Here is a 144,179-nt window from a genome sequence, read left to right as displayed (position 1 = left end):
CATCCTACTCTTTGGATATCATCAATAGTAGCCTAACTTCTAGTTTTCTATATCTCTAAGGCCTGCCATTTGATCAAAAGATATAAACATGAAGATCTCATGTATCTCCACATCTTTCGTCCCCCTTGACTCATCCTACTCTTTCGATATCATCAATAGTAGCCTATATAGTCAGAAAAAGTGATGTTACTGTAATCAATATATGAGTTTAGGTAAAGCATGATAATATAATTTGCAAAACAGGAAGCTAGCTAAAAAGAATATATGCAAGTACTAGTAAAAGAAAAATATCGACAAATTTTACAAGTGGATGTACATATGACTGATCCTATAGCTTCATGCAAAACTTTTGGCATAGATTGAGGTACATTGAAAGTCTATGAATAGGTCTCCATAGAAAGAGAAGTTCACTTCATTCTCAAAAAATTCTTATACTTGTGCCTCTTTATCTACATTACTCGTGCTTGTCTTCTCACATGCTCCATGGCCTCTTCATCCTCCATCCCCCGTGATATCAACTCCTCTACCTATATACTCTCCTTGTCCACACTGGGAATATTGCTTTCATCATACACTTGAGCACTCTAAGGAGTTGTTGATGGCACAACATACCACTAACAAGTTTGTTAAGAGTTTGGATAGAAGAATACCTATTCATCATCATATACAAGTTTTGCACAAAGAATGAAACAGTATTTATGACCATTTTTTGTGCTATGAAAAGATTAACAAAAAAGATCATGCAACTATTTACAATGACTCGAGAAGACAAACGTATTGCATAGATCATTCCATCTTTTCTCATAATCTATGTCCAAGAATCCAGACACACCTCACAAAACGGTTACCCTTGCTCCTTCCAATCCCACTTTTAGCCATTATACATTGAATATGATCATGCAGAAGCTAGGATAATCTACTAAAATAACACTTCCCAAGTTTCCAAAATACTCTATCTCATCTACTATAGTATTCCACTGTCGACTCTCTTGCTTAAACTTCACCATGCCACCATAGTTTGTGAACAAGTATATTTTGTCGATGCACTCAACTCAAAAATGATGTGACCAAAAAATGTTGTAGATTTTATGTTGTACATAGAAATAGCTAGGTTAGTTGTCTTGTATAAAATTTGGATACAATAATAAAGAAATCATATGCTTATCTTTGGACTATATCCCTTGATAATTCCCACTCCTCCCTAGAGACTTCTACCCCTCACCTACTCTATTCCAAACTCAGCTCTCAGATGGGTCCCCATAGATTTCTTAGACAGTTTACATGATGGATCAAGCCATGCAAAGGTAATAAATTGAGCCCTCGTGCATGTGGGGTAGCATCTCCACGCCAAAGAATTCTCATCCCAAGACCACGCCACAATGGATCTCATCGAGCGCAATATAGCATTTACCATATATGTTTTGTGCACTGAGGTGCAAGAGGACACTGAGGAAGACATTGACACGCCCTCTCGACCACAACTATAGTATTTCAAGAGGGAGCCTGAGGAGATTACACTCTATCTGAGAGTAGAGACAACACAAAGCTTAGCCATTATGTACCCACCTCCTTGCCCTGTTCAAACATCGATAAGCGATGAGTCACCCCTCACTTCTCTCCAATATTTACTTATGCAAGATGTACTAGAAATTTTGGATCTAAGAGAAGAAGAACTATATTGTATCATGGTGTGTGATGCATCTAATGATCTTATAGATTTTGATGTACAAGATGCGCCAGCACATGTTGATGAGGTGACTCGATATGATGGCACAAGTGTTGATGACATCTTTGCCATTATGAGCATCCAAGAGCATATTAAGAATGTGGTGCTACAGTATAAGATCTGAGATGAGGAGTTTGAGCGGTTGCAAGAAAGCACTTTTGGACCTTGACCAACTACGCAATACCTTCCCAAGAGAGGCACAAGGGTGACCCAGTTGTAGAAGCAGAGTTGGATGCTCCATTAGAGTAGTAGATAGATAATACAGAGAAGGTAATGTTGTCAGATTCACACAAAAATTGACCAGTAGGGCCTCTAGGGCATCGGGAGTATGCATAAAATTTTTTGTCAGGATCAGGCTCCTAGAGCAGCCCTGGCCAGAGGGTCCTTGCAAATTCAAGCCCCCAAACACAAGCCTCTAACTAGGGCTGCTCTGAGAGCTCGATCTCGACAAAATATTTTGCGCATACTTCCGATACCCTAGAGGCCCTATTGGTAAATTTTTGCATGAATCTGATATATATATCTTTAGCACACTCTATGTATAGTGAGTTTGATACATTGAGTCTGACATTGAACTTGTGTTATGCATGACATTGTCTATATAGATGAATTTTCATCTAGATAAGGTGGCCGATCTAGTAGCCAAGGAAGGATACAGGACTTGGCATTGAAGATGTATATCAGCCAGCTTGTGAATGACATTATTGTATTTCATAAGGCATGATGTCGGGCTTTTGTTGAGAACAAAGGGTGGGCCCTTCAAGACTATCCCAACAAACTCTAGCTTGGAGAAAGTAGTGTGGCTTTGACGTTCGAAGCTCCTCTACTTATTCTCTAGTACTAGGTCTAGGCCACATTTTTCTATGGTGGCCCATGGCATGGTTGTTGGTGTTGAAAACCCCAATGTCATTAGGCAGGAACTACTAAGAAAAATATGTTGCTTCTTATGATCGAGAATAGCTCTAACTATGGGGACTGTAGCTCAAAGAAGCCTAGGAGAGAGTAGATGTACACACTGCCAAATGATATCTCATCACCAATGTAATGTAATTTATAATTTTCTCTTGAAGTAATGAAAATTGATATTTGTTGAATTTGCATGCAATGTAGTTTGTCATATGTATTGTTTATTATTATTATTTACTTGAATGTGATGTTTATTTATCGGATCTATAGGAAACACGATATTCGTACTCTGAATTTAATACATAGTGCCTTATCGAGTTTGTATATGTAGCATGTGTTTGTTCGAACACATGTAACAATAACTCAAAGACATAAGTAAAATAAATAAAATAAATAACAAGTGAATAAAAAAAAATAAGACACGTCAAAAAACTAGTATTCATATTCATAATATTTTACATGGGATCCATTACAACTAGGGTTTTACAAAATCTCTTTGGGAGCTACATTCCATATATGTTTTGGTAGTACCACCCTATCATTGTTGATCTCCGCAATGACTATCCTTCCATCATCGAAAGAACCTCACTATCTGCCGCAAATCCCTATCGATGACGGTGATTCACCTTGTTTGTATTGTTGCATAGACCGAGTCTCTGAAAAGTCGATGAGCTAATCTTTGGCAGCTTCCTATAGTGCAAAGAGGGCTTGGGCAATCTAGTGATTGGGTTGTTGCAAGCGTGATCCATCTGGGAACTGCCTCCTACTTTTTTTAATGAGTATGCCGTCCATAATCTCACACACTAGCTTTTGGAATGGAGCCTTTGGTATCAGGAGCTACATAGTCTTATGGTAATGGTAGATCTCACGAAGAGCCACTTTGCCTGGCTTCCACCGACGCTTGCGATACTGGCATAGTGGTGGTGGTGGTGGGAATGGAGCTGGGGGAGGTGGCCTATGTATGAATTTCTAAGGGGTGTCTCCAGGTCTCTTGCTTGGTGTATGCCATGTCTTCTAGGAGAGAAAACTCAAAACTCAAAAGTGAAATGTGTAAAATGAGGTGAAACTTTGAACTTATAACAAAACTTTCAAAAAGTTCTTAAACCTGAATTAATGTATCCAGGCTTTGAAAAAATACGACTAGTGATCCGATTGACATGAAATTTTACATGTGGACTCCTCCACAAGGAACTTTTAATCATTCCCTACATAAGAAAAAAAAGAGAATTATCTAGTTAAAAATATACATAAGTAGGGAAAGTAAATGATAAATGGAACATTTCCGAGTTAGAGAAAATTCCTACATAGAGAAAATTCCCTAGGAATCACATAATAAATTTCCTACATAGGAAAAAATCCCTATAGGGAAATTCCCTACATAGGAAAAGTTTCTACATAGGGAAATTTCCTACATAGGAAAATTTCCCACATAGGGAAATTTTCGTATGTAGGAATTTTCCTACAAAGGGAATTTTCTCTATGTAGGAATTTTCTCTAACTAGGAAATGTTCCATTTATCTATCATTTAGGTTCCCTACTTATATATATTCTTAACTAGGAAATTAATAGGGAATTTCATTTTTTTCCTATGTAGGAAATGATTGAAAGTTCCTTGTGAATTATGAGGGCCAGCATTGGCAATAGAAGCTAGAGCAATCTATCTATAGCTATTATAGGAAATGCCATAGATCAAGAGAGCAATCTATCTATAGATGTTATAACAAACATACTATAATACTCTAAACACCTCTAAAACTACATTTTTAAACTAATAAGACAAATTTGAAGCTTCATTCACTAAAAGAAACAATAATTTGTCACCACTCAAAGCATGAGAAGCACAACTAGACAACTAGATATGCCTTTTTATTGTAGTCCCAGCCTCCTCCAAATAGGATGCACAACTAGACAACTAGATATATTTCTAAAATAGAATGCTATCTTTCTTTGGTGATGAAGGAGACTCACCATCTACCCCCCTATAAGGTTTCTCCATAGTTGTGTTGCAACATACATATTGTCTCTTACTCGTTTCACCTCAACAAGGAAATAATCTAAAATTATATATTCATAGATAAAACATGTCTTTCAAGAATATGACAAAAAGCATCAAAAGAAAATCATAGAATGGTAAAGCACAAACCTTTCCAAACCAACAAGATTCGAGGACACTTAAGGTGGTTGACTTGAAAGACACTAATGTAGAACCAAGATTGAAACCAATGCAAGTATTTCAGTTGCTACCTTCCTTGTTGCCCAATCGTTGTTGTCCAAAGCTTCATGTATGCAACATGGTATCAACATAGCCAAATGTTGTTGAGTGAGGCCTCCAACTTGTTACATAGGATATGCATGTTGAGATGAACTAACTTCTCAATGCACAAATACTAAAAGAGGGGCCCTCTTCTTGATAGCAACTAAGGATTCTGCATTGATGGAGCCAAATCTTGGCCATTTGGGACAACATTGATGATGAGTGATTAGTCAAATTCAAACAAGCTACTATTAAAAAAACCCTCTCGCTTACAGTTGCACAACCCATCTACCATAGAAGTTGTCAGTAAAAAAAAGCATACAAATGAAACCACCCTTATCACAATATATGTTCTACAGGTTTTGTTATTTATAATGCTCACTTAATATGATATGCATACAATTATAGTCATGAATCCGACAATAATTATAAAGTGTACCTAGGCGTTAATAATTTCCAGTTCAGCACTATCAGAATGGCTAGAACTTGATACCAATATTGAGGGTGCCAATGCCCTACGAACCTCCATATAACTAAAATATTCCTTTAGATTCTTTCCTATGATTCGCACCTGCATTACGTCCCTTTGCCTTCCATTATATGCTTGAAGTGCAATTGCCTAAATCCTACCTACCTATAAGCTAGAACAAATAACCATAGGATAGTTTTCATCTTTTATTTTACTTCCATTATAGGGGAATAGACAAGTATAAACAAAATTTCCAAAATGGCCAACATTTGTAACTAGCAAGGAACTATGCTGAGGACTTGTCAACATATCAATTACCAACATAAAGTTAGCATGGCAAGAAGTTTGTATTGTAGTCAATAAGAAAATGTGCCAAGGACTTGTCAGCATTCCACAATCAAGTCACAAGCCAAAAATGGTTAAAAAGTTATACAAATGTGTGCCTCACAAGAAAAGTTATTCTCGTACTGATGGCAAGTATTGACACCCCCATATCCACTTAAAGCTTCTCTAGAACCTACATCAAAACTTTAATCTAATCTTAGGACCAACTAATGAATAATATAAAGAAGTGAATCCAACCTTATCAGCATCTTCACTAAAATAAGAGAAGATGAGGCCTACAAAGCCTAGTTCCATTAATTGATACATTTCTTGAGTCCCCACATCTGCAAAGTTAAGCATCATCCCAATGTATTCAAAGCTTTACATAAGTTAACCTCCCTTAAGTGCAACAAACAAAGAGCATGCCCCCATGTTCATAAGTTCAGCAATCACAAGTAGCTCAAATAAAAGAAAGCACAAGGATAAGTTCACTTACAGGTGCTATCATGCTAAAAGGATGGTTGGAAAAGAGAAACCCCAAATTTCTCTTTGTGTCAGTGACAAATTTCTCTGCATTCAACGCTGCAAATTTTGTAGGACCTGTAGCCCCAATTGCTCTTGATAAACAAGGGTTTGGCATCCTGTACCTAAGACTGTCCAGTTTTGATAGCTCATATGTAGAGTTGTGCATGCCCAGAACCTGTTATTTACACCAACAAGTCCTATCCATGATGATCCCAACTTGTGTATTAGTCCTGTCACGTCAGGGTCGACACAGTCACCCTATCTCATGTACACGTCGTTTACATAGATGATTGCGACAGCTTGGATGTTGAGGCAGAAACACAACAGAATCTCTGTCTTTTTTTCTCCTAATAGATAATTGTATTAATTACGAAAAAAAGTACAAGATTACATGATTATAAGATGTAGGATGGCTTTAGGCCATCATCCATAATCGAAGGGGTCATACAAACATGAGTCAACTCTTTTTATTTATGTTGTCCCTTGAGTTGGGGATCTAAGATATCCTCCACTTTCTCCCTATCTGAAAAGCATGGTGCTCCCTATCATAAAGACATGAAAATCAAGACCATGGCAAATAGATAACCAAACAATAGCCAACCAAAAAGAGCATAAGTAAAGAAAAGCACATTTTCTACCCAAATTTTACCAAAGAAAGGTTAAGCAATCATGAGTTTGATAATGCAACATGCTTTCAAGCAAGAGAAAAACATAGCAGAATCAACACACATACCCTCTAACAGCATTTGTCAAAATGTAGTCTCTGCTTCTTTTCCAAGCTCATGCTCAGCATAAGTTGCAAATAGTGCATTCCATGAAACCACTTCCTAAACCACCAACCTCTTAAATATACTAGGTAGTCTTCTACAATCCAGCAACATGCCATCTAGATGTGAACAACACCACCCATTTCTAAATCTTTCATGTTGGCACAAGCTTTTAAGGTGCAAATGAATGTGACACAAGCAAAACTTATGGTCTCTAACTGTATATTTCAAAAATAGTTGGTAACTTTTGCACTAAGTCCATGTGCTACATATCTTATAATCAAAGGATTCCACAACACAATAACAATGAGCCTTAGCTTGAGCTAAAATAAACCTTAAGTCACCATATTCAGCGTGCTTATCAAATGATGATGTGACAAATGGTTATCAATGTATGACATGACAAATGGTTTCAAATAAAGCCAGAGGGGCATGCATAACACCAAATCTCCTTCCCATGAGACTTGATATAACAAGAGAAATATTATGTCTTTATTCTACATGCTATTAAGGAAAATATCCAAATATATGCACCTAACAGCCACCACTTTTTTTTGTGATGCGCAAGGTTGTAGTTGTCCATGAACTATGCTCCTCTTCTGAGAAATCATGGCTTTCATTACAGTTCTTTGGAGGTCTCCAAGCAGATCCTTCATAAAAATATAAAGTTATATACATGTCAATTAATAGTTCCTCTTACATCAAATAACATGTTTATATACCACTAAACCTTGGATGAAAGAAATAAACTACAACGATCAATGACATCAATCTAGGCATAAGCCAATAGGCATCATACCTCTTTTATCTAGAATACTCTAGTCCATTTGGATCTAAACCATGATCAGCACTAGCTTTTCTCAATGGAGCTCTCAATAGAGCATGATTCTGATACCTTGCATATACTACTCAAGAATATTCAATATTATGCAAAATGCATGTATAATTATCTCTTCTACGTATGCTTGACTTCTGATACTATTATGTGTTGCTAATAGTGGAGCAATAAAGGACTCTCTTTTCCACACTACTTGTTACCACAAATTGTGTGAAAGAAATTAACCTTTTGTCTTATCGCTACATACCAACAATGCTTTACAACTAGTGAATTTTATTGAAGCAACTAGAAAAACCACTAATACCAAACATATATGATTTCCTCTTCCATTTAGTAGCTCCATTGTCATGATCACCATGGATTTTCCTTGACATAGTCTTAGTTGCATGCAACACAATTGTACCAAGCTCATATATTACACTGTCATTTATTGCCATGCCAGAGATAATTCAAAAGTAGCCAGTTTCTATATTTCTAGTTTCAAATCCCTTTTGATGATTAACCCATTGAAGTTAAACATAAAATAAACCAGAGAATACTGTTGTTAATAAGAAACCTCAAGTAGGATGAGTTGTTATGCATACCAATATGTCCACATTGTTGAGAGAGAGAGAGAGTACGAGAGATACACAAGACATGCTCCCAAAGAATGATTCATATTGAAGTAGAGTTAGTATATATAGGTGAGTTAGTATATATTGATGTAGAGTTAGTATATATAGGTGAGGCCCAAGTCAAGTGAGAGATGATATATATAGTTCCAACCATTTGATCACTGGGACAATGCTCCACCATAATGGAACCTTTCTTGACTTCATATCAAACATAATGATAATGAATAGCAATATGCTTTGATTTACTATGTTGTATATAGTCTTTGGTAAGACTAATAGCACTTTGGTTATCGCATCAAAGAGGTGTACTAGATTATGAAGGATGTCCCAAATCTGTAAGTAGTTGTCGAAGCCAAACTAGCTCGCGAGCTGCTAATGATGCAGCAACATATTCGGCCTCAGTTGTAGAAACCGCAACACATCGTTGTTTCTTGCTGGACCAAGAAACCAAACATCCATTTACAAAGAAACAATTCCCACTTGTAGATCGCATGGATAAGTGTGAACTTGCCCAATCAGCATCTATATATCCAATAAGGTCAAGAGAAGTTGAAGAAGATAAAGAAGAATCCTCTTGATGACGATAAATAAGACCAAATTCCTTAGTACCCTTGAGATACTTAAGAATACGTTTTGCAGCACTCCAATGAATAGTGGAAGGGGAAGAAAGATATTGTCCCAAAAAGTTAGCTGCAAATAAAATATCTGGTCTTGTGTTTAACCAATAAATTGAAGACAACCAACAAGATTAGCAAAAGGTTGATGAATGGCTAATTCTTCATTGTGTGTTGTAGATGTACCCTTGGTAGAGCTTGAAAGAATGGGAGTGTTGGCAGAGTGTGCATTTGTCAACCCAAACTTCTTAACAGTATCATTAATAAACTTTGTCTGGCAAAGAAAAAGAATGCCTTGTTGTCGGTGTCGTTGAACTTGAATACCCAAACAAGAATGTATCTCACCAAGATCCACCATTTCAAATGCAGTCGATAAAAGCTTCTTCATAGCATCCAAGAAAGCAATATTATTTGACACAAGAATAATATCATCAACATATAGAGCAAGAATAATAAAATATTTGTCCTCTCTTTTGATGTAAAGATTTGGGTCAGCAAAACATGCAACAAAACCTTTAGATGTGAGGAACTGATCAATCTTAATATACCAAGTACGAGAGGCTTGCTTCAATCCATATAATGCATGATGAAGCTAGCATACAAGATGCTCCTTTCCTGCAATCATAAAACCTTAAGGTTGCTCCTTGCTTCAATCCATATAATGCACGCATACAAGATGCTCCTTTCCTGCAATCATAAAACCTTTAGTTGCTCCATGTAGATTTCTTCTTCAAGATCTCCATTGAGAAAAGCCGTTTTAACATCCATTTGGTGAATTTCTAGATCAAATAGTGTTGCAAAAGCCAAAATCATACGAACAGTTGTGGAGCGCACAACGGGAGAAAATATTTCTTGATAATCTACTCCTGTAATGTGTGAGTAACCTTTTGCAACAAGTCGTGCTTTGAACTTATCAAACGAGCCATCAGCTTTGGTCTTGGTTTTATAAACCCATTTACATTTGATAGGAACACGATTTGGAGGGAGTTCAGTAAGAATCCATGTACCTTTGGAGATTAAAGAATTGTACTTAGCTTGCATAGCTTCTTGCCATTGATCCCTTTGAGAGGAATTGATAGCTTCCATATACGATATTGGATCCTCTTGGACAGACATAGCATCATTAAAGACATCATATTCAATAGAATAGAATCCATGCTCTATCTCAATAGGAAGATCGACATAGATCTCCAAATTTTCATCAATCTTCTTTGGAGGTGAAGGAGGTTTATGATCATTAGAATTAGTAGAATCAGAAAGCAAGTAAGGAAATACACTAAGCAAAAACTGTGTATCATCTGAAACATCTAACGACCATGTGCCACCCATAGTCTTCTCATCAAATATAGCATCAGGACGAATGATAACCTTTTGAGTAGAAGGATCATAAAATTTGTAACCTTTGGAATGATCTGAATAACCAAGAAAAATAACCTTCAAACCTGGAGGATCCAACTTATGTCGAGCGTCCTTGGGCACATGAATATAAGCAATGCAACCAAATATGCGAATGTGAGAGACTAAAGGTGTCTTCCCTATCCAAATTGTTATAGGAATTTTACCAGCAAGTGGAGTAGTTGGAAGATGATTTTGAATAAAAACAGTTGTTAGAAGTGCTTCAGTCCAAAACTTTCGAGACAAACCAGAGTGTATAAGCATGCAACATATAGCATTAAGAATAGTGTGATTTTTGCGCTTAGTAACACCATTTTGCTTAGGAGAATAAGGAACTGTAAACTCATGATGAATACCTGGATCCTTACAGAAGTCATCAAATAGATTGGATACATATTCACCGTCATTGTCTGCGAAGCGTCTTTATAGAGAATCCAGTTTGAAGCTCCATACTTATCTTGTATTGTTTAAATATAGATAAAGCCTCTGACTTATGTCGAAGAAGATAGACACGTGTATACCGTGAGAAATCATCAATGAAAGTTATAAAATATTGATATTGAGACTTTGAGGCAGGAAAAGGACCGCAAATATCAGTATGAACCAAATCCAAGAGAGCACAGGAATTTGATGAAGTAGAAGTGTGAAAAGGTGAACGATGGTGTTTTCCAAGTGCACAGTACTCACATGTTCCCATACGTGGATGAGATTTAAGATCCATACCTTGCACAAGACCATGACGATGAAGATCATAAATTTTGGCAAAATCGGAGTGTGCAAATTGTTGATGCCATAATTTACAATCTGTATCTCCAGGGGCAGTAACAACATTTGCAACTGTATCGTTCAATGATAGCTCAAATAGATTACCATGTCGAGGAGCCACTACTATAGTATGCCCATCTTTCTCTATACGACATTGATTATGATCAAAGCCAACAAACAAACCAAGATCAACTAGACGAGCAACAGAAAGAAGATTTCTTTGCAAATCTAGAACATGAAGAACTCCTCTTAATATTCTAGTGGATGAAATAGTCCCCAGATATAAATCACCCACTCCTTTGACTTGACAAGTCGTATCATTCGCAAGGTAAACAAACTTCTTGACAGGAAGAGAATGATAATTGTGAAGCCACTGTGATTGGTATATCATGTTTCCAGTGGCACGTGAATCAACGATGAATAGAGAACCATCATGAACATGAAGTACCTTTTCTAGAGAGATATCATGATGGACGAAATTGAGCTCCTAATGAGTATGATCATCATCAGTTGTAGTTTGTTGAACAATATAAGCTCGAGAACGTTCTTCATCATATCTACGTTTATAACAACGACGAGATGGATAATCTGTATGTGCACAATAATCACAAGGAGGAAAACTTTTGGACGAGCGAGGTTGCTTTGTAGTAACTCCATGCTCCTCATCATATTGACGTGCCCAACAATCATAAGCCACATGGCCTTTCTTATCACAATAAGAACAATGTTTGTTAGGATAAGCAAGACGAGAAGATTTACTACCTTGATTAGGGCGTCCACCCTGCTGAAAACGTGACGTGGGACGCTTGTGAGCAACAAAAGCAGCATCAAAATCCCTTTGTTCGCGAGTGACCAAAACAGCATCAGATTTTGTTAAATGATGATCATGACGTTGAGAATATTCAATAAGAGATATACATGCTTTGTCAAAATGGATATCATCCTTGTTAGACAAAATAGTGATGATATTGTCATATAAAGGATCTTTGATGGTATGAAGAAGTTGAGTAACAATCTGATTTTTAGCAACAGGAGCGCCGGCAGCACCAAGCTGATTGATAATGTCCTTAAAAGTCTCGATATGAGAGTGCATAGAAATACCAACCTTATATTGAAGATTCTTTAAACAGGAGAATCACAGAATTGTTATTCATCACATCAATAGGTTGAATTGGGCAAGACAGGTCGCCCAAAATAATATCAAATAATTCGTCACCTTCAAGAATTAGCATCATCTTTGCTTTCCACCCAGGAAAGCCTTGTCCTTGGAAGAAGGGAACCGAACGTTGGCCAGATGGATATCCATTAACAATTACGCAATTGGCCATGCCTGTATGTCGAAAGAAAACAAATAAGATGAGATCGCAGAATCTGCAAACCATGATCAAGACGAGCATAATTGAAACACATGACAATCAAAATAGGGATATGCACGTAAGAACGACAAAAAATATTGAGTGACAAAAAAGAAAGCCCGAAATAGAGAGGCGTAACGTGCAAGACGAGATGACGCATATAAGAAAAGTACTATTTCAGTCAAGCAAAGAACGTGAATGATAATAAAACATCGCTAAAAATACCAAGATGTTTGCTTGTCGTAATCAACATCATTAAGGAAGACGAGCGATTAATAAACTGTAATTGGGGATTAACAAACTGTAATTAGAAATACAGTTTTAAATAAAGAATCGCAGATTCGAGCAGAATTGCTGTCTTGAATCCTGAACTATCATAACTTTTGATCCAGAACTCCGATTGACAAGCGGTTTTGACAAGATTCGAGAGTACGACAAGAGCTACGCATCTAGACCTGGTTTTGTTTTTAAAGACAAAATTAACTAATACTTCTAATTTGAATAAGTTCATGTATCAAATCATCACTTGTGCAAAGAATTCAATCAAGTATAAACAATGAAACAACTTATCTTTCTTGTTGTTGCTACGCATCCATAGCTCTGATACCATGTTGAGAGGGAGAGAGAGTACGAGAGAGATACACAAGACATGCTCCCAAAGAATGATTCATATTGATGTAGAGTTAGTATATATAGGTGAGACCCAAGTCAAGTGAGAGATGATATATATAGTTGTAACACACATCATCATGAAATCTTTTTCTACCTAACCAAGCCACTCATTACTTTTAGGAAAGTACCCATTTCCACACACAAATTGTTAAATCCCAACTAGTAATAGATGTGTCTCAATGTCAAACTGAGTGCCATGCTAGCCTGCTAATTGTAGGGATATAACATGGGAGATGTGGAGTTGTTCATCATTGTCATCAGTTGTTGTAGACCGCGTAGCATCTGGCTTTGTCAAAAGCATTGCAGAGTTTTCTCTAGTTGTGGACCCACCAACAACAACACAATAAAGGGCAGTGCTTCCATCACTTCCACACTTTTGACAGATGTTACCTCCCATAGAAGCATACAAATGGAGGACATACTTCATAGACCATTTGCGGGGCATCTTCCAAACATATCGAGAATATTTAAGTCAACTCCAAATTTGAGTAACAGTTTGACACTCTTTGTTGCATTCAATTATCCACCAACAAAGGGCTTTTCAATAGACACTCACTCTCATGGGAGCAACCTGAGGGAGTATTGAAGTGCGTCCTTCTCCAAAATGGACCCAAACTCTATACTTTATGCTAATTATGAAGTTGAGGTAGAAAAAATGGCTAAAGTAGATGCCAAACATAGCAATTCCTAGGCAGCAAACAATGCAAAGGATAGAGTAGTCTAGAGATAATTAGATTATAAAGGACTAGATGAGGAAACAATGCCAAACATAACAAGAGGGGGCTCAAAACTGAAATGCAATATTATAAAGGACTACATGAGCAAACATAGAACTACCACACTCTTGGCAATAGTGTCCAAAGGCTATAAAGCAAGTGTAGCATATGCTACTGATGAAAACAATTTTCCATTGACCCCTTCCACAAATTTCACATGTACCTCTTCACCTCTATCAAGTACTCCTATGTTGCCATAAGGCATCAAAATGCAAATAAAGTTGCTTGTATCGAGGGAAAGACCCTCTTCTCGCATGTATTAAAACTGCATCACCTTGGTTCATCATAAATAAAGAAATCATAAGCATTTTATTTCAGTACTGTTCTTAGACATCAATTACCAGGTACAACTACTCAATTGTTTTCATATATGGCAATTTCTTCAACAATGTGATGGCAGCAATGATAGTAGGAGAAGCAATACCTATTCAAAGAGTGTCCACCAGTACACGGAGAAGGCATGCATGATCCAAGGGGGCATGAGTAGCTACATCCACACATATGCTCGCAAATCTACACTTCCCTGACCTGTTCTCCATTAACTAAACCTGCTCCATAATAAATATCATCTATTTTTGTCAGGATTTGATTGACGGTGAGCCCTGTTCTCTAATGGTTCCCTTCAAGGAAGGCCTGCTAGGCTTCTTCAGCACCATCATCAAAACTCGCCACAACTATCCCCATGTATAGCAAAGAGCGTCCATGCCTTGATATACATTAGCTCTTGTAGCCGCTTCAAGGAACCTATGCACCCTAATCCACAGAATATCGTTATATTCTCCTATCATTCGTCTTCTTGTTTCTTTTTTGTCTTCTTTGTCATTTTCGACCGGATGATCCAGATGCGAGGCGGCACATTCCAACAGAAAACCAGTAAAGATGCAAGTCTCCACAATGTCGAGGCCCTCTTCGAGAGCCACCCCATGGGTCATCAACATCCGTGAGGTCAAGGCCAACACACGCATAGAGATCGAGGAGAAGAAAGAAGAGCTCCGACAGCTTGTCGGGGTGAGCTACCGTCATCTCATCAATTTGTTGACTCCATTGTCAGCATGAAGCTACTATGCGCGAAAAGGTCACACAGAACATCAACAACATGGGAGCAGGCTTTTAAACCGACATGTTCCATTAATCTCCATTTTTTGTATCAATGCATTTCATACTGCCAATGTGGCGATGATTATAATTTACCCACAAGCCTTACATATAGAGATGGTATATAAAGGAACTTTAGACACCTATCCATATAGAAAAAAAAGAGAAAATTTCTAGATACTTATCAAAGTATCTAGAAAAAGTCTCAACTAGTAAAATTGGAACACTTTACAAGTTAGTGATATAGTAAAACTATTTCTGAATAGGAATTTCAAAATTCTCTAATTATCCATGTAGTGAAATTTTACTATAGAAACAGACTAGTTAAAACTAATCATATAGTAGTTTTATATATATAAGAAAACTAGTTGCAATCATGTAGATAGTTTTAAGAATTACTATTATGGTAAAAAATATAAATTAAAATAATAGAAAGAATTAAAAGATGTTATCTTCATTAATAAAGAGGTCAATTCAAGATGCATATATCATCAATACTCAAAGGTTTATTGTGATTTTTTGTGACATGAATTTTTTCTCTATAGAGTAACCAATCCACGAGAGCTTTTCTCATGGCTGGCAATGTTTGCTCATTGCGTCCTCCTAAAAAAGTAGGATCTCTCTTAGTAACACCATATGTAGATTTTAACGATGCATATAGCTCATCAATGGATTGGATATCTAAATATTTGAGGAGAATGGTTTCTTGGTCTTCCTCTTCAAATGCACTAACAACCTACATTTTAGAAATACAACATAGATTAGTGTGCTACTACATCTACGCTATTGTCTTAATATTTAATAACATTGAGTTACCGATGAAGTCCTTGATGGTAATTCTATATTAGAAGGATCCACACTTTTTGATGACTCAACATGGTCGAGAGTCTATAGTATAGACAAGAAAATAAAGTTAACAAAATTAAATTATGCCACATTTAGTTTTAAAAAATGCAAAGAAGTACCTTAGATAATTTCTTATTTTTTCCCTTACTCTCCTTTTGTTGTTGCTTGCTTTGCTGCATTTTCTCGCTCATCTTATCACAATAAGTTTGTAATTAGATATAATTTATTAAATGCATACATTAAAATAAAATATCAAGAGATGGCTAAGCATACCTTTCGTACATGAAGACTTTTCCGTGCTACTTCAACCTCCTCAGGATCTTGGATCATATCTTGTGAAAGAGAGTGTTCACTACTACATGAACCCTATAATACAAGAAAAGTAAATCTTAAAATGGAATATCTTTTAATTTAAAAGTATACTAAAATTAAGAATATATGTATATATTCCTCATAGAGATGGAATTCCTTGTAGTAGCTCCATAAAACTATAATCTGAGTTTAAATAGTCATGAAACATAGGTTAAGTGTTAAATACAATCAAATGGAAAAAGACTACAAACCAAGGTATACTTACCATTTCATTATTTTTTTGACATTTTTCGAAAGTAGAAATTGAAACAAGAGGCATACCATCATTGTGAGATTCCAACTAGTACAAGAAAGACAATTGAAGTCAATATCAAAAACTAAAAACTCCAAATATTAAAATATTTAAATGAGTGAACAATGTACATACATGTGTTGTACTATTCTCAAAAAAGATACATTGTTCTTCCACCATAAGTTGTGGATAATACACAATATCACTTGTATCCTAAAATTTTAGAGAAAATATAATGAAAGGTAAATATATCTAAGAAACTTAACGTGAAATGATTATAATAAATATAAATATTATAAAAATTATACAATTTTAAAAAAAAACTTGAGATGAAAATTGCAAATCTTACCGGTTTCTGTTGCATATCTACTTGCTCGAAGCTATGATTCTTCTATTAAAAAAACATAGTTGTGCCAATCAGTACCAATTTCTTATGTATATAATCTATGGTGAGAAAAAATTGATAAATAAGTATGCTTACCAAAGATATATCCACCAAAGATGATCTTTTCCTCTTGAGTTTCTTTTTGAGATTTTGAGCAACAAAAAGACAGTACAGATATACATCCTCCTTTTTCTAAAGATAAGTAGCACTAGGAAACTCAAGGGGTAAAATTTGATCATAGTTTTGATCTATGATCTCTAAAATTCTATGTTTGTCATCTTTATTATTATGAAACCGCAAATCATTGCCAATCTCATGGCTCTTGACCCAATTATACACTTTTTTGTGATTAGCACAATACCTACATTTTGCGTATCTTGATAGTATTTTAGTAAAAAAAGGTTTTCCAAACTCATCTTGGTTTTCTTGACTAATCCTTTTAGGTGGTTTGAAAATCTACTTATATGTAAGAGTCTTCATCAGAGATACATCCCCTATTTGTATACTCTTGATTTGCTTTTGAGGTGGCAACTGGACTCTTTTACTTTGTATTGAAACTGGTTTGCTCATACTCACTGTTTGTTCGGAACTATTATTCTTTGATTTTAGTTCCTCAATTGTTTTTTGCAGTGATGATAGTTTGCATCATTGAATCTAGAGTTTGTTGACTTGGGGAGGCCATGAGACAAGCTAAAATTAAATCAAGAAACTATGTTAATATTCAACTAATAAAGAATCAATCAATCATATAAAAAGATACAACAATGATCGCACTCTCTTTTTCTCTCTCTCTCAACAATTTTAATGGGCTTATAATTTTTAAAGAAAAACACCATACAACAATATAATATACAACTATACAAACCATGAGACAAGCTAAAATCAAACAAGATACAAGCTAAAATCAAAATTACAACTTTCTATGCTAGTATTCCTCAAACAAGAGATTATATCCATACATTAATCTTCTTCAAGTAAGAAATTTTCTCATTCTTTAATAATCACACATGCACACATACACACAAAGGTCCAACTACCTATATAGACACAACATGAGCTATATCCACGAGATATTGTCCTAATATACAAACACCCATAGATAAAGCATTATGATATACACAATGGAATGGCAATCAGATAATGATGTCCATTATGATCAATGCTACTAGCACCCATTTGGATCTCCAAGAATGCAACACACACACACACACACTCTAAAGTAGTCAAGTTACATCACATGATCTCCACACTATTGGAACATCTATAGACTCTCCAACCAATTGATAATGTTACTCTCCTTCTCTTTGTAACTTCAAAGTTTGACATTACCATGCTACACAAGTTTCAATCTCTCCGAATATCTTCATCAATATCAATTCTCCATGTACTTCTATTATAATCACACTTCAACCATGACAATTTGCACCTTTTTTCTTCATAATTTACCTCTCTTATCATTACATGAATGTACTCCCCATCCATATCATCATGTTTTCTTGCCAACACAATATTATATTTTTCCAACGAAGGAGGTATACAACCAACTTCCCCTATTTATAATAATCTTGTTCTTTGAATTAGATCTTTTACCTCATATGCAACAAGTCTATTATGTAAAGTAAAGGAACAAAATTATGCAATAAAGAACTCAATGGTCTTATGCAATCCCATGTAAATGGAAGTCGTTGAGTTTGTAGTACACTCATTCCCATGATTGGATCTATAAGTAAGCATTCTTCATTTTCTTTTACAGTTATGCATTGCTTGTAATATTCTCCACTAAAAAAGGTGTAATAATATCCATCCCATTGAATGGGAAGAAAATTAATGAGTCTTGCTTTCCAATGACTTATACTTTCTAAAGTACTACAAAAAGTGTCAGTTTTTAGCATGACATCATCTATGATCTTGTATATTTCTCCATTATAAAGAATTATTCTATATGTGGTAACTAGATGTCCTACTAGTGCATTCTCTTGAAGACCAAGAAATTGCGCAATATATTTTTGTTCTTCTAATGAAAGGGGCCTACGTTCTCTTCTCTTTTTTGTGATTAAAATGTCTTTTTCACGCATCATGATGTTATAAGGATATTGTGAATCATCTCTTTCAAAAAGTTTCCACATCTCCTTTGCCTTCTCAATTGAAGAAACCTCCACAATGCCATTCTCATGAAATGAATAACAACACAATGTCTGGTAATCAGTGAAAGCATAAGCATCAGGTAAAACAAGACAGGCATGTACTTGGATAAGCATTCTTTCATGTGGCAAAAGCCCATCTACTTCCATTTCTAATAACTTAAATATTGAAGTGAAGAATGTCCTCTTATAATAATTTACATAGATATTTCGTTAAAGCGATTATTAGTCTTTACCGCTATATATAATGCTACCATTCGCTCAAAGTCACAACACCAATACACATCATGCGATCCATGTCTCAATATGTCATCTAGTAGTTCTCCATTTCCAGCAACATGTTCTAAGGGAGAAGAAGTAGCACCAAAGGCTTCTTCGTTTTGAACTCTCCAAGCAAAAACAAAGTACGTACAACGCCTAAACATTCTTTTGACCAACCAACACATCGACTATAACTATAGAAGGCATGTGCAATATCTATGAGCAACAAACGTAGGTCAAAAAATGACTTTGATATCTCATCAAGTATACCTAAAATATATGGCAAGCATCATTGGATGAACTTTTGGTTATCTTTGGCCTTAAAGCTTTCATAGTACTTACTTGGATTAAGAGGCCACCATCCATGACGAATAGAGGGTGGAGTGAGCTTATAAGCATTTTCACAAAAAAAATCTATCATCTTTTTCTTTTCATTGGACATGGCTCTCATGAGTACTTATATGTATTTTTGAAATATATTTAGCGACAACACATGCATCGCATCATATACCAAGTCGATTGACAAGTTAAAACCATACAAATCATACAGTTTCCATAGAATAGACTCTCTAGCTAATCCTGCAAGCTTTAGTTTTCCATCCTTTTTAGCTTGCGTGGATGCCCTCTTTGAACTTGATAAGGCATCAATCATTTCACCTATGGACCGTTGGGTTGGAGGATATATTGCTTGATATCGACTACCATTGTAAAGGTAATGTTCTTGAAATGAGGTAATACTAGTTTCAAGAGTAGCTTGGGCTTTGTCTCTACAACAAAAGAATTGTACACCATCTTTGAAGGATCCTATTTTGCATTGTGCAGGATGATCCCCTGTAACCATCATTAGCATTAATCTAACAACACAAAATTTTGATTATCCAATTGGATTTTCAAAAATCTTTTCTACAAGGTAGTTGTATGACACTTGCATACCATTTATGTAAAGGTCTTGTAGCTCACTAATAAGTGGTCTTAAAAAAGTTTGAAATACATTAGGAGTATTATGAATAAATTTAGAGCAACTAAAAGGTATGAATAAAACAAGAATAATGCCTAATATGGAACCCTTCCCACCATTAAGGACCTTAATTTTAACTACACCACAGTCCTTTTGAGTGGTACAAGAGGCTTGGAAGCCATCCCAATGTAAAAGAAGTGCCAAGTTCCGAGGATCACCTCTACACATTTTCTTTTTACATTTGTTGAGATGTCAACATTTTTTAGAAACAAAATTATACTCTTGCATCTCTTGGTCAAAACCTTGTTCTAGAACTATTGAAAAACGAGACCTTAGAAAAGTTGTATATACTTTCCCACATGTAGGGTTGTTGCACACAACAACCATCTCATACTTAGCATCATGATTCCAAAAATCTTGATACTCACGACACTTTGTTCCATCCCAAAACTCGTTTATGAATTCTAGTTGCATATGGATATCTTTTCCTAACCATCTTGTTTTATGAAACCACATGCTTAGGAAATCATGACAAAGTGTCCTAGATCGCACTAGAACCTCTAATTGTTTCTTTAGAGGTAAATAATCAATAGCTAACATTTCTGTCCTTGGTTTATTGCATTTTTTACACTTTTCACAACATTCAATACAATAATGCTTTAGTATTCTTTTTTGTATATTTTGTTTGCAAGAACACAAGATTACATCTTTGGCATAAGAATCTTCTTTACTACGTGTAAGAATTTCAATTTCATGATCATTGTTTTTACTTCCCATGCAAAACCTATAGCGCTCAGGTTGGACCATGCCAAGACCATGATACATAGAGTCAAGTTGCTCCCAAGATGTCGAGACTCTCACTCCATCAAGGTTTCCATCCCATGTATTAGGTAGTTGTACTAATAGCTTACTCAAACTTGGCTTGCACTCTTCAACTCTTTGAGCCCTAGCCCTTGGATTGCCCGCGTCTCCAAATAATAATTGGAGCATCTTCTCTTGTGCACTAATTGATATTTGGTTCTCATCCCAAAGAGCTTGAAGCTCAATTATTTATTGTATAGTTTGTTGATATAATGATGGCCTAGTAATAAATATGTGATTGTCTATAGAAGGATCTATTTGAGGAGACTCAACATGGTTAATTGAGTTGTTGTCATGACTAAAGGGGGGACTTATAGAAGTATTGATAGTTTGATCATTGCCTTGTTCATGTTGCCTTTCATGAGAAGCAGTAAGACTAATTTACATACTTAGTGCATCATATTTGGCCTTCAACTCCTGGTGCCTAATAAAAGTTTATGGACCAACACTCCTCCCACCATTACAATATGCAAGGCAATCACACCACCTACATTGTCTATTTAAATCATCTATGTTAGTTTCACCATGCATTAGAGATGATTCTTCGTGCCTTCAGTTCTCAAGATGATCTCCTTTCACATTTGAGTCCCTTGGTTCACTAGGATGTGATCTTTTTAGAGAAGAATGTGTAATCCCAAGCATGTCATTTTTAGCGTGTCTAAAATAAGTACTACGATTCACTAATTGCTAACCTTTAGTACTATGTGCACACTTATAGTTACATGTGCATTTTCTTAATGTGCTTGTAGAATAAGACATCCCTTACTTGAGTATCTTCAATCTTCAATCCAAGGTTGACGAAATTATGAGCTCCACAATTAAAACTCCAAGACTGCAAAAAAACCGGCCCATAACATAGTTTACGTTAATAACATATTTAAGTTGCGTAGTTAATATCATAGTTTATACTAGTTTAACAATAGAGCTACATTTAAAACCATACTTTGTAGTTGATATCATAGTCTATACTAGTTTGTTGTTCTCAAAAACTTCCTTAAAAACAACTAAAAACAATTAAAAAGAAGCAATCTTTCCCAAACACTTCCCAAACACTTCCTTAAAAACAATTAAAAAGAAGAAATCTTTCCTAAACACTTCCTTAAAGTGATGGGGTCAAATTTTGTAAACATTGGCATTAGTTGATGAGCACATAAGTGGGTATGAGGCCAAGATAAGGGATTGGAAAGTTGAGGAAAAATGAGGGAAAAAAAAAGGATAGGAAGAGAGAGGAAGACTAATGGCTTGGAGCTAGGTGTAAGCTTGCTTTTTCTTGTGATGAAGAGTCCAAGTGGGGCTTTAGAGCAACATACTTGTCAAAAGTAATGGTGGTTATCATAGAGGAAGGTTTATGGGGGAGGGGTGTGAGTGTAAAGGAGGTGGTTGAGAGGTTCCCTGATTAGTGGAGTATATAGGAGGTATATTGTGACTTATGAGGAGAGTGTAGTGAGTTGTATATAGAAGTTGATGGGAAGATCAAGATAGGCAAGGGGAGTTCAAGGTGCTATTGTTATTGATATTTATCTAGCACCAAAGTTCCTATTATGATTAGAGGAATCACTAGAGCTACTTGAGGGAAATAAAGGAGGAGAGGTATGTCCTAAACATTTTTGGAGACCTTGAGACAGTTGCAATAAAGGAAAAGAGGTATGTCCTAAGCATGAATCATGGTGTAGTGGACGCCTGACTAGCTCTCATGCATGATGTCTTCACATGCACACTGTAGTTAGTGTAGTATTGCTACCAGAAGACTGGGACCGACTAGGCATTATAATTAAGGAACAATGCGCATCAGGAATTACAACGGGTAGCTGCACAGTAGAGCAACCACCGCACAAAGCATCCATGGCTTCAAAGAATGGCAAGCCGGGCATGTTTAGCTCCTGCAATTGACACACCACGGGACTTGTGCTGACATCAATCATCTATGAGCTCGAATTCCAATCACTTAGGTTAAAGCTTGATAACTGATCTTTAGGCTAGAATCTAATACTGATCAAGTCTCATCGATGAACTCAAATTCCAGGATAGTATAGATCAAGGGCTTATACCTTATAGTAATTCAAGATCTTCTGCAGCGTAGATGGAGGTACACAGCCATGTGGCAGTAGAAGCCCAGAGGACGCCCGACCTGATGTTGCCCAGAGAGACCACTGGGACATATAAAAGCTAAGTGTTCTATTCCTCTGTAATCGAATTCATCCATTGTGATTCTTCTCTGCAGCATAACGATTGAATATCAAAGTTCCATCAACTGTGGTTGATCTCAAAAAAAGGAGATTAATGATATTTCTTAATCATTCGAATCCATTAAATCCATCATCAATTCTTTACCTTTCTTTTGATCATCTTGCAGCGAAAGCTTTATAATCTTCATCATGAGTACTATGTGCACTATGTTTTGATTATATTGAATGTTGAAAGGTGAGTCCTTGTAAGTGAAAGCTCTATATTAATGTGATGTTTCAGGCTTTTACTGCAGACTCAACTTACATTCCTTTTCATGGATATAATTATCAGATATACTACCAGCCTGAAGAGTTGCAGACTTATGCCTCATGGATAAAAGAGAAAATGAAAGTTGGATTGGATGTTTACGCATATTTCAACAATGACTATCATAGTTATGCACCATTCAATGCCCTGGATCTCAGAGAAATGGTGTTGCATGCAACGTAATGTTTGACATATTAGTGTGGTCACCTACAGTCACCATAATCAAACAAAGAGCTGGCATAACGGTGGTTAAGGTGGTTGAGATTTAGCTAGGACATGTAATCTCACCCCTGTAAAGGGTCTCCTATCAAGGCTCTCTGGGTTATGGCTGGATCACTAGCGGACAGCAACCAAAATTTGAAAAAGAAGAAATCTACAAGGTGATACGCTTCCTTTTTGCTGTTCTTTTATAGGTTTTTTTGGGGGAAAAAACAAAGATTCATAGTTTTTAGAAGGTATGTAATTGCATAAGTTTTCTGACTTCTACGTTGTAAAGTAGTTAAACAATTGCAGCGAAGAGTCATGGTGGTCCTTGGCACCTACATCCTAGACAAGATAAATAGAGGATGGATTGATTTGTAGCAGTAATAGAGGCTTGCCACCTATTCTTGTCTCCTGTCTTGTCTTCTATTCACATTCATTGTCTTGCCAAGAGACAAAGGTTTTGACAAAACTGACATTCAAATTGACAAGCATGGCTAAGTACCAAGATAGTCTTACTCTAGCCACCTACAACATCGAAGCAATTAGCAAGGACATTAAGCAAGGGTTGTTTTGGAAGTGGGCTCTTGAGAAGAACTTTTTTGCATTTCTTGTGTACAAGAGCACAAACTGCATTCCTTTAGTGGCAACTGTTTCTTACATGGGGGATGCTTGTGCTTCTCTAGAGTGCACTTGACTTTGAAGTCACTTAGCTACCCATGCTATTAGGATAGGCTTAATAGGTGGTATGCAGCTCATTGGGGGAATCATGGCTGCCCATTGTGGTTACTCTATTTACTGATTTTGGTCAAATATTCGTCTGGTCATTGGTATTGCAATAAGCTATTGCAACCAAAGGAAGAGAAAGTTAGTGATGTCTCTATAGGAAAACAACAACCCAAAATGGACATTTCTGCTCTGATACAGTTGATCTGATGCTCTGATGCATGGTTTGGTGCCATGGTCAACAAGTTAGAGACCTATAGCAATAGTTTATAAAATAGTTTGCAATTGTTCAAGCTAGCCCTATATGTACATCTTGGTAAACATGTTGTATTCAGGTTCTAGCTGTTACATTATGACAAGTAAGCATCTCCCTCTTAAGTGTTTTATGACATGCAGGTCCCAAGAACCCCCCAAGATGCAACACATGGTAGGAGGACCATCGCACTCCCCCAATTTGCCATGTCATAGGTCAATTTCAGTTATTCCAGAGATATATCTAAACATCAATTATCACACTTTATACATGTAAACCAGAATTTCACCTTTGCATTAGAATCACACACTTTTGTATTAGGTAAATTTTCCTCTCTTGACATGCTTGCAAGTGATGCAATTGCAGCCAAGAGTCATGGTGGTCCTTGGCACCTACATCCTGGACAAGACAAACATAGGATGGATTGATTTGCAGCAGTAATAGAGGCTTGCCACCTATGCTTGTTTCCTGTCTTGTCTTCTATTCACATTCATTGTCTTGCCAAGAGACAAAGGTTTTGACAAAACTGACATCCAAATTGGCAAGAATGGCTAGGTACCAAGATAGTCTTACTCTAGCCACCTACAACATCGAAGCAATTAGCAAGGACATTAAGCAAGGGCTGTTTTGGAAGTGGGCTCTTGAGAAGAACTTTTTTGCAATTCTTGTGTGCAAGAGCACAAACCGCATTCCTTTAGTGGCAACTGTTTCTTACATGGGGGATGCTTGTGCTTCTCTAGAGAAAGCGAAGGAGAATCAGGTTGTGTCAACTTGGTCAAGGCATACAGGATTTTCAATACTATGTGCACTTGACTTCAGTATTATGTGCACTTGACTTTCAAGTCACTTAGCTACCCATGCTATTAGGCTAGGCTTAATAGGTGGTATGCAACTCATTGGGGGAATCATGGCTACCCATTGTGGTTACTCTATTTACTGATTTTGCATTTGGTCATTGGTATTGTAATAAGCTATTGCAACAAGAGGAAGAGAAAGTTAGTGCTGTCTCTGTACGAGAACAACAACCCAAAATGGACATTTCTGCTCTCATACAATTGATTTGATGCTCTGATGCATGGTTTGGTGCCAAGGTCAACAAGTTAGAGACCTATAGCAATAACTTATTCTAGACATTGCCAATTAGCAAGGGTGTGGTTCATTTCACAATATACACCCAGTTATAAGCCAGCTGACGACCATAGCCATAATATATTAAAAAAATGTGTTACATGAAAGTATCTTATAAGAAATTGCAAAATTGTACTTGGACTAGAGCTTAGTGATGGTGACCGATACTACAATCTATGATGTCTTTTCTTTCTCTATCATGAAATCTTTGCACCTCCACTTAGTTCACAGAGTATGGCCTGCTATGTTGCAGAATGGAAAAAGGGGAAAAGAAGAGAAGGTGGGAGTTCCAAAACATTATAGAGGGAAAATATATTAAGGGTGGTGTTTCAACGATAGGATGAAATTTTTTTTTTTAAATTTTATCAATATTTATTTCTCTATTTCGTTTTTGAAGAATTCTAGAAAAAGATAAGTCACATGATCATATTGATAGCATCACCAATTTGTTATAAAATCTTACCCCCCTCGGCCTTCGATGACTCAACTCTTGGTGATTTTTGGTGTGTGCACCACATCAACTATCTTTGTGAGTACAATGAGTAGACTTTGTCGATCATCATCATTCCAAATGCAAGTCTTGTAGGGATCTTCGATGTCTCATCAAAATTGGAAGACTTAAAGGGATCTTGGTAACACTCAAGCTTCTTTAAATTAAAAATGTTTTGTCTCATCAGTGATAATAGTAGCTACCAAGACTCGTGGGTTTATTTACATATCTAATAGAGTCTACATCTCTAATAGACCTATTTCCAACATCTAGTGTTCAATTGGATCTTATATATCCTTTAATATTCCTATCTACCTAATGCTTCAAATCAATTTGCATATGTTGCTGACATTGGCACATCTCAACAAATACCCCAATGACTCGTTGTTGGTATATTATTATAGAAAAGGGCTTTAAAAATAATCCTAATTGTTATCCCAAAAATATATTTGTAATATAGACTATATCTCTATAATAGTCTACATCTTTGGCTCAACAAACAAAATTTGGTTGTTGTTGATTATTCAGCCTTTAATAGAGAATTAGATTTGTCTCTACTAGTCATGGGACGGTTTCATGGTTTTTCTTTGGAGATATTTTAAAAAAATAAAACACAAATTGGATAAGAATATGAAATGCCATTAGATGATGTGAAAGTAGAGTCAACCTTATATTTTGATATGTGAATTCACTTACTTTTTGTTTTTAAGTTTTGAATTTCGTTAGAGAATATAGTTTCGTGTGCATATTGTGGGAGCTATACATGTGTATATGTGGAATTAAAGTCATATGCTCTTACTTAGCAATATGCACCAGAGAGGGAGAGAAAGAGAGAGTGAGTGAGAGAGAGGCATGATTGCCTCTAAGGCATGATTGCCTTAGAGGCAATCATGTCTCTCTCTACACAAATATTCTTTTTAAATTTTGTAGGTAGACTCCTCCGTAGACACAAATTGTGTTTGGGGTTCGACTCCCCTTAAGTTTATCTTTATTTGTTTCATTTACTCTCACATTGATGTTGATTATCACTTGTCTACATGACAGGTGAACAATGTCCAAACAGAATTTGAAAAACAATACTTTGATGAAGGTTATGATTGAAATCAACTATGAAGGTATAATCCTAATTTGTTTCAAGTATAATCATGATTTCTTTTAGGCCCCTCTCACTAGTGTGTAATAGTACCTGATTTTGATTACGAGTGATGGCATAAGCATGGCTTAGATATCTCTAAAAATAATAGTAACCATTATGTTTGTTTTCATTCAGTCTCACATTCATGATGCTTATCACTTGTCTACATAATGCGTTCACTATAGGACAATAACCATTATTTTTAGTTTTAGCCTCATGTTGATTATTACTTCTGAACTATAGGACAATAACCATAGTTTGTTATAGTTTTAGTTTCAATTTCAACCTCATGTTGAACTATAGGACAATAACCATTATTACTTCTAAACTATAGGACAATAACCTCATGTTGAACTTAGAGCACTCGAACAAGGTCATCTCCCTCATAGAGATGTTGTGCTACCCCAATGATGACACACCAATCTTTTTGAACTGCCACGCTAGGAAGGCTATCTTGATATGCACTATCATGAAGAATCTTAGGATATTGATGATGTGTGGAGTCGGGGTTGCCTTTCTAAATTCATTGCCCTACATAAGCCTTGCATGTGAATATCAAAGAGAAGGTGTAGTCGAAGCATGCAACCAATCCCAACTAGTGTATTGGGAGTACATTGACAATCAGATGTAGCAGTGCCACATCTCCATGTATACCAGTCAAAAGCCTAATAAGTTGGATTAGAAATAATAAAGGATATTAGTTCGTAAGGTTCTAAGCTCTTCAAAAGTTTTAAGGTTGTAAAGTCTTCAAAATTTTACTGGTAGTGTAGAAGCAGAACCCATATGCAAGTTGGGAGATGGAAGTTTTGTATCGTCTTGTGATTTTTTTAAAATTTAAGATCAAAAGAATGTCATGGTGTTTGGATTTGCAATACCATCTTCTCTTGCTTGTGATACTGGACAACTAGTAGGGCCTATGATAGATATGAATAATCGTAAAGGAGTGTTATAAACTTATTAGCATATATAGCCCCCAAACCAAACACATGCATGCTCTCTTGATAAAGGGCATGCCTAAGCACAAGTTGTTGACATTGGCACCTTTAAATCTCAACAAGTAACCTAATGATCCATTGTTGGTATGTTCTTATAAAAGTGTAGTTAACTCATCAATATTCAAGGACTCAAATAATATTCCTAATTATTATCCCGAACATATCTCTTTTAATTTTTTGCATAACATTGATGGCACTCCATCTTTTAATCTTTCCCTATTATTCATTTCAAGATTTAAGTTTTTCCAACCTCACTTATGATTTGAAAAGTTGTGTGAAAGTAATTCACTCAATTCTTATGCAAGAGTTAGAGGCTATGGGGGAACCAATACAAGTCACGAAATTGGGCCCCCTTACTCAAATGGAGAGGACTAAAAGGGCACTTAGGTAACTCCCAAGTTAGCCCATAAAAATAACTTTACAAAGCAGATGGAAAAACATCCAACTTAATGAGTATCACTAAAAGAGTATTAAGCTAACTTCCAAGTTATGGAGTTTTTTATTTGTCAAGTGCTTTGCAATTTACCATGTTTTTTTACTGTGTAGATAAGAACTTAAGAACTTATCATATTATTCCAATCATCCTTCAATTATGGGTTGAATCCTTCTCTTTCTAGAGAGGAGGCGCTGAACCTAAATAGAGACTGGCTTCCATTTCTTTCTCCAACTAAACCGATCCTTCTTAGATGGACTTCCTAGGAACCTCACATCTCGAGAGATCATAGAGAGCCAACTAATTAGCATTGTATCTTTGTTTGAGCCTCCATAATCTTGAATAGAAAAATAGTATTGTCAATGAAACATTTGCAAGCAAGCTTTTAAAGGGAAAGATTTTCTTTCTCACCTCCATTAGATGCCGAAGACTTTGGTGGTTGAATTTCTTTGTTTCCATCTCGCTTTAACTTTGACATCTCTAGGATTTGGGTTCCTCCTTTTGAGGGTTGTTTGTTTTCTTGGATTTACCCTTCTCAATCTATGAGATTTTTTCTTTTTACTTCTTTTGTGACTATGTTGCATGAAGTTCTTCCTTATCTTCACTCTTTTCTCCTTGGGTGCTTCTTAGCTCCATTCCTTTGCAAAGCACCCACGTTCTTTGCATATAAAATCGGGGGGGGGGGGGGGGGGGGGGTTGTCACTCATGAACATATGTATATAAAACGTGAGTTCAAAATAAGGGGTTTTTAAAATACTATTTTTATATATTTTTTACATACAGAAGGGTGTCATATAAAGGGGTTACTTACAGATTGAATAGAAAAGGGTTGTGTTTTATTCAAGAAACAATTACAGATTAGGATATTTATAAATAGGCCATGAACGCACGTTATATTGAGGATATATATTTAGTGAACCCCCCTAGCATATAAATCACGTAACCAACAAGAAGAGAGAGAAATCTGCATTGACCAGCAACTCAATCCCATTAGGATCATTGATGCGAGGAGGCATATTCCACGATGAAACAAGAGTCCTACTTCACTTCTAGTGTCTTATATGATAATCTAGGCTATGGATTTTCAACCTTCATTAATCTCATTGGATTCATGATGCCAAAATTAGACCTTTCCTATGCATGTATTTTTGGTCACTGTTGCAAGTTACTTGACTCACAACATACATAATGTACAAGATAATCAAATAAATTCCTCCATCATATGCTCAGTAATTAAGTTCTGATGCTAAAAATCTTGAAAACACCCAAATTATTTAGAATCAAGCAACTACAACTCCAACTTTGCTACTTGGAAACCTAGATCCCTTAGCAACTTTGCTAACTCATTCAATCTTAGGTAAATAAGCTTGCTTTTGCTCACATTAGTCACAACCCCAGATAGCTCTAGAAAACTTTCATACACTTTCATAAAATACATCTACTAGTTGCCTCTCTACTTGCACAATATTGGTAAGTTATTGTTGGCAAAGAATTGAGATACCAAGTGTCTTCTTAATGGTATAGGAAGCCCCTGCTTACTCCATGTTGCACCTTCAAATCCAAATTCATATTGTCACTATTGTGTGTGTGTGTGTAGATTGTTTTAGGTGTACATGTATCTAGGTGTGAAATTATATTTGGTATAAAGATACATACATGTGTGTATTTATGTCCATAATATTTGCTACATACATATGTGTATATATGTGGATTATGTGTATAGCAATGTATAAGTGGCGGTGTATGGATGTGTAGACATGTACCTATAAACATGCACATGCATGAATATGTAGTGAAGAACACAAGTAAGGGTATGTTGGCAGAATAACCCATTGCCTACTTGAAGGTGCACCCATATTCAATGTAGCAATTTTATCATCTATAGATTTTGCATTTACCAAGTATTATTTGTAACGAAATTTCTAGTCAAAGGTGAGATAAGTTTCTAGTCAAAGGACCTTGATTTACTAGTTATAGCTAGGACAATCCTATGTTCTTAATTGACTAGAAAGAATGTATGTAATTTGCTAGTTAGAAGACAATAATTTACTAGTTATAAATGGTGAGTCTCAAACTTTCCTAGTTATCTCATTATTGTTACTAGTTTTACAAGAACTTACCATATAATGTTACTAGATAGGGCTCTGATTTTGTAGTTCTAACTAGAAAAAGGGATAAATTACTAGTTAGAACCTCGTGAAGCTAAAATTCTCTAGTCATAACTAGGAAATGTTGCATCCTTACTAGTTTGATTGATCTTGTTACTAGTTATAATATGAATTTGCTATATAGGAAGTACTTTAGAGTTCCTTGTGCACCACTCAAAGCATCAGAAGCATAACAAGACTCAAAAAATATAAACTTAGTGAACACAAAAATGGCCTACAATTTTGAAAGTTTGCAATCACACTAAAGCTTCAAACATTGGCATACATAATAAGGTTCACTATTAGCAACGTGAGACACTTGCTTGTAACAAATAACTTTTAAAATTGTAGACTTGCAAGTAGGTTTTAAATGATGTATTGATTTGAGTGAGCTAAGAGAAAGAGCATAAGAATTTGATTGTTAGTACTAAAAAAGAAGATCAATATCACTATCTAAAGCATGATATAGCATGCATAAGAGGATTCATCACTAGCAACATGAGATACCTACTTGTAGCCCAACTTTTAATATTGTAGACATCAAGCAAGTACTAAACTATGTATTTCTTCTAGTGAGATCATAGAAAGAACATAACAATTTGATTATTAGTATTGAATCAGAGGATCAATATCAGCATCTAAAGCATGATATACATAGCTATGATGGATAGAATGTGAGATAGACCTATTAGAAAAACTACCAACAACTTTACTTATCCTCACAACTATAGATTGAGATGCTCATGCCTTGAGATGAATGTGGATCTTCCCAACCATGATAAACATGCAACCTTCAACTCTAATTTGTATTTATTGAAAGTTAGGATGAATTTAGAATTTTAGTCACACTGATATGCATTGTACATGTTCTCCATGACATCATCAAATATTTAATTGTAATCTTCAACTCTTAAGTAACATAGGCTCCACAAGTCTATATACACTTTGACTTGTATTTAATGTTATCTACTCATGTAGGAATCTACTTTTCGAGACTTCTAAACTACTTCTATGTGCTACAACTAGTTTTAAATTCAACATTAATATCCCTCCTCTTCCAAACTGCTTTGGCAATAGTCTAGACCTTCAATCATTAGCATGAAGTAATAGACACTACTACAACCTCTCCTTCTTGCAACAATAACCTTCTCCTTACTCAAGGCTGTAATTTATCATCAAAAAATCATAGATGCATCCAAAAATAGCAAAAGGAGAGTACATATATGAAGTATGATGTGGTATATGCCTCTACTCAATGCTAACTATCACAATAGATCTACATCAATTCCTCAAATTTTGAGTTGCATGCTTATGTCAACACTAATGCTTTTATTCTAGTCCAATATAGTGAGTATCAAGGTTCAATATAGCGAGTAGTAACCCTTGTTAAAAGCTCGTGGATAATTCAATTTATTGATAACGTACAACTAATTCTTATTGAAAGTACATGGGTAATTCAATGTCATCCATATCAAAGACAACAAATTGTTCCCTCTTGCTACTCAAACTATCATATCTACTAGTGTTTATATGTATTGAGCTACTCAAATGTTGGCTAGCAATTAGTTTTTGGTTAGTGATATCTTATCTTCACATGGCTTACTAGACTATTGAAATAAACTTTTGAAGAAGTAACGAGGGAAAATTCTCAAATTATCAAAGCAAAGGCAATAAGCATTAATGTTGCACTACATGGGCATGTTTGGCATAGTATTGAGAAACTAACATGGTTTAGGCTATCCATTTGTACAAAATTGGCCATTTCTAGCTAGTTTTTAAGATTTAATCCAAGGAAAAGAAAATCCATAACTACATCTACATATTACTATTTAACTAGGAGTGGAGAGGGCATGAGTAATAGTGCATGGATCTACAAATGTGTATATGCATGTACTTGGGATAGATGGCTCTTAGAAAATCTAAGGTTCATCTCCCTAAATTCAATTCTAAATTTAACAAAATTATACTTTTTAAAAACTACCAGATCCTAAATACCTAGACTAATGCATATATAGGAAATATCATGCAATTTCCTACATTTCATAAAATTTCCTATATAGGGAACGATTAAAAGTTCCTTGTGAGCTCTAGGTACACCAACTACCCAAAAAAAAAAAGAAGTCTCTGGGACATTTTGAAGGCTTGCGTCTAGGGCCCTGGATCTGGGGCATTTGTCCGGAGGCTAGCGTCTAGGGCCCTAAATTCCCAGATGTAGGGCCCCAATGCAAGCCTCCAGACAGATGTCTCGAAGACTTTTAATGGGACTAACATTTTAATATCCATAAGTTTTTATGATTCTCATCATGTGGGTGAAGTTTCACAAGATTTCGATTTACAAAATTGATGGTTCAATCATTTCTTGAAAATGCATTAATTGGATTATACTTCATTCATAACAGAAAAACTCATGACCTGTAACGTGTCCCCTAGTATCATCCAGGACACGTCTTAGCAGTCCATCGGAAAGGATGTCTAGGAAGCTACACTCGACACTCCCATGGAATGTTACGGGTCTTGCGATCTAGTTCTTCCCACGTCTGCCACGAAGCGGAAGTATCCTGGCCGTTTCCACTTAGGATCGACCGGAATTTGGGTTTTCCTAATGGTTCACTAGTTAACAGCAACTAGCGTCAGACCCGAGCGAACTACTTTACGTAGAAACGCCAGGTCCGAAGCGGATTCACGCTGCACTTGGTTCAAGGAGAATGGGAAACGAGAGGGATGCAAGGCTCAACCTCTCTGCCATAAGGCATAGTCCCATTCCGTTCCCCTAAAACAACGTCAATCGGGTAAGACGTAACTCTAGGTCATCGTTCTTATTATTCTTTTTGATGATGATGATCACTCCGCTGTCTTTCGAGATTTATGAGAAAAGTTCCCGGCTAACCAGGACCACCCAACTGTAGGACGGACCCATGGTCCATCCTCCACACTTTCCTCAGTTTGTTTTAGTTATGTAATTATCTAACACATTAGTTTGACATATAACAATCAGCTTTTTTAATTAATAATGTTTAAGCACTGGTTCCTTCACGTAATTTTATCACTTGACATATAAAAACAATATCAAGCAAGTACTTTCAACATCTCATCATTTTATCTTTGAATTACAATAAGTTCCGCCCGTAGGCTTATCCATAATCTGCCCGGAGGCTAACAAGTAATCTCCAGGGATCACTATTCCAAGCTTCCACCCGTCAACTAGTATACGGGCTCCGCGATCCAATCCCGAGTCGCGTTAGCCCCTTGTGCAGGGCCCGGAAGGCGAGGGATTTACGGCCAGAGCCCCCCTTCGCACCCAAGCGTCCTCCAGCTCCAAGTAGAACTCAACGGAGAGACCTCTCGCGGCGGGTTCGGTCCACGTTCCCAGCACAGTCAACAACCCCCTTGGTTAGGGTCAGGCAGGCAGTCGGGGGTAACTGAAGCTGCCTCTCCCTTCAGGTTTTTAACCTGAAGTGTAGATACTTATTTAATTTGTAATTCATAAATCAAACATAGCTCTAAAATCTCTAGCAAGCACAAACATTTCCATTAACCAACCCATTTGTATGGCAAACTGCTAAAGAAGTGTTCTTTCCTTTTTGAGTGTATCGGCAGTCGTTCTTAAGATGTCTTGTAACTTTGGCAAGGATCCTTACACTCGGATGTAGGGTATACCTAGTTTGGCTTACCCTAAAGTACCTTAGATATGCTAGTTTCTATTTTACAACTTTTCTTATTTTGAAGGATATCCAAAAACGACGTCTTTTTGCAAGATAACTTGTGTAAGGATCTGCCGTCATCGAAAAGGATGATTTCATATATGTTGCGCAAGTCAGATGATGGAATAGTCTGTTTAGACTCCATAATCTGACGTATATCAGGCCTAGGGTTTCTTTATTTGAGAGCCTTAGGGACGACCCTAATTTCTTATTTTTATGAGTTTATTGTCCTTGCGGTAAGATAAGTAGTCCAGTGTTTTAGGGTATGAATGTTTCTATGTTTAGATTGGTCCGGTTATCTTTTGAAAAGATTGGTTTTGTCAACTTTAGGAGGGTAATCTTATTCATCTTGTCACGGTTTTTACTATCTTTGATTACCTTCTCAATCAATACAGTCTGATTTGGCATATAGCATAAAAAAAAGGTGACGATACTCCTAAATATCTAGCTAAGGAATTGGTGAATACACACTTTATTTGTTCCAAGTCCTCTATTTGGAGGGGAAAAAGTGTTAATAAAGTCTCATCCAGCAATTTCCCATTACATTTTCTTTCCAAATGATTTCGTATGTCTAATTTTTATACTTGTTAATTTCTAACTTTTGACTTCCGTTTTCTTTAAGATAAACTCATGCCAATTAACAATAGTTGCCTTGCAACTAGCAAAGATAACTCTCTAATAGTTTGAGCATTTGAAGGAAACTTTTCATGAATTTAGCCGTTTTGCCATGATCCGTTGAGAAAAGAATAAGACTAATGGAACAGGATATAATTTCTTCATTTTTGGACTATAATACTATAGTAACGGATAGTATTGCCTATTATTTTACAATGCTTGATGCAATTTGATGGAAGCTAATTTGAATATATTGTCATTCATAAGCTCACTCCTTCGTTAGAATTGATTCGAACATATATATATTTCCTTAATAATTTTTCTTTGCATGATTGACTAAAACCCAAATTAATATCAAGAAGAGAACCTGGCTTTGAGGTGAGATATCCACATGGATACCGGGAGATGACCCTCCCGCGGTTACGCCTTGGACTTTCTTAGGAGGCATCGCAAGTGTGGTCCGTTGAACGTGGAAGCAGCTTTATAACTTCTCCTTAGAATTCCACCGTCGCTACTTGCACCGTTCGTCAAAAGTAGTTTTGGAAGGTTCCCTCCTTGAATTCGGGAATGGAAAAGGGTGTTTTAGAAACTTTTACCACTAAGACGCATTAAAGACATGGGACAAGCTTAATGGCCTTAGTAAGCTTGCACGAACGGGAATATCAAGGTGTGGAAAAAGACGCAAGGTATAGGAGAGCTTTAAGGGAAATTAATAGCCGTAAAGATTATAAGTAAAGGTCTAAGGACTTTTAGGCAATTAGGCTCATGCGGGTTTTCACACGAAAAGGGGGGAATGATTCCGAACCCAAGGGGGAAGAGTATATAATGCTTTAAATCACTAGGGAAAGGGGTCTTAATGGGGAAAGGCCTTAAATTGTGACCGAAAAAGGGTGTAGGACAAGTTTAGGAAAGGCCTAAACTCCGGGGAAGGGGAATTTAAAACCATAGAAAGAGCTAAGAGGGTTTTTTTTTAAAACGGGGGTTAAGAATCCCTTTGTTAAGATCGCAAGGGGGAAAAGGCTTTATACAGTCCTAAGGGAAAAACCCTAGGGGGAAAAAAAAAAAGACCCTAAGGGGAGGCCTTAGGGAGGAGTTTAAAAGGAAAAATAAGGTAGCCTTAAAGGCTATTAGTAAGAGGCCCAAGGGCCTTTAGGGTAAAAAAATTTGGGAAGGATAGGGTAGTTTCAAAGACCACACGAAGGGGGGTTAGGAAACCCCCCCCCCCTTGGAAGTTTCCCAAGGCTTCCAAGAAGCCACGTGGGAGAAAAGAAAGACCAAGGAGTACGTGGCAGTCAGGCGTCCGATGGCGGCTGAATGGCGAGGATGGCGGCTGATCGTCGACTGCTGGCTGGCGGCGTTTGCTCCATGGCAGCCCCCTCGCCTCTCTCCTCGCTGCTGAGTCCTTCAGCTATAATGGCTTCCTCCCTTTACGACTACCACACGGCCTCCGTCAGCACATCAATGCTTCAACTCTTCCTTTCCTCACGAATGTGGCGATCCGTAGCTTCCTGCAACATCCTTCCTTCTCAAACAGCTCCTGGCTTCGACAGGGTGAAGGGCGTCGTCTCTCCCTCTTTCCTCCTTCCTCAGGTTTTATATAGGAGGGGGGGAAGAGGTACCTTCCCTCCCCACGTGGATCGTGCATGGATTCCCTCCTCTCCACGACTACTCCATCTTAGTTAGGCATCATTATCTTCCCTCAGCCACGCTTCGGTTGAGGAAAAAAAAAGAAAAAGAAATTTACCTAAATTCCCATTATTATCCCTTGTCCTCCTCCCAAGAGGAGGTTCTTATGGGAAATACACGGTTTCGAAAAGCCGTGACTTGTATGGACTCAGTGAAGGTGTGTTAGTTTAGACTATCCCGTCCGAAACGTCACTGTAACCTTATTATTTTCCCGAAACTTCACATGGCCGGAAATATTACATTCTCTCCCCCTTAGAAGAATCGAGATGTCCTCATCTCGAGTTAAATTGGGGATATTGTTGGTTGAAGGTGCCTTCGTCTATCCAAGTAGCATCTTCCTCGGGATAATCCTTCCACTGGACGAGATATTCTCTCAAGGTTCGGGATCTTAACTGTCTCTCCCTAACATCTAGAAGTCTATCCGGCCTTAGCTCAAGGACTCCTTGACTAGGCATTACAATTTGTTGGTCATTAAGTACATGGTTAGGGTTGGGTACATATTTTTTCAATAGGCTGATATGGAATACATTGTGAACTTTTAGGTTCTCAGGGAGTTGCAATCTATAAGCATTGGGTCCTAGGCATTTGAGGATTTCATATGGTCCACAATACCTTGGACTTAGCTTCTTGCATTTTCCCAGGGATAGAGAACTCTTTTTAGGGCGTACCCGAATGAAGACCATGTCTCCTTCTCCGAAGACCCTCTCTTGACGTTTCAAATCCGCATATGCCTTTTGTCTATCCTTGGCTGCTTGTATGTCTTGTCTTATTGACCTTATTTGGTCATCCATGTCCTCCAACATTTGTCTTGAAGCTTCAACTCTTAGGGTTGGATCAGAAAAGTTTAGGGGACTTCGACAATCATGACCATACAATGCCTGGAAAGGGGTCATTTGAATGCTCTGCTGGTAAGAAGCATTGTAGGCAAACTCCACTAATGGCAAGTATTGAATCCACCTCTTCGGCTCTCGACAGCAGTATGCCCTAAGCATATCCTCAATGATTTGATTCACTCGCTCTGTTTGTCCATCCGTTTGGGGATGGTAGGCGGTGCTAAAACAGAGTTGAGTCCCAATAGCTTCAAAGATAGCTCTCCAGAAGTGTGATGTGAAGAGAGAATCTCGATCACTAATGATTCTTTTAGGTAACCCATGTAGCTTGAATATTTCCTTGATAAACAATCTTGCAATATTAGAGGCTTTAAAGTTTGTCTTTACTGGAATCAGGTGTGCAACCTTGGTAAGCATGTCAACCACAACCATAATGGAATTGTATCCTCCTTGGACTTGGGGTAAGCCCACAACAAAATCCATACTGATGAATTCCCATTTCATTTGGGGAATGTCCAGTGGTTGCAATTTTCCAGGCATCATGACATGTTCAGCCTTGATACGTTGGCAAGACAAACATTCAGTGACATATTTAAGAACGTCACCTTTGAGCCTCTCCCAATGGTAGCTCTTCCTAACTGCATTGAGAGTTTTTGCATAGCCAGGATGTCCTGCGAAAGGGGAATCATGAGCTTCCCATAATATCTTCTGCTTAAGTGACTGGCTTGTTGGTATACATAGCCTTGTTCTGTAGTAGACAAGTCCATTATCAATGGAAAATTCCCGATACTTAGCTTGTGACTTCAGATTCTGCTCCTTGGTAGATATTTCTTTTATCATTGTTTGGTAGGCCAAATCATGGCTTGCTTCCTCTCTAGCTAGTTCCAGTATAGGGTTGCTTGGCATGGATACCTTTGTAGCCAGAGATCTGGCCGTTGATGGATTTTGTAAGATTAGGGAATTTAGGAATGCCTTGCGACTGAGTGCATCGGCAACTACATTCTCTTTCCCTGGTCGGTACTTGATTTCAAAATCATACTCCTCCAATACTTCAATCCACCGACGTTGCCTCATGTTGAGCTCGTTCTGGGTAAAAATCCATTTGAGACTCTTATGATCGGTTACTAGAGTAAACTTGTTACCCAACAGGTAGTGTCTCCAAGGCTTTAGAGCATGGATGACAGCTAATAATTCCAGATCATGCGTGGCATAATTCTTTTCATGACTCTTCAATTTCCTTGAAGAATATGCTACTGGATGACCTTCCTGCATAAGTACACACCCCAAGGCAAGAATGCTGGCATCAGTTACTACCTCGAACTCCTTATTGAGGTCAGGAAGTTTTAGAATAGGTGCTGATACCAAACATTGCTTCAATTGGTCGAAGCTATTTTGTTCGGGAGTTGACCATGTAATAGAAGTCTGCTTCTTTAGTAAGTCGGTAAGAGGTGCTGCAATCAAAGCATAGTTTTTGATAAAGACCCTATACCATCCTGTCAAGCCAAGAAAGCTACGTATTTCTTTGACGGATATTGGTATTGGCCATTCAAGCACATCTCTGACTTTGGCTGGGTCTACTGATATTCCTTCTGACGATACTGTGTATCCTAGATATTCAATCTGGCGCTTGAAGAATGCACACTTCTTCATTTTTGCATATAGCTTATGAGACCTCATTGTCTCAAGGACAATCCGAAGTTGAGGTTCATGATCTTCTTCCTGTTTAGAATAAACTAAAGTGTCATCGAAGAAGACAAGCACGAAATCATCAAGATATGGTCTAAAAATATCCTGCATTAATCTATTGAAGGTGGCAGGTGCATTTGTAAGCCCGAATGACATAACCAAGAACTCAAAGTGCCCATATCTTGTATTGAAGGCCGTTTTTGGAATATCTTCATCCTTGATCCTTATTTGATAGTAACCTGACCTGAGATCAATTTTGGAGAAGATCTTTGCACCTTGAAGGCGATCAAGAAGCTCATCTATTCTAGGAATAGGATACTTGTTCTTGACTGTTGATTGATTCAACCCACCGTAATCAATACATAGTCGAAGTGTCCCATCTTTCTTTTTCTGGAATAGTACTGGAGCTCCCCATGGTGAGTTGCTAGGCCGAATGTAACCCTGATCTAACAGTTGCTTGAGTTGTTCCTTCAACTCAATAGCTTCCGGTATGGACATTCTATAAGGTCTTTTTGCAATTGGCGCAGCTCCAGGCACTAGCCTTATTCCATGATCAACTTCTCTTGGAGGCGGAAGTTCAGTCAATTCCTCAGGGAATACGTCAGCGTATTCTTTTATCCAAGAAGGTCCTTCATGAGACTCTTGTTTTTTATCTAACTTGTTGAGTTTGATCAGGTAAACGGGTAATCCTTTTCTCACTCCTTTTATGATCCGCGATACTTTGGCTAATTGGATTTTTGGCACTCCTGCCTCACCTTGAGTTGTGACAATCTCCTTTTCAGAGTTTCGAAAGGAAACTTGACCCTTTCCACAGTGGATGTGGGCGTCATTAGGCTTAAGCCAATCCATCCCGAGTAGACACTCATGGATACCTAAATTCATGACTCTGAAATTTGACTGAGGTTTTCTTTCCTCCTAGAAAGAATTCTTCCATAGCAGTTTGCCTAGTACAAGATACCTCACGGCCGTTTGCCAATTCCACAAGTAGGGTAGGTGCTTCTACTGTGGCTATTCCTAATCTTTTTGCACACGCTGGTGAGATAAAGGAATGTGTACTGCCACAATCAATCAAGGTTTTGAAACTTTTAGCTTGATAGTCCGACGGTGTTTGAATCACCGAAAACTGGCGATTCGGTCCCTTCTTGTGTAAAGCGGCATGGACTGTCGCTCTTTCGAATTCTGCTTCCATAGTCGGATCTTCCTCTTCTTCTGCTTCGCATCTTTGCCTATTGGTAATGCAGGCAGTTCTTCCTCTTCCACGGGTGGCGGCTCCTTGATCGCGGCCTGCACCTTGACGATGTCCCTCGCTGAGCTTGGGACATTACCTTTTGAAGTGACCGAGTTCGTTGCAGTGGAAACATCGGAGGTTTCGACCATTACTGTGAGTAGGAACAAGGTTGTTGACGTTATTTGTCCTTGCTTTCTTCCTTTGTCCCTGATTGTGACTTTGAACTCTCTTTACTTGGGGTTTGAATGCTCCTCTGTTCGGGTCGCTATAAGACCAATTTTTGTTACCCCTTGGTCTAGCTTGCACTTCCTGAATTATAGGTGCCGCTCGAATGAGTCCATCCTGAAGATCTGACGGACGCATAGATTTGAGACGGGTATTTACAGGTGGATTTAAGCCTGCGCAAAATTTGGACACCTGCTGCGTCGTGTCCATCTGTGGCGCATACTTTAAGAGTGAGACAAATTTAGAGTAGTATGCGTCAAGGGTGAGTCCTAGCTGTTTTAGCTCATAGAACTCATTCATTTTCTGTGTACGATATGCAGGTGGCAAATATCTCCCCTGCACGGCTTTCTTTAACTTCTCCCAGGTAACGGACCCCTCTGAAGTCCCTTGATCCCTGCACCATTGTTTCCACCATAGTCTAGCTTCACCGGTGAGTTTTAATTTGGCGAGCATGGCCTGATTGGTAGGTGTAGTACCAGCTGCCTCAAAGTAATCCTCCATAGATTCAATCCAAATTTCAGCATCAGACTGGACGAATCTGCCTCTCCCGTCAAACTCGGGTGGCTTTATCTGTTTGAGGAGGAACTTCTTCTCCTGGATCACAGCAGTACTTGATGTAGGGGGCGAATTTGGAACCTGTACCTGGGGTTGTGCCTGGATAAAAGTTTTCTTAACGTTATTGTATGATAATTGACATTAGCTTATCTTTAGTTCAGCTATCTCGTAAATCATGAAGCTATTAACTTTTTTAACAACTCTCATGCACAGTCGGATAATGATAAAAGAAGTCCTTATTTATATTTACATGGGCGTAGCCTTATACAACATCTCGTGTGATGATAATCCAATCATTACATTCAGTTTGGGGAGAACAACGTTGTATTGCATTTGTCTACAGGAACTGTGTAATAGTAGGGTTTTGGGTCATGGATCTTTAGGAATCGATAAATCATTGGAAGTTCAGGATATCCTTTCCGCTAGAATCCATACTTCTCATGGCGGCCCAACACCTTAATCCTGTCGGCTGGGATTACACGGGTTACTTCCTCATATACATATGAGTTCAATTCAACCCTCCGACCTTGAATATGCAAAGTCGAATTTACGTGAGCTTCCACAAAAATGAACAGCTTCACGACTTTCAAGTCTTCCAACCACTTGATCCTTTTCAGGTTGGTCTGTAGATAAGCGAACCGGTGGGCAGCTATGTAGTAGATTCCTGAAGACCCAGTCCATCTTCGTTCTATATATAAAGGTGATGGATTATAAATCTGCTCCAGGATGTTCATCATTTCAACTCTTTGTCTATAATGCGGAGAATGCATTGCAGTCATAAACATGACCCGGAACACCAAAAACTTGTTCCACGCTTCGCAGTTCTGCAAGACAGTATTGATGATGAGGAAATGTTTGGACAACAACAATTTCTTTACTTCATTTTATTGAGATCTCATAAAAACAATTCCGTTGTTGGTCGGCTCTGATACCAACTGTAACGTGTCCCCTAGTATCATCCAGGACACGTCTTAGCAGTCCATCGGAAAGGATGTCTAGGAAGCTCCACCCGACACTCCCATGGAATGTTATGGGTCTTGCGATCTAGTTCTTCCCGCGTCTGCCACGAAGCGGAAGTATCCTGGCCGTTTCCACTTAGGATCGACCGGAATTTGGGTTTTCCTAATGGTTCACTAGTTAACAGTAACTAGCGTCAGACCCGAGCGAACTACTTTACGCAGAAACGCCAGGTCCGAAGTGGATTCACGCTGCACTTGGTTCAAGGAGAATGGGAAACGAGAGGGATGCAAGGCTCAACCTCTCTGCCATAAGGCATAGTCCCATTCCGTTCCCCTAAAACAACGTCAATCGGGTAAGACGTAACTCTAGGTCATCGTTCTTATTATTCTTTTTGATGATGATGATCACTCCGCTGTCTTTCGAGATTTATGAGAAAAGTTCCCGGCTAACCGGGACCACCCAACTGTAGGACGGACCCATGGTCCATCCTCCGCACTTTCCTCAGTTTGTTTTAGTTATGTAATTATCTAACACATTAGTTTGACATATAACAATCAACTTCTTTAATTAATATTGTTTAAGCACTGGTTCCTTCACGTAATTTTATCACTTGACATATAAAAACAATATCAAGCAAGTACTTTCAACATCTCATCATTTTATCTTTGAATTACAATAAGTTCCGCCCGTAGGCTTATCCATAATCTGCGCGGAGGCTAACAAGTAATCTCCAGGGATCACTATTCCAAGCTTCCACCCGTCAACTAGTATACGGGCTCTGGGATCCAATCCCGAGTCGCGTTAGCCCCTTGTGCAGGGCCCGGAAGGCGAGGGATTTACGGCCAGAGCCCCCCTGGCACCCAAGCGTCCTCCTGCTCCAAGTAGAACTCAACGGAGAGACCTCTCGCGGCGGGTTCGGTCCACGTTCCCGGCACGGTCAACAACCCCCTTGGTTAGGGTCAGGCAGGCAGTCGGGGGTAACTGAAGCTGCCTCTCCCTTCAGGTTTTTAACCTAAAGTATAGATACTTATTTAATTTGTAATTCATAAATCAAACATAGCTCTAAAATCTCTAGCAAGCACAAACATTTCCATTAACCAACCCATCTGTATGGCAAACTGCTAAAGAAGTGTTCTTTCCTTTTTGAGTGTATCGGCAGTCGTTCTTAAGATGTCTTGTAACTTTGGCAAGGATCCTTACATTCGGATGTAGGGTATACCTAGTTTGCCTTACCCTAAAGTACCTTAGATATGCTAGTTTCTATTTTACAACTTTTCTTATTTTGAAGGATATCCAAAAACGACGTCTTTTTGCAAGATAACTTGTGTAAGGATCTGCCGTCGTCGAAAAGGATGATTTCATATATGTTGCGCAAGTCAGATGATGGAATAGTCTGTTTAGACTCCATAATCTGACGTATATCAGGCCTAGGGTTTCTTTATTTGAGAGCCTTAGGGACGACCCTAATTTCTTATTTTTATGAGTTTATTGTCCTTGCGGTAAGATAAGTAGTCCAGTGTTTTAGGGTATGAATGTTTCTATGTTTAGATTGGTCCGGTTATCTTTTGAAAAGATTGGTTTTGTCAACTTTAGGAGGGTAATCTTATTCATCTTGTCACGGTTTTTACTATCTTTGATTACCTTCTCAATCAATACAGTCTGATTTGGCATATAGCATAAAAAAAAGGTGACGATACTCCTAAATATCTAGCTAAGGAATTGGTGAATACACACTTTATTTGTTCCAAGTCCTCTATTTGGAGGGGAAAAAGTGTTAATAAAGTCTCATCCAGCAATTTCCCATTACATTTTCTTTCCAAATGATTTCGTATGTCTAATTTTTATACTTGTTAATTTCTAACTTTTGACTTCCGTTTTCTTTAAGATAAACTCATGCCAATTAACAACAGTTGCCTTGCAACTAGCAAAGATAACTCTCTAATAGTTTGAGCATTTGAAGGAAACTTTTCATGAATTTAGCCGTTTTGCCATGATCCGTTGAGAAAAGAATAAGACTAATGGAGCAGGATATAATTTCTTCATTTTTGGACTATAATACTATAGTAACGGATAGTATTGCCTATTATTTTACAATGCTTGATGCAATTTGATGGAAGCTAATTTGAATATATTGTCATTCATAAGCTCACTCCTTCGTTAGAATTGATTTGAACATATATATATTTCCTTAATAATTTTTCTTTGCATGATTGACTAAAACCCAAATTAATATCAAGAAGAAAACCTGGCTTTGAGGTGAGATATCCACATGGATACCGGGAGATGACCCTCCCGCGGTTACGCCTTGGACATTCTTAGGAGGCATCGCAAGTGTGGTCCGTTGAACGTGGAAGCAGCTTTATAACTTCTCCTTAGAATTCCACCGTCGCTCCTTGCACCGTTCGTCAAAAGTAGTTTTGGAAGGTTCCCTCCTTGAATTCGGGAATTGAAAAGGGTGTTTTAGAAACTTTTACCACTAAGACGCATTAAAGCCATGGGACAAGCTTAATGGCCTTAGTAAGCTTGCACGAACGGGAATATCAAGGTGTGGAAAAAGACGCAAGGTATAGGAGAGCTTTCAGGGAAATTAATAGCTGTAAAGATTATAAGTAAAGGTCTAAGGACTTTTAGGCAATTAGGCTCATGCGGGTTTTCACACGAAAAGGGGGGAATGATTCCGAACCCAAGGGGGAAGAGTATATAATGCTTTAAATCACTAGGGAAAGGGGTCTTAATGGGGAAAGGCCTTAAATTGTGACGGAAAAAGGGTGTAGGACAAGTTTAGGAAAGGCCTAAACTCCGGGGAAGGGGAATTTAAAACCATAGAAAGAGCTAAGAGGGTTTTTTTTTTAAACCGGGGTTAAGAATCCCTTTGTTAAGATCGCAAGGGGGAAAAGGCTTTATACAGTCCTAAGGGAAAATCCCTAGGGGGAAAAAAAAAAAAGACCCTAAGGGGAGGCCTTAGGGAGGAGTTTAAAAGGGAAAATAAGGTAGCCTTAAAGGCTATTAGTAAGAGGCCTAAGGGCCTTTAGGGTAAAAAAATCTGGGAAGGATAGGGTAGTTTCAAAGACCACACGAAGGGGGCTTAGGAAACCCCCCCCCCCCCCCTTGGAAGTTTCCCAAGGCTTCCAAGAAGCCACGTGGGAGAAAAGAAAGACCAAGGAGTACGTGGCAGTCAGGCGTCCGATGGCGGCTGAATGGCGAGGATGGCGGCTGATCGTCGACTGTTGGCTGGCGGCGTTTGCTCCACGGTAGCCCCCTCGCCTCTCTCCTCGCTGCTGAGTCCTTCAGATATAATGGCTTCCTCCCTTTATGACTACCACACGGCCTCCGTCAGCACATCAATGCTTCAACTCTTCCTTTCCTCACGAATGTGGCGATCCGTAGCTTCCTGCAGCATCCTTCCTTCTCAAACAGCTCCTGGCTTCGACAGGGTGAAGGGTGTCGTCTCTCCCTCTTTCCTCCTTCCTCAGGTTTTATATAGGAGGGGGGGAAGAGGTACCTTCCCTCCCCACGTGGATCGTGCATGGATTCCCTCCTCTCCACGACTACTCCATCTTAGTTAGGCATCATTATCTTCCCTCAGCCACGCTTCGGCTGAGGAAAAAAAAAGAAAAAGAAATTTACCTAAATTCCCATTATTATCCCTTGTCCTCCTCCCAAGAGGAGGTTCTTATGGGAAATACACGGTTTCCAAAAGCCGTGACTTGTATGGACTCACTGAAGGTGTGTTAGTTTAGACTATCCCGTGCGAAACGTCACTGTAACCTTATTATTTTCCGAAAACTTCGCATGGCCGGAAATATTACATTCTCTCCCCCTTAGAAGAATCGAGATGTCCTCATCTCGAGTTAAATTGGGGATATTGTTGGTTGAAGGTGCCTTCGTCTATCCAAGTAGCATCTTCCTCGGGATAATCCTTCCACTGGACGAGATATTCTCTCCAGGTTCGTGATCTTAACTGTCTCTCCTTAACATCTAGAAGTCTATCCGGCCTTAGCTCAAGGATTCCTTGACTAGGCATTACAATTTGTTGGTCATTAAGTACATGGTTAGGGTTGGGTACATATTTTTTCAATAGGCTGATATGGAATACATTGTGAACTTTTAGGTTCTCAGGGAGTTGCAATCTATAAGCATTGGGTCCTAGGCATTTGAGGATTTCATATGGTCCACAATACCTTGGACTTAGCTTCTTGCATTTTCCCAGGGATAGAGAACTCTTTTTAGGGCGTACCCGAATGAAGACCATGTCTCCTTCTCCGAAGACCCTCTCTTGACGTTTCAAATCCGCATATGCCTTTTGTCTATCCTTGGCTGCTTGTATGTCTTGTCTTATTGACCTTATTTGGTCATCCATGTCCTCCAACATTTGTCTTGAATCTTCAACTCTTAGGGTTGGATCAGAAAAGTTTAGGGGACTTCGACAATCATGACCATACAATGCCTGGAAAGGGGTCATTTGAATGCTCTGCTGGTAAGAAGCATTGTAGGCAAACTCCACTAATGGCAAGTATTGAATCCACCTCTTCGGCTCTCGACAACAGTATGCCCTAAGCATATCCTCAATGATTTGATTCACTCGCTCTGTTTGTCCATCCGTTTGGGGATGGTAGGCGGTGCTAAATCAGAGTTGAGTCCCAATAGCTTCAAAGATAGCTCTCCAGAAGTGTGATGTGAAGAGAGAATCTCGATCACTAATGATTCTTTTAGGTAACCCATGTAGCTTGAATATTTCCTTGATAAACAATCTTGCAATATTAGAGGCTTTAAAGTTTGTCTTTACTGGAATCAGGTGTGCAACCTTGGTAAGCATGTCAACCACAACCATAATGGAATTGTATCCTCCTTGGACTTGGGGTAAGCCCACAACAAAATCCATACTGATGAATTCCCATTTCATTTGGGGAATGTCCAGTGGTTGCAATTTTCCAGGCATCATGACATGTTCAGCCTTGATACGTTGGCAAGACAAACATTCAGTGACATATTTAAGAACGTCACCTTTGAGCCTCTCCCAATGGTAGCTCTTCCTAACTGCATTGAGAGTTTTTGCATAGCCAGGATGTCCTGCGAAAGGGGAATCATGAGCTTCCCATAATATCTTCTGCTTAAGTGACTGGCTTGTTGGTATACATAGCCTTGTTCTGTAGTAGACAAGTCCATTATCAATGGAAAATTCCCGATACTTAGCTTGTGACTTCAGATTCTGCTCCTTGGTAGATATTTCTTTTATCATTGTTTGGTAGGCCAAATCATGGCTTGCTTCCTCTCTAGCTAGTTCCAGTATAGGGTTGCTTGGCATGGATACCTTTGTAGCCAGAGATCTGGCCGTTGATGGATTTTGTAAGATTAGGGAATTTAGGAATGCCTTGCGACTGAGTGCATCGGCAACTACATTCTCTTTCCCTGGTCGGTACTTGATTTCAAAATCATACTCCTCCAATACTTCAATCCACCGACGTTGCCTCATGTTGAGCTCGTTCTGGGTAAAAATCCATTTGAGACTCTTATGATCGGTTACTAGAGTAAACTTGTTACCCAACAGGTAGTGTCTCCAAGGCTTTAGAGCATGGATGACAGCTAATAATTCCAGATCATGCGTGGCATAATTCTTTTCATGACTCTTCAATTTCCTTGAAGAATATGCTACTGGATGACCTTCCTGCATAAGTACACACCCCAAGGCAAGAATGCTGGCATCAGTTACTACCTCGAACTCCTTATTGAGGTCAGGAAGTTTTAGAATAGGTGCTGATACCAAACATTGCTTCAATTGGTCGAAGCTATTTTGTTCGGGAGTTGACCATGTAATAGAAGTCTGCTTATTTACTAAGTCGGTAAGAGGTGCTGCAATCAAAGCATAGTTTTTGATAAAGACCCTATACCATCCTGTCAAGCCAAGAAAGCTACGTATTTCTTTGACGGATACTGGTATTGGCCATTCAAGCACATCTCTGACTTTGGCTGGGTCTACTGATATTCCTTCTGACGATACTGTGTATCCTAGATATTCAATTTGGCGCTTGAAGAATGCACACTTCTTCATTTTTGCATATAGCTTATGAGACCTCATTGTCTCAAGGACAATCCGAAGTTGAGGTTCATGATCTTCTTCCTGTTTAGAATAAACTAAAGTGTCATCGAAGAAGACAAGCACGAAATCATCAAGATATGGTCTAAAAATATCCTGCATTAATCTATTGAAGGTGGCAGGTGCATTTGTAAGCCCGAATGACATAACCAAGAACTCAAAGTGCCCATATCTTGTATTGAAGGCCGTTTTTGGAATATCTTCATCCTTGATCCTTATTTGATAGTAACCTGACCTGAGATCAATTTTGGAGAAGATCTTTGCACCTTGAAGGCGATCAAGAAGCTCATCTATTCTAGGAATAGGATACTTGTTCTTGACTGTTGATTGATTCAACCCACGGTAATCAATACATAGTCGAAGTGTCCCATCTTTCTTTTTCTGGAATAGTACTGGAGCTCCCCATGGTGAGTTGCTAGGCCGAATGTAACCCTGATCTAACAGTTGCTTGAGTTGTTCCTTCAACTCAATAGCTTCCGGTATGGACATTCTATAAGGTCTTTTTGCAATTGGCGCAGCTCCAAGCACTAGCCTTATTCCATGATCAACTTCTCTTGGAGGCGGAAGTTCAGTCAATTCCTCAGGGAATACGTCAGCGTATTCTTTTATCCAAGAAGGTCCTTCATGAGACTCTTGTTTTTTATCTAACTTGTTGAGTTTGATCAGGTAAACGGGTAATCCTTTTCTCACTCCTTTTATGATCCGCGATACTTTGGCTAATTGGATTTTTGGCACTCCTGCCTCACCTTGAGTTGTGACAATCTCCTTTTCAGAGTTTCGAAAGGAAACTTGACCCTTTCCACAGTGGATGTGGGCGTCATTAGGCTTAAGCCAATCCATCCCGAGTAGACACTCATGGATACCTAAATTCATGACTCTGAAATTTGACTGAGGTTTTCTTTCCTCCTAGAAAGAATTCTTCCATAGCAGTTTGCCTAGTACAAGATACCTCACGACCGTTTGCCAATTCCACAAGTAGGGTAGGTGCTTCTACTGTGGCTATTCCTAATCTTTTTGCACACGCTGGTGAGATAAAGGAATGTGTACTGCCACAATCAATCAAGGTTTTGAAACTTTTAGCTTGATAGTCCGACGGTGTTTGAATCACCGAAAACTGGCGATTCGGTCCCTTCTTGTGTAAAGCGGCATGGACTGTCGCTCTTTCGAATTCTGCTTCCATAGTCGGATCTTCCTCTTCTTCTGCTTCGCATCTTTGCCTATTGGTAATGCAGGAAGTTCTTCCTCTTCCACGGGTGGCGGCTCCTTGATCGCGGCCTGCACCTTGACGATGTCCCTCGCTGAGCTTGGGACATTGCCTTTTGAAGTGACCGAGTTCGTTGCAGTGGAAACATCGGAGGTTTCGGCCATTACTGTGAGTAGGAACAAGGTTGTTGACGTTATTTGTCCTTGCTTTCTTCCTTTGTCCCTGATTGTGACTTTGAACTCTCTTTACTTGGGGTCTGAATGCTCCTCTGTTCGGGTCGCTATAAGACCAATTTTTGTTACCCCTTGGTCTAGCTTGCACTTCCTGAATTATAGGTGCCGCTCGAATGAGTGCATCCTGAAGATCTGACGGATGCATAGATTCGAGACGGGTATTTACAGGTGGATTTAAGCCTGCGCAAAATTTGGACACCTGCTGCGTCGTGTCCATCTGTGGCGCATACTTTAAGAGTGAGACAAATTTAGAGTAGTATGCGTCAAGGGTGAGTCCTAGCTGTTTTAGCTCATAGAACTCATTCATTTTCTGTGTACGATATGCAGGTGGCAAATATCTCCCCTGCACGGCTTTCTTTAACTTCTCCCAGGTAACGGACCCCTCTGAAGTCCCTTGATCCCTGCACCATTGTTTCCACCATAGTCTAGCTTCACCAGTGAGTTTTAATTTGGCGAGCATGGCCTGATTGGTAGGTGTAGTACTAGCTGCCTCAAAGTAATCCTCCATAGATTCAATCCAAATTTCAGCATGAGACTGGACGAATCTGCCTCTCCTGTCAAACTCGGGTGGCTTTATCTGTTTGAGGAGGAACTTCTTCTCCTGGATCACAGCAGTACTTGATGTAGGGGGCGAATTTGGAACCTGTACCTGGGGTTGTGCCTGGATAAAAGTTTTCTTAACGTTATTGTATGATAATTGACATTAGCTTATCTTTAGTTCAGCTATCTCGTAAATCATGAAGCTATTAACTTTTTTAACAACTCTCATGCACAGTCGGATAATGATAAAAGAAGTCCTTATTTATATTTACATGGGCGTAGCCTTATACAACATCTCGTGTGATGATAATCCAATCATTACATTCAGTTTGGGGAGAACAACGTTGTATTGCATTTGTCTACAGGAACTGTGTAATAGTAGGGTTTTGGGTCATGGATCTTTAGGAATCGATAAATCATTGGAAGTTCAGGATATCCTTTCCGCTGGAATCCATACTTCTCATGGCGGCCCAACACCTTAATCCTGTCAGCTGGGATTACACGGGTTACTTCCTCATATACATATGAGTTCAATTCAACCCTCCGACCTTGAATATGCAAAGTCGAATTTACGTGAGCTTCCACAAAAATGAACAGCTTCACGACTTTCAAGTCTTCCAACCACTTGATCCTTTTCAGGTTGGTCTGTAGATAAGCGAACTGGTGGGCAGCTATGTAGTAGATTCCTGAAGACCCAGTCCATCTTCGTTCTATATATAAAGGTGATGGATTATAAATCTGCTCCAGGATGTTCATCATTTCAACTCTTTGTCTATAATGCGGAGAATGCATTGCAGTCATAAACATGACCCGGAACACCAAAAACTTGTTCCACGCTTCGCAGTTCTGCAAGACAGTATTGATGATGAGGAAATGTTTGGACAACAACAATTTCTTTACTTCATTTTATTGAGATCTCATAAAAACAATTCCGTTGTTGGTCGGCTCTGATACCAACTGTAACGTGTCCCCTAGTATCATCCAGGACACGTCTTAGCAGTCCATCGGAAAGGATGTCTAGGAAGCTCCACCCGACACTCCCATGGAATGTTACGGGTCTTGCGATCTAGTTCTTCCCACGTCTGCCACGAAGCGGAAGTATCCTGGCCGTTTCCACTTAGGATCGACCGGAATTTGGGTTTTCCTAATGGTTCACTAGTTAACAGCAACTAGCGTCAGACCCGAGCGAACTACTTTACGCAGAAACGCCAGGTCCGAAGCGGATTCACGCTGCACTTGGTTCAAGGAGAATGGGAAACGAGAGGGATGCAAGGCTCAACCTCTCTGCCATAAGGCATAGTCCCATTCCGTTCCCCTAAAACAACGTCAATCGGGTAAGACGTAACTCTAGGTCATCGTTCTTGTTATTCTTTTTGATGATGATGATCACTCCGCTGTCTTTCGAGATTTATGAGAAAAGTTCCTGGCTAACTGGGACCACCCAACCGTAGGACGGACCCATGGTCCATCCTCCGCACTTTCCTCAGTTTGTTTTAGTTATGTAATTATCTAACACATTAGTTTGACATATAACAATCAGCTTCTTTAATTAATATTGTTTAAGCACTGGTTCCTTCACGTAATTTTATCACGTGACATATAAAAACAATATCAAGCAAGTACTTTCAACATCTCATCATTTTATCTTTGAATTACAATAAGTTCCGCCCGTAGGCTAACAAGTAATCTCCAGGGATCACTCTTCCAAGCTTCCACCCGTCAACTAGTATACGGGCTCCGGGATCCAATCCCGAGTCGCGTTAGCCCCTTGTGCAGGGCCTGGAAGGCGAGGGATTTACGGCCAGAGCCCCCCTTAGCACCCAAGTGTCCTCCTGCTCCAAGTAGAACTCAACGGAGAGACCTCTCGCGGCGGGTTCGGTCCACGTTCCCGGCACGGTCAACAACCCCCTTGGTTAGGGTCAGGCACGCAGTCGGGGGTAACTGAAGCTGCCTCTCCCTTCAGGTTTTTAACCTGAAGTATAGATACTTATTTAATTTGTAATTCATAAATCAAACATAGCTCTAAAATCTCTAGCAAGCACAAACATTTCCATTAACCAACCCATTTATATGGCAAACTGCTAAAGAAGTGTTCTTTCCTTTTTGAGTGTATCGGCAGTCGTTCTTAAGATGTCTTGTAACTTTGGCAAGGATCCTTACATTCGGATGTAGGGTATACCTAGTTTGGCTTACCCTAAAGTACCTTAGATATGCTAGTTTCTATTTTACAACTTTTCTTATTTTGAAGGATATCCAAAAACGACGTCTTTTTGCAAGATAACTTGTGTAAGGATCTGCCGTCGTCGAAAAGGATGATTTCATATATGTTGCGCAAGTCAGATGATGGAATAGTCTGTTTAGACTCCATAATCTGACGTATATCAGGCCTAGGGTTTCTTTATTTGAGAGCCTTAGGGACGACCCTAATTTCTTATTTTTATGAGTTTATTGTCCTTGCGGTAAGATAAGTAGTCCAGTGTTTTAGGGTATGAATGTTTCTATGTTTAGATTGGTCCGGTTATCTTTTGAAAAGATTGGTTTTGTCAACTTTAGGAGGGTAATCTTATTCATCTTGTCACGGTTTTTACTATCTTTGATTACCTTCTCAATCAATACAGTCTGATTTGGCATATAGCATAAAAAAAAGGTGACGATACTCCTAAATATCTAGCCAAGCAATTGGTGAATACACACTTTATTTGTTCCAAGTCCTCTATTTGGAGGGGAAAAAGTGTTAATAAAGTCTCATCCAGCAATTTCCCATTACATTTTCTTTCCAAATGATTTCGTATGTCTAATTTTTATACTTGTTAATTTCTAACTTTTGACTTCCGTTTTCTTTAAGATAAACTCATGCCAATTAACAACAGTTGCCTTGCAACTAGCAAAGATAACTCTCTAATAGTTTGAGCATTTGAAGGAAACTTTTCATGAATTTAGCCGTTTTGCCATGATCCGTTGAGAAAAGAATAAGACTAATGGAGCAGGATATAATTTCTTCATTTTTGGACTATAATACTATAGTAGCGGATAGTATTGCCTATTATTTTACAATGCTTGATGCAATTTGATGGAAGCTAATTTGAATATATTGTCATTCATAAGCTCACTCCTTCGTTAGAATTGATTCGAACATATATATATTTCCTTAATAATTTTTCTTTGCATGATTGACTAAAACCCAAATTAATATCAAGAAGAAAACCTGGCTTTGAGGTGAGATATCCACATGGATACCGGGAGATGACCCTCCCGCGGTTACGCCTTGGACATTCTTAGGAGGCATCGCAAGTGTGGTCCGTTGAACGTGGAAGCAGCTTTATAACTTCTCCTTAGAATTCCATCGTTGCTCCTTGCACCGTTCGTCAAAAGTAGTTTTGGAAGGTTCCCTTCTTGAATTCGGGAATTGAAAAGGGTGTTTTAGAAACTTTTACCACTAAGACGCATTAAAGCCATGGGACAAGCTTAATGGCCTTAGTAAGCTTGCACGAACGGGAATATCAAGGTGTGGAAGAAGACACAAGGTATAGGAGAGCTTTAAGGGAAATTAATAGCCGTAAAGATTATAAGTAAAGGTCTAAGGACTTTTAGGCAATTAGGCTCATGCGGGTTTTCACACGAAAAGGGGGGAATGATTCCGAACCCAAGGGGGAAGAGTATATAATGCTTTAAATCACTAGGGAAGGGGGTCTTAATGGGGAAAGGCCTTAAATTGTGACGGAAAAAGGGTGTAGGACAAGTTTAGGAAAGGCCTAAACTCCGGGGAAGGGGAATTTAAAACCATAGAAAGAGCTAAGAGGGTTTTTTTTAAAAACAGGGGTTAAGAATCCCTTTGTTAAGATCGCAAGGGGGAAAAGGCTTTATACAGTCCTAAGGGAAAAACCCTAGGGGAAAAAAAAAAAGACCCTAAGGGGAGGCCTTAGGGAGGAGTTTAAAAGGGAAAATAAGGTAGCCTTAAAGGCTATTAGTAAGAGGCCTAAGGGCCTTTAGGGTAAAAAAATTTGGGAAGGATAGGGTAGTTTCAAAAACCACACGAAGGGGGCTTAGGAAACCCCCCCCCCCCCCCTTGGAAGTTTCCCAAGGCTTCCAAGAAGCCACGTGGGAGAAAAGAAAGACCAAGGAGTACGTGGCAGTCAGGCGTCCGATGGCGGCTGAATGGCGAGGATAGCGGCTGATCGTCGACTGCTGGCTGGCGGCGTTTGCTCCACGGTAGCCCCCTCGCCTCTCTCCTCGCTGCTGAGTCCTTCAGCTATAATGGCTTCCTCCCTTTACGACTACCACACGGCCTCCGTCAGCACATCAATGCTTCAACTCTTCCTTTCCTCACGAATGTGGCGATCCGTAGCTTCCTGCAGCATCCTTCCTTCTCAAATAGCTCCTGGCTTCGACAGGGTGAAGGGCGTCATCTCTCCCTCTTTTCTCCTTCCTCAGGTTTTATATAGGAGGGGGGGAAGAGGTACCTTCCCTCCCCACGTGGATCGTGCATGGATTCCCTCCTCTCCACGACTACTCCATCTTAGTTAGGCATCATTATCTTCCCTCAGCCACGCTTCGGCTGAGGAAAAAAGAAAGAAAAAGAAATTTACCTAAATTCCCATTATTATCCCTTGTCCTCCTCCCAAGAGGAGGTTCTTATGGGAAATACACGGTTTCGAAAAGCCGTGACTTGTATGGACTCAGTGAAGGTGTGTTAGTTTAGACTATCCCGTCCGAAACGTCACTGTAACCTTATTATTTTCCCGAAACTTTGCATGGCCGGAAATATTACATGACCATATTGAGTGTACACAACTGCATATTAAATGTGTTGTCAACCAAACTATGTGAAATATTGAAAACTTGAAATTTCACAAAAAATAATTCATGGGTCAAATGGAATATCGCATATTGGATAAAACTACTTTCAAAATTAGAAACTTGGAAATACGCACAATGCAAATAATTGCAAAATAGAATATCAAATATCAGATTTGTCATTACCAAACCATGAAATACACGGTAAATAGTAAATTGCACCAAGTACAACAAGAGCTAGGTAAAATCTAGCTCTATTTTATAGACCACTGCTATCAAATACTTGAAGGTCTTTTAGAAAGATAAACAAAAACTAAGCTCCTTACAGTCTACAACCAAACCCGAGCAAAAAACATAGATCCAATTACAAGGTGGCTTCTCAAAGCATATTGTTCACACTAAGATTAAATGCATCCTTATTGTTGCGGATCTTATGAACAAGAACCATATCTATGGGCTTAATAGTGATACATTGGGCATGAATGGCTAAAAGTTGACAATCACCCATTAGATCAATCAAGTAACTTTCAACTGTTTTTTGGAGAGCAAGTAAGGCTTGGCTTGACCATTATCCCACACCATTCACTACAAGGATATAGGAATATAGCAATAGCCATTTCCGACGCAAATTGGCAGCATCGCTATTTGCTCATCTAAATGTGTAGAATGCTTGTCTAAATGAAGGAAAAGTATACTTGAATGCATAAGACTAATACATAAAATAAATACAAGATTGCGTAATGAAAGCGATGGTACAGTCATGGCAAGATACAAAGGATGATAATAACATAGTGCATAGAAAATGCCTACATAAATCACATGACAAAAAAAGAAGAGCATGTGCGCTGCATAGATCTAAGGGCAAGCTATAGATCCTCGCCATCCAAAAGCTCGTCCCACTGCATAGGAGTATTGAATGGACTCTGCAAAAAAAGAAATAACTACACATCAGTCCACCATAGAATAATGCATTTCAATTAAAATTAGTAACTACGGACAAGAAAGATGAGTGACTTACAAGGCCACTGTGTCCATCCAATCGATCGATCAATGCAGTGAGACCCTGTCTCTCTGCATATCAAGTCACTAGGCTGATGAGATTGGATTTGTAATGGAGTGCTACAAAAAAAACAAAATACAACTATTAGAAACACGATTGCAGAATTTAAAAAAAACTCACAAAGTCCTCCAAATAAGTCCTGTAGTCGCCACTCCCAAGATAATGGACCAGTCTTTCCTCCAATCGTGCGCTTGTTACCTCATGCTGCTGTCTCCAACGTCTTGGAGAATCTGTAGCCTCTTGGCTGAGTTAGCGCCACTCATCCATGTCTAGCCACTCGATCTTTGAGGCCCCACTCTTAAGTGCCTTGCACACATTCGATCGTTGGTGTGACATGTACGCACATATACACTCTATCATCTAGCCTATAGAAAACTTATCTTCTACGGCGAGTAACAAAAACTCCTCATGCAAGGATGCTACTATGTAGTCCTTACTCCCCTCCACTATGTTTTTCCAATGTTCCAAGACGTTCTGCTGAAAAACTTGTTGGCACAACTCTCTCATACGAGCCATCACCCTCCCCTCATCATTCATGATGATGGCTCCTCTTCTATCATCTACAAGGTATCCATACCCCTTTAGGGTATGCCTAAGATGTGTTCTATCCCACTTGTGACCACGCTCCTAGGCATATATAGGAGACCCCTATACATCTAGATAGTATCTCTCGGAGTAGCACCCATAGGGGTGCCACACCTGGGAGTGATTGAGCAAAATCTGGAGTGATTGGTGTAGATATCCCCACAGGTGTGACAAATCCCATAGGTGTTGCAACTCTAGTAGAACGACGAGATGGAGACACTACGTCGATACCTCCAAAACAACTACTTCAGCTATACTCTCTCAAATGTGCACCAGAGCGAGGAGTAGCACTTGTATATATCACCAATTGCAAATACCATACCTAAGTCTCGTGATGATATGTGACATGTTTTACTGAAGCTTGGTATATACTACAATAACATCCATGAATGTATCAATGATTGCATACTATTTGGAGGAGAATACGAGACTATGGAGACATGTCCAAAGTGTGGTGCTTACAGGTATCGACACGTCTTGCAAGGGCAAACCATCCCTCAAAAAGTTCTTAGACACTTTTTGCTTATCCCCTATATAAATCACATATTTTGTATGTTTGGCAGGGCGAGCTTGACAACATGGCATGTAAAGAATAGATCCACAGATGGAGTTCAATTAATATTAGCAGATTCACACTCATGGACCCACATTGACTCTACCTTTCGAGGCTTTTCCCGAGAGCCAAGGAATCTTTGGCTCGATCTTGCTACGGATGGTGTGAATCCATTCGGTCTATGCTCAACTTCTTACAGTGTGTGGCTTGTAGTTCTTGTCAACTACAACATCCCTCCATGGCTTTCTACAAAAAAAGGACACCTCATCCTTAGCTTGCTCATTATCGACTGCTACAAAGTCAAAAATATGGATGTGTACCTTCATCCACTAGTCGATGAGCTTAAGATTTTGTGGGAGGAGGGGGTCACCATGGAAGATATGAGCAAGTGCCATGGTCGACGGTTTGCTAATATTCGAGCCATTCTCATGTGGACCATGCATGACTTTGCTAGATTTGGGGAGTGCTTAGGTAAGTAGGCTTTTGTTCTCCTTGGTAATATCTATCATAGCTCGTTCAAGTGTGTATTCATTGGATAGAGGTGTTGCAATAGGTCTGGTTACCTTAGGTTATCATGCATGTCCATTGTGTGGGCCACAGTTAGAATCCCAAAGGTCGCGAACCATGAGGAAGATGGTATATCAAGGACACACCACTTTCTTACCAGAGAGTCATGAACTAAGGGAAGGTTTTCTTAGACAACCTCCGACACATATGAATACCCAAAGCTAGTACGAGCTGAAAATGGTCCACACAGAGTCACATCCAAATGGAATGCGATAGTTCTCAGTTTTCCATGAGTTGCCGTATTGGACCCACTTACAGATCAACCACTTGTTGGATCCCATTCATATTTTTAAGAATATGGGCAGCTTGCTTTTGGACCACATCACACGAAAGAGAGATACTACAGGGGCATGAATGGATTTGAAGGAGGTAGGCAAGATGGAGGCACTTTGGTCGTAGTCGAGTGTTGTTCACTAAAGAAGAGTGCATTGTGAAACAAATTATCAAGTCTCTTGATGGGTATGATGCGTTCTCTTAGGTCTGCATTTTCTAAAGACGACCAATTATCAGGGCTAAAATCCCATGATTAGCATAAGATATGTCAGGTTTGTACTACGAATGGATTGTAAGTGACCTGTGTATTTTTCTATTTGGAGTGTAGTCGTTGTTCATAATGCTTCTTCATTTGTGGCAGTTTGTACTACCAATCACGATCGCAAGATACCTTACTCCAAAAATACGTGGGGCTATTTACATGTTGTCCAATTTAGTGCAATGGATCTCATAGAAGGAGATCAAGATATCCTCTATTGAATCCACAAAGTGGCGAGCAGTGGAGATGGTCTATCTCTTTGAGAAATACCTACCCACTAGCATGATCACGATACAAATCCACCTTCTTGTGCATCTTGTAGATGAAGTGGTGGAGATTGCAGGACCTATCCATACTCGATGGATGTTATTCTTGGATTGCTTCATGAAAACCTTGAAAGGCTTTGTGTGACAACAAGCTTGGCCAAAAGGTAGCAGGGCTTACAGTTGGTTGGTGTCTAAGCCGTTAGTGCATATTTCATAGTGGCTATCAACGGTGGATTCAGATCACAATATGCTATGGTTGCTGAAGGATAATCATAGATTGACTAGAGATGTGGTGGTTGGAAATGGGGTAGAAAAAGGAATGGATGCTGCAATGGAGGAGACAATGAATCACTTTTGTATGTTGCACCATGCCTCCATAGAGACATGGCTCGCTAGGTACAAGTCAGTGAGGAAAGATTGGGGAGAAGCGCGATCCGAATTTTGACGTAGTATGCGCTATCGACCGATTCGATATCCCGAGGACATGGAGAAGATGCCGTGGTTTATGTCGACGCGATGGTTGCAAGGAGCTTTGATCGTAAGGTCTCACGAGGGAACGGAGGTCTCAATTGAGGTGTGGGAATTATCGAGGGGATGTAGTCCAAAGGTGACGACGTGTTTAGCGTTTGTCGTATCTACATTTTATATGCGACAACTAATTGAATGTTTCAATGTACTGTACAAAATATACAATGCAGCATTGTCATGCAAATGACATTTCTACATGGAGGGTATCCACAAAATGTGCTCCACAATAGATTGTGGTATCACAGTAAAGTTCGAGCAAGAGAGCCGACGATGAGCAACAGGTCCAAACACCCTTATAGATGAGATGGAGTATTTTGGGAACTTGAAAAGTATTATCATGGTGGATTGCCGTAGCTCCTCCATTATCCTATTCAATGTGCACTAGTTCAAAGTGGTACTTGAAGGAGCTGGAGCAACAGTTCGATGAGGTCCATCTAGATTTCTTGAAATAGATTCCAAAAAAAGATGGACAAATTTGTGCGACACATTTGTATTGCCAGCCCATTGTGAACAGGTACATGAACTCATGTCTTTATAATTATTATTATGACATGGTATATATCACAAAAGTTGAATCTCTCTTGTACGTGATTTTTAATAGGTAAATTTCTATCCAAATCCCCGACAACCTCGATAGTGGTATGCTATACCTTCAGGTCCCTAAAGTGTGAGAGTATATGATCAAAGTAATGTTCTCAGCATAGATGAGGACAATATACAAATAGAGGGGTCGATATTGCAAGGGGTGAAGGCCGCTGAAAGCTTGGAGCATATGAGGAGTCAGAATTGGGTAACAATGATGGAAATATAGGTGTCCAAGAATTCTTGAGAATGAGGTGGACTCATCCTTTTGTGGTGACTTGTTTATCGACCTTCTAGTGTATGTAGAGTTCTGTTAGGAGATTGATATGGGACTATACAGTACTTCATACTTGGAACATCAACCTACTCAATTCATTAACAAAATGCTTATAAGGGTACATAAGATAGCATTTTAATTAAGATCATTTTTTAAAGATTTATATTACCATGATTTGCTTGATTTATATTGATTATGCTAACATCAATTTTTGTTTGTGCAAGTGTCCTTTGTAGATATTTTGATTAGCACAATAAGTCGAGGGATGAGCGATGAGGAGCTATACAAGATCTTCATACCTATATCTCTAGATCAGATGGCTCAATTCAGAGAGATGGCGAATGAGAAACTGTCTCAGACACCATCAAGTCGTTCTGTTAGATCTACTTTAGTGCTCTCTGATGCTTCAGTTTCTAGTAGAAGAGGTCGACGCTCCAAACTTGGGTCAAACGGAGGGAGTAGTTCTAGGGGATGCTATGGAGAGATGGATGTAGTGAGCCCATGGTTGGAAGAAATTAACGAAGCATACGTACAAGGTACCTAAACAACTCAGTCACACTCACATTGCTCCACTCGTAATTTTCTTGCACACTTAGGAGTACAAGAAGTGTCTTCAAGTGAGATACTTAGTACCTATCATATAATGGTATGGATGCTTTCTCTCTAAGCGGATTAGATGTCTCGACATCCATGGGCATCAATGTATCGATCATTGCCTCCATCTCAAACTCCATGATTGTAGGAAAGTCTAGACGGCTGCATGTCTCCTCTGGTATGGATGGTATGGATTGGGTAGTACCTTCCAAGAGGTGGATTGGCTCAAGCATTCCATTCATCGCATGCCCACGAACTCTTCTAGCTGCCCGCAAAGAGTGCACTCCTCCTTGGGATGAGACGTCACCTCCATGTAATAAATTTGTCGGCCACATCCAATGTTTTTGTATATGATTTCAATTAGTTTGCGAATAGAATGCCTGATTGATATATACTTTTCTTACAGTTTACTCAAAATCTGAGATCACCTGATCAATGATCTCTAATTGAAACTCGCCAAAGAATCGTTTGTGTTCTATAGACAATTGACATTTTCGTCTAATTACCAGCTTACATTGAGAGCAAGCACATGGGACACACTCATTAAGATACACCTCGTGATCTTGAACATCATGGCCTTCATCGTTTTCCATTTTATCTATGTTTTCCATTATGAAGGAAAAGTGTATAAAGGATGGGTTTCATCAATGTTGGGATCCAATGCTCGATTCATAATTTTTATACTCATAAGTTCAAGTTTTTACCCCTTAATAATCTCACTCTCATCAAGTTTGAGAACATAAGCTTGCTTCTACATTCTTCCATAGACATATTGTAGAACTTGATCATAGCAATCTGGACCCTACATATATCCAATAAAAAGTTGTTGGATGCATTCAATACAAATGCAACGTTTTTGGAACCATACTTCAATATGTGTGTATTTTTTAGATACGTTGGCTCACCAATTAGTTCTAAAACTTTCTCATTTAGTTGTTTCGAGCCTTCTTCACGTGAAATGGTTTTGGCAGAGGCATTACTCACTTAGTTTTGAAGACTTTCTTAAATATTGTATCCAATTGTTGATAGAGCATACTATATGACTCACAACTCATTCCCACCTTGTCACATAATCCCTGAGCATCTGTACCACTAAAAAGGTTGCTAAGATGTTCACTTGTGACACCATCCACAATGTCCCTGAATTTACGATTTTCCAATGCATTTTTTACCATATCCTTGCTTAGGACTTTGGCAATAGTATCATTCTCTGCATGAGGGAACATATTTCTCATTGTGGCAAATTGAGCATATATCTATCTATGATATTTTCCACTTTCTTTGGTTAATTGGTGAATTGGTTTAATTAATGAAATGTTCCGACATGCTTCTTTGGTTTTTAAAGTGGGCTCAATCTCCAAAGTTTTTGTGAGCTTTCTCTTTATGTTTTTATTCTCCTTCTCCAAGTCCATAACTTTAGAGTGTAACTCCATATTTTGCATCTGTGTAGCCTACATAGCATCTTCAATGACTGACATTGCTTTTCATAGGGTCTTGTTCTCCCTATCCTCTCAGCCAATAATCTATATTTTTTCATCAAAGACTACATATTTCCTTGTAATCTTGACTACATATTTGTCAAGGCTTGATGAACCCCTGCTAATCCTCGTGTGACAAGTCTGCATGTGTATCCATACAATCCTTCATTGCCTTCACTAACGAACTTTACAAATGATGTAAGCCCTTCAAATTGTGGTGGCCTTTGAGTGATTGGATCACGTGGATATATGCACCCATCAACCCAAAGGTCCACGTTTTTTTTCCCTGCATTTCTTTCTTGTTGCATCCTATATCTTATTGCATCATCCCTTTCTATAGTTCTTTTGAACATTAGTGCATATTCATCCTCCAATTAAAAGTGAATATCTCTCTTTCTCTTGGTATGTCCTGCAACTACATCCTATAAAAAAAAATATATGCCAATTTTGACTTGGATTAACATTCAAATCACATAATTACACCCCTTTGATTCACTATATATGTGTTATTTTTTTACCTAGTTGGATCTTGTCTCTTTCTCTTGATTTCAGTCCTAATCAACCCTTAACCTGCCTATAACCTTAGCTTTTAATCTACCTCTAATCAGCATCCAATCTTATATTTTTTTCTATCCAAAATATTCTCTCTCTCTCTGTCTCTCTCTCTCCCTCAAGAAGAATTGATCAAATATATTTAAACACATTTATACAGAAGCTTAGCTAGTGGAGAACAATAACATCATCTTATCTTCTACCCTAATTTACTCTCTATCACTCCATCACTTGTTTTCTGTGTTCATCTCACATAGTCCTCTCTCTTCTCCCCCTCTTTTTCCTCTTCCCCCCTCTCTCTCTCTCTCTCTCTCTCTCTCTCTCTCCCTCTCTCTCTCTCTATGAATTAACACTTAATGATTAAACAACAACTATGAAGAATAATAACATCACAAAGATTAGAAAAATAAAGATACCTTCATTATTACGTAATTGCTTATAGTATAGAGTGTTGAAGAGGAAGATATATTATAGCACATTACTGAAGAGGGAGATTACTTATAGGAAGGTAGAGAGTGTTGTAGATAGAGATTATTTGATTTCAGCAAATGCTATTAAAACCACTCTTGAGATTGCTTGTAGCATGTGTTAGAATATTAATCTCCCGTCACTCTTCAATCAGGCAGTCTATCTTTATGTGTGTGACCGACATTAGCTGGATACAACTGTATACGTGTGTAATATTCAATAAGTTGGTGTAGTCAGTGACTTAACCACATTTAGTCTTGGTTAGTCATACCTATGTGTGTAAGTCTCTTTCAGTTAGTATGATGGAAGAAGGACAACAATGAGCTCAGGCTCATCTTTTGCTACACTTTGTCTCTCTCCCTCTCTTGCAACATGGTATCAGAGCAGATGAAGGCCTCAAGCCTGATAGCTTGGCACTGGCCATTTGACATCAAGACATCAAATTTGAAGAAAATAACATCAAAGGAGACTGTGCTTGCAGCCTGTTTTTTTGCAGAAGCTATATCTTGCTAGAAAAATGGTTTTTGGAGAAACGGCCCGTTGATCTTGACTATTTCAACATGGTCTACAACTTTGCATAAGATTTTTTTTTGAATTCCTCACAAATTTTGAGATATTCAGTACAAACCTGTGCAGAATGGTTGTTTACTGCAGTAAACAACAGGTGATTCTAAGGCATTAGTGGCTTTCATCCTAACAATGTATATGCCCTTACTATCATGCATTTGAGCATGATATTGGAGTGTTAAATGCTCAATTTTGGAGCTTATTTGTAGGCTGAAAATAGTGAATTGATTGCTGTCTTGAATTTGAAAACAATATACCTACAAGGTTGAAGTATCTGTAATGCTACGGACAAATGCTTGGATCATACCACTTGACTTATAGATGCTTTTTGGGATATTGTGGGTACTAAGAGTCTAAAGTTTGGACTAATTTGTTACTGATTTACTAGGATATTGATTAGTATTATTTGTGGGAAGGATACCTATCATCTTCACTTGACATACATGAAATATATTCTGACCGGTTGGACATGTATCAACTCCTGCATAGTGTGGCAACTGAATGAGATATTTTGGGGCTATTTTGAGGTTTGAATACTTTTGTTTTAATAGAGAAAATACTGCTGGTTATAGCAATGGGTTGACTGTATTTAGTATTGTTACTCGCATATAGTACAAACATTGATACTTGTATGGACATAGTTTGTTGTTGGGATGTTTTGCAACTACCATAGAATGTTTTGAACTAATTTGAGCTTGGGTTATTCTCAGTTAGCTATGTTTTTTCATTGTTGGAATACAATTTATAGCAAGCAATTTGTTCGAAAAACTGTTCTAAATAGCATGAAACTGGTCCTAAACTGTAAAAAAAGGAGTCAGATACTTACAAGTTGTATACATCACTGAATACCTAAGCTGCAAGTATGGCAAATGCTCAAGGTATTGACAATATCACTCAAATTGTGGGAGAAAAGCTAGACAACTGATGGGACCTGAAATGGGCCGGCACTGGCTATGGCACTAGCCGGACCTCATGCTCATAATAGACAAACACACCCTCATGGCCTCGCGGACCAGGAGCATCAATCTAATACTAAAGGACAAACTGCCCTAAATCCTAATCTATGCGTTTATAGTTTCATCATTTTGTAGTCCAACATCTCCCTTTTTCATAAACTCCTCAGAGGGAGAACCCATACATATTGGCAATAAATACCACGATCACATACATGGAGGCAACCTCTCGGTAGAAACACCGCGGCCCCACTGCAGCTCTCCTACATCGCAAGGATTAGCCCCTTGATGCGATGCTCAACATATAACACAAACTCCTCTCTTTTATATTTCTCGTATTTCTAGGAGATATACCATGCTTCCTTACTTAACATTCCCTTAGGAAACCGACCCTCTATCCTACGGCAAGGGATAACCTTACGCTCTCAATCGTGGGTCAAATTCCTAAGAAAACAATTGCTATGCAATCCAGGAGCTTTTCCGTCGATACCATGAACTATGCATAGTGCATAACGTGAATGGTTTAGTGCTCAAACAAAAGAAAATGAGCATTATGCGTTGTGTGAAACAATTCTTTTCATGATTTCCATGCTAGTGTTTATGTAGTGCAAAGAGGAAAGACACCGAGCCTTACGCTCATGCTGCCTTTCCCTTTATTTTAAAAAAATGTCCTATAGGCATGATGCAACACATAAACCAAATTTTAGTTTATATTTTGACACTCAACCTCCTCTCTCACCCTATCATTTAATGTTTTGCATTCATTGATAGTAGGTGAAAGAGTCATTTTTATGTGTATTCCCTTACAAAGAAAGCGATAAACATGAACGGAAACATATAAATGAGGGTATACCGAGCCCAACCTCGTGCTTTACCTTCATTATATGCTGCACAATGTAATTTTTTGAAATTTTCATTTTACCGTTTCCTAAAATTCTCCTATTTAAAACCCATTTTCACAAATTTTGGTATTTTTCCTCTATTTTCTTCAATAAAAAATGACCAGAAATTAAAATTGATTGTGGGCTGTGGCCCTTAGGTTCCTTGACAGCAAAATTTCAGGTTTTGTAGGTGTTATGTCTCATATTTCCCATTTATTTTGCAAAAATATCCCATTTTTACCCCTTAAACGTGTGTTTTATGGGTTTTATACCATTAATTTCAGTCATATCACTTATGATTTTTTGGTTTTCAGATTATAAATTGTTGAAGCTCATAGAAAACGACATCATAATGCATAATTAGCTCATAGGAACAATGTTTCATTAACCAAATAGTATAAAAACTCATTTTTTCTTCATAAAAATTGAAATACCGCTTAGGCTTCATGTCTTGGGATGTCGATTTTGCTGCGCGACTGTGGGTCAGCCCACATTCAATGTTAAGCATCTTCACAATCAGCAATCTTCATGTCTACATCAACCCGAAAGCAATCCGATCCCAACCGGACAATCTTTCCTTCACCGTTCTTCATTTTCCTCTTGCACACAAGAACAGCCCCTTAGGGGAGAGAGAGGGAGGAGAGAGAAAGACTAGATTTCCATCTCTGCATTCAGGCCACCATTGCTTGGGCAAAGGGCGGTGATATGATCAGCAAGGAAGGAGTAGTCAAGCCCCATTGTCAGTTGGGTAGGTTACTTACAACCAACCATCTCCATCATGAAGAGATTAGGCGCAAATTTCGGGCGCAGCAGGCGTCGTTTTCTTCATCCTCTCTCTCTCTCCACGATTTCATGCTAAATTTCATGTAGCATAAAATGCCCCAACTTCCCAAAGGTCACAATCCATTTGGCCCAAATTTTGGCCACCCTTTCAAATCTTGCCCATTTGTTGGCCATTTCCTTGTTTGGCATCCGATTTGAGTGCTGTAAATTTCTGCGCATCCGGCTTAACATCCAACATTGGCTGGCAACTCCTGACAACCCACACGGCAATCTGAAAAATTATCAAAAATCCACAAGTGTCGCTCGGGCGCCTTTTAAAAGTCGTCTTCACTTGGTGCTTAAAATCGTCCAAGCTGGAGCCGCCGCCTTCGATGTTGAATATTTTTCCCCTAGATTTTGGTTTTTTTGGCAAATTTTAGGCACATCTCAGGCTCAAAACTCTGCTCTCATTGGTGACCATGGGATAGGGCGACTCAACCCGTCGAATCCCACAATAGATCTGCACAAAACAACCAAAGGAAGCATCAAGTTGATACAAAATAGATACATATTTAAACACATCACAGTGCTCACCCTACCCCCTGACAAAACCAAGGCATGATATCCACAAGAAGTAGGCCTAGCATAATTTGATAGAAGGTTCGAAGCTAGCCACTAACCGACTGCTCCAACACGGCCAAACTAAAAAGAACTATCAAAGAAGTCACCCTAAGTGGTGGTCTGAACTACCTACCTAACTAAGGACAACATAACCAGGAGCTCCTACTAGGTGAGGACTCCTATAGCCTGATCAAGAAGTATTTTCTTTTAGTACATTTCTTCTTTTAGGGTTTTATTTTTCCATACTCGGCATGTAAAACAGAGCGAGCTGAGCGTAGTGACCCAAGGAGAATAGGGCATTGGCCTCAGGTCCTGTCTGGGTACCCAAGAACCTACCAAGCCCTCGCAAGGCGACACTTAATCCTTTTCTAATGCTCACTTTTATTTTCACTCCAACCTTCCTTAATTTCTTATTTTCCAGCAAGATGCCACCCCTAGGAAGACAAGGCATCGGCCCTAGGTCTGACTCGTCCCCAGGAACCTACCAAGCCTCCACTAGGCGATGATCAATTGCTTATAAATGTTCCTTTCTTTTCTTTTCTATTTTTATAGGGCTAGGACCCCTTTTTACACATCTTTGTATATATTTATCATCTTTAAGATATTCATGGTTTTATTTCTCTCTATCATCATTATTTTTCCTTCCGCTGGCAAGCTTCTCTAACTACCTCATAACTAACAAGAACTCCTAGAACAGCTTCCTAGCAGGCTAGCAGAACAGGGTCACTAGGACTGCCTTAAAAAATAGGTCTTTTGATGCCTGGCAATGCCTTTATAGGAGGCAAGGACTACTCAAACCTCCCTCAGACATACCCAACCTAAACCTCGAGACTTCATGCCTTCGACTCCGGTCCCCAACAAGAAAAGAAAATCCCCTACAAGTACACAGACACATATAGCATAAAAACACGTGACTCGTAAAGGAGAGATATCACCTGGATAGGGCCACGAAAAGCTTCCACGCAACAAAGGCTCCTTCCAAGCTCTTCTTCGAGCCTGTCTAGCACAAAACTAAAATAAGAAACCATTAACTCCACTTGTACTAAATAGACAACTGGCCCTCTTGGCCTAATGAAATAAAACACTTTACTACGAAAACTGATCGGCCCTCTTGGCCTAGCAAAATCAAACAGAATAGCACCTACATATCCCTCCCCAAAAGAGTGCAGATATACAGTAAATTGGTCCTTTCCAAGGAGAAAAACTAGGCTTGCAGCCCTAAGCTAAATGCATAAGGTTATGACCCATCCCTCCTGCATATATAGCAAGAGGTGTACGCATAACATGTTGTCTAATCAGTTGATGGGTCCAGGATAACAACGGTAGATTGGTCTTGGCTACTCTTTGCATCACCCATATCAACAATCGCCTGCCATATATTGCATGCTCTGATAACATTCCCCACAAGCGACCGGGTCCTGTCTCATTATTGATAGCAATATCCAAACTAGGACCACAATTAAAGAAAAGGTCTTCTTCATAAGCAAGATTTGCCAGTGAATCCGCAAAATGATTCCAGTAACGTGGAATCAGCTGAAAGACACTCTCTCAAACTCCTCAAGTAGGGTCATCGCAGTTCGATGATACATACAAAGGATGGGATTCCACACTCTGTATGTCCCATCTAGTTGATTTAAGATCAACTGATGGAAAAAAAATGGAAATAGCAAAAAAGACGCAGGATAAAAACAGAAAAAGGCACCTTGACCGGTAACCAGTCCTTGAAAATTTTAAATGTTCGGGCACGACCCTCAGAAAGCCTCGGTGTTGGCTCGAGACAACAAAAGAGAAAAATGGCGCACCATTAAAATGTGGGAGCACCCTCGAATCTTAGTAAAAGAGTGCCAGGCTCGCTCTTGTGCAAAGTGTATGCATTAGTTGGGAATATGATAAATTAGAATGGTGGAAAATGGGAAAAAGAGCCTAAGCTACGGCCGGCCATGTAAAAGAGGGAAAAGGGGATGACCGCCCAAAAAGGATTTAGGGCTTTGTATATAAAGTTGAAAGGTGAATGAGAAGCTCATTCTTTGGTGTGTGGTAAAAGGAGTCTTCTTTTTCCTCTCTTCTTCTCTCCTTCTTGCTTGTGTGTGCTCTTGAGAGAGGGAGTGTGAGAGTGTGAGGGAGTGAGTGTGTGTGGGAGTGAGGGATCAAGAGGATGAAGCTCTTCACCATCTCCTCTTCTCTTCTTCTCTTCTCTTCTATTCTCTTCTCTTGCGCGCGCGGCTATGGAGGATGGAGCTTGGAGATGGAGGAGGCTTGAGGATGCTTGAGCTAGCATCAAGAATCGTGGAGCTACCGGAGTGCAAGAGAGAGGAGGGTACTCGATCGAGCATCAAGGTAAGCTCACTATACTCGTAGGATCGACGGCGCGTCGGCTAGGTGAGAGATAGCCATTAGAGCTCGCTTGGAACACTTGAAACAATAAGCAGTCCGTGGGTCTTGGCGGTTGAGCGTGAGATCCCACATTTTGGTTCCGTTGCCGGGACCACGGATTCAAGCTTAAGCACTTTCGCGCCTTATATCGAGCATTGAAGTAGGGTATTCATCCCCGAAACGGAGCTTGAGATAGGTAGGAAGTTGGTGTCTTTGATCTTCAAAACAGGTAAGTATTTTGGGATATTCTAGTTGTTTGATGATCGAAAAACGTGGAGAAATTAGTTGAGTATTTTGCTTCCAATTTGTATTGTGTTTAGAGTAGGTTAACAATAGGAAATCACACCCGAGAGGCATAGGACTTGCTGTTGTAAAATAGGGAGAAAATCGGGGAAAACAAGGAAAAAATGGAGGAAATGCGCACTTGAATGTGTAGGAATCGCTAGGAGAGTGATCTGTAGCATCCGAGGAATGACCAGCAGGGTTATAAGTTCTGGAAGGGCAAGGGAATCCTCATTTGCAACCAGCTGAGAGAGAGAGAGAGAGAGAGAGAGAGAGAGCTAGCTTGGGTGACCGTTCGATCAATTAGGGCAAGGAGTGACGTTGCTATCGGCGATCCCCAGGTATATAGATCTCTCCCCCATCACTCCAACATCATTCGTGGTGAATTTTGTAGTCTATCGTCATCGATGTCTTGAGATTTTGAACGAAATTGTGCTTGAAAGTGTGTCGGGCCGACGGAATCAGACACCCGATTTAGGGTCCGATTCTTAGAATCAGGTGTCCGATTTGGAGAATCGGGCTCTCGGACAACCGTCCGATTGGACCAACCCATCAAACTTGGACACTTGGACACTCAGACACTCGGACCCGTCCCATCCGATCGGACTACTTGTCCGATTGTTTGATCGAGGAAATCGAACTCACGAATTAGAACACGTCAGCAAATCGGGCCACACGCCTGGTCCGATTGGACCACTTGTCCGATTTTCAAAAATCAGACACCTAACCCCTGTCTGATTTTGAGGCTCGGACTGCTCAAACTTGGACCTGCTTGGTCCGATTCCTAGAATCGAACCACTGGTAAATCAGGCCACTAGAATCGGACCACTGGTAAATTGGACGTTCGATTCCCAGAGTCAGACACACCTTTTTTAAAAAAAGGGGAGAAAATATAAAAACTTGACCCCCACGAGCGACTGGAAGTGCAACCCGCTCCAGGAAAACATGGCGAACGCCTTGTAGGCAGTTCCCGACGTAGGAGTCAAGACCAAGGGATAGGGGACAGTGCTGGAGCACTCCCCAGTGACCTAATCCGTTGAGAGCAAAAATCCAATCGGAGGACCTGTGTGATCGACCCCCCTAGTGAACGGTAAGAAGCAACACAAACCCTAGAACCTACTAGAACGGCCAGGACTTGAGCAACAAAGCCTATCAGGCCCAAAACGAGTGAGAGTGAGTAAGACGTTGAGGAATTGCTTGCGGCACTCACATTGAATCTCCACACTTGAAGTACACTTAAGAAAGCTGAAAGCCTGATTGGGCACAAGTGCACGAGAAACAACACACTCACCGAGTGACCATAAATTGAGGTTTGTATTCAATAATCAAAGGAACTCACTCAGATAAATCACTCAAGGAACCCACTAATAGGAGAGGACCCAAGACATAGACAAACAATTGAAGCGCAGGGTAGGACCAGGCAAGGAGCGCCAACGAGGAGGATCTGTCAAGACTATTCAACCTGATCGACAGCACAGCAGGGCGTAAGAATTCGACCATGATGGAAGAAAGCTCAGACCATCGGTCTAATGAGGAGCTTGATTTGAGTGTCTTCCCAGATGCTATATAGAAAATGGTGAGCAGTTATGACGCGCACGCCCGGTACAAGCACCGCGGCAGGACAACGGACGCAATCATTGCAGACCTAGAGGAGGAGAGAAGGCTAGCCCACAAGGCATTGCACGGACTAACTGATTATAATAGGGATCAACAGGCTAGGAGCCAAAGGCAAAGCATGGAGTTGCATGAGGTGCAGCGAGTGCTGAACTTGGCTGGCCGAAACCGAACAGACCATGAGAGAGCGCTAGAAGGAGACCTGACATTGAGCAAGCTTCTCATGAAGCAGCTGCTCGATAACACCACCGTAGAGCAGAGTGCCACCGCACTACTGATGTCTCTGCTTGCAGGATTAGGGGTAAACTAGGGCTCTAATAGCTAGGCCAAGATACCGATTGTTGCCAAGAAACTCGATAAGTACCAACCACATGACGATCCATATAGCTTTGTTGAGTAGTTTGAGCAAGTCTGCAAAGCCAACAGCCTCAACAACCACACTCAACGTTCGCAAGCATTCGGACTTTGCTTAGGCGACAAGGGTAGGACGTGGTATACAAGCCTGGATGCCGTGGAACGAGCCAACTTCAATAATCTCAAGGATCTCTTCGTCAAGAGGTTCGTCGAGCCCGGATACTCCGATAACTTGCTAGTACGCTTGATGAATGTCAAGCATAAAGAGAAGGAGGACATCCGCGACTACGTGACCCATGTGAGAAGTCTCTTTAAGAGAATCCCCCTAGGCGAGCGAGTGATTGACAGAGCAGTTTCAACTATATTCATTAGCGGAATTCAAGACGAGGAGTTATATAAGGCATTGGCAGCAGGCAACTCAAGCTTGCAACGGGACATGGTGGCCAGAGTTTTTGAGGAAGCTATCAGAGCTGATGACCAGCTGAAAGAGTGGAGATCTAGGAGCTCAAATCTAGAAGAGAACAACCCGCGAAACTCAGAGAGAACGTCAGCCTCTAGTGAGCGGTCAATCCCATCATCCCAAGATAAGGGGAAGGCCACCGAGACGGGCTGAGGTCAAGATGGAATTAGCTAAGATACAAGACATGTTGAGATGACCAACGCGCCTGCATATCGAATGCGTGTATTGTGGCAGAAACCACTTGCTGGCCAAGTGTCAAGACCCTAGGTCAAGACCTTGCGCTAATTGCGGTAGGTTCGGCCACGATATCGCACATTGCAGACTACCAAGAAGACTTCCATACTCGTAAATCTACGGCCAACCTTATCTCGCTAGAAAGCCGCAGCCATTCTTCGGAAGGGGAGCCCCATTGGCTCTACCCGCGCCTAACGATATGAAACCAGCTATCCCGAGAATGGAGATAAATCCTACAGGCATTCCTAGACCACTTGGTCGTTATGTGACCCACCCACCGAGCGACGCTCCAATACACTACATGGAGGAACCGAATGATGAAGAGACCTACATATACCCTTACGTCTCGCATGACAAGGAGGGCAATGCAGTCCTCATGGATTATCGATCCATGCAAGTGATGGCGTTAGGACGAGGACAGGGTAGAGGCCTAGGAGGGCAGCCACAGGATCCAATCACTTGTTGGACTTGTGGACACCCCGGTCATGTCTCATCACGCTGCCCTGAAAGAGAGCAGCAAAACAGGGACAAGGCTGACCAAAGGTATGCAGAGTGCGGAATTAACCATCTTTTCATAGACTGCCCAAAGCGGAAGTCGCCCTCTAGCTCAGCAAATTTTTCATCCATCCCATTGGGGCTGTTTGGTGTCGAAAACCTCGATGGGGAGGCCACACCTATTCCCTTGTGAGTTATGACCCGAGCCCAAACGAAGCAGGCCGACATCTCTCTGCCAGGACCTAGCAATCTTGATGCAACCTTGATAGGAAAGAAAAGCCGCAGGCAGAAAAAGAAGAGATCGGAAGCTAAGGTTGCCAAGAGTGCTAGGACTCTATCCACGGGGAAGAAAGTCTCAGACGCGGAGGCAGAGACTTCAGCCCCCAAGACAGTCGAAATGAAAAGCGCTAAGGTAGGGGAATACCCGCATCCAAAGCGACAATTAGAGGCCATAGAAAAGGTGAAGGAATGGGTAAGGCAGGCTCAACAGCATCTCAAAGACGTTGAGCCCATCATAGAGGATGAGATCGATGATCTCTCTAGCATAAGCATGCCAATATCACCGCCTCAACCTAACTCGACCGAAGAAACTGTGCCACAAGCAGTGCCGCTAAGACCAAGCCTAGACGCAACTCAGCCGCAGATCAGCCGTGGCCATTGGCCCGCACAGTCTAGGCTAAAGGAAGGACGAGTATCTAAAAAAATCCTAACCACGCTAGTGACACCCCTGTAACACTTAGCCTGGGAGATCTGCTTAAGCAGCACCCTACCTTATGGCAAGACCTTAAGCAGTGGGTCGAAGGATCACAAGAGCAGGTCACGGCAGACCCTCGAGACTAGGATGCAGAAACACAACTGCCAAGTTTGACGCTACACTCCGTGCCTAAATCTTTGCATGTCAACGCCTTTTGGGAAGGCTCTGAGATGTACGCAATCCTGCTGGTCCTAGCCCTGGGTGACACAGCAAGGAAGGGAATCGTAGACACGGGAGCCAAGGTTAATGTGCTTAGCCATGCAGTGCTTCAGGCCTGGGGAAACCCGCCTGTCAAACCTGCTAGGTTTAACATCATGCAAGCAAACGGTATGAGAGTGAAGCCATTCGGGGTACTGAAGAATTGGCCAGTGAAGATCACAGGTGTCCAGTTCTCTGTCAAATTTAGAGTCATGAAGGGAGTGGACTACGATGTCCTATTAGATCGACCCTGGATGCGCAACGCTAGAGTCATCGAAGATTGGGGTAATGACTTGATCTTCCTTGGCAATAGAATGGACACCGTAAGAATAGAGACGGACACTTGGAAGACCTCACCAGTCAGTCTAGACGCCATCTTTGCCATGCTTAAGGGGAACACTTAGGTCAAGAAGCCCTATGGGTCCTTGACCAAGTATATCCCATGCCCAGAGGATGAGCGGGATTGGATGCACGTCCTTGCTACAATTGACCTACCATTCTCAAACCATGAGACGTATGAGCAGGCCATCAAAATGATCGGCAAGACCAACGAAACACTCTCTACGCCAATCTACATGATGGCAGCGAGCCTCCATGGAAAGCCTAAGCCTATCACCTTCCAAGTGCCATCCACCAAAAGGGAACTCCAGGGGGTACTAGAACACCTAACGGACCAACTAGCTCGCAACCCAGTTGCCAACTTCAAACCACTTCAGGATCTCTTAGAGGATTCCAAGTGGCAATGGACCAGGGTGCACGAGTTGAACCTCATGTATAACTGGGCCCTGGTTCCTGACCAACGACACGAGGCATACCAAGCCCTAGAAGACAACGAGAAATCGAATGACAAAGATTCATGCGATGAATATGAAGACTACCAATCCTTCACTGATGAGAGCGAGGGTGAAGTGGATACCATAGAATACGACACTGAAGGATGAGAAATTGAGCAGATACGAGCACACGCCAAGCCATACAAAAGGCAGACCCTTAAAATGGAGCAAGGAGTGATGCACATGAAATGTGATCGTGCTTGGTTGGAATGCATAGGAGCCATAGACCTTGAGCAAGTAGGCCTAACCCAACCAGGAACGACATCAATACTTAGAACTGAATCGCCATCCAAACTTCAGCCACACCAGGGGAGACCACCTCTTCTAGCAAAGATGGAGGGTTTGAACTTTGAATCGGAAGTTACTTCGGATAGTGACCTAGAGATCCCTAGGCCGCCCATGACCAGATGCACCAAGGGGGACTTACCCATCCACCTAAGGCGCAGATAATTAAGGCAGGATAAGGCAAAGCACCCCAGGGATACACGATAAGAGTTGAGTCTTGTCGCTCTCTTATGAGAGTACATAGACGTATTTTCCTGGTCCTTAGAAGAGCTACGGGGGATAGATCCGAGTGTTGTGACTCACAACATACCCATGACGTCGGATGCAACGCCGGTCAAGCAGTGACCATACCCCATGAATCCAAAATACGGTCATGCTATCAAAGAGGAAATTGACAAGCTAATGAGAGCTGGATTCATTTATGAAATTGAGCACACAGACTTGGTATCACCCATAATCATTGTGGTGAAGAAGAACGGTAAAATTTGAGTGTGTGTCAATTACAAGAAGGTAATCGTTGCTACGAAGAGAGACAACTATCCCTTGCCATACACCGAGCACATGCTTGAGAGGGTGGCAGGCAAGGAAGCCTACCATTTTTTGGAAGGCTTCTCAGGGTACAATCAGGTGCAAGTGCATCCTACAGACATGCACAAGACCGCCTTTGCCACTGAGTGGGGAGTCTTAGCATACATAGTCATGCCCTTCAGGTTGACTAATGCCCGCGCCACTTTCCAATGCCTCATGTGCACCATCTTTAAGGACATGCTTCGCAAGGAGTTAGAGGTCTTTGTCGACGATGTGTGTGTCCATTCGACCTGGATCGAACACTTAGACAAACTCGATGCAGTCATTGAACGGTACCGCTTATATCATCTCTCCTTGAACCCCTTGAAGTGTCAGCTTTGGGTGAAGCACGAATGCATCTTAGGATACGTGGTGTCGAAGAACGGCATTGCCATAGATTTCTCAAAGGTCAGGGTTATTGTTGACCTTCCACCCCCAATTAATCACAAGGGAGTTCAATGCTTCTTAGGTCACATAGGATACTATCGGCGGTTCGTGCCGAACTACGCGCTGATCGCCAGGCTATTGTACAAGCTGCTGATTGTCTTCGAGTGGACCCAGGCATGCAAATGGGCATATGAATAATTGAAAAAGGCTCTAACAACAGCACCAATTCTACGAGCCCCAGATTGGACCATTACCTTCCACGTACACATCGATGCTTCTAAGTTTGCCGTGGGGGCAGTGTTGTGCCAACCTGGTGAGCATAACTTAGATTACCCAGTGAGCTTTGCTAGCAGACAACTCACTAAGACGGAGATGAATTATTGGAGAACAGAAAGAGAGGGATTAGCCATGGTGTTTGCTGTGAAGAAATTCCGGCATTATCTATTGGCCACATCTTTCACTTTCTTCGTGGACCATCAAGCCCTGCTCTATTTAGTGAACAAACCTTGTGCTACAGGACGCATAGCTTGATAGCTCCTCCTGCTCCTAGAGTTCGATTTCTCCGTGGTGGTACGAAAGGGAAAACATCATTACATGGCTGATCACATGTCCCGTATACCCACAGGAGAAGCCACTGGACAAGGCATCATTAACGAGTCACCTGACGTCCACTCATTCCACCTGTCCAATGAGAGAGATCTATTTAAGGCTGATCTGACGCCATACTTGGCAAACGACATAGTCTAAGTGCTTGAGCACGGTGTCGTTGCGTTAAGAGTTGAAGGTCTACCACTGGGGCTTTTAGTGCAGAAGAAGGGTTTGGGATTCAAGATTCAAAAAGGAAAAATGGATTGGGTTTTAATAAGATTCAGGAATTAGAAATAATTTAGGTACGGAAGAGGATTTCAAGCCTTCTCACTTTGTACTTATCATATATGAACAGAAGGGATAAGACTAACTTGAATACATCAAATGCTTCAGGATACATTCATCATTTCATAAAGGATATTTTCAGATTTCCAATTCATTTATGAATGTCAAATGCAAGCTCTAATGGTATTTATTACATGTACAAAGATGGATTTCAATCCTTTGGAACAAGTATATTAATGCTAGAATCAAATACATCCAAGATTTGGGCCAAAGATGCATGAAATGGATTGAAAAGGGATAATTTTAGCTTCAGCCCTGTTTTAAAACAAAAAAATTCAGCCCATAAATATATTCAAAATGAGTGCATAAACTAAAAAAGAAGCACTCTTGATCATCTATGAACAATGTCCTGAAGAAAAGAGGTCATTTTCCTCTATTACAATCATAAAAAACCCATGTTTGCTTATAAAAATGGATCAAAATAGTGGCCTGCCCTGTTTATGACTGGTTTTTCTAGCCCATAACAGTCCATAAGTCTTCAATATCCTCACCCTTTGCTTGCCCCAAAGTCATCAAGTACTTGGGCACAAGTCGGGCTTCATTGGACCAAGAATAAGGTAGAGAAGATGAGAGAAGTCGTGCATAAGAGCAGGCTGAATACTCTTCTCTCAGATTTTTCCTCTTTTATAGACAGTTTTAGCGTGCATTTTTATCAAACCAAAGAGGCAGAGAAGTGGAGCTCTCACCAAGTTATCATCTTCAGTTGTTGGCCTGTTAATCTTCTGTTTGCATGCTCCATTCCATGCATCTCAGCTCCAGCTTTCTCCCAGTTTCCCTCAGACAGAGCAGCCCGCATTTTGCATCGAAAAATGCAGGCTACTCTCTGCTCCAACCCTGGTTACTTTTTGACCATCCTAGGTCACCTGCTGGTCACGTTAGTCAGTTACTTTTGGTCCCGTGTGGACCTAGTGGACTTTTGACAGTTTTTGGCAACATTTTTGGGTTTTTGTCCATATTTTTGTACCTGAATTAATGTGATTTATCCAGCAGATTGTCAATTACTTCCAGATGTCCAAGTTTTAGGCTCCCATAGACTTATTTTTCATAAATGTACATGGTATATTTGCAAATTATATGCTAAATACAAAAGAACTTGTATAACTAAGGTGGATATTGGATAACAATGCCTGAAAATATCTCATATAATTCCCAGTGAAACTCTTCTGAGTTCATAAGAATCCCATGATTTATATCATGGACACTAAACTCTTTGACATTCACCCCCTCCTAACCTGCACATCCTCTCGCATGTGCCATTTCATAAGATTACAGGTCAAGGAGGGTCTTCATCTTCATCTTCATTCCCTAAGTCTTCGTCTTCCTATATATCTTTAAGTAAAGGGCTTGTATCAAAATCATCAAGTTCATAAGTTGAAGATTCTCTTTGTTTGAAGAGTTTGATTTGTTTCCCAACTATTGGAGTCTTTATCATGGTTCCATCCGTTTCAGCCAAAGAGTAAGTAGCATTATTATGTACTACTTTTACAACATATGGTCCAAACTATCACTTGGCTAACTTCCTATGAGCACTATATTGATTATCCAGGCTGCTATTATAAACAAGAACCCAGTCATTCTCTTGAATAGCTCTTGGATGGAGTCAATGGTGCTTATCAAACCTCTTCTTATTCTTTAATCTTTTGTTTTTAGCCTTTCAATGGCTATTTTGACATCTTTTGGCCTTCTTTCAAGTTGCCTTATGCGTAAAAACAACAATTCTTCCCTGTTCATGCCTTCATCCCAAGGCAAGATACTCCATGTGACAATGGATTCCTCAATTGGCATAATAGGTGGCTGTCCATACATGAGTTTAGCTGGCATATATCCTGTCACTACACTATGGGTTGTTCTATCAACCCATAATGCGAATGGTAGAATTTTAGGCCATTCCCTCAACTTTCCTTTGTATGTTTTTGCTAAAGCTTTAAGAATTGGTTGATGACCTCTTTCACTCTTACCATTGCCTTCAGGGTTGTAGGCTGAAGTAAGAGATAGCTTAATCCCTAATTGAGCAAAGAAATGGCAAGCTTCATCGGCATCCAATTCTCCTCTATCAGCAGTTACTTTAGCAACACATCCATACCTACAAAATACTTCTTCAAGTAAAAATTTGCAAACAGCATGAGTGGACTTTGTTGTCAAGGCTTTTCCTTCCACTTGATTTGTGAGATCTTCTCTAGCAAGTACTAGATATCTCATGTTCCAAATTCCTGTAGGCATGGTTACTAAATCAATACACTACAAGGATTTAAGCTAGTAGTGACGCCGATTAGCGACGGCGGATAGCGGCGTCGCTATTGGCGTCGCTAATAGCGTCGCAGTGACGCAAATAGCGACGCTCCGCAGGTAAAGACCGCCATCTACAAAAAGTTCATATTTCTGTCTTCAATGTTGATTAGCATAGGAGCTACTAACTGAAGCTTCTGACCAAAGAAAGGTTGCTGAACAAAGATGGAGAAGCCAAAGAAGAGGAGCTCCTCTCTCGCCTCCCCCAAATCAATGCCCAGGCTTTACGATCATGATGTTACTATCTTTTGCAAAGCTAATGATTCCTTCAGAAGACAAACATCCAAGAGCCATCCAAAATTAATGAAGTAACGGTCCACATCATTTGCAGGGATCTTCACCTCTCTTGTGAAGCAAGACTCACTATGATGTGCAACTCCTTGTCTCCCTCTCTTAGTCCGCAATGACTATTTTGACCCATTTGACGATAGCTCATAAGCACACATACTAGCTCCTTCACATGTTGCTAGTTTCCTTCTCAAGATAAATAAGGTGAAGAGTCTTCTCTAAGCTCGACATTGAGATCCAATAATGAAGCTTGTATGTCTCCAGACCGTGAGCTTTAGGTCTATAATGGATCTGCCATCTAGCAGTCCTGCAAAGTTAAAGATTTTTGGCCATTCTTCCCCACCATCGTCGTTGTCCTTCCTGTCAACAATAGCGTAAGGCTTTTTTATTCTTCCATCCTCCCTAGCTTTTCTCCTCCTCATCACAAAAACATGAGCCTCTCCCAAAAAGCACGCCTAATATTAGCTTTGCTTTACTAAAGCTTTGCGACGCCATTTTGCAACATTTACTTGAGTTGTGAATTTATCATCCAATATTATTACATCTGCACACTCGATCTTGCTACCTGAGTGCAGCAATACCTATTGCAAGTCCAATATCTGTTTTGTTAAGAGTTCATGCATTGTTGGTCCCACCACCTGTAATCGCAGCAACTTCTTCTTGTTCTTTCAAATGTTGTACTAGCAATAACTTCTCAAATGATAAGGACCTTGCTATAACCTTCTCCTCATTTATCATGCTTCTATTGAGGATGCACTCCCTTAAGTTTACGCTGGTACTTGTCTTCTTGTTGACCCTTTCAAATCGAGCATCATACAAATAAAATAGTCACCAAGTTTGATAAATAGGAACTATTTCTCGACCATACCCGTGGATGCTACTTTGTATAGTTTATGATTAATGTGTTCGTTTTACATGATGTTGACAAGGATGGATCAATACTCGGCATGAAGAGGAAGGTGGTTATTGCAGTGTGCCCAAGGGGTTGTCTTCATATTCTCCTTCTTCCTATCTTAGCTAGTGCACATGTGAATAAATCGCATGACAAACCAAAGATCTCCATCTACATGTTCCCCTTGATTGCAAGCAAATACAAAAAAATTTAGGATGGAACCAAGTAATCAATTTTTCAAACTGTCAATCTAGACTAAATGGAAAATGAAAAGACATACACAACGAAAAACAAATTCCTAATAATGCTGACTAATGAGTTGAGATTCCTGGCCAAAAGCTCTGCCCTCAAGTTTACAGCAGTGGTGTGCAATGTCACGACACCGCTTCCACTCCACCCCTTTTACAAACCCCAATAAAACTAAAAATTCTAGAACCTCTAGAAACACCCCAACTACCAATTATAATTCCCCCCTCTTGCAAGAAGATGATAGTGTGAACATGATTGATTTGGAGAAAATAGAACAAGGGAGAGAATGATGGTAGAGATGGATACCATGCTAATCAAGAAAACTCTAATTAATGAATCTTAGAATTTACATCACGGTAAGCTTTTAACCATGAGATGTCCTCTTGCATGACTATGGTGTCTCTTTGTTTTTCTCTACCTCCTCGTATTTTCTCGTTTACTCTCTTCTCTCCCTCTCTCTCTCTCTCTCTCTTTCTCTCTTTCTTTATTATATTTCATATTTATTCCCTCTCTTTCATTCTTTCTTCCTTTTCCGTTCTTGTTCTCCCTCTCTCATTTCCTCTCTTTCTCCCTCAATGCACCTCATTCTCAAAAAAAAAAAACAAAAGAAAAGGAGAAAGAACAAGAACAAAGAAAGAGGGAGCAATGTACTCACCACAAAGACTTGAAGATGGATTCTTTGTCTCCTCTTCGCGATGGCTCCTCTTCGCCCTTCGTACACTTCCTCCTTCTCTTTGCGAATGGAAGCACAATGGCAGCGGCAACAACGGTGGGGAGAAGCTTTCTCTCTTTCTCTTTCTCTCCCTCTTCCACCCTATTTCGTTATTTCATCTTTTGCTCTGTCTTTCACAAACTGTTTCGTAAAATGACACGATGTCAAAGGGTTCTCAAAGACAAAGTCGCATCCACAGAGGACCTTGATGAATTTCAAGATAGAAGATCAATCAAGCAAATAAGCAAGACGAATATGATGTCAAGTAACAATTGTATTACTGCCAAGATGTTTACAAATTACAAGATGAAATCGAATCCAAACAGCCCACTGGGTTTAGGCCACCTGATATCAAGTTGAAAATTCAACTCTCAAGCTCAAGATTTACTCTAAATGCCCAGTCTATTTTATATGCAAAAAGCTCTTCTTTTGTTTTTTGAATGGTATCAATCAATTGCTTGGTTCTTTCCCGTTCCCTAGACTTATCTGCATCATCTTTCACTACTGTGTCTCTGTCCTTCTCTTTGATTCGGTCTTCCTCCCTTTCCCAGTAGTTTCTTTCTCTTTCTTTTGACTTGTTATTTTGGCATTTTGACATTTCTCGATCAAACTCAACCTCATCTTTAGAAAAGGTAGCTCCTAGATATGACATGCTTTTTGCAAATTCAGCGTGGCTGAAACACGGTTTGGGCAACAAAAGGAGTTGCGGGTTTGCCAATGTGACAATCTGCATTTCCTCTGCCTTCTAGCTTAGCATATGCTAAAGTTTTTTTTTATTTGTAAGACTTTAATCTCTTAATTTAAGCTTCTTCTTCAACACATAGCATATGTGGGATGTCACAGCTCCTTAGTGTCAGCAGCAGGACAGAGTGTGTTCTTGAATCCGTCGTAGTAGCTTTAGTCCAACACACCGCCTCTGTCATCAACTTCAATTTAGCAATAGCATCACTAATTATTCGATCGTCTTCTTCTATTCTCCCTGCATACCTCCTGTGGAGCTTTTCCAGCGACCTCCTTCTTTCCCTCTGACGGCTTGATTTCATGCTTTTTTCCCCAAAAGCTTTACATAGTTAAGCTTTCTCTTAGCTTTCACTAAGCATTTAGATTTAATGGTGCCCACTTTCGCCTCCATTCTTGCGAAATTTTTGGCCCTTCATACTTAAAATCGTTTTAGTTAGTGGCCTTTCACACCTTCAAGGCTTCTCAAGCTCGATTTTAACTCTCGGCTTCTTGTATTTCTTCTTATCTTAGATCTGGGATTTCTTGTACCGCTTTGATAGCTTCAGCAATCTTCCTGGGCATTGTTTTTTTTTTCAATATTTTTTACATGCACACACGCACAAGCATTCATTCACACACACGCAGAGATAAATGCACATAGATAATATTATTTACAATGGAACGAAGTCCCAACACACACATGGGTTTGAGACAATAACTGGAAACACATTTACGGGAAAGCTAAGGTTCATGCACACACAAACATGCAAGCCACACACAGGACAAAATGCAAACACAAGGACTAGGTATACACAAAACACGAATGTCACACACACAAACTTTTTGGTGGATTCCACACCTTGGATGCGCAACAGCAGGACATCCACCCCCTCTGATCCTGCGCATCCTCCGGATGGGCCAACTACCCATGATCATTATCGTCAAGATCCACAAACAGATCAATTTCTTCATCGTCTATTTCTGGCATATCAGCAAGGTTATCTGACATATCATCTGTCTCTTCTATTGGAGTTTCTTCTCATTGCTCTTCTCTTATAAATTCTTCCAATGCATAATCCTCCTCATCTCTTTTCTTGAAAATCTTGATTCTTTTTCCTGCAATGAGCACTCGAAGCACTATCCCATCCAATTCTGTCAGCTCATATGTTGCATTGTCAAAGACATGTGACTATATATAGCCCGGACCATCTTTTCACCATCTTCTGAAGTGCAGTATGCTAATTTTCAAGGCTCCTATGAAAGACTAATATCGAGTCTCCCTCTTCTATTGCTCTAGGCCATAAGCGATGCCTGCTGTCAAACCTGTCCTTATTTCTAAGTCTAGCAACCTTCAACCTGTCAATAGCTAGCTGAATATCGTCTGCTCTTCTCTCCAACTGCCGGATCTAAAGAGCTAAGAGCTCCTCTCTTGTCAAATCCTTTTGCCAAGGTAAAACTAACCAAGTCAAAGCACAAGTCTCAGTCGGCATAATCGGTTTCTGGCCATACATAAACTCTGCAGGCATATATCCTGTGCTAAGACTGTGAGTCGTACGATCAGCCCACAAAGAAAATGGTAGAAGTCTCGACCATTCTTCAATCCATCCTCTGCATGCTTTGGCTAATGCTTTCACTATCGGCGGATGCCCTCTTTCACTCTTTCCATTTTCCTCTGGATTATATGTTGTGGTTAGAGCCAACTTGATTCCTAGTTGAGAGAAAAACTCCCTAGCTTCATCTGCATCTAATTCACCACGATCTGCAATGATCTTACCCACACAACCATACCTGCAGAAATTTTCTTCCAATAAGAACTTACACACTGCACTAGTGGTCTTCGTTCTCAAAGGTCTGCCCTCAACATGATTGGTAAGATGCTCTCTAGCCAATACAATATATCTCATCTTCCATAGATCCATTGGCATAGTAAACAAGTCAACTACCCACTTATAATGAATGCATAGCGGATAGGTCGGATGAAGCTCGTCTCGATGACGCACTACGGAGTACATCTGACAATCTTTGCAAGTCTCTACAAAGCGAGAAACATCTCTGTACATGTCTTTCCACCAATGTTTTTCTTTGATTTTCTCATAACTAGCACATACTCCTCTATGACTAGCCCAAGGACTCTTATGAAACTCTCTCATCACTTGTAACTGGGTCTCTTTATCCCAGACAACCCGCAAGGTTAATCCACCTCTTTTCTTCAGGTGCTTCCAAAGAAATCCATCCTTGAGAAAATAACCATAGTCTTTTCGCCTGATCTTCTTGAACTCTTCATCTGTCCATTCATATCTTTTGCTTAGTGCATTAAGGTACTTGCCAATCTGCAACCAATCTCTAGCATAGAGTTCTTCTATGAAAGCCACAATATCATAGACATGGCAAACATGATCAACCATAGTTCCTCTTCTGCAAATAGTGTCTCCTCATCATCATATCTGGCTCTAGACAGCATATTCGCCACTGAATTATCCTTCCCTACTATGTGTTTAAATTCTAGATTTAATGACTTGATGTATGCGATCCATCTCAGCATAGCTATGTCCAGAGTAGAGCAACTCGTAATCATACCTATCAATGGCAAGCAATCTGTCTCTACCACAACTAGGGCTCCAATAAAATATTCCTTGTCGCATTTGAGAGCCGTAACAATCCCCAGTAATTTCCTCTTCATTTGCGGATACCTCCTCTGTCCCTCGTTTAGGGCTTTCGTCCCAAACTGAATAGCGTACATGTTTCCATTTGCATCATCTTTACCCACAGCCCAACCTACGCCAATTGGACTAGTATCAACTGTCAATACAATAGGCTTTCCGCAATTATAATCCGCTTTCCTGAGAGTAGGAGTAGTCTGCAATAAATTCTTCAATTTTCTCATGGCTCTAGTGTGTCTCTCATCCCAATAAAATTTCTGCCCCTTTCGAAGCAGCTAATATAAAAAATCTGCTATGTGTGCAAAATGGAGTATCCAAATCATATAAAACACACAGGCTCCAATGAATCTTCGTACCTCCTAAGTGGTAGAACAATACTCTGTGATCTTTCCTGTAGCATCCAACTTCGCAGAGGTGAAGGTTTCTTGCCATAATACCCACACATATGTCCAACAATGACGACCTCATTTACTCCAAAAACAGATTTTTGCCCTGATAGTGTCAAGTTCACTTCTTCTTACTTGGCCAAAATCTTTTCACAAGCTGCAATATGATCAGCCACAAAGTATCTACATCCCTGATCATTTAGACTATCATTCTTCTCTTCTTTTGCACACCCCTTAATGGGCACATTATCCAAGAAAGGCATGGTAAGCTGAGGTATGTACTATGCGAAGGAGCTTATGCATGGCATTCATCATATGTGCGATAGAGTTAATGGCACCTTGAGGCAAGGTACACATCGTGACAAGCCCAATAGGAGTTCTCATAGTGGTTAGGTCCCTTCTTTCCAAGGCCAGCTGAAACTAATCATATCCCGAATATAAGTCACCTAAAGAATAGATGGCACGTCCAGCAAATGCTTTTGCAAACTCATCCACAACTGGACCTATACCAACATTCCTAATAGTAGCTCTATTTACTGGCTCCATTTCCTGTATAAATCGGAGAGTACCATTCTTCTTTGGAACCGTAAACCACCTATTTGAGTATGGCGTAGATGACGGCTCTAGGATTCCCATCCTGATTTTCTGATTCAGCAAGTCAACTAGCGTTGGTAGGTGTGCCCTAGGCACTGTAATAGGTCGGAGGTTCCAGGGAATATGAGGGATAGTAAAGATCACCATAGGGGCAATAATATCTAGATTCACACAGCCAATCTCATGCGAGAAGAAAGCAAACCCCCTTCCATGTCGCTCAAGCATATCCTGAAAGCACTGCTTCTCTGAGGGTAGCAATAAATCACCATTTCCAATTTTTAATTCAGCAAGAGTCTCTACTGAAAATTTATGGCCTATATGCTTTGGGTTCCTCAAAATTGGTTGCTTGGCAGCCCTCTCTATTTGTTGATCACTATCAAGTGGAAGCGGTCCAGCTACCAACTTCACCTTCTTATCCATAGTCTTGTATTTCGTGTCAACCATGGCTTCATTATGATCCTCTACACTACTCAAATCTTGTTGTAAATCAGCTATTCTGCCCTCTGGTGGGGCTGAATATCCTCAGCTCTCTGCTCTATGGACTGCATAGGGACAGCCCTAAACTCTGGATGTTGAAATATTTCAGTAGTAAACTCTGTTGGTTGAAATTTTTCAGCCCTTTGTGTCTCTGTAGGCTAATCATAATCAGCCGAAAACTCTGTTTCTTGAATTTCTTCAGCATTCAACAATTTTTGCTAAGTCACCTCAGCCTCTGACTCTATTTGTGACAAAAAATCTGAAATTTCATGAAACATGTCCAGGGACTGCACTGATGCATTACTAGGACAACTCTACATATCAGCTTTCAGCATATTTTCCATCTCTGTCATCGTATCTGCACAAACCATACTATCATACATCCCGTCTATATGCTCATCATCCTCTAAAATACCTGCATTTTTCAAATCTTTCTCCTTCTTGCATATGTACTACCTGGCAGCTCTAGGCAACTCAAAAATCTTCTAATAACTCGTCAAACTGTTTGCTGAACTGTTTGCTAAAATTCCAACAAAATTGGAGGAGAAAACACTGCTACCAGTAGGCGAGAACTCCAATCTCCTCTGTTGTGTACCACGGCCGCCTCACGGGACAGCGGTACCTAATGAAAATCCGAATCCCTTGCAGTGGGAAAAGGCGCATCTCGAAGAGTATCCCTGTTTCTAGCATGATTTACACACACAGTCATAAATTGGATTGCTCTCATATCATCTTTATTGCGAATACGTGCATAAGTAGACCCGTCATCATCCATCACTTTCGTCTCCATGCACGTCTCTATGATAAATGGTTGTCCTACGATTAAGGGGTAAGAGCATGAATCCTGCACAAAGAAATGGAAATTCTCCTCTACATCTCCAATAGAAATCCTGACACTGGGACAGGCAGCATACAGATTACCTGTAGTGTTGTTGGCGGCTCTCATACGCTACCCATCCTCTGCATCCATAGACTATATATTACTTTCATAAACTCCGCAAACTATGAGATTAATCTCTGAACCATGATCCACCAAAGCAACATAAGGCACCTGTTTCTCTCCAATTTTTGCGATTGTTTCTGTAGTTGCCCTAGCCCAATGACTCCGCGAAAAGTGACTGCATGGTACCAAGTTAGGCTCATCAATTTCAACATAATGCATAGAGTAAACCCTCTTCTCTATCTACGGAAAAATAGAAGCATTATCAACCATAACCTCATTCTCATCCTCATCCAACTCCTCAATCAAAACTCCTTGTGTATCAGCAGTAGGCAATGCATGTCTTTTTCTCTTCACGACTTCTTGGAACTGATGTTGTAACTCTCTTTTCGAGATGCCCAAAACCTCAGAAATAGTAAAAGTCACCTCACTGCCAAGTATCTTGTCATTAAAGATTTTCTTCATGTCCGTAAATGTCTCAATATCGAACATTAATCTAAATCCTGGCTGCTTTCTCTGTCTAGGTTCCTGCCTCTTTTCTTTCTTCTGAGAATCCTCCATTTGTCATTCTAGCCCTGGTCTCGAAGACGGCCCTGCAGTAGGTGGAGTAGCAAACTCACCCCCTCTAGTCTTTTTAGTTGCATTTGGATTCTCTTCATCTCTCTTACACTTCTCCTCAACAAGTACATCTGTTCCCTGATATTTAGCCAAGTAGGCATAAATAGTGTACCTATCAACACGCGAATCCCGACCTATCTCGAATCTGATGCTAGAACCTGCACTAGACAAAACAGTCTGCTAGATTTTTCCCTTGTTTGCCGTCTCTATACAATAGGTCCATAATGCTAATTGACTCTCTGACCCTTTCTCAATCTGGACTCCATATGTAGAGGCATCTCCTCTAGCTACCACATAAGAAGTATGTGCAGCCATGTCATCCACTAATTTCTTCATTCCGCCTTTCCCAAAATTAGTAGCAAGCAGAGCTCCTGTTTCAGTCAACCAGATCTTTCCATCTTGTCCCCGAAATACCAAATTATTCCTCCTTGCATCTTGACAAGATTCACAATCCCTGCAATGCTAATGGTCCGTACTATCACACCAAATACATCTTCAATCTTTCCTAGGTGCACTAGGAGCACTAGAAGAAATAGCAGGTGTGGTCGAGGCAAACTAATCTTTTAATTTTCCCACCAATTCTGCATTAACTGACTCCAGTGTCAAATCCATTATGTCTTTGATTATGTCATCAAGAGAGGAAAAAACCAAAGGAGCGGATGATTTCGGAGCAGAAGGAGGCGGCATCGGTCTAGGAATAGAAGGAACGGGAGGATTAGAAACAGTAGGTACTGGCACTGACCAAGTAACTGGCTGAGGAAGAGAAGAAATGACAGGGGTAGAAGCTAACATAGGAGAAGAAGATGACATCTGAGTCATAGATCCATTCTGTAGTCGGGTCTTCCATATCCGCCTCTTGGTCAAAATCGAGACCGCATCTTGAGCGTCCTGCCAATCTGTTTTAAGACCCATAGGCTTGGTGTGATCCTGAAGAAGCTGTCCTAATTCTTCCTGAAGAGCAAGATCTACAACTTGTATGAAAAGCTCAACTTTCTCAATATCCAATGCTCTTTGTTCAGCGGCATCAAGCTGACTATACCTTTCTTCAGATTCTCGTATCAATTTTGAAGCAACTAGACCTTTGTTTGGCATGTAGACCCACTCTCGGAATGAGCGCTGTGTAGCCATCCCAAAGTCCTCAAGAAAATACTCCTCTTTTAGGGCCTTCTTAAAATCTTGCCAATGCAAAATTTGAAGGAAAAGATCAGTCACTTTTACCCTCAAGGCAGGTGTGACAAGGCAAAGAAAATATTTGCTCATAAGTCCTGTCGGTACTCCAAAAAATCTCATCTTAATCTCATACGTCTTCAAATAAGCCGATACATTACGGCCATTGAATAGCTTCTTTTCATTTTTAACTGCTTCAATCGCCTTAGTCGCTTTGATTGCATTCTCTTGCTCCGAATATAGTTGCCTTTGCTGAGACAACTGTTGTTGATGTAACTGCTACTACTGTTGCATATACAATTGTATTTGCTGATTTTGAAGTTGCACATACATAGACATGTTCTACAAAATCTGCTTTAAATCATCTGTAGAAGTACTTGAAGCAGAAGTCGATGACGGAGTCAAAGTAGAGGACAAACTAGGAATCGTAGAAGGGGCTGAAGTTGATGCTGAAATATCTCCCATCTTGAAATTTTTAAATGCGACGCTTTCACGTTGCCTTTACCAAAGATGTCAAAGGGTTTTCGAAAACAAAGTCGCATCCATAGAGTACCTTGACGAATTTCAAGATAGAAGATCAATCAAGCAAATAAGCAAGATGAATATGATGTCAAGTAACAATTGTATTATTGTCAAGATGTTTACAAAATCAAATCCGAACAACCCACTGGGTTTAGGCCACCCGATCTCAAGTTGAAAATTCAACTCTCAAGCTTGTATCTCAAGCTCAAGATTTACTCTAAATGCCCAGTCTATTTTATATGCAAAAAGCTCTTCTTTTGTTTTTGGAATGGTATCAATCACTTGCTTGACTCTTTCCCGTTCCCTAGACTTATCTGCATCATCTTTCACTAATGTGTCTCTATCCTTCTCTTTGATTCGGTCTTCCTCCCTTTCCCAATAGTTTCTCTCTCTTTATTTTGACATGTCATTTTGGCGCTTTGACGTTTCTCGATCAAACTCAACCTCATCTTTAGAAAAGGTAGCGCCTAGATTTGATAGGCTTTTTGCAAATTCAACCGACTACAACAAGGTTTGGGCAACAGAAGGAGTAGCAGGGTTTGCCGATGTGACAACCTGCATTTCCTCCACAAAATAATCAATGGGAACCAATTGTCTTAAACTACGATCCCTGGATTCCTCATCTTCGTCTTCGTGGTGAAACACAGAAGGAACAACAGCTTGCTTACCCGCCCCTTAAGAATCTTAAAAGCTTCTTATCCTCACGAACTTAAAACAAAGCTTTTTGACTCCGTCTGATTCGCAAAGGACAAGAGTATGCTCCCAATTTGTTCGTCTTCGGGATAAGTTTTTCAAAACGGTGCCTTCCACCTTAGCATATGCTAAAGTTTTCTTTATTTGTAAGACTTTAATCTCTTAATTTAAGCTTCTTCTTCAACACATAGCATATCTGGGACACCACACATAGCTCCTTAATGTCAGCACAAGACACGAGTGTGTTCTTGGATCCGTCGTTATAGCAGCTTCAGTCCAACACACCGCCTCTGTCACAATGTCACTAATTATTCAATCGTCTTCTTTTGTTCTACCTACATGTGTCCGTTGGAGCTTTTCCAGCGACCTCCTTTTTGCCCTCTGACGGCTTGATTTCATGCTTTTTCCCCCAAAAGCTTTACATAGCTAAGCTTTCTCTTAGCTTTCACTAAGCATTCAGATTTAATGGGGCCCACTTTTGCCTCCATCCTTGCAAAATTTTTGGCCCTTCATACTTGAACTCATTTCAATTAGTGGCCTTTCACACCTTCAAGCCTTCTCAAGCTAGATTTTAACTCTTGGCATCTTGTATGTCTTCTTATCTTAGATCCGGGATTTCTTTTACGGCTTTGATAGCTTTAGCAATCTTCCTTGGCATCGGTTCTTTTTTCAATATTTTTGACACACACACATGCACAAGCATTCATTCACACACACGCAGAGATAAATGCACACAGATAATATTATTTACAATGGAACGAAGTCCCAACACACACGGGTTTGAGATGATAATTGGAAACACACTTACGGGAAAGCTAAGGTTCATACACACACAAACACGCAAGCCACAAGTAGAACAAAAGGTAAAAACAACGACTAGGTATACACAAAACACGAATGTCACATCACATGCTATTATTAAAAAGAGAAGTACTTGCTACCTAATCTTCCTCTTCTCAAATTCAAAAAGAGTTTCCATTGGGTTTCTTGTCGATAGATAATATGTGATAGACATATACTATGATGGAATAGAGGCTATATCAATTTTACATAAGTCCTTATATTCACTAATATCAACTTACTCTTCCTTAAGCTCACCAAAATCTACTAGACACTTTACAATACCCTGTAGCTTTGGTAGCTTGCACCCAATCTCATAGTCAAACTCTTTCAAAGAGGTCAACTGCTTGGCTAGGAGATCAGGGGGTTGAAGCTTGATTAGTAAGTACAATCTCTCTGCCTTGATAAAGAACACCATCTTCTCATAAAGAATATAATGTCCAAACTTCTTGGTGTTGGCGACCATCATAGTCAATAAAACCTTCTCCAAATAGTTGTAACGAAGCTCTAAAATTACCAACTTTAAACTTGGGAGTGCAATACAATGATAAAGTTGTGCCTACCAAATTTAGGATAGGCTACCACTAATACTACACCTTGTCATAGCCATGAATATATAGAAAACCTCACCCCTTTTTGGAGCTTTTAGAATAGCGCTTTGGATAATTCCATTTTAACATCTTAAAAAGCCACTTTGCATGCTTGTGTCCATTCAAAAACATGGTTGCCAGATAAAAGATTTGTCAAGGGTAATGAATGTTTAGCCAATGTATTATTGAATCGACAATAGTACCCCACGGAGAAAACAAAACTGTGATATTCTCTATGGAAAGTGGGGGGGCTTAAAGCCTTAATAACAACTATCTTTTCAAGGTCGATGGGAATACCAAACTTGCACTCACAATATAACCTAATAGCAAACCATAGGGCACCCTGAATACACACTTCTAAGGATTCAACAATATTATGCAATACTCATGACCTTACTCAAAGCATATATGTAGGACAATCAATTGTCTATAATGGGTAATGGTAGCTACCCCCAAATCATCTATAAAAATCTTTAGCTCTTCAAAGGATTTATCAACAAACATCTTGTCAATTGTTCTTTACCAAGACCCAAGAGCATTTCATAGTCCAAAATCCATAATATGGTACATAAAAGTACAAAAAAATGTAATGAACTCCGTCTTTAACTTATCTTCTTCAGCTATGGTCATCTGATTATAACCCGTGTAATAGTCCATGAAAGAGTATATCTCTCACCCTATTAGTTGATCTAAAATCTGATCAATTAAGGGAAAAAGATAATAGCCCTTCACTGTCTACTTGTTCAATTCCTTAACATCGATATACAAGTGGATTTGATTGTTCTTTTTCTTTCTTATTACCACGAGTGAGTACCAACTTCCTCAAATGCATCAATTCCTCAAAAAGATGCTCTCTCAACTCAAAATGTATACATCTAACCTTCTGCCTTACTCACTTACTACCTTCTTTCAATGGGATTGCATGCACAACAATAGAGAGGGGAATCCCCTTTAGTTCATCATAACTCTATTCAACTATATCCCTGAACTCTTGTAGAAGTGCCACATAATCTGCATGCTCGTCAATAGATAACATAGCTCCAAGTTTAATGGGGGTGGAGATCATTTGGAGTCTCAAGTTCTAGCTCTATCACATCACCATCACGAATCTTATCCTTTGCCTCTATATGCTTATTTAAACATACTTGGTAAACCTCCTTAGTAGTAGAACCCTCTTAAAAATCACTAAAACTTGAGGTTCCAATAGGTAAGCTTTCCTCGAGTTCCTCCCATTCTGTAGTGGGAGGTAATTCTCTTTCATCCAATGGCCGCTTCGGGTATGCATTCAGAATTATACTGTATAATCCACGGCCGAATTTTAATTGACTAGGTGGGATATCCCCCAAAGTATCAAAATGTAATATCCAAGGACCTCTAAGAAACAACTGATAGCTTGGCCTCCTAGCAAATTGGATAACATGAAAATAAAGGATGCACTCAATATTAGCAACCATCACATGTACTTGTGCTACCATTCCTTCTTGTTGTTTTAGGCTATCATCAATCATTTTTTAAACTGTCGTGACATCCATTAAGATTGGTAGACCCAGCCTCTCCAATAAATCCATACTCATAATGTCTACACATGTGCTAGGGTCACCATGGCATTTTCTATCAAGATTCCATCGACATATGCTTGTACCCTAGGGTGGTGCTTCTCTACATGATCCCACCATTCACTGCCCACTTGATGGACACCAAAAGGTTCTATGACATAACCCATTCATAGAATTCTCTTAAACTACAGTGAAAGTTGGATTAGTTGTAGTAGATTCAAGTCTTATTTGACTTCACATAGCATGTTTGCTAAATTAAATTCACACAAGTTTGCTACTACTCTCTTTTCTTTCCACAACAGCCACTCTTTTGGCTTCTTGATAGTATTAGTACCCTTCTTTTCTTTTTATTTATGTTTTCTTTTGAATACAGACTCCTCTAAAACAACATCATTTTAAAGAGAACTTGCTTGGGCATCTAACACCTTCTTATCATCTTTGCTAGGTTTAGGGTTAAGTTTGCGTGTACTAGGGTTATCCTTTTGATCCTCTTGCAATTTTTGAACCCTAGTTACTACAAGATAAACTCTCATTGATTGGAAAATTTTCAACCAAACTTATTCCACTAGGCATTTCCTTGAGTGTGGCTTGATCCCTTTGTAAAATTTTCTTAGGGCTATCTCCTTTAGTATTCTTGTTATTCACATGATGGTTCACATACCCAAGTTGTTGACTACCTTGCTAGAGAGAACTAACCCTACTCTAATAGGTAGTGGATAAGTGACTAGACTTCTTGCATATATCACATGTGACATTAGGACAATTACGAGGGAAATGCTACCCACCACATCACTTACAACTAATTTGTGATGGATGCATATCATTGGGATTTCTAATACCCATTAAATTTTGCCAACGCTTTAGAAATTTTACATCTATGACCATTTGATAGTATTTCTGAGTGATCATATATGTATAATATTTCATCATATCTTTTACTTTTTGTACAATTTTTGATGCAGAGGACTCATAACTAGTGGTTTCACAAGAGCTAGCCCCCTAGTAGGTTGCACAACTTGCAAAGGGGTGCTATTTTACTGACCCTGGGTTTACAAAAGGAGCTTTTTATCAAACTGTCAGCTTAATGACATTTGGAGGAGCTGAAAACAAAGGCACATTCTACATCATGCTTCCTTTACCATTCAAGTTGGTAACAAGGTTACTGATCACACATTGATCTCCACTAACTAATCCCAAATTATTTCATGGATTAAGGCTTGATTTTAGATTTTTCCTCGATACATAGGCTACTTGGCAAAACTCTACTTCCTCTACTCGAGTTATAGGAGTGTATCCATACCCGATAGAGGGACACTACTTAACTGCACTTGGATAAGGAAGTCCAATCCATACAAGAAATATTGTAGTTGTGCAGTAGGTGGGATAGGGATAGAGGCTTGCAATTTACAAAAGACCTGTAAGAAAGATGTTTAGTACACATGAATAACACAAACTGTGTGGCCCCAACAAAAGAGTCATTGCATTTAGCAACAATAACACTTACAATGTTGAGCAAAGTACATGGCCACATTGACCAAGCATATATCATGGCCATGACATCCATCTTATTGCAAAGCTCATGATTATATTAGTGAGAAAAAAACATATTGCACCAATGGATTAAATAGAAACTCCAGACACTAACATCATATTCCCTACTGTCCAAATGAGCAACAAGAGCAAACATTCAAAGTGCATGGCAAGAAAACCACACAATCATATATACCCCATCATGAAAATTAGATAGCCATATTAAAAAGGAAAGCACATTACCAAGTGCATGACCATATTGGTCATGGAAGTGCACATGGAAAAAAAGAACCACCAAGGCAAAGCGCGTAGCCATATTGAGAAAAAGCTAAATTGCATTGCCCAAAACATGTGGCTATAGAAAATAAATCAAAGTACATTGCTAGTTGTATGATGAAATATTATCACCTTTCAAACTAGCACTAAACTTATAAACTTCATGTCTTAACACAGAAATATAAGTACGAAGGATTCTAGTGATTGCCAACTATTGTAGCTAGCTTTATGTGGAAGCTTGCAACATGATAGATGGGAAGCTACTTTAAGGTTCACTATGAGGTGACTTGAATAACAAGAAGGCTACACCTAAATAGCCTTACAAGGGTGGAAGTATATTACCTTTACAAAGAACTAGTGCTCCAAAACAAAGAAATCCTCATTGGAGATTCTCATTTTATTAGGGTTTGAAGTTGAGAAATTACATAGAAAAGTATCAATGGGAGCATATCAAATTCTCACCAATCTCAAAGGTAGGTGAAATAATTCAAACAATGTAGAAACTCTTGCAAATTCTCAATAGAACATTGAAAGTGCATCATAATAAAAGGAAAACACAAGTGGAAAAGAAGAACAAATTAAGATTGAAAAATTTTTGAATTTATCTTTTGAGAAAAAATAAGAGTGCTAAAAGAAATACATGCTTTTTGTGCTAAGAACACAAGGCCAATATTAAAATAGAGTACTATAAAAAGCAAGGAGGGGAGGAAAGCATGTTGGGCTATTCTCTCCTATGCATCTTAAACCTTCCATGTTGGGTAAAAAACCATAGGTTTGAATCTCTACAAGAGAGGCTGAACCCCTAAAGGATCTTAATGTACTCTCCGTGAGGATTTCAATCATGCTATGCATTTGGCAATTCAAAAATTATGATGTGTGCAATCTTGTGTAGCAACTTCTCCTATAGGCACCTATTTGGCTAGTATCATCTTGTGGTCATTACAAACATCAAGTGTAACATCCATGACAAGTCTATTTATGCTACTCTCTAATCCCTCCTAACTTGCTCTAGCCCTTATTCTTATAAGTCAAGCCTTAGAGGTAATTCAAAGCTCCCAAAAATCTCTCTACCCTTAGAAATAATAGACACATGAATTTTTAGCAAGACCATTCATATATACTTGTGAAGATCATATCCCAACGACTATATTTATGGCCCCAAAAAACATTATTACGAATATTTTAAAATTACTCTATGAAATTATCATTTTGTCTAATTATAAAAAATATTTTGAAATTATTCTCTAAAATTATTGTTTTTCATGGAACAATCTGACAAAATTTTTATCATTGTAGTTCAAGCCATTGGCATTTCCATCCCAATATGCCTTAGCATCCTATAAGATGCCAAAATACTCACTAGTGGGTTGGGATCCCATGATCTTTTAGGAGATAGGTGTTTTTGATTACATGAGTGCTTGAGAAGGCAAAAGGCCAAGTGACCCTATTAGATAGGATACCTTTAATGCTGAGGGAAGCTTATCATGGCTCTAAGTTAATAAGTTCCCTAATGTGTGTTGTTGATAGAAGTAGTGTAATCACATACAACACAATCTTACGGGGTTGGAAGCTCATATCCTAGGCTAGAAAATTTTTTTCTCTGTAGGGAGATGGATTTTATACTACTTCATGGAATGGTGTTTTTATATATTATCTTTTGTGCAATAGATTGTTTTTTTCAAAGTGTTTGTCATGTGCTAGATGTTGTGTTAATGGACCCTATGTAACATGATAATAAAAGGAAGCTGCTTTTTTATGTTGTAATAGTATGGTACCTTTGCTAATTAGATAAGTAAAACAAATCCCATCAAGGAACGTGAGAATATCTCAACCCTGATGACCAATCATCTATGGCTAGATGGACCTAATAATTTGGGCAGCTTTTCTAAACATTAGATGGAGTTATTAATACATGATCCTCCAAATTCAGTAGGATATATATGAGGCTCAACTTTATTTTTGGGGGGCTAATGTGAGATGATGCCTTATCGGCAAGAGGATCAACATTTTATTCTCTTCCACTTCTCACTCTCTTTGAACCAAGTGCCAAGGTCATTCACCTTCTTATGTGCAACTAGATGGGGCGAAGCTGCAGAGCAAGAAGGATGAAGTTCCTGCTGTATATGTTGATTGCCTCCAGATTGTCGCCTCCAAATTGCTGAGCTGTGCAACCTCATCCAGAGTTTGGAACGTACCATACATCCATAAGCCTGTTGACAACAGATTATTCAAAGGCAGCACAGGTTGGTTGTATTTTTTCTAGTTAGTAACTAGGATTTTTTAAATTGGAACTAGGTTTTTAATTTTCCTAGATAGATATAAAGCTATAACTAGTAAAATAAGTGTCTATATGGTAAAGCATGGCAAATTTCTATATATCACCTGATATAGCCATGTTTATTGGACAAAATTATGAAGCTATGGATCATAGGATAATGTGCATGCACAGTAAATCAAAACAAATTTGTATATAACATCTAACATAGTCATGCTTATATAGTCATGTTAAGTAATAACACATCACAATTGATAGGCTTAACCATTAGCCATGTAGTCAATCTCAAATAATACAATGTCAATACACACTTGTAATGGATATGTTTGTACGCATCCAAAATGTACATGTGTTGTAAGATACATTTGTGCATTTTGATAACTTTTAATTCTTACTCACATAGCATAAATTGTTTACACATCCACAACTAAAATATCATTTTTAACAATATAAATATTTCCTTATCACATTAAAACAAAGAAGATTCTCAATTCAACTCAATGACATAGCTCTAAATCTTGAAATTCCCCTCAAATCCCCCCTGAAGTGTGGGATGTACCTAGCATCCATACAAGCACAAATGGTTATCAAAAGTTATTTGAGCCCCTTACAAACTAAGAGCATATCCCTCCATTAGAAAAATAGAAACAATTCAAATTGTAATAGCCTTTTCCTTAAATGAAAGGCATAGAACCTCTTGAGTATGTGGAAACTTGAAGAGGGGAGCTCTCAATAGACAGTCATGGCACATGGTCTATTAACTAGGGTAGCTGTATTAAGTTCATTAAAAAAGCAACATTTCCTACCAACATGTGGCATATACTCCCACATTCATGCATGTAGCATATTTAGGGGGGTGAACAAGGAGTAAGAGATGATAGAATGCATAGCACAAACATAAACCAATAAAAGCAAGACAATGGGATGGAGATGGATTATGCTAACATTGTCATTGCTAGCATGAACATGGAAGATCTAGAGAAGAAGATATGGGGTGACCAAAAATATTTAATGAGAATTAAAAGAGAGACAATAGAATTTGGGGAGCAAGTGCTATGTGCATGAGTGATATCCTTGTTGCCATGCATTCAGCAAAGCAATGCTAAGTATTCTCTATGCAACATGTTCATGTATTTTAAGGGAAGGTCCCCCTTGAGGATGAGTTTTCTAGATTTTTTTGGCTCACCTATGGATCAAAGTGGTGCTCACATTGTTTTGCTTGCCATTAGATTTCTTTTGGGTCTTGCTTTCATCTAAAGCAAAAAGAGATTGGGTTTTGGGTTCACGTGTTTGGCTTAAAGTGAGCCTTGTTTACATGCTTCTATGGCATGTTGATTTTATTCCCGAGGAGGTCTTGCAAATTGAATGTCCAATATGGGCTAGTTTTTATGGACTTCCTACTTTGCTAGATGGAGAAGTTAATGTGCTAGTAGAAGTGCTAGGTAGAGTGCTCTATGTTCTTACAATAATATTAACTAGTGGAGCAAGTGGCCTCTCATACTTTGGAATAAGAGGAAGAAGATCCTTGAGATGCTCTAGCTTTTTTATCCTAATGGGATTGAGTTGTTGGTCGATATCAAATTCTCCCTCTTCTTGGATACATGCTTCAAATGCAAAGAAGATGGGTGCTTTGCAAAGGAATGCCCAAAAAGGAATTGAGCTAAGAAGAAGCCAAGGAGAAAATACTTGACATAAGGAAGAACTTCAAAAGAAGCAAAAAGGAAAAAACATAGGTTGAGAAAGGTAAATTCAAGGAAATAAACAAGCCTTGGAAGGAGGAACCTAAGGAGCAACCTAATTATTGTCAATTCTTTGAAGTCTAATGGAGGTAAGAAATAAAAACTTTCCCTTTAAAAACTTCTTGCAAATATTTTGTTGACAAGGCTATTTTGCTATTTTGGATTATGGAGGTTCGAACAAAGATATAATGTTAATTAGCTGGCTCACTATGATCTCTTGGAATGTGAGGTGCCTAGGAAGTCCATCCAAGAAGGATGTGTTTAGTAGGAGAAAGAAATGGAAGCCTCTCTCTTTCAACTCCTCCTTTTAGCTTGCTCACTATGATCTCTTGGAATGTGAGGTGCCTAGGAAGTCCATCCAAGAAGGATGTGTTTAGTAGAAGAAAGTTTCCAAACCAAAAATCCAATGGCTAATCCAATGTAGAACTAGATGAGATCCATAGATACCATCATTGAAATTATCAATATGTATGGCAAAAATCAGGATTGACTTTAAAGAGGGTTGCATGTTAGTAGTTAGCAATGTAGGGAGCATATTATTACGACTCTTGCTAAGTGTTCTAGTAATGTGATGTTTTATCAACTTCTCAAAGAAGTGGAGCATTACATGGAGGATTTGCAAAAACATAAAGGTGAAGTTGCCAAAATTTAGTCTAAGGGAAATGGTATCTTATGGGGTTGGTGCTTCAACCAATTAATTTTATAAATTGATGAAGTAAAAGAAGCAACAAGAGTTCATCACTATGATAGATGATCAAGGAGGAATAGTGGAATTTCTATAGGGATGTTTCAATCTCTTTAGAATGTATTTGTAAATGGTCTATGCTTAGGTCCATTTGAGGTAAAGAGGTCGATGTGAAAGGGTGTCTCATTGCCCCATTACTCTTTGCCACCATAATCACCAACCCTTTACTTAGGAATTTGGATTTGAAGGTGCAACATGGAGTAAGCAAGGGGCTTCCTATACCATTAAGAGAACACTTGGTCTCCCAATTCTTTGCCAATAATAGCTAACCAATATTGTGCAAGTAGAGAAGCAACTAGTAGATGTAGTTGATGAAAGTGTATGAAAGTTTTCAAGAGCTATCTAGGGTTGTAACTAATGTCAGCAAAAGCAAGTTTATTTACCTAGGATTGAATGAGTTAGCAAAGTTGCTAAGGGAGCTAGGCTTCCAAGTAGCATAATTGAAGTTGTAGTTGCTTGATTCTAAATAATTTGGGTGATTTCAAGATTTCTAGCATTAGACCTTAATTACTGAGCATATGATGGAGAAATTTATTCCAATCCTCCATCTGTAGTCTGCTTGAAGACAATTGATTTTTTTTTGCGTAGAGGAATGGCATGTTATTCAGGATGAATGAAAGATGTAGGCAAAATTAATGCATACTCACAGTGATGGAGTGTGTCAAGGAGACATTGATCTTCACAAGTAGGTTGGAACCTACTTATGGCAGAGAACTCTTTAATCTACATTTAGGACTTGGGTTTTGTGTATGATTTTATTTGAGCAGGTACTATCTCCCAGTTACGTGTTTTATTACTCAATATCAGATTCTTTAAGAATCTTCAAAAGCAGGGATATATTTAAACCTTAAGTCAATATATAGAGGGGACATGACAATCAGCAGGCTACCTATTAGAGCTAGGATCTCCAAGATTGTTAAGGCACAAGTCCTAGCCTGCCAGCAATGGCTACACCTTCCTCGACAATGACACCCACAGTCACAACATCGTCAATGGATCATCAGACTGTGACGAGGAGGATAGATTGGATGAGGAATCAGATGCAGTAGCTATTAGGAAATGCGCTGAAATTCAACAAGCCATATCCATAGGAGCCACATTGTTTTTGCTGATAGAGTACAAGTATTTGGTTTATTTCATGGGCATATTTGCTGCTGTCATTTTCTTATTCCTGGGATCTGTGAAGGGGTTTAGTACTAAGCCCCAGCCTTGCAGATACGATCCAAAGCAGGAATGTGCCCCAGCTCTCTTTACAGCGATTTTCACTACAGTTGCATTTATATTGGGAGCTTTGACATCCATAGTGTCGGGATTTTTGGGCATGATGATCGCAACATATGCGAATGCTCGCAAAACTTTGGAAGCCAGAAAAGGGATAGGCAAAGTATTCAAAATCGCCTTCCAATCAGGTTCGGTGATGGGTTTCTTACTTGTTGCTAATGGCCTCATAGTTTTATACATCACTATAAAACTGTTCTAGCTTTATTACAAGGATGATTGGGAGGGCCTTTTTGAGGCCATCACTGGCTATGGGCTTGGATGCTCATCCGTGGCTCTATTTGAAAGGGTTAGAGGTGGAATCTATACCAAAACTGTGGATGTTGGAGCAGATCTTGTTGGAAAAGTAGAAATGAATATCCCAAAGGACGATCCGCGAAATCCAGCAATCATTGTTGACAATGTGGGTGATAATGTGGGAGATATTGGTAGAATGGGTTTAGATTTGTTTGGCTCCTTTGCTGAAGCTTCTTGCGCAGCTCTTATTGTGGTTTCCATGTCATCATTTGGTACAAATCATGACTTCACTGCTATGTGCTTCCCTCTACTCATTAGCTCTATGGGCATTGTGGTGTGCCTCATCACAACCTTGTTCGTAACTGATGTGTTCGAGATCTCAAATCTAAGGGATATTGAATCTACACTGAAGAGACAGTTGCTAATATCCACCATCTTAATGACATTCGGTGCAGATTTTGTTTGTTGGCTGGCACTGTTGAGATATTGAGCTCCACTCATGATATGCCAGGGTGACCGTTGTGCATTTATGTCACCGACTTGTCAGTTGTAGATGCGGTTGGTACACCGCCCATGAATAATAGCTAGATGACAGCTATCCTTATCTACTCTAGTTCGTGGCTCAGTTAGTATGCCACCTTAGTTAGTTGTCTTTGGTTTGAGACCCATATATAGGGTCCTTCTATTTCTTTGTATGAGAGTTCTTTTGGCTTCCACAACTAAGAAGAGGAAAACTGATTTTCAGCCTCCACCTTTGTGTGTATTCCCCCATTGTGCAAGCAAGAAAGCTACAAGTGAGACTCCTTCCTTCTCTCCCACAATCTTGACATGGTATAAGAGCCTTGTTCGTGGTAAGGAGCTCAAGAAAGCAAGCCAAGCTCGCGGTGTTCTGGTAAGAGGAGCAGTATTGCTTTCATTTTCTGTTTTGGGAGCAGATCTCTGCAGGTAGCACAGCCAGAAATTACAAGAGTGCATTGTCTCAGGTTGAGACGCCCTTCGCGGTGAAGCAAGAGGGCAGTATATGCTGTGGGACAGGGCTTTAGCCCTTGGCGACCCTGTTTTTTTTATTTGAGGCCATTTCAGGGCCTGTTTTGGAGGCGGACGTTTTCTGCACGCACTCAGGGAAAGGCCAAGTTTTATGCTGTGCAGCCACTGTTCTACAAGTCGGTGAAAAGTTAATGTAGAAATTGCATCGTATGCTTGTGCGCAAAGACATTGGGAGTTACAGAATCATCCTTGTTGCCTGTTGATGCAAAATCGTCACTAGGAAGTGACTGTGTGGTCAAATACCACTTTCGCCAGTTTTTTAGATTTGCCCTTGTGAGGGTGAAGCTGAGTTTTTTGCAGTGACAGAATTTTTTGCAGTGTTCTGTAATGGCATCTGATTCTCTTTCACAGATTGTCACTGAAAAGCTTGACAAGAACAACTTCCAAGCATGGAAGTTCAGAATGACGAATTTCCTTATGAGAAAAGGATATTGGGAATTTGTTGCAGGAAATGAAGAAGAACCACTTCTTCCTGATGTTCCCAATCAACAGCAAATGCAAGCATTTAAAGCATGGCATGAGAGAGCCAGGAAAGTTATATACTGGCTGTCTATCAGTATTTCGGACTCTATGGTTGTGCATATTCAGGATGCAAGTACGCCAAAGGAGGCATGGGATACTTTGTCAAAAATGTATAGCACAAATACGCAAGCCAGGAAAATGCAGCTCAAGTAAGAGTTGCATAGTGTGCAAAGAGAAAGTATGAGCATCAATGACTACCACATGAAAGTGAAGAAGATTGCAGATGCACTTGCTTCCATTGGGTCGCCAGTGGAAGATGATGATTTAGTTTCTTTGACCTTGAATGGTCTAGGAAAGGATTATGCACAGTTTCGGACATCCATTTCAGTTCGTGAAAGATTTTCTGATTTTGAGGAGTTGATTGCTCTTCTAATTTCTGAGGAGCAGAGAAATGGTGGTGCATCTTCTTTAGGAGAAACTTAAAAAGAAGCTGTCTTCTACTCAAATGCTGGAAGAGGTAGAGGCAGAGGTAGAGAAGGCCGATTTGGAGGCCCTGGTAGAAATTAGAATATGAAGCAAACTCAAGAAAACCAGTCCTATGGAGGAGCACGTGGTAACTCTAGAGGCAGGGGGAGCCAAAGAGGTTGTGGTGGATGGCAAAGAGGCCAAAATGCAAACAGTAATGTTGAATGCTACTACTGTGGTAAAATGGGTCATATGGCTAAAGACTGCTATAAAAAGTAGAATGACATCATGAATGGAAAACTGCAACAAGGAAATTATGCATCTTCTAGTAGACAGAGTGATGACAGAAATGAATATTTGTTTATGGTGCAATACATGAACAATTCTGTGACAAGTGCAGAAGAAAGCAACGAAGTGTGGTATGTTGACTCAGGTGCATCAAACCACATGACAGGTCATGCAGAATGGATGGAAGATGCAAGGAAAATGAAAAAACCAGGATTTGTGGAGACTGGTAATGATACTGCACATCCTATTGTGCAGATTGGAAAAATCCCTTTGCCTATGCAGGATGGGAAAAAGAAATACCTGTCAGATGTATTTCATGTCCCAAATATCACCAAGAATCTGGTTTCTGTTGGTCAAATGGTTGAGCAGGGCTTGCAGGTCAAATTTAATCCTCATGGATGCTTTGTTGAGGATATGAAAAATAAAGGTCACTTGATAGCAAAAGGAAAGAAGAAGGGCAGAATGTTTACATTGGATGCAGACATGCCTGAATTGAGTGCAGCAATGTTTGCACATGGGACCGGTGTAGTTGCAGATATTGATATCTGGCATAAACGCATTGGTCATGTTAATGTACAGCGACTTAAATCAATGCAAGCCCAAAATATTGTTGTAGGATTGCCAAAATTCAAGGTTGCAGAAATGCATAAGGTATGTGAAGCCTCTCAGTTTGGAAAACAGGCAAGGAAACCATTTTCTAGACATGTTTAAGAGAGTAAGAAGCCATTGGAATTAATCCACTCTGATGTGTGGACTACTAAAGCTACATCTCTTGGAGGCTGTCATTATTTTGTTAGTTTTATTGATGACTATAGCAGAAAATTTTGGGTGTATTTTATGAAAAAGAAAAGTGAAGTTTTTGGGTATTTCAAAACTCTTAAAGCTATGGTTGAAAAAGAAACAGGCCTGCAAATAAAATGCCTAAGGTCAGATGGAGGGGGAGAGTACCTCTCAAATGAGTTCGCAAGGTTCCTGCAGGAGCATGGCATAAAGCAGCAATATTCATGCAGTCATACCCCACAACAAAATGGAGTTTCAGAAAGGAAAAACAGGCATATTGAAGAGGTATCTCGTGCCATGCTCAACGAAAAAGACTTGCCTGATTTTTACTGGGCTGAAGCAGTTGCTACGGCAGTCTATATAATGAACAGGACTCCCACTGTAGCAATACATGGAATGACTCCAGAGGAGAGGTATACTGGTAGGAAACCAGATATTTCTCATTTGAAAATTTTTGGTTGCATTGCCTATGTACATGTGCCAGATGAGGGATCCAAGTTAGATCCAAAAGCTGAGAAGTGCATCTTTATTGGTTACTCTCTGCAGGCAAAAAGGGTATAGATGCTATAACCCTTCTATTTGTAAGTTTACAGTGAGCAGAGATGTTGTTTTTGATGAGATGAGTAGCTGGTATAAACCAATAAATGTGATTGATGATGTAGATGCACAAAATGGTAATGCTGCACAGAATTCACAACAGCAGTCACAAAATATTAATGGACCTGGAGTGTCCTCTAGCAGTGGTTCACATTCTTTGCCATGGACAGGCAGATTGAGATGAGGAGAATCTTCTCAAAGCAATGCAGATAGTGGTATGCAGGTATCACGAAAAGGAAAAGAGAAGGTTGATCAGCCTATGTTTGATGTGAATGCAGGTCACTCTTATGTGGATGGTGAATCCAGTGGCTCAGAACAGAGCATTGATGATGAGTTGGGTATTCATTCTATTGTTACACCTAGAGTAAGGAAGACCAGGGATGTTATGAGAGCACCTGGGAGTGAACCTATTTTGCGCAGGTCTACGAGAGCTAGGTATCCTGTGGATAGGCTGAAATATAATGGATTTACAACCATTCACTATGCATATATGGTCAAAGTGATACAGGAACCAAAACCCACTTCTTTTGAGCAAGCCATGGGAAAAGAAAAATGGGAGAAAGCCATGGATGAAGAAATGGATGCCTTGGAAGCAAATGCTACATGGGAATTGGTACCTTTGCCTAAAGGTAAGAATGCAATTGGTTGTAAGTGGGTTTATAAGGTGAAGCACAATGCAGATGGTTCTGTGAACAGATACAAGGCAAGACTAGTAGTCAAGGGGTATGCACAAACATATGGCATTGATTATAAAGAAACATTCAGTCCGGTTGCAAGGATGGCAACCGTAAGAGCAGTCATTGCTATGGCTGCATCAAAGGAATGGTCTTTACATCAGATGGATGTAAAGAATGCCTTCTTGCATGGGGATTTGCAAGAAAATGTATATATGGAGCAGCCACTAGGTTATGTGCATGCTGTTCATCCTGAGTTTGTTTGCAGGTTGAAGAAAGCATTGTATGGCTTAAAGCAAGCACCTAGAGTATGGTCTGACAAGATAGGACAGTATCTTGTCACTATTGGCTTTCAGATTTCCAAGGCAGATTTCTCACTTTATGTGAGAAAAACAGAGAAAGGTATCATGCTACTTGTCATTTATGTTGATGATTTGATTATGACAGGTGACAGTGATGAAGATATCCTTCATGTGAAAATGCTATTGAAGCAGAAGTTTGAGATGAAGGATTTGGGAGAGCTGCGTTATTTCTTGGGCATTGAGGTGATTAGATCACCAAGTGGGATATAGCTCTTGCAGAGGCAATATGGATTGGACATGCTGTCCAAATATGGGATGACAGGCTGTAAGCCTATTTCAGTTCCTTTGGAGCAGAATGTGAAGCTGAGCGCAGATGCAGGTGAGCTTCTGGAAGACCCTACTATGTATAGACGCATAGTAGGAAGCTTGATTTATATGACTATTACCAGGCCAGATTTGAGCTATGCTGTTGGATTGGTAAGTCAGTTTATGCAAGCTCCAAGGAAACCGCATTTGGATGTGGCTAGACGCATACTCAGGTATGTGAAGTCCACATTGCAGTATGGACTATTTTATGAGACTGGGGTTCAGATACAGTTGCATGGATACACTGATGCTGATTGGGCTGGTAGCATTTCTGATAGATGATCTACCAGTGGATATGTGTTCTCTTTTGGGAGTGCTGCAGTCACTTGGAGCAGCAAGAAACAGCCTACAGTTGCCTTGTCCAGCACAGAGGCTGAGTACAGGGGTGTAGCAATGGCTACATGTGAGGTAGCTTGGTTGCATAAGCTACTTTATGATATACATTAGCCTACAGATGGGCCAGTTGTCATTTATTGTGACAACATGAGTAGTATACACTTGGCAAATAATCCAGTCTATCATGCTAGAACAAAGCACATTGAGGTGCATTATCACTATGTATGGGAGAGGGTTTTACTAGGTCTTATTGATCTAGTTTATGTCAGCACACAGAGGATCAAGTAGCTGACATATTTACGAAGGCATTGGGCGCAGAGAAGCTGCACAAGTTCAGAGACCTGCTTGGTGTGCAGGAATTGGGATTGAGCTCGAGGGGGAGGAGTGTTGAGATATCGAGCTCCACTCGTGATATGTCAAGGTGACCGTTGTGCATTTATGTCACCGACTTGTCAGTTGTAGATGTGGTTGGTACACCGCCCATGAATAATAGCTAGATGACATATATCCTTATCTACTCTAGTTCGTGGCTCAGTTAGTATACCACCTTAGTTAGTTGTCTTTGGTTTGAGACCCATATATAGGGTCCTTCTATTTCTTTGTATGAGAGTTCTTTTGGCTTCCACAACTAAGAAGAGGAAAACTGATTTTCAGCCTCCACCTTTGTGTATATTCCCCCATTGTGCAAGCAAGAAAGCTACAAGTGAGACTCCTTCCTTCTGTCCCACAATCTTGACAGGCACTACCATCCACGTTTTATATATATGATCCTAACGGTGGTGCAAAGATGGTTCAAAACTAAAAACTATTTTTCTGCGTTAGAGTAGGGCTTTGGGCAGTGTTGGTAATTGTCTACGTTACAGAGTATTTCACGAGCAATACATACAGACCAGTCCAGGATGTTGCTGATTCTTGCAGGACAGGAGCTGCTACCAATGTCATCTTTGGTTTGGCACTTGGCTACAAGTTTGTAATTGTTCCAATATTTGCTATTGATGTTGCCATCTATGTTAGCCATACCCTAGTAGCCATGTACGGGATCACAGTTGCAGCTCTTGGAATGCTTTGTACTATTGCCACCTGTCTAGCCATAGATGCATATGGTCCCATAAGTGATAATGCTAGTATCACAACCGGTCTCTGGATGACCATGATACTTCTTACACATCTCTCCACAAGAAGCGCAGCCGCAGTATAGACTATGAGGCCACAAAGGCTTTCAAGATGGACAAATTTCTCAACCATAGGACTTCTTCAAAGTCCAGCTTGCCGCATCAACAGCCCCCAGTTGATAGCACTTTGTGGGAGCGGTTTCTCAGATTGGTCTCCGTGATCCACACTATGGGGGAGCCCTTTCACAGATTAGAAGAGATGAAACTGCAGATACAGAGAGAGTCTGAGCGATTTCGTGATGATCTAGAGGCCAGGCGTACAAAGATGTTCCTAGAGTCCCAGAAGCAGATTACTAAGATGTTTGCTTGGGCTTTGAGCAGCAGTAAGAAAACCGATGAGCTCTTGCTGATGATTGTCGGTATTTTGTTCATCATTTGATTATTCTAAATGTTTCTTTCTTCCAGCTGATTTTTGGCTCTTCATGCTACGTTTCATATCATTTCATCTATATTACAACTAATGCGTTGAAATTATTCCACGCTTTTTTATAAGAAATGTTTCAAGATGATGGGATGATATTTCATTTCATTCTTATTTCAACTGTTGAAATGTTCCAGCTGATGTTTCATTATTATTCCAGCTCTTGAGTTATTCTAGTTGATGTTTCATTGTTTCCAGTTGTTGTTTGTCTATTTTCAGTTGATTCGTATGTTCAAGATTATGTTTATTCTACTTGATGTTTTATCTATTCTAGCTAAGGAGCTGATGTTGCAGCTAATGTGTGCTCACTTGATGCACTTCTGGGGTTCCACTTCTGGTGTCTCGTGTCTCTCTTCTCTTCTCTCTTCCTCTGTTCCTCGTCTCCCTCGCGCACTGTTCAACAGGAAGTCTGTAAGATGCTTCAAACCAGAAGGAGAAGTTGGTGAGCCCATAAAAGTATGAACAATGAATTCCTTGTTTTCATCTGTTCAATTTACTATTAGATGGTGTAAAGAACAGGGCAAAAAAGGTATGCGTGTTTTGATGTTTTGATGTTTTACAAATGCGTGTTTTGATGTTTTACAAATGTCTCTTATGTTTCTAAACTTTGGTTTATTATGTGTACATAAAGGTAACAAAATCACAAATGATGGTACAAGAGATAACGGAACACTGAAAGCTAAGGAGATCATTGGCCCTAATGTCTCTTCAAATCACGATACAGGTATATGTCTTTATTTCTACTAAACTTTGAAAATTAAAATTTGTACATATTTTACATCTTGCTTTATTAGGTGATTCATTTTGAGATTAACTAGCTTTAATTAGTCTCTTTGTCTAATTTAAAATGTTCATAGTTATTCATATTTTTAAACTTTGAGTAATTGTGTGTATGTATATATAAATATAGATTAAAGAATAACAAAAGGTGGGAAAAGAGGTAATGTAAGAAAGGAAGATAAGGAGGTTACTCGCAATAATGTTTCTTCAAGTCAAGATGCATGTACCAACTTTAAGGATAAAAAACTTGTACAAATTTGGTGACCCAAATTGATACAAAATATCTAATTACTTTCTTTTGTGTTATTGAAATTTTTCATAACCTTGTATTATCGTGAGCTTTGGTTAACTCTATGTATATATAGGTAAACAAGTTACTAAAGATGACACAAGAGACAATGCAAGAAAGGAAGACATTGAGATTGCTTGCCTTAACACTTCTTCAAGCCAAGAATCAGGTATTACCAGCTTTCTTACGTTGATAATGAGTCATTTTTTAAAATGGTTATACTAACTAATGATATTTGATCACTTGAGTATCAATAGGAGTGATACGCATACCATCATATGATGATATCTATCGGCCACCCATGTTGAAATTTAGAGAAGAGGGTAGACAGACATTTATTACTTTGCAACATATTGGAGATGTATGGGATAAAACAATCAAGACACACATGTTGCTTAATTAGTTTTTAGTTCTATGCTCCTTTAAAATTATATTCATTTTTCTTTTGGTTGCTAGAAGTAGATGTTGATGTCTTAATTTGTTTAATCTATTTTGATCATTAGATGTATGTTATTGATCCTTACTTAGAAATGATGACATTCTCTGTATAATTTTCTAGTTAAAAATTTATTGTTCAATTTCTTGTTTGATATTAGCATGTCTAAGAGGAAGAGCAAAGTAGATAAAGTGATAAGGAAAAAATAGAATTTTCACGGAATTCCCTGTTGAAAGTACATGTAAGTAGGGAATGTAAAAAATAGGAAAAATGAGAGATTTCCTAGTGAGAGTACCTAGGGAATCACCTCTAGAAGTTTTTTCCTATATATGAAATATTTCCTATATAGGAATTATTCCCTACATAGAAAATTTTGTATTTTCACATAGGAAATGTCTTATGTGATTCCCTGCTTATTCTCACTAGGAAATGTCCCATTTTCCCTAGTTTTTACTTTCCCCATCTTATATGTATTTTCAACTAGGGAATTCCATGGGGAATTCTCTTTTTTTCCTATATGGGGATCGATTGAAAGTTCCTTGTGAATTTACCTTATAGATGCGACTTGAGCCCACGCATTTATGCTTTATAGTTTCATCTTGTCTTGTCATTTGTACTATTGTTCATATACTTTTGTGTGTAATGCAAGTAAAAACTGCATGAAACTTAATATGCAACTAGATTTTTGTCACTTGTAAAGTTGAAAAGACTAGGAAGTGTGTGGAATCTTCTAGAAGCACCTATCCATCTTGTGGATGGGTAAATTATTTAGAAAAATACTTCTAGACCTTGTCGTTGAATGGGAGACATCTATCATTTTGGGAAGAAAAAGCACTTGGCATGCTCAATATGAAGCTCTCACTTTCTGGACTCAAAGGACATACCAAAAAAGTAGTCAAAAAGTATGCATGATGGCAGAGTAGTGGCTTATGTAGTCCCGATTTGAATTATAAACCAATCTTAGTATGATGAAAACTTTTAATAAGAGGAGATTTGCATCTCTATGCTTTACGTTGGGTAGCATTATGTGGACTAACATAGAATAGAATGATGGATGACTAGAATCCACCTTATCTTATGTACATAGAATTTGAAGGGTTTAGGCTCTAACTAGACCTCTCCACCGATCCCCATGGAGTAGTATCCATGAGTGTCACTCTAAGGAATAAGATCTTGTATGGATTTATAGTTAACTTCGCTAGAAGATGAAAATAGTCCATTGAAACCTCCCCACATGTTTAGAGAGACCATTGTTGATATTATGGGAGTCACATCATCCATGGCTCTCCACATGCCTCAAGTTGGTTCCCAATATAGCTTGTACTAAGTGCTTGCCAAACTGTGCAAATAAGCCTTTCATGTGCACAGAAAATTCACTCTATCTTGTTGAATCCCCAAAGAAACACCATCACATTAATATACAACTTTGATATTCTTATAAATAGGATGATGGACATACAATTGATATGCATTGTGTTGAGCTCTATTAAGAAGATATGATCTCAAGAAAACTTTGATTTTTCTATTTTCCATGCATGAATTGCTAAGTATTGTGCTTTGTTACTTTTCACAAAGGCACATGACATTGAGATAATTCTTAGGCCTTTGTGGCCTTATATAAACAACACATAAATATTAAATCCTACTCACATGAATGCAAATTTATTGACAAGGAAAGCCAAGAAAAATTATTGTGTTCATGCACATTTGAGTTATGTGTTGTAGGTGCTTTGATAATTATATTTCTCTTTCTTTGTCATCTCAATCACCCTTAAAACTAGTTCCATTTCTTATGAGGTTGTAATAATATTTCAATTTTTTAACAACTAAGCTATCCACAATCTTAACACATTATTTACATGCCAAATTCCTTCTATAATATTTTTTCCAATCATCTTTGTAATATGTTGAAAAACTCCTTAAGTATGGAGCTTCTATGCTACCAAAAGCACATTTGCATCTATACATATTGTATGTCTTTACCTATATTTACACAAAACCATAATAACATGTAGTAGTAAGGTACAAACTAAGATAGGTGTCACATCCTTCACGCGCTCAATATTCATGCCAAATCGATCCAGAGGTCGGAGAGCAGACCGAGCACCTGGTCCTACAGACTTAGATTTCTTACTACCACTTGCACAGAGCTTTATGCGCAAAGCATTGATACCAACATCCTTGCACTTCTGGTCCACGTCTTGAGCAGCCAGCATTGCTGTATAAGCAGACGCTTCATGTCTTCTGTCACTTGGATAAATGAATTATTGAAAGAAGCAAAAATGTATCCAACTCCAGCACAGAGTTTACCCTCCCTGAGATTAGGGCCATTGAGGGTAAGGGTCTTCTCCTTCACCTGTTTGGTCTTCGTCTTCAACATTTTAATAGAAGATCTTTGCAGATCTTTCAGGTCTTTAAGACTCCACGCTGACCTCCTTGCAGATCTTTCAGATCCGGGGCTGAGAGAGAGAGAGAGAGAGGCCGATCATGCTCCTCCCATTGATCCTCCCCTCATCTTTCTTCTGTAGCCCCAATCAGCTTTCCGCACAGCCCTAATAAGCTTGGCTTACCTCGCAAACGCATGCCATAGAGAGAAAGAGAGAGGGAGGTGCATTTCTACGATCTGGAAAGGGTCTCCTCTTGTAGTTGTTGATGAAAACGAAAAGGCCTCCAAGAGGCTGACAGTGGTCACGGTTCCAACCCGGAGATGGAGGCCACAGTTCCAACCTTCCTACAGGATGGAAGACAAACAATGATGGAGGAGAGGGAGGTAACATCGAGAGAGAGAGAGAGAGCGGCGCAGAAAGACGAACAAAAGATGGAGGAGAGGGAGGTAACGTCGAGAGAGACACTGGGCACATGAGGGTAGATCCGACAAATTTCAGGCTTGGTGTGGCTAAGTTGGCAGCACGACCCTGCACACTACAAATGGAATGCAAACGGAGGATTGAGTTGGAAACTGACGGAACATATGATGCTGTATCGGCAAGCACCGATAACCACACACCTACTACCATATCATCATCTTCTTCTCGGTTTAGGGTTGACCATCATCTTCTTGTCGGTTAAGGGTTGACAGAGGTTACCCGTCATGTCCCACTGTTGGTCAGCAGGCAAAGTTCGGCAAATTCTATGCGTCCATGTGCCACTGCTACCGATCAGTGTTCGATGGGCAGCCCGTTAGATGGAACCGGACGGTATGGCACATGTGCTCGGGCTGTGTGCGTGTGAGAGAGAGAGAGAGAGAGAGAGAGAGAGAGAAGGTGTCTGATGAGACGTTATGTGCGGAGAGAGCAAGAGAGAGAGGGAGGGAGACGGCTGAGGATAAATATCACTATGGGCCCTGCCACGGGCCCATACTTTTCCATCGGTACGACCGGAAGCGTCGGTTTTAGGCGCGTGTGCCTCTTTTTTCACCATTAAAGGATTGAATAAATTTAAAAACTCATACTAACAACAAACTTAAGCGCGCCCAGAGTGATAGAGCTCCTGAGTACTTGTGTGAGGGTGGGAGTTCAAAGCCCACCGTATGCAACGGGCGATCAGACCAAACCCCCTTTTAGGGGCCTTTTATGTTTTAATTAATTTCCATCGAGTGACCGGGTGAACCCTTTCGCGGTGGTGGGGGCCATGCCGAAATCTATCCTCAGCGGCAATTTTTTCACAATTCATTTTTTAAATAAGAAGCACAAGACAAATCGTGCGAACCTTCTTAGGTTTGAGAGAGGCTTTGATGCTTTGGAAAGATAGATTTTGTAATAGACCTCTATATAATATATAGAAAATAGATTCGAATTGCAGCGTTATGTGGATCGTGGGATCTCAAACATGCAAGTTGGCCGTGTGTGTGGTCACGCCACAGACAACAGTGCAAATCCATGCTAGTTTAACGCTGAGAAAGAAAACAAGATGATTGGAATTTAGAAAATGAGATGTGTTTTTTATTTTAAAAATGAACTCTATAAAAATTGCCCCTCTCCCTGTTAGCCCTGCAGCCCCCTCGTAACGCAGCCTTATTAGGAAAGTTAGGAACTACATTTGCCCAAGGTTTTAGTAGGTAGAGAAGTGGGTTTATGAAACCCCACTACCTACCCCCCAAAAAGTTTTTTCGTGAGCACTGGTACTAAGGAACTTGAACAGAGCCTTCTAGCAAGGCATTTACTAATCACATCGCCTTTTAAGAAATTAAGAGAGGTGAGTCGTGACTACAATGCTACGTCACCTTGCTTAGAGATTTTTCCGAGTACATTCTTTAGATTGGAGCAACAGAGAGATCTGATCATCTGGTTAAGGGAGTGTTACTTCAAAACTGGGAAGCTACCATGACTTGAGAGTACAGATTATCAGCTTTACAAAACAAATAGACCATAACAGGTTTGAACTTAAGCATCAGATGTGTTCATCCTAAGATTAGTATCTACATCATTATTCGGCCTTCTTCTTGATGTCCAGCAGTATAGCTACCACGTCCATAGTGGAAGCTGCTTTCCCTAGTCCCTCCTTCAAATTGTCCTCATGCTGCTTGAGAATTGTTGTTGTATCTTTCTCAACCTGAAAACAATGATCAAATTTAAGACCATGAATAGGATCCACATCAATATTTTCAAACGTTTTCTTGTTTTTGCTTATCCATATATTCCACAGGTAATAACTTCTGATACAATTCCATATTGGGGGGGGGGGGAGACCATATATTTCCCCCAGTAACAACTCCTTCCAAGTCAATTTAGTGGGATGATACTTGAAAACAAGGACCTGCAAGAAACACCAAATGTTAGTATTTTAAGGCAGTTAAGGAATATGTGAGGGATTGATTCTACCTAGTGGCCACACCTTAGGCAAAGTCCATTCCCCATACCAACTTTGAGTGCTCTCTCATTGGTCCAAAGACTTTTGAGAGTAAAGAGCCACATTAGACAAGACATCTTTGGTTAGACAAGACACCTTTTGTTTTATCTTAATACAACTTTAAAGCTTCCAACTTAAAAAAAAGAGATCTGATCATCTGAGAAACGCAAAGAAAGTTCGAAGCGCGTGTACCTTGAGTCGTATCACGCGCTGCTGTGGGCAATTGACGTACAAATATTCCATTCCCCCCGCCCCCCCAGATAGATTCAAGTGAAAAAGCACGCTTCTAACACGAACAGTTAAAACGCTTGGCGCAGGTAGTTGAAAAGCAGGAGCACAGTCTGCAAATTGCACTGAATCGCGCTTCTCTTTTCTACATTTCTTCCCATTCCATCCCCATTGTATACAAAGCCTACAAATGAATACGAACAAGTTAAATTGATCCTAAGCTAATCAAAGGGTTTCCCTCGGGAGAAGCCTTGTTATTGGAGTCGGGTGGCTTCACTCTTCCAACTACCAATATAGTTGTACATAGTAAATCATCGACAATTGAAACTGCAAAGATCTACTTCAAAGAAGTTCCTCAGACCAGATTACATTTGAGTATAGACTTCTCCAATTATTCAAATGAATGTTCAGAGGTAGGAAATCCTTCATCAAGTGGCTGGTCTGGTGCGTCCACTGGGACGCCCATCCATCCCCTTTTAGGAAAGACTAGAAGTTAATCAGTATGGTAGTGTCTTAATTGGTTTGTTCTATCTAGTAACTCGGAATGCCTTTCACACACTGTCGTCTCCCCTTTTGGGGATCAGTTCCCCTTGGATGTTACTGATAGGGATGGTGATTGTGGCGGTGTATGTAAGTGAAGATGGAGTGGCCTTCTCTTTCACGTGAGAGCTCCGCCCTCTTCTTGACAGGGCAGCCCTCTCTTGCACACTTCAGGTAATCCCTAGTGCAAACGAGGGCATTTCCGATTAGGGAGTTTTAGAAGCGAATTTGAAGAGAGCACAATTATTCAGCTAAGACTCACGTTGTTATTCTTCCATAAACATGATTAAAACGATACCATCCTAATCTTATACGGCCTTTCACGCAAATTTTCGTTTCGAATGAAAGAGCATTTACCTTGCGTGATCGTCTCCCTTTGACTTAATCTTCTTTCGCCCATATTTACGCCAACGGTAGCCATCATCGAAGTCAAGTTTATCTGTGTTAACAGATAATATTACTGTATATACCCCATGATCTTTATAAGGATTGATCTGTTCCGACATGTCTCCAACTAAATCACTGGGACTGCATTCATCTGCTGCTTCCTGTCCCACATAGCCATGCGTGACGTTAAAAGCAGCAGGAGAGCTCCGTCCTGTGAATGAGATTGCATCTTCTTGGTTCAAGCACTTGAGATCAGTGTTCTGGTAAGAATTTGGTAGCTCTGGACCTGTAAAGTTGCTTATATTATCCGACATGGTGGCAGGAGAATGGGTGTCAAGATTCTGCAATAGTGATGCTGCACGAAGTGAACAGATGTCATCATCTTGGCTGTAGGAATGACAGTCTCTGACAAGCGATTCCCTCTCGTAGCATGGTGGAAGCCACTCAAATTGGAGTGATTGAAAAATATTTTCCCCGATTTCTTCATCAGTATCAGTCATGTACGGTTTATAATATTCCTGATAATCAGGAATGAGCTCAGAGATTGCTAAGAATGGAGGTTGTGAGATTGTATCAGGATGAAAGGGGGATTCCTCGAGGAGGCCGGAAATGGAATATTCCAGCTGAAGGGCATGATCAGAGGTAGTACTGAGTGGTGGAATACTGTGGATGGAGGACAGACATAAGGGATGATCCAACATAACACGACCATGGGTTGATGACGGTAGTGGTGGTGGTGGTGGTGGTGGTGATGCTGATGGGGGGAGCAATGAGGAGGAGGGGGACGGACAACGTGCATTATTAATCTGGGTACAGCTGTTGCTGCTTCCAAGCTCATGAGCAAAGGAACCAGCAGGAGCTGCTGAGAATGGGCAGCTTTGTTGCTGATGAGTCATTGTATCAAACTGTAGATCAAATTAGTTGTCAGCTAGTTGATCACAAAGTGATTGGTGCGGCTGAAATTAAGGCTGGTTGCCCAAATTATATACTCAATGATTGACATAATAGACGAATTTGAAGGCTGGCTGGAGGGAATGGTGGCTGGAACAGGCCGTACTGCAGTGACAAGCACGCTTTGAAATGAAGGTGCCCCCTTATTATCTCCTCCTCTCTCTCTCTCTGCCGCCCATCGCCCAACGTCACCGGCTCTAGCAACCACCTACTTTGAATTACCTCACGGCCACTTCACAAACACATGGACGTGCCACCACCAGAACTACATCCCACACCCGCCACGACAATAGTTACTACAAAGCGGAGGAGCACGTGCTACTACGAAGTGTGTGACCTGATCCTGTCGCCACCTCCGTCACCACCACCGCCTCCAGCCACCGGCGGTCAGCCGCACGCCTCTGCCCCAACAGTCAGTCACCTAGCATGGATCACAATAAGCTTTGTCTTCCTCCTCCTCCTCCTCCTCCTCCTCCTCCTACTACTACTACTACTACTACTTCATTAAAGTCTGCCGGCCATCCTGTGCATGTGAGCTCTAATTAATTGTTGTGACCGGCGCAGATCTCAGTGCGGCTGTGGCGGCTGCAGCGGCGTCCGGTAGAGCTGGTGCTGCTTGCTGGTGCGGCCGATATTCACTTTTTATCAGCTCAGTGCTTCAAACTATATACAGCAGGTGGAGGTGTGAATATATCTGCTGCCGCCCCCGCGTGCCGGTCGACGTGATCAGCTGCCGCCGGCCACTAGCACAACATACCGTGCACCGATCAGATGCCAGTAATTATTAATTATGTGCCAGTTGAGACAACAGCTGTAGCCGCCGTTAATGCCACCGCCGACTGCGCGAACCACCACCACCAGAACAAGCACCCCCACAAATGATCAGAAGCTAGATTCTATGTTGCGAAAGCAATGGCACAGCTATATGAAGAGAGCAGCTGCATAGACTACCTATTACTATCAGCTCACCCGCTCTGAAAGCTGATCCCTCGATTAGGCAACTCTTCTTATACAATTACCTGACCAACCTGAAGACCCCTCAACGGCAACAACCTCAGCCTGCACTAAAAGTTTCAGGCAAGTAAAATGAGCTATCTATAATGAACTCACCAAAACTCCTCAGGCTCACTCTCAGCATAGAATGTTCTTCATGAAAGCTCTTTCAAAGGCACAAGACCACTGAATGTCAACTAATTTGGCTGCAGGGTATGCTAAATTTGGGGAAACAAATTATGGATACTGTATGGGCGAGGGAATAATAACTAGCACTAGAGAATCATATGTGTTGACGCAGTACAACGAAACTAAAGAGAAATTGAGAGACGAATGAAACTATGGAACAGCAAAATCACCGACCTGTGGGCAAATTTATCAATACTATTGCTTCATGATGAAGAAACTACAGAGCCGTGCTAGGCACGCAAACACAACACGGCCTCACGCGTCTTGACTTACTGGTCACACACATTTCAATCGATCAAGTCGCGTTAGCGTTAGGCTGAAAAATTTAGAAGCCTTAAAAGATGAATGTGTACGCGGCCTTTATATCCCAATCGCTGGACGTTATTAATCTATGCTTCCATATCGATCTGCACTGTCTACAATATGTTGACGAGCCTTGATGGGACCAGAATCGGCTGTCCTTGGCATGCGAGGACCCTTGCTTATATTAGTATCACGAGAAACTCTAAACCACTTACTATATAGGAAAAAAAAGAGAATTTGTTAGTTAGATTTTCACATAATTAGACTCTTGCCGAGGACCCTTGTTTGTATTAGTATCACGAGAAACTCTAAATCACTTATTATATAGGAAAAAAAAGAGAATTTGCTAGTTAGATTTTCACATAACTAGAAAGAGTCTAATATAGAAAAAATCAAACTTTACTAGATTGCCAATCTAGAAAGATAGTTTCTAATATAGAAAGATTTTTCTAATTAGTTTACTATATAGAAAGCTTTTTTTTGTTAGCTTACTATATAGGAAGTTTATTATCATAACTATATATAGTAACTTCATAAATAGAAATAATCTATATAGTAACTTCATGGAAAAAGTTATCATATAAGAAATTATAACATATAACATCTATGTAGTAACTTTATCATACAACTTAGCATATAGGAGACATATAATGATATAACAAAATCTCATAGAATAACATTTTTATATCTTTATATAAATAATAATAGAAGAATACTTTATTTAAAAAGTGATTTTAATAAAGTAAAAGTGAATAATAGATTTTTTGCTAATGTCCACAATATAAAAGTGGCATACTATAATATGAAATCCAAATTGTTCCTATTCTACTACATTAACATCATCTAGGCTTAAACTTCCAATGACTGTATCTTTAATTATAACTCGTTTTTGAACCACCAGCCACCCATTGTACTATAGCCTTTCTCATAGCATTCACATTATGCTCTATACAATTTGTAGTGAAAGTGGGATCTCTCTTAATGATGTTAAAAGTGGATTTTAATGATATATATAGCTCATCCACCGTAGCAACATTCAAGTATTTTAACAAGATCGTTTTTTCATCCACCTCACTCAACATACTCTACAATTCCAAAAAAATGATTTTAGTAAAAACAATTTATATTTACATATTTAGCAATACACACATATACTAAATAAACACAACACATATAACCTGAGAGGATTGGCATTTATCAAGTATCTTAGCATGACTCCTAGCTAGCCGCACATTGGAGTTTTCAATCCCCTATTAAACATCATAAAATGATTAAATTACCAAAATAAAGACATCCATATTTATTTTAAGATACACTCAAAATACCTTGGATTTATTATGATTCTCTATATCCCTTGAAACTTTTTTCTTCATTTCTTCATGTCATCTTTCATATTTTCACTTCACTATATGATTTAAAAAATTGATTAAACAAAGATAATATTTAATACAAACTATAGAGATAAAAAGAATGAGAAATATCTTAGTACCGTTGGGATTCGCTTGCTTTTTCGATTTAGAACTATAACATTATTTGCCAACATAGTGTACTTCTCCTCAATCTATAATTTTTTAAAAATAATATTATTAAATTATAATATGATATATATTAATATATAATTTTTACAAAGCATTGAAGATAACTAACTTGTGTAGCATGTACAAGAAGGTCGATAAATGATTTATAATTATTGAGCATGTCATCCTTAAAAGAAAATGAAACATGTTAGTAAAATTATCCAAAGTTTTTATTAAAAATAATTATAAATATCATGCTCACCGTATCAAAATTCACATCATTTTTTGTGTGATTTGAATCATCTTATGTATGTGAAGGTAGTTCTGGACAATAAACATCCTCTATCTCCATCTTGTTTGAAAAAAAACTCAGTAATCAAATAAAAAACATAAATATTCCAAAAAGTAATGATCAATGAGGTGCATATCATAGTTTTATTAACAAACCTCTATTGTGCCACATGCATTATGATTGAAACCCTCATTTTCTTCAATGTTAAAAGCTTGGGATTAATGTAATTTTTTTAAATATTAAAAAAGTGCAATTTATGTCAGTACAGTTATGTAAACTAAATCATAATTTTAAAAAACATCAGTCTAAAATGGAAATAAATTTTTTGAAATAAACCTGTTGAACTTCTTGATCATCTTTAGCATCTTCTCCAACTATAGAAGTAGTTGATTTCTATAAAAGACATTGAATTGTAGGGATTATAAAAAGTAAAGTAAGTTCTAATACATGTAAAAGAGTGTACCATAGAGGAGCTCTCTGATAAGTATCTCATCTTTTGTTTCTTGAATTTTCTATTTGTTTGCATATTTCGAAGGAAATATAGGTAGATGTTTTCTTTTCTCCAAATATAAGTTGCCCCTAGAAACTCAAGTGGCTTAATCTCATGATGTTTAGACTCAATGTAATCTTTTATCTCTTGTTGCAAGTCAAGCTTATGTCACAAATCTTTATACTTTTCTTCCACATATTTCACCCAACGTCTTACAGTAGCTTGATTTGCACAATAAATTTGGTTTTGTGTACTACGACAATATGCTATGAGATATTTTCTTCCATATTTCTTATTAGGATTGCAATTGTTTGATGGTGAAGGTAAAAATATCAGCTCATATGTTGGGGTATCTACAGCCATGACCTCATTAGAGGCTATCGTAAAATATAACCTGAAAAAAAAATACATACAAGTCAAATAAACATAATATTTAAGATAGTAATCATTCACAAAATGGTAAATATTAGTTTTAGAGATATATGAAACTTGGATTGATCTAATAAAATAAATGTTATAAAAAATACTTACATTTATAAGCATGTATATAGTCTATAAAGACATGTCTTTTTGGCATAAATTTATGATATCCATGACACTGGAAAATCACATAATTCTCCAGAGGGTAATATTGCTCTCCTCCTTTTCCTTATCAACTATCCATGTATTATTGTGATACAACAATTCCAGTCCCTCATGCAGTTATCCTCCATAGAAACTTTCCATAAGTTATTATTGTGATACAACAATTCCAGTCCCTTGTGCAGTTATCCTCCATAGAAACTTTCCATAAGTTATTTTGATTGTGATCTTTCTCCAACCATGCTAATTTTCATTCTTTTTTTTCTCTATCCACTTCACATACCACCGCATGTTTGGTTAAATTGTTATTCATATCCATATATGCCGACAGAATATCATTCTTCTCTAGCCATGGAGGAATACATCCAACTTCACCTACTTGAAGTAGTCTCATCCTTGGTGAGAGATCTTTTATTTCATAAGTAATAAGCTTATTAGTGAAAGGGGGAATCATACAGTTATGCAATAATGAGCTTATAGGCCTTAAACAATCCCAGTCAAATGGAAGACGTTCTCTCTGTAACACACTCATTCCTGTAGTTGGTTCGATAAGTAAGCACTCTTTATTATATTTTACTATGATACATTGTTTATAATACTCTACCCCAAAGAAAAGCATGATCTCTCTATTCCATTGAATTGAAAAAAATGATGTAATACGAGCCTTCCAATGACCCATTCTTTCAACAGTAGTGTTAGGCTCATCAACTTTAACTACTACATCATCCCCAAGCTTATAAACATCCCCATTGAACAATAACTTTTTATACATTATCACATGTTGGGATTGTAGATAATTCTCTTCAAGAGACCAATAGTGCTCTACATAATTTTGTTCCTCCTGAATAAATGATCTAATTATTCCTCTCTTTTGTCGTATTGCTATACCTTTTTGTTTTATCATTCTCCAACATGCAATATCTTGATTTATTATTTGAAGCTCCATCCATAGCTTCTTTGCCCTTTTGAGTGATAAAACCTCCAAGATTCCTTGTTCATGTGTTGCGTGGCATGATGTGCTGTCACGACTTCTTATCTCAAAAAAAGAAGAAACTGACAAGCAAATATGAATACTTTTTAATGTCCTCTCATGTGGCAAAAGGCTATCCTTGTCTTGTTGTAAGATTGAGAAAACCTCTTAAATAGTATTCTTCTATAATAATGAATGTACGATATCTCTATGTCTTTTTTATTGGTCTTGATACCAACATATGTTAGTACCTTACGTTCAAATTCATAATGCCAATAGATATCATGCATTCCATGCCTGCAAACATAAAGTATTTCTCCAAACCCTGTAAATAAAATAAGTTAGTAGACATTATTAGAGGCTATGAGAAATTTATATATTGAATCAATAAAGGTTCATACATGCAACATGCTCAAGAGGAGAAGAATTTTCTTCCAGAGACTCTTCCTTTCTTACTCTTCATGAAAGAAGCAAGGAACGCATCATTTCTATGCTTTCCTTTGACCAATCTTTGTCACGGTTGTAATTATAAAACCCATGGGATATATCTACTAAAAGAATCCCCAAGTCATAGATTTCTCTATGTAAGTTAGAAATTCCTAGTAAAATATATGGTAAAAACCACTAGATGAACTTTTGATTCTCCTTTGCCTTAAAAATATCATGGTATATTTTGCTTGGAGTGGAGGGCCAATGACCATATCGAATGGATTGTGGAGTGAGGGAAAATACTCTTTCAATACCACTACAAGAGAAAGGCCCTATAGACGCACATTGTACACGCGAAAAAGCAGGCGTGTTTATAAGTGCGTATATCAGCGCGTCTATTCACGCTAGTATAAAAAACATGTCTATATATCCGCACTGATAAACGTCCTTATAGATGCGAAAATACACGCACATATTTTTCATTTCTCATAAAGTCCCTGAATATGACCAAACCTCTTAACAGCTAGTATTTTTTTGAATAGGGCATGATTGGATAGGACATGATTGGATGTATATACGACATAATTACGCCTAGATCAACATACACTAGGACATGATATACATATATAGGATCATATGGACATGATATACATGTATATACGACATGATATGCATGTATAGGGCATATACATGCATAGGACATGATATACATTACCAACTTTACTTCTTTCTAAGTATTACAAATATACATCCAATCATTCAAAGCTAATTACATATATGTGATTTCATGCCCTATATACATTTAATTATGCCCTATACAAATGTGATTGGATAGGGCATGATGATTAGATGTATATATAAATCAAAGTTTGACTTGTGCATTTGCAATATATATATATATATATATATCTATATATATATATATATATAGAGAGAGAGAGAGAGAGAGAACTGATCAATACACTCACATGTCTCATTTAATGTTGTGCACTTAACCTAGCCATGCATGCCAATTTATAGCATGAGTAGATTGATGTAAATCAGTTGGCTTGTGCATATGCAAGCTATTTCAATCATGTCAAGGTGCACTTATAGCTCACATATAATTTTAGATAAGGTGGACCACATGTAACCAATGTGCACATGTCCTCTTTTCATCATCTTTAGCCAGTGTGTCCACTTGTTGGTGACTAATACCAACAAGCCAACTACAAATCTCTTATCTATTAAATGTATAAGTAAATTAACTTGGTTAATTTGATGAGGCCAAGTTTTCCTTCCATGGATAGTGTGGTTGGCTATATTCTACTTCAAGGTTATAGGAACTTGCAGAAGTCAATGGAGCATCCTAAAAATGACGATACTTTAATTACTATATCAAGTCACTTCATGTACATATCTTTGATTGATTGATGGATAATATGCCTTTCTCTATCTCTTTCGTGTACACCTTCATTACATTATCTCTCTCTAGCTAAAAACCATTCGTGCTTTATCCACCTATTGATACTTGCATGCAATTGTAAGTGGGATAGTCTAGTAAGTCACTACATATGTGCCAATTGACTTGCCAATGTGTTATCTCTTATCCTCAAGCTTTATTATATATATCACCACATAGGTCAATTGATTCCCTAAATGCATGCATTGATTCCTTAAATTGTTCATGTGCATCTCTAAGCGCGTGCAACAAGAATTATCTGCGCATATACACGCACAGATAGATGCGCCACGCAAGTATAGAAAAATTTAAAAAAAGTTGTGGCTTTCTTTTCAAACCTGTGCTTTCCTGCGTTTTTTGCGCGTTTTCTGCAGTTCGAGCTCGACATCACTACTCGTGTCTATCTATCACTTCATGAAGACAATGAGGCAAGGAAATAAGAGTAAAAAGAAGATAGGAGGAAAGAAGAGCCAAAGTGTAAAGAATAAGAGCCAAATAGCAAGGAAGAGAACAAGATTCAAGCAACTTAGCAAGGGAAGGGAGAAGGAGGACAAGGAGCTTGCAACCTAGCCCCCACCCGTTGGAACAAGCAAAGAAGGTGAGTTCTTCTTCTCTCTCTCAATCTTGTTTGCTTTCTCTTTTTGTTTGTCTCTCTCTTCACATGCTGGATCTTGTCATCTATGGAGGTTTTTTAGCTTTGTTTTTTAAGCAAGTTTGAGAAGAAATGGTGCGACTGTGTGCGTCTGTCAGCGCGTCCAGATGACAGTGTAGACGTAGCTATAGACGTGAAAATAGATGCGCTGGACAGACGCCCACAGATACGCACTAACAAACCACTACAACACAATGCCGCCATACACGCGTCCATTACATGCGAAAAGTTACGGGCGCGTGTATGGTCGTTTATACTTACAGTAATATCGGGCGCGTGTATACATGCATGTAACAGCGCGTATATAATTGCATGTGTGGGCGCGTGTATTTGCGCGTTAAGTCTGTCATAATACACGCTCTGTTACACGCGACACAGAGCCTAACTACAGAAATCCATTTCTTTTCAAAACAGAAAACCATTAAGTTTTAAAAATGTCATTGTGCATTGTAGTGTTTACAAACCATTACAAAATCCCACTACATGCACTTACAACAACGTAATATATTGAAAAATATATCTTCATATGGTTATTGAAAGACAAAGTATACAATAGAAATGTCATGAATTTGGAACAATACAGTGATGGATTGGTTAGGGTTCGATCTCATCTTCAATAAGATCCATCCTTGCCAAACGATCAACATCAATATCCATTTGATCAATTTGTAAGGCTACGATTAAATTTATTCTACTATCGCTATTTTGCCCATTGATAATGGTACCGATGCCTTGATCATTCTCATCATCATCACCATCATCCTCAATGGAAGGGTCATCCTCATGATCATGAGAAATGGCACGCTCATCCTCATTATCATGATCATCTACATTGGCATGTTCGACATCATCTTCTTTGCGGCTTGCCACATCCTCCATATGCTCCATATCAGTGAATGTATTATACATTACTTTGGAACGTGGTGCAAGAGGGATGACATACCACCATTTACTGTCATGCACCATTGGCAGATAGATAACCTGCTCAAATACACATAATTCATTAATTAATTAGCATATCAAAAGTCAAGGGGTGCGCGAGCTTAGATATATATGTACATGAAACACATTTGTAAAAAAATGCATACCTGCTCACATTGTTGTGGCAATACGAGCCTATCTTTCTTTGTTTGCCAAAACTTTGTAGAGTCAATAGTTACATAGCCACTTGCATGGCGTTTTATCGTTGCGTTAGGCCCTTTTTCCACCACGTTCATTTGCCATTTGACATCCAAAACATACACAAAGAAGCGGCGAAAGTCAAGTCTGTATATGTCTTGGATTGTGCCACAATAATCATCAATTTTTCCATTGGCTCCCTCAAAGCTACTAATGACACCGCAATCTTGTGTATTCCTCTTTTCATCTATTCTTTGTGTTCGAAAATGCTTGCCTTCACACCATATAGCATTGAACATAGTGCACTGGACCAAAATATAAGCAATATCTATGTAAGCAATTAATGTGAATAAATATGAAAAGCCAATCACTTACAAAGAATGCAAATTTACATTTGTTCTATGTACCTTTAACATGCATCCTCGTGCATACTCCCATTCTTCCGCCGTGATATGCAGCCCCTCATCTCTCTCTGCTCTCTCCATTTCCTCATGCAACCAATCAACATGAATATCATTCGGAAGTGTTGCTAGATGCTTAGGGTACGCCTTACGAGAGCCATGTTGCCTCCGAAAGAGAGCTCTGTCTGCTTGCCTTTTTGTCTTTGCATCCTCGTATCTTGTAACCCATCTGCTCATCACATCACTATTAAGGATGCAAGTGAAATTAAGATCATCAATCAATGTTCTCTCAATTATTTTGCTCTGTCTTTTTCCTTGAGGCACAATAGACGTCATCCTCAAGTCCTCTTCATTGCTCCATAGTCGCGGCAAAGAGCTATCCACCTGATCAAGAAATTCTGATATATATACAAGAGACTCTTGTATCAACCAACCCTCAGCCATGCTTCCTTCGGGCCTTGCACTTTGCCTCACAAAGTCTTTTAAGGTCTTCATGAAGCGCTCTAGGAAGAACATCCAACGGGCATGCACAGTGCCACATAAAGCAATTTCATCCACTAAATGCACAATGAGATGTAGTTGACTTGTGAGAATGGTTCACGGAAAAGTCTCCTCTACCATACAAACCACCTCCACTGCCATAACACGCGCATCATCCAATGTGGATGGATCAATTGCTTTGGAACTAACATATCTGAAAAATAAATGCACAGTACGTTATACCTCATGCACATTCATTTTGCAAGGTATAATGAAGGGTGATCTTACATGGGATTTACATACCTCACAAGCTCGCCCATCTTATAAATACATCTTTTCAAACTCCTGTCTGCACAATGGTCGATGCTAGTAGGTAGTATGAACTGCGCACATAAGAGTACATGTATATTTGGGTAAGGGCATTACAAAATTTAATTTCAACCTACAATAATTGGAAAACACTTACTTGGAGCATCTTGTGCCAATCGTGGGACTTCAACCCATGTAGTTGCTCAACCCCTCTTTTCTTAGTGGTTGTAAACGCTCCCTTCAACGATCTCATGCATCCAGTGGGAGTACGCAAAGTGGTGATGGCTTGCTTTACCTGCTTCTCCTCCTTCTTTGATATAATCCAGGGAGCAGGCGGAAGACGAACGTGCCCACCCTCCTCTCGTGGCCAAGCTTGACGCATACGTCCTGTGACCTGCAAGTCCTCCCGTACGCTAACATTGTCTCTTTTACCAATAACATGTTCCCAAATACTAGATCCCACATTCTTGAAGATGTGCATGGGATCAAGAAGATGGTTGATCTTGAGATGGGTCCAATATGGTAGCCGAAAAAAAATGGAGTACCTACACAAGGGATTGCAGACTGTCATCTTTATTCCAACTTTAGAGACTACACAAAACAAGATTGAAAACAATGGAGATGTACCTGTTCATGCCATCTGGAGGAAGAACATTTGAAGACTCCCAAATACGCTTCCAATCTTTTGCACGAAGTGTCTGTGGATGAATGTTCCTCTTACTAGGAGCATATTTAGGGTGATCTGATGGGAGAAATCGATGATGATTATCGAATATGGTCTTACACAAACCATCAGCATACTCATGTACCAATGAAGGGCCACATATAGGACATGCATGTTTACCCGATGTCCTCAAACCTGTTAAAATAAAAAAAAAGTTAGAATAATAAAGTCAATAGTTATAATTGATATAGCTAGTAGTATTAGAGTCGGGAGGTAGTTAGAATTCTTACCAGAACAATCGCTGTATCCTGGAAAGTCATGCATTGTCCACATCAACACTGCTTTTAAGTCGAAGTGTCGAGAGGAGGGAGGCCTACTAATGTCCACTACCGCAACACCTCTCCATAGTTCCTCCAACTCATCAATCAACGGTTCAAGATAAACATCCATATGCTTGACTTTATGTTTCCCTGGAATCAGAAGGGATAACATAAGATGTCCCTTCTTGATCGCCATTGATGGTGGAAGGTTGTAATTCACCAACACAACCGGCCACACGCTGTATGCGGTGCTCTTGAAACCAAACGGATTCACTCCATCCATACCTAGGCCAAGTCTCAAGTTTCTGGGCTCTGTTTTAAAGCTAGGCCACTCATCTTCAATATGCTTCCAAGCAGGAGTGTTTGCAGGAATTCTCCACATGCCATCATCCGATCGATGCGAGGAATGCCATGACATGAGCTCTGCTATGGATTTGCACTTGAACATGTGTTTGATGCGAGGAATTATAGGAAAGTGTCGCAAGACTTTACGAGGTACATCAAAACTCTTCACATCTGTTCTATACCTTGCTTCACCACAAGTGGGACACTGTCGAGCCTCCTTATGCGTCCCACGAAAGAGAATGCAATCATTGACGCATGCATGTATGCGATCATAATCCAATCCTCCAAGAGATGTCACATAGCGCCTCGCTTTGTCTCTTGAGGTGGGTAGTCTATTCCCCTTTGGAAGCATGTTTGATAATAGCCTGCATCCAATATCATCAATTAGCCCATAACCCTAAACCCTATACTGTAAACCAAAAACCACTCACTGAAATTTGCAAGTTACAATGCTTACTTCAATAATGCGTCAAGACTTGCATTGCTCCATCCATAAACTGTTTGTATATTGAGCAGTTCAAGTGAAGCACGTAAAATAGAGAATGTGCACCCTTCAAAAACCGGTGTCGATGAAGCGTTGTAGAGATGCTCTTGTTCCATATCATTGTCGTCCACACCTTTGCGATCATCCCTAAAAAGATTCCGCACCATGTCATCAAACACTTCCTCTTCCACAACTTCGTGGGGTGCAGGGCTATTGTCATCCCTTTCCCACTCATCTCCGACAACAGATCCCGAAGCTCCAGCATCATCTCGTCGACGCTTTGCATGCTCTCGCCGTGCGTATGGCACCATGTTAGGGTGTGGTACTGCATCCTGCTTCAATCACAGTATATATATTACAACGCGCTCCATTAATTTGCACACCATGAGTTATTTTAATACTTTCAATTCACATCTTCTCACCTCTAAACCTGTTTGAATCCATTCTCCATACATCGAGATGTGATTCAATGTAATTCGACGCGCTCGTACAATGCACCCTTGACATCGATTACACGTACACTTGATCCTTTGTGCCAGCCACACGTCGCGATCACGATGACGCATTGTCTCATCCTCACCAGAACTGCTTGAAGAGGATGATGACATGCTATGTCCAAAATTACCAATACAGAAGTAGGATCAGTTTTTAGTGAAATCATACACATCCTATGCACAAAACAATGGATACACAAGAACAATCAGTTTTAAAAAAAAGTATAAACAGTCTCTGTGTCGCGTGTACAGGCGCGTCTACAATGTATTCTGCTGCGCTTTTACACGCGCTTTTACACGCGTGCTTTTCGCGTTTACCTACCGCACGCGCCGCTTTCTTTCTTTCAAAAGCCCTCTTTCAAAACACTTCTTCTTCTTCTTTCTGCATCGCTTTCTTTCTTTCAAAAGCCCTCTTTCAAAACACTTCTTCTTCTTCTTTCTTTGTTGCTACAGTACCTCTGCCTCCAGCTCTTCCAAACCCCCGAACCTGCCTCTTCGAACCAGCCTTCTCCCTCTTGGACTACCCAAAAGAAGCAAAGGGTGCAGACAACACAGAAAGGGAGAGAGAAGCAAGAATCAACGAACTCACTTTTCAAAGACTTTTCAAAGAGGTTCCTCTATCTTGACGGACATTGTATATGTGCTTAACTATTTATTTCTTGACAAACGACATCCGTCAAGATAGAGGAAAGAGAGAAGAAGGAACCCTTGTGTATGTGTTTAGTCATTTCTCCCTTGATGGACAATGTCCGTCAAGATAGAGGAAAGAGTTTTTGTTTTTCATGAATTTCGTCACTAATTCGAAATGAACTTCTTCTTTTGGCTTATGATCTTCTACTAATTCGATGTTTGGTATTGTAAGAGATATGTTTATTTTCTAGAATGGTAGATATATGTTGTAGGTTATATATTGTAGGAGATATATTGAGGAGATATATTGTAGGAGATATGTTTATTTTTTATATGTATGTTTTGCTTGGTTCATTGAGGCGGAATTTCGACGCTTTGCAGATTCTTCATGGATCCAGGCTCTTCCTCTGATCCGTGGGCATACGCCACTTGGATGATGGAGATGATAAACCATTTTGGGCGCCATCCTAATCCAGTGGAGCTGACAGAGTATATGTATGCCCATCCTCCTCCTAGACTCCCAGGTCACACCGCGCCCCCAAGTACACAAGCCTCTCCACTGCCGTCTACGCCTGCGAGTCCGGCGAGACGTACCCCTGCGCATACACGCTCACCGAGGAGACACACCCCTGCACGGACACACTCACGCACACCCTCCTCTGTACCGTCACGTGAGGGCTCGCGGCCACCATCACGTGCTCCCTCACAGCCACAGTCACGTACACAGTCACGTGCAGCCACCCCTAGTCATGGCTACTCCCGCAGTACAGATGAGAGCCGACGCCGCAGTAGGGAGAGCGGGAGTGGAGGATTATGCGGCGGGTGCTTTGGTGGGGGGGGTAGTAGGGCACGCGGTGAGAGAGGGCATGGAGGGAGGCATGTACGAGGAGACAGTGAGGAGTCGGAGGAGGCGAGAGAGGTGGAGGGAGAGATTTTCTACGATGTTACGGATAGGGGCGGGGTAGTCATGGATGCGAGAGGGAAAGAGGTGATGGAGTATATGCGGGGGGTAGTTTCAAACATGTATAGAAACTGTTTTGTAAAATTTAAAGATCAGGATAGCCGGTTAGTTAGGGAGGTCCTAGATAGTGTACATAGTCGGTACCCCAATCCCCCACGAGCGACATTCTCGGATGTATGGGGAAGGACGCGAATAAGGGAGATCTTAAGTAATAAAAGATCTCACCTTAAGAAACTCGCGTACGATGATGGGGTGAATGTAGCTGCGGGTGGCTATCCTTGTGAGAAACCTGCCACTGCCCACAAACGCGAGTGGAAGGAGGCAAAGAAGCGCGCAGAGAGAGGCGTGAAGAGCAGGCAGCATGTGGAGGCACGACGGATCCTGATGGAGACCATTGGATCGTCGCATTTCGGATCTGGCGGCGTCGAGTCGTGGGAGGCAGAGTTCGTAAGTAACTTGCCTCTTTATTTGATTGTTTGCCAAATTCATTGATTCTATGATTGTTTTGATCTTACAAACTATCTTGATTATGTTACAGCGACGGGTTATGGGGAGAGGGCCCACAGCCCACGAGACTGGGTATGCTCGCCGCAATAGCAGACGTGACACGTGGGCCATCTTCAGAAACGAGGGACGTATTACGGATGCGCAGTTTGACGCGGCCATGAGACCATACGGTCGACAGGTACTTGAAAACTCTAAATGAATGATTTCGGTTTATTTAATTGCATATATATGTATACTTACATACGGTATATTTCTTGAACAGGCACAAGCTGCTGATGCTCCTGCCCCTAATGATCCAGCCGCCACTGCTGATGTTCGTGCCACTGCTCCTGGTGGAGGCGAGCACCACTCATCGGAACATACCGATGCGAGCTCCTCTGATCATGGAGAGAGCACAGGGTCCTCATCATCCTCTGATTAGCTTTCAGAATACTGTAGGATGTGGTTGTACAAAAAAATTTTGTAACTGAAGCCATGGGCTTTTTTGCACCTAGCTCCCTATTTGACTTTGTATATATTTGTTCCTAATTAAAGCCATGGGCTATTTTGACATATGGACTCCCTTGTACACAAATGTATCATGTATTGACAATGTATTGAATCGTGAGTCTTGAGTCGTGTATTAAGTTTTAGATAGTAATATTGAATCGTGTATTCATAGAGAGTGGGTCTTGAAATCTAAATCGCTCTTTTTTTATGGTGCAATGCACCAAAAAAAAATCCAGAGAGTGCCTTTGGGTGGCTGGATGCTGGAACAGCATCCAGGCACCCAAAAGCACTCTCTGGATTTATTTTTTCCCTCTGCGATCGCGTGTATAAGCGCATGTCATCTGTCAAAATCGCGTATATTTGCGCGGATAGTCTGTTAGATTCGCGTGTAAATTTGCAGCAAAACTGCGCAGAACGCGTGTATGGGGTCGTGTATTCGCGCGACTGGCTGTCACTGTACACGCACTTTTACACGCATGTCTCTGGCCGCGATGATACACGCGCTATTACACGGGCCCGACACTTTTTTTCCCAAGTCATTTTGTGCGGCTAGGAGCGCGGGTATGAGCCTGATCCCTTGTAGTGAACGCTCATAGAGACGAAGGTATAGACGCACACAGAGACGCAAGTATAGACGCTGCATGTAATATGTTTTATCTGCACAGGGTAATATGATTTTTCTTGTGTAGATGTGGAATCCTGGATCCTCTAGCACCCCATTCAACAAGGAGCAATTCATGGGGGAGATGACCAATTATATTGGTCGCCCTCCCACCACAGAGGAGGTTTTCAGTGTGATGTCTGGGACACTTATCACATCTTTGCCTACATAGGGATTAGCAGAGGTACATGGATCGGATGAAGCACGTGTATAGAGTGAGGTAGAGGGTAATGCACGTCGAGGGAGGAGGGAGAGTGGTGCAAGAGGACGAGGAGGTCGAGGGCTTTGTGGGGGTTGCCTAGGTGGTGGCTCTCGATCACCCTCACCGGAAAATGAGAGAGGTGAGCCTCTACAAATGTACTACTCTATCATTGATGTTGGTGGTATCTTGCATGACTTTGAGGAGATGGAAGTGATAGCCTACTTGAGGAGTGTCGTGCATGCCACATACAAAGATTGCATGATTCTCTTCAAGCACCAAAAAAATGGTTTGTGGCAAGAGGTGATGTAGGCAGTACATAAAAGGTACCCAAATCCCAAGAATTCATGATTCTCAGATGATTGGGGACGGTCAAAGGTGAGAGACGTGCTTCATAATAAGAGGTCTCACCTTATGACGCGCGCCAAGGAGACATTGCGGGGACAAGAGCAAGGTCGCCCTGGATATGGCCAACCACCCAATTGCCACCGCAAGGAGTGGAAAGAGGCCAAGAAGAGAGCAACGGAGAAAATGACAAGTCGCCAGCATGCAGAGGCGCGACGTATCCAGATGGCAACCATGGGATCGTCGCATTATGGATTGGGTGGCAGGGAGTCATGGGAGGCTGAGTTTGTAAGTATTATTTGATTTCTTTTTTTAAATTAAATTTTGTAATTTGTTTCACTTCATTATGTAATGTGTTTTAATACGTTATATGTTCAAATTATTTTGTAGTATCATATCGTTGGTAGGATGCCTACTCCTAGAGAGGTAGGCTACCATTGAGGTCATAACCGGACGTCCACTTAGCAGCATTTCTACGAGGAGAGACTCATCACGGAGGAGCAATATAATCGCGCCATGAGGATTTCACCACCAGAAGAGATATGTTTTATTTTTTACATGAAAAGTATAGATAACTTTAATTTATTGTTTGTAATGGTATTTATATACCTTAATCCTTTGTGTAGGCGAACCCTAATGCAGTTGAGGATAGCGAAGGGGGGGACTAGCAGCAGCGATGGCGGCAACAGCAGCGGCATAGGCAGCGGTGGTGATAGTGATGACGATGCCTCTTTTGAGGAGATATAGAGGAGCCCCATGCATGCATGCCTCCCCTTGGCTTGTAATTTTCATTTTTGATATGTATTACTTTTAGCTAGTGCTTACGACCATGACATCACAAGCACTAGAACTCATAATGTAATAACGTTTCATCTATATATATGAAATTTCGTGTGCTACATACATTGTTTTGTTTTCAGTATCCAATCTTCGAAATAATCTTTCTCTATTTCCCTAAGCATACAATTTGATGTTGATGGGGGGGAAAAAACATCATGCTCTCTGGTTTTTTTTTAATACCTCTGTTTTGCGCATCTATCAGTACGTCTAAATTGCAGGATAAATGCGCGTCTATTCTCATAAAAAACTTTCAAAGTAAACGCGGTTTTAGACGCATAGATACACGCCTGTATAGACGCACAATATGAATATGTCCACTTTTTTACAAGTATGATTATATATTTACATAGCACGTTTATACGCGCGTCTATAGGCGTGTCTAACTGTGCGTGTAACTCTGATCATAAGCACTTTTAGACGCGATTTTGTAGACACAGAAATAGACGCGTTAATAAACACACCCGACATTTTTTTTCACAATTCAAATATTGCATCTACAAGCGCGTCTATGGAGCCTTTTTGTTGTAGTGCACAAGCATCTATTTCTCTCTTTGTCTCATTGGATGCAGCTTGCATAAGAGCACTTATATATTTTTCGAATACATTCAATGCAAAAATATTCATTGAATCATAGACTAAATCCAATGATAAATTGAAACTATATAGATCATGCAATCTCCACATTATAGACTCTCCTGATAATCCTGCTTCCTTCAGTATACATTCTCGTTCAATCTGTGTGAATGCTTTTTTCGATTGTAAAAGTACTTCTTTCATTCCTTCTATGGTACGCTTTTCTGGAGGATACCGAGCTTGATAACTATTTCCATCATAAATATAGCGACCTTGAAATGATGAGTTATTACTATCCAAGGTAGCCTGAGCTTTGTCCCTTCGACAAAAGGACTATCCTCCATCTTTAAACATTCCAAGTTTGCATTGGGCTGGATGATCACTTGTGACCATCATTAACATTGCATGTATCTTGCAAAATTGTGTTTGTTGAGCAGAATTATCAAAGATACATTCAATTGGATAATTATAAAACACATTTACTTTCTTAATGAATAACTCCTCAAGCTCTTTTATTAATGGTCTCAAAAGGATCCCGAATGCAAAGCTTGAATTGCGAATCAACTTCTTGCTACTTAGTGGCAAAAATAATATAGGAAGAATCCCAACCCTAGACCTTTTGCCACCATTTAAAATCATAATTTCTACTGCACCACAATCCTTTTGAGTTGTTTGAGAAGCTTGGAACCCATCCCAATGTAGAAGTAGAGCAAAGTTTTGAGGCTCTCCCTACATAAAAAATTAATTTAGTACAAATACTCATAGATCAATAACTAGTATGATTCTATGTATTCACAACTAGATTTGGTATACATATTTTGAAAAGATAACTAGTGAAATATGTACCTTGCATAACTGATAATGGTGTTTATTCAAAGTACGACACATTACATATAAATATATACTCTTTGGTAGATTCACTCCATCCATGCTGAAGTGTTTCTAATTTTCTTGGAAAGGTGAAAAACACAATATTACACCTTGAGTTTTGACAGATGATAGGTAGCTCGTACTCAACATTTGGATTCCAAAAATCTTGGACCTCATGACAATTTGATCCATCCCAAAATTCAAAGGATGAGTTTGGATGCATAGAAACAACCTGTCCAAGCCATCTCTCCTTGTGGTGCCACATTTGTAAAAATCCATGGCAAAAGCTTTGACTTTTTACTAAAATTTTTAGTTGATTCTTAATAGGTAAATAGTCAAATGAAATCATATCCTTTCATGGCTTTTGAAACCTTGGACACTTGGAAGAACAAATCAAGCAATCACGTTTCAAGATGCTTTGTCTTCTATTTCCTGGAAAAGAACACTTTTCAACATTTCTCACATATAGATATTCTCTACTAGGCTCAAAAAGCTCTATCTCATGAGGATTATCATGTGTATCCACAAATCTTATAGCATTGAGATTGAATCATTCCAAGTCCATTGTGCATTGTAATCAATTGCTCCCAACATGTAGGAATCCTTACTCTATCTAAGGTCCCATCCTATGACTTAGGAAATTGAACTAAGAGCTTACTCAAGCTTGGTTTCAAAGGCTCATTATTTTGTTCTCTAACTCTCTGGCCACCCATATCACCAAACAAAAGTTGAAGCATTTCATCCCGAACTGTAATAGATATTCTATGTTTATCCCAAAGAGCTTGTAACTCAATTACCTTCTCAAGTATCTGGATGCATAGTAAGGACTCTGTACCATTCACATTTGCGCTACTTGGATCAAGGTCTTCATGTATATCCATATGTTCATCATGTTCTTCCAAGTGATCAACATTGTTAGCATTATCCTCACAATGTTGATTTGGGTCACTATATGCATGATCTCCATGATCATAAACATAACTTATTATACCATCAAGATGATTTATTATACTTGGAGACCTGTCACCATAGACATTGAAAGTACTAATGTTATCATTGCATTGTGGTATCAATCCTATCTTGAGTCCCAAGTCTCGATATTTCAACCTCAATTGTTGATGAATAGCAAAGATAGAAGGAACAACATATCTTCCACCATGACAATATAAAATGCAATTGCACCAAACTTGTCTCCTCTTTGTGGGTCCATCTATAGTTTCAGTTAATTGTTCCTCATCTTGGGCCATAGTCAAGTTTGGATTTTTAAAACCAGTCCTTCTATGCATATTACCAAGTAAATCTTGGCGGCTATGATGGTAGAAAGTACTGCGACTAACCATCTGCCATCCTTGATTAGCTTTTGAACACTTGTATAAGCATGAGCATCTTCTCATATCACTTGAGGAACTTACCATCTGTGCCACAAGAATACCATTCAATTAAAACTTTATATAACTCTTAACAATTTTAGTTTTCAAGCTTACTTTTCCAATCATGGTTAAAAATCTCCTCAAACAAGAGATTACAAAATCCTACTTAGATAGATCCCATCACAGCAGTTATCCTTTCCCAAGCATGGTTAGACATCTCCTCAAACAAGCAAAGGAGAGATTACAAAACCTTGCTAGGATAGGAAGATCATGTCTCTAGGGCTAATAATGCCCATCACAATAGTTATCCTTTCCTAAGCATTGTTAGACATCTCTTCAAACAAGTGATACTTGGAGCTTACTGTAATAAACTTATAATCAAGAAAGCCTAGTATAAAAAGCAAACAAGATATTACAAAATCCTAATTGGATGCATTAAAAAGTAGAGAGATGAAACCATTAAAAAATAGAGAAAAGTAAAGAAAAAGAGACAATTAAAAACGGTTTGGAATGTATCCAATGCATGCCATGTAGACTCAACTTTCTTTTTTGTTTGACTTCGTAGATTAAAAAGTAAGTAGGTGACCTACATGAAACCTCTCATCTAAGATAGGGAGAGAGAAAGAGAGAAAAAATTGATATATGATGCTTGTGACATGAATACTTATGTAATGATGCTTTGAGAGAAGTCACTTGATAAACCATGATAAATGCAAAAACCATATGTTTTTTTCCATTGGCCATTATGTGTCTTGGAGATTGCCATGGATAGCCTTCTTTTAGCTATGTGATGTACCCTTCATACTACACCTTATAGTATTGGTATGATAATAAAAATAAAGAGAAAGAATTACCTTAGAGATTGAGTGGTTTGTGGATTCAATCTGAAGGAGGGAGGGCGACATTTAATCTAACAATGATTTGTGGGTTCTACTCCTGCATGCAATGCAAACTTTGAAGATAAGAGCACACACATCAATCTAATAATCCCACCTAAATATGAATTCAGGCTAACAATGGGTCTACAAACATGAGTAGGCTATAGAGAGTGAGATTACAAAACCCTACTTGGATAAGAAGATCGTGTCCCTAGGCCCATCACAAAATTTATTATTTCCCAAGCATGGTTATACATCTTCTTAAATAAGAAAAGGAGACATTACAAAACCCTACTTGGAAAGGAAGATCGTGTCCCTAGGGCCAAAAAGACTCATCACATCATCTATCATTTTCCTAGTATGGTTAAACATCTCCTCAAACAAGTGATACTTGGAGCTTACTATAATAAACTTATGCTCGAGAAAACCTAGCATAAAAAGCAAACAAGAGATAACAAAACCCTGCTTGGATAGGAAGATCGTGTCCCTAGGGCTAATAAGGTGCATCACAACAGTTATCCTTTCCCAAGCATGGTTAGACATCTCCTCAAACAAGCAAAGGAAAGATTACAAAACCCTGCTAGGATAGGAAGATCGTGTCCCTAGGGCTAATAAGGCCCATCACAGCAGTTACCCTTTCCAAACATGGTTAGACATCTCCTCAAACACGTGATACTTGGAGCTTACTATAATAAACTTATACTCAAGAAAACCTAGCATAAAAAGCAAACAAGAGATTACGAAATCCTACTTGGATGCATTAAAAAGTAGAGAAAAGTAAAGAAAAAGAGACAATTAAAAATGGTTTGGGATGTATCCAATGCATGCCATGTAGACTCAACATTTGCTTATGTGAAGGGTTCCTAATCTATAAGAGAGCTATATCATATTCAAAGAACCACATAGAAGCTTGAAGAAGAATTTAAATAAAATAAAAGTATGTTCTACACAATGCATACTAGATGTTTTATATAAATGTACTTGTGTGTGTCCACACTTGCACTTCAATTTCTCCAGACACGATATGTACAAGTGGACTAATGTATTGCATCTTACTCTCGTAGTTATCCTTTTTTAAGCATGGTAAGACATCTCCTCAAACAAGCAAAGGAGAGATTACGAAACCCTACTTGGATAGGAAGATCGTGTCCCTAGGGCCAAAAAAACCCATCACATCACTTATTCTTTCCCAAGCATGGCTAGACATCTCCGCAAACAAGCAAAGGAGAGATTACGAAACCCTACTTAGATAGGAAGATCGTGTCCCTAGGGCCAAAAAGACCCATCACAATAGTTATCATTTTCCAAAGCATGGTTAGACATCTCCTCAAACAAGTGATACTTGGAGCTTACTATAATAAACTCATGAGTATTCTTCATTCTAATTGGACCACACAAACATATTCAAATCATGTAACTTACAATTGGACCACAAGAAGCAACAAATTCAACAACCTCAGTTATGCAAATGCATCCTGCAAGTATCGTATAAGAATATTTAGTGAAATAACACATTGCACGAGATGAACATTTAGCCTACAAATATAGTGCACAAGAATGTCTAATGAACAAGCATATTTCAGTAAAAAAAAGTATTGTAAGGTGTTTCATATGCGAAGTAGAAAACGACTTAGGCACTAGTAGGGAAGCACATAAAAAACACTCTGATCCACATTTACAAACCCACATGTGGAGCACTCGTGAATCTTAGAAGGAACATGGTTGTAGGCTGAAAGGGTGGCCCTAGTAGAGGTGTATGTCATTAAAATACTAGACTAAATCCCCAAGCAAGTGATCACACCTACGTGACAATGCATGGTGCAAGAGTGTGCTATTATGAATATGGATGTGTCCTACTATGTACATGAGTTGAACGTAGAAATGTAAGAGTCCAAATGGCACTTAACTTGGCATATATGGTGATTTGAATGGCTATGCACACAAAATAAATGAGCTAGAAAAACCATCTTAGGTCATGTGAGACTAGGCTTCTTATGCACGTTGTTTTCATCTCTTGAAGTGGCTAGAATGAGTCTAATTATGAAGGAATTGGACTTCATGATAAAAAGCCAATTTTGTAACCTTTTTTCAAATTTCTTAATGTACTTCTCTCTCAAAACAAAAGAACTATAATGTCAAGATTCCTTCTCTTTCTCCTAAGAGAGCCATATCACAAACCAAGCTTACTATAATAAAGCTAAGCTTTGCAAAAGCTAGTGTAAAAGCCAATGAGATATTACAAAATCATACAAAAGCTAGTGTAAAACCTTGTACTTGATTGGTACCTTTGCTTATAAGGCCAACTACACGAGAACTTGTGAAGCCCAAGGATGTAGATCACTCGAACAACTGTAATCCCCTTTAATGCTGAAGCTCTTCTCTTCTCTAATTTGTCTCCTAGATCCTTTTGCATTAAACCGCTAACCAATACCATACTGTGATTAATGAGGGCCTTCAAATATTCTAGGTGCTAGATCAGTTATTGGTTGTATGAGTGATTGGGCAGTTGTGATTCTCGCAGTTGACGACCAACAATGTCCATTAACCGGCCTGTGGACTGCATACCTCACAGCATTAGACGGAGGAGTGCCCTTCCTGGAGCTGCGATTCCCACGGTCGACGGCCGGCTCGATGTCCTTCAACCCTACGGCCACATTAGTTCACATCTCACAACTACTTTCAACTCACGGCTCGTAGCTTCCAGCTCATGACCATAGCTCACAGCTTCCAATTAGCTATAGATATCAGTGATGGCACACAAAAACACGAATTATTATACCCTACGGCCAGCTATGTTAGTGGCCCCTAGACCGGCCATGCCCAGCTAGCTTCGGCCTTGATCACTGTTGTGCCTCTACTAGCCCCAACTTGACCAACTCCCTCCCTGGCATATTCCTCTTCGGTCGCTCTCTGGTGTTCCCTCCTCCATTCTTGTGCAGGCCATCCAGGTGATATGGCGATGAGAAAAGTGCAATAATATAATAGTAAAAAAGGAGAAGGATAAAACGAAGTTGAAGGAAAGAAGGGAGACTATATAAAAGAGAGGGAAGTATCTGTTGGTGGGAATTAAGGGGTAGGTAGAGTTATTTCCCTTCTACCAACCCTTGACTAAAGTTTTTGTTCCTTTCTACCATTGAGTAGATGTAATGTTCCCTTCTATCAACCCTTGACTAAAGTTTTTGTTTTGTTCCATCTTAGTTTCATCAGTCCCTTGCTCTACCTTTGCCTTTAGAGTAGCTAGCAATGGTATCTTTGTGAGCTCCTCAACAACTTTTGTGAACACCAATGTCTCTTCTTTTCTCTCTAATTCAATTTTTGATAAGGCTTCCTTGTTTTCTTGAGGAAAACAACTATGGAAAATAAATGGAAGACCTTGGGAATGATATCTCAAATAATGTAGAATGGTACTTGATCTATGGCAATTGGCTTGTTCTTTCTCTATCTATGCCTGTGGAGAATACCCTATTGGTTGCTATGTAAATCAGATAAAAGTCCTCAGATCTATCCCATTTGATTTCACAAGCTTCAACTACCTTATTAAGATTTAGAGCTAAATAATGTACAATAGGGTTTTGTAAGAGGAAAGTCAAGAAGAGAATGATCTTTACCATTTTTTTTTGTCCTATATAGCTAACAATGGAGAATATGGACCCTCAAAAAGTGAAAAATTAGGGATTATGGAGTTGTCCCCCACCTATTTTGCTGCCTTTTAATAGTGTATACTACACTGATCAATAATCACATTTCCTTGTCTTCAAACTCCTTAAATATGGCAAAAAACATCCTCAAGTTTTAAAGAAGAACAAGACTTTGATACGCATCCAAGCTCTTAATGCGTAAGAGATGAGATATTGGAGCAAATCCACCATAGTAGCTTAAGGGATAGCTTGAGAGAGATAAGGAAGAAGAATATAAAACCCTATTTTCAAAAATTAGAGGCCATTTTAGTTCCCTCTAGTCTCCTATGACTCTCCTTTTGTCAAATGTCCTTCAAAATAAGTCTAAATTTGATGAAAACCTATGAAAATAGAAAGGAAATTACTATTCTTTTGCTAAGAATCTCTATAATGTCCACAACTAGAGCCACAGATACTTGTAGAAGTCTCAGACTTGACATAACAACCAAGATTTGTAACCACAATTACATGCTCTACCTACAAACATCATATCCAAAGCTTGAAAACAACCTAGTGGTTTGAAATAAACTAAGGCTATGATACCAATATAATGAAAGGAACCTAACTTAGCCTAAATCTAACTAGAAAATTGAAAGAAACCCTAAACCCTAAGCCTAAATCCCTGACATGACAACTATAGAGTGAAGTTGTCACTAGCAAGTGTGTGCATGTAGACTAATAAACATTGCCATGGTTTCTCTATAAAAGCACAAGACAACATTAGGAGCACAATTCAATAGGACATCATTAATAAGGGGCATAAACATTGCCATGGTTCATAGGACATCATACTCATAAATTAGTGAAGGTGGCTCTACAATGGTGAGCTCCACTTTATGCTTGCAAACTTCTATGACTTTTTGCTTCGTGTGAGATCATGCATATCCTATATAGCTAGTCCTCAATACTATCATTCATACCTAAAATAGAAACCTCAATTCATGCATATGTGTAGTTGCATCTTCAAGGTAGTAAAACAACTAATACTAGTGGCCCATCCCTACAATTCTAGCACTTTTCAACTTGAAAAACTGGTTTATTTCACGACCTCTTTTATGGGCCAAATCTTCTAAACAAAGAGAAACATGAGATGTAAAGAGTCATGTAATATATGATCAAAGCCTCCAACTTTGGCTTTCATTAGCCTGGTCAGTAAGCTAACTAAATTTCGAGTTGGCAGCTTATCAAACTCTTCTTGTTTTTTTGCAAGCAAGCTAAGTTCAATGTACATATCTACCAATACAATGCCACAACTACTATATCATGTGTATTTCTTAGCCCTTCTATGCCACTTCTATGCATCCACATGCCTTCATGATGCAACCAAAAGTGACTAAATAAGCCCCAACTTGTGTACCTTGGTATGCATCTCTTTTCCCTTCTTTGCTACAAGCTTTCATAATGCAAGTATGGGTGACCAAATTTGTAGGCACTCACCTCTGAAATGTTGCCAAAACATCTCAAAGCTTCGGCACCATGTCCATGCTTTCTCTATCTGTAGTGATTAAGGCACTCCAAGAGACTCTGTTTGGTAATGGGAACTTGTCAAACACTTTTGTTCCTTTTACAAGTGCAACACACTTGGAATACACATAGAGCTAGGCAATACCAACATAGATGTCCTTTTTAAGAAACCTTATCTTGATGATATCTATATGCATCATGCTACCTAATGGAGGTCCTACAAAGCTTCTTTGGCTTGAAAGCTAATTAGGTAGGAAACATGCAAAACCCTACTAGCCATTAGTAAAACCTCTTCTTCCACACTGTCTTTCATTGTGCTATATATCCTTATTCTTCTAATCCCCACTGAAATCAATAGATTGCATGATTTCTTTTTTTCTATACATTTGTTAATGTGAAGGGTTCCTAATCTATAAGAGAGCTATATCATATTCAAAGAACCACATAGAAGCTTGAAGAAGAATTCAAATAAAATAAAAGTGTGTTTTGCACAATGCATACCAGATGTTCTACACAAATGTACTGTCCACACTTGCACAAAATTTCTCTAGGCACAATATGTACAAGTGGACTAATGTATTGCGTCTTTCTCTCGCATGTACACAAAGTGCCCCAAAGGCATTGTACCCCAGTTCTTATCCTAAGGTACTTGAAAGTGTGTGTAAACATGCATCTACAATGTGTGAAAGTGTTTACACTCTTGTCCAAGAATCATGCAAATTTGGCCTTATATATTACCTAAGTGCGTAAGGTAATTATGTGCTTCAATATGTCTAAGTAATTGAGTGGCTAAGGTGTTCTTTTAATAAAATTCTATGAGCCATAATGACATGGGATGGTCATTTTCTAGCCTACCATCTCCCAATCCTAGCTTATCCTCAAACCAACCCACATCCCAATCCTGTCCACTTATTCGAGCACTCTCTAATGGTGACAAAATAGGGAAATTCTAGTCCACATCCCCATTCCCATTCCCATTCCCAAAACCATCCACATCACTATACTATGAGCACTAAGTAGTAGAGTGTGATGGTGGTATAGTGTCTAAGTATTGTATAATCATGTGCTAATGCTACCTAGAGTGATTCATGAGTGCCTAATGTGGCCTAAATTGTTGAGTGAGGCTATTGTGATCCAAAAAATGAAGTTCTTGATGTGGTCAGAGGGTGCCTCATGATCAAGGGTAAGAGAGTGGAGATGGTCAAGTGAGTTGAAATAAAGTGCATGATTGTGCAACTACGTGACTATGTGATTGAGTATGTGCAGGTGGAAGAGTATGCTTGAATTTTTGCCTAATTAAACATGTGGCAAAAGTGCTCCAAGTAGTTAGGACGTGCTTCAAGTGATTGAGTGCTCCAATGTGGCTAAACAATCATGTGGCCTATTTGCATAGTAGTTGAGTGGACTAAGGTGCTTAGATGGTTCAATGAAAAAGGTAATGTCTGGTCCGCATTTTGAAGAGGAAAAAGACAGTATAGTTGAGGGGTACTAGGCAATGTAGTGA

At 39.5% G+C, this 144,179-nt stretch overlaps 1 protein-coding gene and 2 pseudogenes across 7 annotated transcripts; 1 reads left to right on the top strand and 2 right to left on the bottom strand.

Moving 5' to 3' along the window:
* Positions 1–45,844: 45,844 nt before the first annotated feature.
* Positions 45,845–107,883, top strand: LOC148033604 (pyrophosphate-energized vacuolar membrane proton pump 1 pseudogene; annotated as a pseudogene).
* A 6,182-nt stretch (positions 107,884–114,065) lies between these two features.
* Positions 114,066–118,158, bottom strand: LOC148033603 (uncharacterized). Of its 7 annotated transcripts, XR_015691332.1 has the most exons (5): positions 115,757–118,156; positions 114,824–115,043; positions 114,617–114,673; positions 114,472–114,538; positions 114,273–114,334 (listed from the first exon to the last, which is right to left on the bottom strand). XR_015691332.1 is itself a non-coding variant. In XM_087681525.1 (4 exons), the coding sequence occupies exons 1-4, from the start codon at positions 116,680–116,682 to the stop codon at positions 114,330–114,332; spliced, it is 1,218 nt and encodes a 405-aa protein (XP_087537651.1). In that variant the 5' UTR covers positions 116,683–118,158; the 3' UTR covers positions 114,197–114,329. The 7 variants fall into 7 exon arrangements, 4 of the variants coding, with proteins under 4 accessions (XP_087537650.1, XP_087537654.1, XP_087537651.1 ...); XM_087681525.1 differs by lacking the exon at positions 114,617–114,673 and having other exon boundaries at positions 114,197–114,334; positions 115,757–118,158; XR_015691331.1 differs by having other exon boundaries at positions 114,256–114,334; positions 114,472–114,673.
* Positions 118,159–125,189: 7,031 nt separating this feature from the next.
* On the bottom strand, positions 125,190–126,915 carry LOC148033602 (uncharacterized; annotated as a pseudogene).
* Positions 126,916–144,179: the final 17,264 nt, after the last annotated feature.

Source organism: Lygodium microphyllum, chromosome 7 (assembly GCF_053477565.2).
Source record: "Lygodium microphyllum isolate KBCC chromosome 7, Lygodium_microphyllum_v1.1.10, whole genome shotgun sequence".
NCBI lineage: Eukaryota > Viridiplantae > Streptophyta > Polypodiopsida > Schizaeales > Lygodiaceae > Lygodium > Lygodium microphyllum.
This window is presented reverse-complemented; position numbering and strand designations above follow the sequence as displayed.

Bases quoted from the DNA above. Each gene is read 5' to 3' on its own strand.
- LOC148033603 (XM_087681524.1), bottom strand. From the start codon at position 116,682: ATGACTCATCAGCAACAAAGCTGCCCATTCTCAGCAGCTCCTGCTGGT. The intron at 115,044-115,756 runs GTAAATGCTCTT...ATTCATTTGTAG, and splicing joins AAGGGAGACGATCACGCAAG to GCTTTGTATACAATGGGGAT. The intron at 114,335-114,823 runs GTACACGCGCTT...CATTGTTTTCAG, and splicing joins AGCGCGTGATACGACTCAAG to GTTGAGAAAGATACAACAAC.